Source organism: Leptonotus elevatus, chromosome 14, assembly GCF_054856555.1.
Source record: "Leptonotus elevatus isolate MCC_2025b chromosome 14, RoL_Lele_1.0, whole genome shotgun sequence".
NCBI classification, from domain to species: domain Eukaryota; kingdom Metazoa; phylum Chordata; class Actinopteri; order Syngnathiformes; family Syngnathidae; genus Leptonotus; species Leptonotus elevatus.
The window spans coordinates 21,074,602-21,201,452 of NC_141252.1; the positions used below are offsets into that span (position 1 = coordinate 21,074,602).

At 40.9% G+C, this 126,851-nt stretch overlaps 2 protein-coding genes, 1 long non-coding RNA gene and 1 pseudogene across 7 annotated transcripts in view; 1 reads left to right on the forward strand and 3 right to left on the reverse strand.

Annotated features, from left to right (window-relative positions):
* Nucleotides 1-2,844, reverse strand: part of LOC147163297 (uncharacterized) — a 4,323-nt gene extending 1,479 nt beyond the window's left edge. Inside the window, exons 1-2 of the long non-coding RNA XR_015097107.1 lie at nt 344-2,844; nt 90-252 (exon numbers count right to left, since the gene is read on the reverse strand). This is a non-coding gene — a long non-coding RNA (uncharacterized LOC147163297). The remainder of the gene's footprint in view (nt 1-89; nt 253-343) is intronic.
* Nucleotides 1-4,660, reverse strand: part of gja10a (gap junction protein alpha 10 a) — a 56,148-nt gene extending 51,488 nt beyond the window's left edge. The window contains exon 1 of the mRNA XM_086094249.1: nt 4,469-4,660. The gene's annotated coding sequence lies outside the window, so the exon portion shown is untranslated. The remainder of the gene's footprint in view (nt 1-4,468) is intronic.
* A 19,106-nt stretch (nt 4,661-23,766) lies between these two features.
* Nucleotides 23,767-91,438, reverse strand: ankrd6a (ankyrin repeat domain 6a). Of its 5 annotated transcripts, none has more exons than XM_086095687.1 (13): nt 91,383-91,438; nt 73,081-73,185; nt 72,893-72,991; nt 62,905-63,003; nt 61,560-61,658; nt 61,168-61,245; nt 56,923-57,081; nt 32,980-33,090; nt 32,235-32,387; nt 29,777-29,890; nt 28,002-28,281; nt 24,429-24,754; nt 23,767-24,002 (listed from the first exon to the last, which is right to left on the reverse strand). In XM_086095687.1, the coding sequence occupies exons 3-13, from the start codon at nt 72,932-72,934 to the stop codon at nt 23,817-23,819; spliced, it is 1,647 nt and encodes a 548-aa protein (XP_085951813.1). In that variant the 5' UTR covers nt 72,935-72,991; nt 73,081-73,185; nt 91,383-91,438; the 3' UTR covers nt 23,767-23,816. The 5 variants fall into 5 exon arrangements, with proteins under 5 accessions (XP_085951813.1, XP_085951810.1, XP_085951812.1 ...); XM_086095684.1 differs by lacking the exon at nt 91,383-91,438 and adding an exon at nt 83,496-83,643; XM_086095686.1 differs by lacking the exons at nt 72,893-72,991; nt 91,383-91,438 and adding an exon at nt 83,496-83,643.
* On the forward strand, nt 74,999-76,502 carry LOC147163299 (uncharacterized; annotated as a pseudogene).
* Nucleotides 91,439-126,851: the final 35,413 nt, after the last annotated feature.

The window sequence follows — 126,851 nt, forward strand, 5'->3', positions numbered from 1 at the left end:
TTAATTAATCTTTTATGTTTTGTCAAACCTTGCACGATATCCCCCCAAAAAAACAAAATTAAGTGTGACAACACACCATATAAACATACCATAGTGTTTTTCCATTGTAGCGAAATTCAAACATGAAAACCTTCCGGGCATCATGATACACTCTCAGCCTGTTTTCACGTTCCTGTTTGCTTAGAACTTCTCCTCGATATTCAGTAGGAAAGTCTCTCTTCTGAAAGGAGCAGGAACTGAACACTCCTCGACCTTACAAAGAAAAAAGGATACAACAGAAATATTTCATTATAACAATAATGAAAACTAGACCCATACTAAAGAATATTTTACCAATACTCACCTTTGAATTAATTAATATATTTTATGGTGAAGCCATTCTTGTCTTTACCTAAGGATGAAAAGTATGCTACCTCTTCTTTGGGTTTAACTTTTGCCCTCTGTGGCCTCATGACTGACATGTCTCACTGAAGATAATGATCTAAAGCTATAGAAAAAAATGAGTTTCAATCAGTTTGATAGGTAACTTGGTGCAGATGTCTTGAAGTTTATGGTATGGTAATTATGGTACACTGAAAGTCACAGTGTACCATAATAGCCTGTGCAGTGTGCAGTAAATGTGCCAACGAAAATAAAATACAGTGGATAGCACAGCTCTGCTAAATATTTGCATAAATTAAATGTAATGAACACTAACAGACTTTACTGAAATATTTCTATTGAAAGAACAAATTTAAGTAAACACAAATGCAGCAATTTACCAATACTTCATTTATACTGTACTGGTAATACTAAGCCATTGTATATTTTCACATCAAAAACCAGCCTGTTATTGCTTTCCTCTTAAAAATTGCAATTAGCATTCATCTTACTCAACAGACGGTTAGCTCTGCTATGCTAACCGTCGCTAACAGAAGCGTAGCAATTCTAAATAATTAGCTGCATCCATCATAATCAACAGATGGTTAGGTATGCTAACGTAAGCTTAGCTGCACTTACACTGGACTTGCATTATAAATCATTTTCGCGAAAGAGGGAGCAATGTACACAAGCGACCAACAACAACAGGAATTCGAGCTTCAAACCTACCTCATTAGCACAGCTACACGCCATCACATCTCGTGAAGTAAATAGAGCCGGGGGCGGTTCTCTATCGGGGCTGCTAGATGACGTCACTTCCGTACTCAGGGCAATATAATAAATCCCGTTCAAATCAACAAATTGGTTCAGTCGTTGGATTATGAACTTTGTTGATAAGAGTGGCTATTGTTCTATGATTTACAGTGTCAATAAAAAAAAATAGATCACATTTAAAATGAACCCCAAAGGCTCATATATTAAATGAATTACCACAGACGAAAACAAAGGATATTATTGCTAGAATTATAGATCATTTTGTAATCATAAAATGTGATTTCAGTTTCAGTTTTTTAAAAAGGTTTTTTTTTTCATTAACGAAAATGTTTTTTTGCTTTAGTAAATAAAATAACCTTGCTGCTGTCATACAGTTGCTGTCCGAGGATGTTTTAGTACTATACTTTAGTAATGGATGCATGTGTTTTTTGGCAAAATTGTGAGCGAGCCCAATTCCTTGGCTGAGAAGCAACCCTGCAAATGAATGGTCACATGATGCTTTCCTTTTCTTCTCCAGACAAGCATTTTTCCGGATGCCCCAAACATTTGGAAAGGGGGTTAATCAGAGAAAATAACTTCAACTCTTTTTTTCTTATTTTGGTCTGTATTTATGGAATCCCCTTTTCACTGGTCACACCAGGCCATCCTCCAAAAGTCTTACTCCCTCACCATGGGTGTAGATGCACTCATACCTGCTTACTGCCATTCCTGAGCAAGCTCTACACTGGTGGTGATGTCCTTATCCCGCAGCTGAATCAACTTTGGGAGATAGTCCTGGCATTTGCTGGATTTTCTTGGGTGCCCTGAAGCCTTCTTCACTTAAAGTTTGTAAGGTCACTAAAGGAAATTACTTTAATTTTCATGGCAAATAGGGACTTTGCAATTCATCTAATCACTATAACATTCTGGAGTACATGCAAATTGCCATCATAAAAAAGCAATAATAATAAGTCAGCACTGGAGATTTTTAGAAAATCAATGTCATTCTCAAAACATTTGGCCACTGGTGTACAGAAAGATGTTACATTGTAAAGGCAGGGTGGGATGTTAAATGATGAATCAATATACGGCACTGACAGTTTCTCTGTCTCTGCCTCCAGCTGTTCAAAGTGATGTGATAAACAGCTGTTAACCATTGTATATTTTCAAATAAACAACCACTGCAAGAATTAAATGCTGAAATATATAATTAAATGTCATAGTGTATTTCATTATTTAATTTATCTACTTAGGAATTGGTGGCTGCAAAAAAAAAAAAAGGCTCTGCGTCTACAGACAAACATTCACAATACACAGCATTTTGAGAAAAAACGGAATTATGGGGACATGTGCGTAATTGTGGGGACAGGTGACGGTCAGCCAATCAAATGCTGTGAAATATACACTGGTGTGAATAATTCATGAAGTGGTGCATTACGAGGACCTTCCTACAGGGGGCGTCATCAAATACACAAAAATACACAAATTCATGTAATTATGGTTTACAAGGACATTGGCTAAAACTTTGGATTTAAGCCTTCTACAGCCCTAGAAGCACTTCTGCATTGAATGAATTATGAGGACATGGGCTGTGTCCTCATAATTCAAAATGTCCTCGCAGTGTTGCGTGTATTCAGGTGACATGTCCTCATAATACACAAAGGCAAACACACACACACACACACACACACACACACACACACACACACACACACACACACACACACACACACACACACTCCCCCCCCCCCCCCCCCCCACACACACTATCTTTGTGGGGCCATCTCATTGACATAATGCATTTCCTAGTTCCTTCCCCTAACCCCAACCATAAAAAAACATATATGCATTTCTGGCAGGCAGTGAAGGACAAAGTATTAAATAACGTATTTATACGTTTATGGGTTTGAATAAGTTAAGGTTGCATTTTGTTTCCTGACTTGTATAATAGAGGATCAGATAAAGGCTTGTTTTCCTTTTTTCAATTTCCAATTTTAAATGAGAAACGTGAGACAGCTCATTCCATTCAATGGAGACAGCAACACTGCCTCCCCGTGGACGGCAAAAGGAACGGGCGTTAGACGCATGAAACACGTGAACATCCTGAATATATTTTTGGATCTGAAAATTTTGAAAATACGAATTTTTTTGTGTGAATTATTTTGAGACAAATCTTTTTGCAACATTGCCCTAGTTGATCTGCTGGCCGTTTTTGTAATAATTACGATTGGTTCAAGCATTCTCTTCAGTTCTGAGGCTGAAGCCTTCAGTATGCTACAGCATAAAAAACATAAAGACCGTATTTAGTTTTGGGGAGCAGATGATGTAAATGTGAACTCTATTTTCTATTTTCCATCTACAACAAAAAAATAATAATGAATTGGCCTCACTATTCCAATACATTTGCAAGGAAGTCAAGATCTCCCAATTTTATACACTGAGCACATTTACAGCAACTTCAGTACATCAGAATAGATCATAAAGATCCAGTTCTTACATTCTATAATGTAATCAAAAATTATTTAAACAAACAACATTTGTAGTCTTGCTTGTATTTTGTCGCTTATGTGGTGGAGCCTGTCATAGCTGATTTTGGGTTGGAGAGGCCTGGAATGGTCACCAGCCAATCGCAGGGCACATATTGACAAACAAGCATTCACCCTTATTGACAATTTTGAGTCTGCACTGCATCGAACACACCTTTCTGGAATGTGGGAGAAAACGCACAAACAAGCACAGGAGAACATCCTAACCACACAAGGCAATGTCGGAACTATGTCTTGTAGTTTTATATTGAAGACCCCATAATATTAAAATGCTATTTAATGTGTTAACAGGATTTCCCACGGCACTAACCACAAAATTAAGTGCACCTACACCAGTGATGGACTCACGTCAGGCTTGACAAAAATAATTACTGTATTTGATTATTATTATTATTATTATTATTATTATTATTATTATCCCTGACATGCATAAGAGTGGAGTGTTTTGCCTTCAATATAAATAATCAAATAAACACTGTTTGATAATATTTTAGCTTTTTTTTTTATCGTTATACAGTAGTTGTCTTTTTTAAGGTAGATGCAAGAGGCGGAATATTTGAGAAAACTGTACACAATCTGGATGTGAAAATACACATTCCACAGATTTGAGTATTCCAATATCAAGCTCTTGAATAAGTTTGATGCTGACAGAGAGATTGTTTTCATGGGTCCTCAAATGTAACAGCCAAGCTACAATAAACATTTGTAGATGTAATAATAATCTATCAAACAAATAGTTGTAAAATCTTGATTATCTGTGTGACTTAACATAAGTGACTGTAATGAATAAATTTTAAAACAATACTTACAAATTTATGGGATCCCGTTTTGCCTCTTACTGTACTTCATGGTGCTGATTGAAATATCCAAGGAATCCGCCGCATTTGTGTGGCTACCCCATGAAGGTCAACTTGATCTGATTCCAAGTTATAATCCACAATATTTTGCTCCCTGCTCACTGTGTTTGTGTTTGTAATGGCAGGCTGCAGGCTGAGAGTGCTCTCTCGAGTTACATGCTGGCCTCACAGGATGTGTGCATTGATTGCATGTGGATGGGACAACGTGCCCATCCTCCTCCCATCTCCCACGCCAGCAGTGCCAACTCCAACCAGTGCCATCAATACCACCGTCTCTGACAGAGAGCTGCGATTGTTTATGGTTAATTTTTCACATGCAGTGAGATCTAATGGACGCAACACTGACATACCTGTAGTTAAATAATAAATTAAACGGACAAAATAAATAAAGCTGTCCAAGAAGAGACAATTTCTTGAATAATGATGATGTTCTTGTTATTAGTCATACTACCAGTTATTGCTTTTATTTACTCGTTTTATGTATATGTTGATAGAAATTGTGGCTAAGTAGCCACAATGACGCTTGTGAATAAGGGATTAAGACATAAAACAAATAGCAAAGAGGGAATTAAAGGGCTAATTGTCAGCAGTTAGAAGTTAATATTTTGTCCAGAATTAATTTGATAACTTCATTATGTTTCATCTACAATTTATTAATATCTTTATAAACTATTTTTTCCACTTGCTGTCGACTGAAGATGTCATCACCTGTGCTGAGTAAGTAGGTAACGACCAATCATGGCTCAGTTTGCTGACCAAACCCAGAAAAGAGGTGAGCCATAATCATTAGTGGACTAAACATTGCCCATATATGCACAAACACTTCTAGGTGCCGCTCTCAAAATGTGTGCGTTACATGACACTGTGCACTCCCCACATACGTATTAGATCACACAGTTGCCGCTCAAACACTCCAGTGACACTCATACACACAACAATATGCTATGATTCATTCTCACTCCAATCCCAAAATTCTGATTCAGCATTCATTTTTAACGACCAATTCACATCTCAATTTGAGTCACCACCGATTTGTGGACAGCCCTAGTAGAAACGCAGGTTTTATTCACATCTCATCACTGAGATCCAGCTTTTCGAGTCAAGTCTGAGAACTTGTTTTTCACATTTTATTAATTTTTAAACAGACCAAACTGCTTCCTTCAAACAAATCTACTTTTATTAGTCGGCATGAACAATTAATTTGAATCATGTGCTGCTTGGGGTAGGTCTACAGACTCCCTGAAAGTAATAGTAGTAGCTATTGCTGGCTTGATTTGAGACCCATGGTGGCTCCATAAATTGACCAGCTGTGCCTAGAGGGCCTTTAATTGGGTTTCCATTGTGTGCTGACAGAGTCAAATGGAGCATCGATTTGATTTTCCCTTCAGATGCTGCTGCTGTTGTTGCTGAGGCCAAATGCTAGATGTCACACCAGGATCATTGGGTTACACAACCAATGGTTGTCTCGTAATAAGCTCCGCCCAGCTGTTGAGCAACAAAGGCGGGGAAATCTGTTGATTCATGCTGCTCCGAAACAAGGGCTGTCTAACATTTACACGTAGGAAAATTCAAAAGAAGTGACTGAAAATTTTTTGTTTTTCAAAATCACCCCCTATTGCTTAAAGCTGCTCTCTGTAACAATTTAACCAACAAATTCTTTACAATAGCATCTTCTAATTAGTAGATTAACACCTTAGCTGTTCACAATGGGTACTTCTGCAAGTCTCTGGCCAATAGTTTTCAGAAAGGATTCGGGTTTGAATTTCCCGCCCTCTCTCTGCGGATGTCACGTCATATGCGCATTGTGTATGTGAAGAAGGGTGTGTGCAGTTAATTATTTTTTTTTTTTACATGTGGCAGTAGCAATTTGAAATCCAGTAGCTTTAATGCATATTACAGGGTTACAGGGTCTTGTAAAAGCAAGTAAGTCTTGCCTAACTCATCAAACCTTTGTAAAAAGGGTATTTTTGTAACCAGCACAAGCCATCGTAGTAGTAAGCCACAATGTGGCAACTACATACTCAGCCATCAACGTGTCTCAAGATATCTTAAGATGTCTTAATAAACAAAATCAAGACATCTCAAGACATTTTGGAACATCAAAACGTCTTAAGACAAACATTTGAAGACACCATTCCTTGACAGAGCAGCACATGGGATGCCCCCCAAACTGATTTTTGTGTCTTGAAGAAAATGAAGTCATATTTCCATGCAGATCTTAAGATGTCTTGAGACATGGTATCATGACAGAAGCAGCACATGGGATGACTAACAAAAACATATTTTTGTGTCTTGAAGACGTTTAATGTCTGTCGTGTAACTTTGAGTTCCCCTTAAACAAATGTATGTTTCAGGTGTTGTTTTATCTCACGTTGTGCTTGTGCGCGTGTGTAAGGGAGCAGAGCAGGTTCAGTAAGATGATGTGTAGTACTGTTGAGTACTCAGGGCAATTGTCCAACTTTTTGGTGCTCACAAAATAGCAGTGCTGCTTACATTGCATAAATCTGGTCAACTTGGATAACTGAGGAGGCTGAACTGATTATTTTTTGGTGTTGTGTTATACATGTTATTTTAAAGTTACATTGAAGTATGAAGATGCAGTACTCGTATTGTAACACAGTTATGACAAAAGCCAGTATTCTGAATTGTTGTTGACAAAGTGATGAATTCTTTTTTTCTTGTGTTCTGCTGCACATATATATATTTTATAGGCTGAAGTTAGAGTGAAGATTAAAGAATCAGTATAAGAGTAAGTATTTGTTCATTTATTTTTTATAAAAGCCAATACACAAAACTGTTGTTGAGTGATTGTTTCTTATGTGACAGTGAAGTGTGGAAAGTGTGAGTAACATCGAGAGAAGCCAGTTGTCTGAACTGATGTTGACAGTATGTGATTGCTGTTTCTTTGATGTAATATATGTATAATTTAATTTGTACTGTATTTTGTTATTTTGTGTAATATTGTATATTTTTGCAGTTGATAATATTGTATATTATTTTCTCTGAGAAACTCCAATGACCTGTGCTAAACTGATGTGATTAATTCTTTGTATGTGTATGCTGTGATATACAGGTTATTTTAAAGTTACGGTGAAGTGTGAAGATGCAGTACTAGTTGTAAATACTTCTCAAAACAAAAGCCAGTATTCTGAACTGTTGTTGACAAAGTGATTCATTATTTCTTGTGTTCTGCTGCTCACATACTGATATTTTATAGGTTGAAGTTAGAGTGAAGATTAAAGAATCAGTATAAGAGTAAGTGTTATACATGTTATTTTAAAGTTACATTGAAGTATGAAGATGCAGTACTCGTATTGTAACACAGTTATGACAAAAGCCAGTATTCTGAATTGTTGTTGACAAAGTGATGAATTCTTTTTTTCTTGTGTTCTGCTGCACATATATATATTTTATAGGCTGAAGTTAGAGTGAAGATTAAAGAATCAGTATAAGAGTAAGTATTTGTTCATATATTTTTTTTATAAAAGCCAATGCACGTAACTGTTGTTGAGTGATTGTTTCTTATGTTACAGTGAAGTGTAGAGAGTGTGAGCAATATTCAGAGAAAAAACAATGGTCTGAACTGATGTTGACAGCACGTGATTGTTGTTTCTTATATGCAATATATTATTATATTGCACTGTGTATTTTAAGCTATTTTGTGTAATATTTTATATTTTTGCAGTTGATAATATTGTATATTATTTTCTCTGAGAAACTCCAATGACTCGTAACTTGTGCCTGTAGGCTAAACTGATGTGATTAATTCTTTGTATGTGTGTGCTGTAATATACAGGTTATTTTAAAGTTACGGTGAAGTGTGAAGATGCAGTTGTAAGTACTTCTCAAAACAAAAGCCAGCATTCTGAACTGTTGTTGACAAAGTGATTCATTATTTCTTGTGTTCTGCTGCTCACATACTGATATTTTATAGGTTGCCGTGCCCCGTTCTACTGCGTTGGCCTGGGGGGCCCTGGAGGGTTGTGTTTGCTCTGTCCTGGCCGGGTCAACGGCTCCCCTCTTTGGTAGAGGTTTTCATGCATGCCAAATCCATCACACCAGGATCTACCGAAATTCAAACACAATCTGCTTCTTCCTCTGCTCGTTGAATCGGTGGAGGCTGATGTCTGTGGATCTCACTCTGCTTCATCTATCCTTCCGTCCTTTCCTCAGTCTTTCCTTTGGTCTCTTGAGGTCCCCCTAATTTGTTGGAAGAGAGCAATGATGATGACTTGTCAAATCGGTAAGATTACCGAATGAACAATACTGAGCTCTCTCTCTCTCTCAAAAAAAAAAGTTATTTAATCCGCTAAGCTTACTTATTAGCTAAATTTAGATGGCTGCAGAAGTTACACACATCATTCATTTGAGATAGACATACAGGTGTACAAAGATAAACAACAGAAGTCACTTGATGTCAGTCAAGTACATAGACTCGCACGCACATACACGTACACACGCACATACACATACATATACACACACGCACATACACGTACTCACCCACATACAAAAAAAATAAAATTATGTAAATAAAAAAAGTACATAGAGTCTGTTTATGTCCCGAATTATGTAGACTTTAGATTAATTAGGATTCTTGAGGATAATACCGATAGTGACCGCTGGAGGGCACTGTTGTACCGTATAACTTCCAAGGGTCGTTGTTTCCAAAAACACATGGCTGATTCCTGTGGATAGACCAGACCATAAAAGATGGTATGGGGGCTGATAAGCAGTCTTATCGCTTGTTTGCTTGCTAAACAGGCTTTTATGTCTCGGTAGGCGCTGAGGTATGTGTTTCTTGTGGGTAGTAAAAACGAAATCCAGTCCCTGCTGGAGAGAAATTCAAAGCGTTCTTTTCTGAACTGTTTCTGGTTGGTTTGAGAAAACACAGGGTTGAGGCTTGCACACACATTCCCCAGGGGGAAGTGTTTAAAAAGGCAAATACAATACAAATTGAGGGTGACGGGCAATATTCGTTCCATATTATTATTATTATTATTGTTGTTATTATCGTTGTTATTGTTATTATTGTGAATGTGGAGCAAAGTTTTTAGGCATAGATGCAGTTGCACCTTGCTTTCCATGTGTCCAGTTACAAGGTAGGGAAAAAAAATATTGTTGGATTCTCTGTGTTCATACCTTGTCAAACGGTTGAAAATGTTTCAATTAAATACATGTAAAATTTGAATGTTCCGTTCCGTTCCGTCTTCAATTCCGCTTATCCGGGGTCGGGTCGCGGGGGCAGCAGCTTTAGCAGGGAAGCCCAGACTTCCCTCTCCCCAGCCACTTCAGCCAGCTCCTCCGATGGGATCCCAAGGCGTTCCCAAGCCAGCCGTGAGACGTAGTCTCGCCAGCGTGTCCTGGGTCGTCCCCGGGGCCTCCTGCTGGTAGGACATGCCCGGAACACCTCCTCAGGGCCCAGGAGGCATCCGAACCAGATGCCCCAGCCACCTCAACTGGTTCCTCTCAACGTGGAGGAGTAGCGGCTCGACGCTGAGTCCCTCCCGAATGACCGAGCTTCTCACCCTATCTCTAAGGGAGAGCCCGGCTACCCTGCGGAGGAAACTCATTTCGGCCGCTTGTATCCGGGATCTCGTTCTTTCGGTCATGACCCACAGCTCGTGACCATAGGTGAGGACAGGAACGTAGATCGATCGGTAAATCGAGAGCCTTGCCTTTCGGCTCAGCTCCTTCTTCACCACAACGGACCGATACAGCGTCCGCATCACTGCAGACGCTGCACCGATCCGTCTGTCGATCTCCCGCTCTAACCTACCCTCACTCGTGAACAAGACCCCAAGATACTTGAACTCCTCCACTTGGGGCAGGACCTCATCCCCGACCCGCAGAGAGCACTCCACCCTTTTCCGACTGAGGACCATGGTCTCGGATTTGGAGGTGCTGATCCTCATCCCAACCGCTTCACACTCGGCTGCAAACCGCTCCAGTGAGAGCTGGAGATCACGGCTTGAAGAAGCCAGCAGCACCACATCATCTGCAAAAAGCAGAGATGCAATGTTGAGGCCACCAAACCGGACCCCCTCGACACTCCGGCTGCGCCTAGAAATTCTGTCCATAAAAATTACGAACAGAATCGGTGACAAAGGGCAACCTTGACGGAGTCCGACCCTCACAGGAAACGAATTCGACTTACTGCCGGCAATGCGGACCAAACTCTGACATCGGTCGTACAGGGACCGAATAGCCCGTATCAGGGGGCCCGGTACCCCATACTCCCGAAGCACCCCCCACAGGACTCCCCGAGGGACACGGTCAAACGCCTTCTCCAAGTCCACAAAACACATGTGGACTGGTTGGGCGAACTCCCACGCACCCTCAAGGATCCTGCCGAGGGTGTAGAGCTGGTCCACTGTTCCACGGCCGGGACGAAAACCACACTGCTCCTCCTGAATCCGAGATTCAACCTCCCGACGGATCCTCCTCTGCAGCACCCCCGAATAGACCTTACCTGGGAGGCTGAGGAGTGTGATCCCTCTAAAGTTGGAACACACCCTCCGGTCCCCCTTCTTAAAAAGAGGAACCACCACCCCGGTCTGCCAATCCAGAGGCACTGTCCCTGATGTCCACGCGATGTTGTAGAGATGTGTCAACCACGACAGCCCCACTACATCCAGAGCCTTTAGGAACTCCGGGCGAACCTCATCCACCCCCGAGGCCCTGCCACCGAGAAGCTTTCCAACCACTTCAGTGACTTCGACCCCAGAGATAGGGGGGCCCACCTCAGAGTCCCCAGACCCTGCTTCCTCAAAGGAAGGCGTGTTGGTGGAATTGAGGAGGTCTTCGAAGTATTCTCCCCACCGATTCACGATGTCCCAAGTCGAGGTCAACAGCACCCCATCTCCACTATACACAGTGTTAATGGCGCACTGCTTTCCCCTCCTGAGACGCCGGATGGTGGAGCAGAATTTCCTCGAAGCCGTCCGGAAGTCGTTCTCCATGGCCTCACCGAACTCCTCCCATGTCCGAGTTTTTGCCTCAGCGACCACCGAAGCCGCATTCCGCTTGGCCAGCCGGTACCTGTCAGCAGCCTCCGGAGTCCCACAGGCCAAAAAGGCCCAATAGGACTCCTTCTTCAACTTGACGGCATCCCTTACCGCTGGTGTCCACCAGCGGGTTCGAGGATTGCCGCCCCGACAGGCACCAACCACCTTACGGCCACAGCTCCAATCGGCCGCTTCAACAATGGAAGCACGGAACATGGTCCATTCGGACTCAACGTCTCCCGCCTCCCCCGGGACAACGGAGAAGCTCTGCCGGAGGTGGGCGTTGAAACTCTTTCTGACAGGGGATTCTGCCAGACGTTCCCAGCAGACCCTCACAATACGTTTGGGCCTGCCTGGTCGGACCAGCATCTTACCCCGCCATCGGAGCCAACACACCACCAGGTGGTGATCAGTTGACAGCTCCGCCCCTCTCTTAACCCGAGTGTCCAACACATACGGCCGCAAATCCGATGACACGACCACAAAGTCGATCATCGAACTGCGGCCTAGGGTGTCCTGGTGCCAAGTGCACATGTGGACACCCTTGTGCTTGAACATGGTGTTCGTTATGGTCAGTCCGTGACGAGCACAGAAGTCCAACAACAAAACACCGCTCGGGTTTCGATCGGGGGGGCCGTTCCTCCCAATCACGCCCCTCCAGGTCTCACTGTCATTACCCACGTGAGCGTTGAAGTCCCCCAGCAGAACGAGGGAGTCCCCGGGGGGAGCGCTCTCCAGCACACCCTCCAAGGACTCCAGAAAGGGTGGGTACTCTGAGCTGTTGTTCGGTGCATAAGCACAAACAACAGTCAGGACCCGTCCCCCCACCCGTAGGCGGAGGGAGGCTACCCTCTCGTTCACCGGGGTAAACCCCAACGCACAGGCGCCCAGCCGGGGGGCAATGAGTATGCCCACACCTGCTCTGCGCCTCTCACCGTGGGCAACTCCAGAGTGGAAGAGGGTCCAGCCCCTCTCGAGAGGATTGGTACCAGAACCCAAGCCGTGTGTGGAGGTGAGTCCGACTATATCTAGTCGGAACTTCTCAGCCTCGCACATCAGCTCGGGCTCCTTCCCTGTCAGAGAGGTGACATTCCATGTCCCCAGAACTAGCTTCAGTAGCCGAGGGTCGGACCGCCAAGGCCCCCGCCTTTGGCTGCCACCCAGCTCACTGCGCACCCGACCCCTTTGGCCCCTTCCACCGGTGGTGAGCCCATGGGAGGGGGGACCCACGTTGCCTTTTCGGGCTGTGCAAATTTGAATGTGTTGATCGCAAATTTCTTTCTAGATTCTGCCTCAATCAAAATACTGTAATTACAAGAAAACTGTCAACTACAAGTAGCAGGATGCAAATTAATGTACCCTCACCAAATATGTTCAGCGGTAACAAACATTAGCATTCTGTATATACTGTGTAACATGGCTCTTCATTCTTTTTTGACCATAGTCATTGTGAGGATTAAATGTCTTCTGACTATTCACTGTTCCTCTTAATCAGTAAAATTTAAAATTGTATTACTTTTGTCAGTTAAGCCCATATCTCACTCAGCAACAGAGGCTTGCGAGGGTGCGCGCATGTAGCGAGAGTTTGTTTTCGTCAGGTTTCATTCAAGACTGTAAAACGTAGCAAAGACTTTCAGCAGACCTTCTGAAACCATTTTTATGCTCAGTTTTTCTTGTCGCTATCAAATTTTGAAAATGTAAAAAAAAAAATCTGTCTTAAAACATTACTTAAGATGTCTTGAGACACATCGATGGCTGAGTATGTACACACTGACTGGAACATTGAAAACACTGGCTTTTGATTTCTCTGTGCACAAGGTCAATTCAAGGTCATACTTTTGTCATAGTTCTCTAAGCAGGGATCCAAATTTCAAGTATTTCTATTGAAGGTGTTTACTGCATTTAGTGATAGTGGGATCCAGACAGTTGAATAGAGAATAGAAATAACAATGACCGTAATCAGAATAGATCATTTGGAAATTGAGTGTAAAGCAGTGAGTTGTGTTTACACTTCTGCAAAAAATAAAATAAAAAATAGAGTGCTGTGCAGTGGCTTGTACTTGCACTTTTGCAAAGTGTTTTTATTTTATGTATTATTTATTTATTTATTTATGTATTTATTTATTTTTTACCAAACTACAAACTCAGTACAAAAGCAGTGTTTGTGCTTTTAGTTTTGCAAACTGCGTGGTTTTGCGATAGATATTAATAGTTGCAGGAATCTCTGTTGGGGTTTAAGCATTCAGGAAAAAAAATGCAACTTAGAAGTTACAGTGAGCATTGTTATAACTACAAAATACAGATGTTAAACACAATTATTGGCAGTGATTAAAATGATACTGTATATTTACACAAAAAAAAAGCTAATATTAATTTTGTTCACCAGCTGCCAACTCATATTAGCCATTCCTTCTCAGGACTCTCAAATATATATATATATATAAGTGGGAAATAGGCCTGGCCCAACTGGAGGACCGGGAATTTTCCTGATGGGCCGCCATAATAATTCATCCTCATATTCACATATACAATTTTCATTACACTCATACTGATACATCGAAAGAAATTACACAATTTCTACTGTTTTGCCAGCTCAAGTCTGATTTAAATCATTTTCTTGAACTTTGCTTTTAAACATTTTTTTAAACTCAGCAAGTGACTTGCATCTTTTCAGGTCAGTACCAAAATATATTCCACAAATGAACACCTCTTACAGAAGCACACCTTTTCTTAATATTTGTTTTTGTTTAGATTTTTTTGTAGACACTTGTACCCCTTTAGGTCCTAAGGACTCTCTCTAATTTCAAATTAGAGTGCTGTATCTGAGCACTGTGGCAGAGTAGATTGTTGTATACTTTACACTTTATTTGTGCTATTTTAAACTCAACTTAGTCATAAAATGTCATTGTATTTAATTTAATAAATAGTGAATGTCTTGGTTCTGCATATCTTGATCAATTAATACCAGGTCGGTATTTGTTTTATATGCGTTTCCCCAGATTTCTACACAGTAAGTCAGATATGGTAATAATAATGAACAATATAATGTGTATATCGATTTCTTATTCAGGACATCCTTTGTTTTAGAGAGTATCCCTATCATTTTTGACATTTTCCTTTTGACATTTTCTATGTGTGATTTCCAACATAATTTACCATCAATTTACCAAGAAATTCATTTTCATACACTCTTTCTATTTCAACTGACCATAATTTTGCCAAAAACTATGAACTTGGTTTTGTTTTGTTTAACGATAATTTATTCAAAGTCAAGTTGAACCAGTTTTTCAATGTGTTCAATTCATTCTCCACAGTAGGCAGAAGCTGCTTCAGGTTCTCTCCTGAACAGTAGAGAGTTGTGTCTCAGCAAATAAGACACTTAAATATTTTTGAGACACAACAGATATCATTTATATACAATATAAATAGTTTCGGGCCTAGCACAGACCCTTGGGGAACTCCATGATTGATCTTCAAGTGTTTTGACTGTATATTGTTTAACTGTAAGTACTTATATCTATCGTCCAAATAACTTTTCATGCATTTATATGCACATCTCTCTAATTAATTCATTAATATAGAATGATCTATGGTATCAAATGTTTTTTTTAGATCTATAAAAATCCCAACAGAATTTTTTTTATTATCGATGTTAGTAGATATTGCTTCTACGAGTTCCATGACTGCCATTAATGTGGTCCGTTTTTCTCTAAACCCATATTGATTGAAGCTTATGTTTCTCAATAAAATTGTCAATGCCATATGAAAATATTTTTTCTAGAATTTTTTTGAACTGTGGCAGCAGTGATATTGGTCTATAATTAGTGAATATGTGTCTCTATTTTCATGAATAGGAATAACTGTTGCTATTTCAATTTTTGGCTTTGTCTACATATATTGCGACACCCTCTCCCCTTCTATTTTCCCTATTTGTTGCAAACAATTTATTTCCTTCGAGTCCCATGTAACTAATTTTTTCATTATCAAACCATGTTTCTGATATGGCAATTATTTTGAATTTATTTAATTTATTCAGGTATTCTTTGATTTTTGTAAAATTTCTGTAGATACTTCTACTATTGAAATGTATAATTGAAAGTGCATTTTCTATTTTTATATTTTTGTTGAACTGATCGTCCATGTAATAGTCGCAAGTGAAACTGCAGTGATCATTTTTGTAAAAGTGATTGCATAGGTCCAAATTATTCTCAGGGTCGAATGTCTTGTAGTCAGCGTATTCAAATGTTTTCAAGTCCAAATTATTTGTGTTCATCATGCTCATCATTCCTTTGTGTTACTGTGCTGCTGTTGATATGTACTTGTGGTATATCTTTGTCATAATTTACAGTGAGTTTATTGTATTGAATGCCTTGGTAACGATTTTGTATATTTCTCATACTTTTGTGGATTATTTGCCTTTACTGAGTTTTGGTGTGCTCGTACGGGCATGATTAATCAACATGTCATGAGTGACTAGTACTAGTACTAGTATGCATTCACAAGGCAAGCATCTCTCTCTCTCTCTCTCTCTCTCTTCCTGTGCTTGCTTGCGCTCTCCCGCTCACTCTGTCTCCCCTCCCCCAACCTCACTATCGTTTGCTTGCACAGTCTCAGATGGCACAGTCAAAAGTAAAGATTAAAGAAAAAGAGTGCAGCTGACTAAATGTACCCAAACTCAAATGTATAAATCAGGGGTGTCAAACTCATATAAGCACACTGGTCACAAGGAGGAAACTATTACCAAGTGGGCTGGATCGGTAAAATTTAGATATGTAACTTAAAAACAATTGGTGTCAGTTATACATAGATTTTTGCTATCTGCAGGTCAGCCCTAAATAGCCTAGTAGCATTCGTCTTCACTGCCAAGTTGTCTTTGTCACCGCCAAATCACCATCATCGCCACAGCTAACCCAATCGTTGACATCACAGTTAAGTCATCTTCATCTCAGTCCAGTCGACCACATCACAGTTAAGTCGCTCTCGTCCTGTCCAGTCATGGAGACCAGTCTACTCTCGTCCAGTCCAGTCATGGCGACCAGACTACTCTCGCCCAGTCCAGTCATGGCGACCAGCCTTCTCTCGTCCAGTCCAGTCATAGCAACCAGCCTTCTCTCGTCCAATCCAGTCATGGCGACCAGCCTACTTTCGTCCAGTCCGGTCATGGCGACCAGCCTTCTCTCGTCCAATCCAGTCATGGCGACCAGCCTACTCTCGTCCAGTCCAGTCATGGCAACCAGCCTATTCACGTCCAGTCCAATCATGGCGACCAGCCTACTCTCGTCCAGTCTAGTCCAGTCCAGTCATGGCAATTAGCCTACTCTCGTCCAATTCAGTCCAGTCCAGTTATGGCGACCAGCCTACTCTCATTCAGTCCAGTCCAGTCCAACCCAATCGTTGACATCACAGTTAAGTCATCTTCATCTCAGTCCAGTCGACCACATCACAGTTAAGTCGCTCTCGTCCTGTCCAGTCATGGAGACCAGTCTACTCTCGTCCAGTCCAGTCATGGCGACCAGACTACTCTCGCCCAGTCCAGTCATGGCGACCAGCCTTCTCTCGTCCAGTCCAGTCATAGCAACCAGCCTTCTCTCGTCCAATCCAGTCATGGCGACCAGCCTACTTTCGTCCAGTCCGGTCATGGCGACCAGCCTTCTCTCGTCCAATCCAGTCATGGCGACCAGCCTACTCTCGTCCAGTCCAGTCATGGCAACCAGCCTATTCACGTCCAGTCCAATCATGGCGACCAGCCTACTCTCGTCCAGTCTAGTCCAGTCCAGTCATGGCAATTAGCCTACTCTCGTCCAATTCAGTCCAGTCCAGTTATGGCGACCAGCCTACTCTCATTCAGTCCAGTCCAGTCCAATCATGGCGACCAGCCTACTCTCGTCCAGTCCAGTCCAGTCATGGAGGCCAGCCTACTCTCGTCCAGTCCAGTCCAGTCATGGCGGCCAGCCTGCTCTTGTCCAGATTGGTCCAGTCCAGTCATGGCGACCAGCCTATTTTCGTCCAGTCCAGTCATGGCGACCAGCCTACTTTCATCCAGTCCATTCATGGCGACCAGTCCAGTCCAGTCATGGCGACCAGCCTACTCTCCTCCAATCATAGCGACCAGCCTACTTTTGTCCAGTCCAGTCCAGTCCAGTTAGGTTGTCCAGCCTACTCTCATTCAGTTGTGTCCAGTCCAGTCATGGCGACCAGCCTAATCTCATCCAGTCTAGTCCAGTTATGGCGACCAGCCTAGTCTCATACAGTCCAGTCCAGACATGGTGACCAGCCTACTCTCATTTGGTCAAATTCAGTCCAGTCATGGTGATCAGCCTACTCTGCTCCAATCATAGCGACCAGCCTACTTTTGTCCAGTCCAGTCCAGTCCAGTTAGGTTGACCAGCCTACTCTCATTCAGTCATGACGACCAGCCTTCTCTCGTCCAGTCCAGTCCAGTCCCATCACGGCGACCAGCCTACTTTTGTCCAGTCCAGTTAGGTTGACCAGCCTACTCTCATTTAGTCTTGTCCAGTCCAGTAATGGTGACCAGCCTACTCTTGTTTAGTCCAGACATGGTGACCAGCCTACTCTCGTTTGGTCCAATTCAGTCCAGTCATGGCAAGCAGCCTACTCTCGTCCAGTCCAGTCATGGCGACCAGCCTACTCTTGTCCAGTCCAGTTTAGTTATGGTGACCAGCCTACTCTCATTCAGTCCAGTCCAGTCAAGGCGACCAGCCTACTCTCGTCCTGTCTTGTCCAGTCCAGTCATGGCAACCAGCCTAATCTCGTCCAGTCCAGTCCAGTTATGGTGACCATCCTACTCGCATACAGTCCAGTCCAGTCATGGCGACCAGCCTACTCCTGTTAGTCCAATCCAGTCCAGACATGGCGACCAGCCTACTCTCGTTCAGTCCAGCCCAATCATGGCGACCAGCCTACTCTCGTCCATTCTAGTCCAATAATGGGGACCAGCCTACTCCCGTCCAGTCCAGTCACTAGTCTCGTCCAGTCCAGTCCAGTCATGGCGACCAGCCTACTCTCGTCCAGTCCAGTCCAGACATGGCGACCAGCCTACTTTCGTCCAGTCCAGCCCAGACATGTCAACAAGCCTATTCACGTCCAGTCTAGTCCAGTCCAGTCATGGCGACCAGCCTACTCTCGTCTAATCCAATCCAGTCCAGTCATGGCGACCAGCCTACTCTCGTCCAGTCCAGTCCAGACATGGCGGCCAGCCTGCTCTTGTCCAGTATGGTCCAACACAGTCATGGCGACCAGCCTAATTTCATCCAGTCCAGTCATGGCGACGAGCCTACTTTCATCCAGTCCATTCATGGCGACCAGTCCAGTCCAGTCATGGCGACCAGCCTACTCTCGTCTAATCATAGCGACCAGCCTACTTTTGTCCAGTCCAGTCCAGTCCAGTTAGGTTGACCAGCCTACTCTCATTCAGTCTTGTCCAGTCCAGTCATGGCGACCAGCCTAATCTCATCCAGTCCAGTCCAGTAATGGTGACCAGACTACTCTCGTTCAGTCCAATCCAGTCCAGACATGGTGACCAGCCTACTCTCGTTTGGTCCAATTCAGTCCAATCATGGCAAGCAGCCTACTCTCGTCATGTCCAGTCATGGCGACCAGCCTACTCTTGTCCAGTCCAGTTTAGTTATGGTGACCAGCCTACTCTCATTCAGTCTAGTCCAGTCAAGGCGACCAGCCTACTCTCGTCCAGTCTTGTCCAGTCCAGTCATGGCAACCAGCCTAATCTCGTCCAGTCCAGTTATGGCGACCAGCCTACTCTCATACTGTCCAGTCCAGTCATGGCGACCAACCTACTCTCGTTTAGTCCAATCCAGTCATGGCAACCAGCCTACTCTCGTTAAGTCCAGCCCAATCATGGCTACCAGCCTACTCCCGTCCAGTCCAGTAATGGCGACCAGCCTACTCTCGTCCAGTCTAGTCCAATAATGGCGACCAGCCTACTCTCGTCCAGTCCAGCCCAATCATGGCGACCAGCCTACTCCCGTCCAGTCCAGTCAAGTCCAGCCCAGTCATGGCGACCGGCCTACTCTTGTCTCGTCCAGTCCAGTCAAGTAATGGCGACCAGCCTATACACAGAATATTGTGTTATATTGCTATAAAAACATGAACCCTCGGAAAAGAAAGATTAGAGTCTCTCCTTTTATCAGGTAAAAAAGTATATTTGTATAAAAAAAATTATTTAGTAAACACACACATATATCAGTCACAGCTTAACCTATTAATGAAACGGAATTTAAAAAATGTGAATCAAAGATAAAAAGAAAACCTCCAGCGGTCACTATCGGTTACCCTCAAGAATCCTGCCGCTCCTAATTAATCTGAAGTCTACATAATTCGGGACATACACGGACTCTATGTACTGGACTGACATCAAGTGAATCCTATTGTTTATCTTTGTACACAACCTGTATGTCTATCTCAAATGAATGATGTGTGTAATTTCTGTAGCCACCTAAGTTAAGTTTAGCGGATTCAATAACTTTATGATCGCGGGAATGTTTGAAATGTGTTCAGAATGACAAATTAAGCATCTGGCTTGTCAATTCTGATAAAAAATGATCAAATACTATCATAAAAGCTTGGTCTAAGTCGACCAAGTCTGCTTCAAGCGCACGGAAGAGGTGGGACCAAACTCCAAACTGCCAGCCCCCTTGGGACACAGTTTAGAAGCCAGCGTGCAAAGGAATCTCGCTCTCTTCCGCACTCTCTCCACCTCACGTCTGGCCCCATGAACTCTCTTCCCTCCGCCTGCTCTTCACCTCACGTCTGGCCCCATGAACTTTTCCTGATCATCACTAGAAACGTGGTCGCTGAAAGGTGACCACGCGGCTTCTTCCTTTGAGCCCCGGACTTGAGCCACCACGCGCGCCCAAAGCACGCATTAAGCAAGGACTCGCCGTGAGCCCGAGGCGCCCCGCAGTTCCCACACCAACTGCCACGACCTCCACGCCGCGCGTGCATCACCGACCAGCAGCCAGAGACTCCCGGGCAGCATTCCAGCTGGACGTGCGCCAGCCAAGGACCTGCCGTGGCCTCCGCGCCACGCGTGCACCTCGCCACCAACCGGAGACCTGGTGCAGCATTCCAGCATTCAACCAAGGATCGACGCTCGAGTCTCTCTCTCTCTTCCGTGCGACTGAACCTCTCCCGTGCGACTGAACCAGTCCGTAAATTGCGCCTTCCTTGCAATCTGACTGGTGCAACGCTTTTATTCAAACATAAAAGGATTGATAGCTCAAAACGCATCCATCTTTATCCCCCAGCTACCTTTTTCATTCCCTTTTTATCTTAGTTAGGTTGCATGTTTTCTTTTTCTTTTTGATTCACATTTTTATTCTGTTTCATTAATATATGTGTGCTTACTAAATAAATGTGTTGTCTAGAAATTCAATTTCTGCCGAATCATTTGTGTTTAGTGGGTGGATTAGTAATTCTCTTATGAAAGCAAATAACTCCATGATTAACTAAAGTAGCAACTTCAGATTATGAATACTTGATAATAGGATTTGTATAGTTTATTTTGCTCCTACAAACAAGCAAATTAAATTAAAAAATTACGACTCCCCTCAGTACCGTCTAAATTTCTCATAAACCATTACGGCAATCCAAATAATCGCTACATATATAACATAAAGACATGAAATACAATAAACACTAAAACAACGGCAAGTCTCATGCTGAGTTGAAAGCCAAAGAATAAAAATGCCTTTTAAGATGAGTTTTAAAAATGAATAGCGAGGTCCTTCCAAAGAAAGGAACTGAACAGACCACAGAAAAAGCTCGATCCCCTCCGAGCCTCCGCTTGGACCTTGGAACCTCCAGTGACGTCTGTTCCACTGACCTGAGGCACTGGGCAGGTGTGTAGAGGAGCTCAGAAAATTAAGGTGGGGCAAGACCATTAAAAAATTTAAAACAAATAAAATCATTTAAAAATGTACTTTTAAGTGAAGAGGGAGCCAGTGAATGGAGGCCAGAGTTATTAAGAATGAATTTGAGTTGTGTGCTCCCTTCTACGAGCACCAGATAGGAGGCAAGCAGTAGCATTTTAGACCAACTGGAGATGCTTCCAGGGAAGAATGATGGTTCCTAGGTACTTGCTCCTCAAAACATTGAAAACGACCCGGAAGTTGTTCTCACTCCGCCATATTAAGGAACGTATCAATTGTGTTAAACGCACAATCAGGTGCAAGGACCGAGCATCAAGGAGCTTACCGGCTAACTTAAAGGGACACTTGATTGATATGAAAGGTCCCAATGTAAAACTTATATCAGCACTAAAGTTCATCCCTTCCCCCTATAAAAAAAACTCAGTAATGGTTTAATGCGTTTTATATGACTACATTTTCACATTTTGGCTTTAGATAAGGCGCCAGGGAGCCCAAGTCAACAGAGCAGGATGTACAAAGGTGTTGTAAAAATTGTATAATACACATGAATGAGCACTTTACTATTTGCTGCAATTGAAATTCTACACCCACACACACACCAGATGCATGTTTTTTTTGTGTGGTTTTTTTAATCATTGTGAATTTAGTACAGTACAGCTTTTGTTCCGCCTTCTAAACTTGTGAATAAATGTGCAGAGCAAGGAGGTGGAGCCAGGAAGTCCTTTGGTGCTGAGAGCATCCTCTTCCTCCTTTCTGCAGAAAGACAAACTTGGGTGTGGTCCTTGATTCCTGTCTCAAAGAGTTGCATCATTTGAGGAAGATTTAAATGTAACCTTGACAAAAGGCCACTGCACTGGGACCAAACACCTAACCTCTGTTTTTTTTTAAAATTGAAATTCAAGAAATGTTGTGCCATTCAGGCTTTGATTTCCTTAAGACAGGACAAACGTTTTACACTATGTACAAACTTAATTGGAATTGTCGTTTGTTAAATAACTTCTTGAAACTTTCGTGTGCAATTCCCCTTGCCTTGTAAATGTATACATAAAATACAAGTTGTGGCAGTGTATGAAAAAAAAACATGCTCCTTTAAAATGAACTGTTGAGCTGACAATTTGCAATATTCAATGTCTGAAAATATTTCTGCAGGAAGGATTCATTTTGACAGAATTGCATAATTATTCACAGTGCGATGGTGACAACATTTATATGAAGTAGGGTTACTTAACTATGAGTTATGTCCCAAACGGCACCTCATTCTTAACTCTTGAAATTTTGCATCTTTAGCCTTCACAAGTTCATCAATATCAGATGTCAAATCCTGAGTAACATTTTTCAGGATGTTATTTATGTGCTCATCAGTGTGATATCCATTTGACAAAATTAGCAAGTTATTATTATTGAAAAATTGCAGTACTTTTTTTTTTTTATCTCTACAGACCAGATAACCCGCGGGGAGTAGCTAAGTGTGACACCTCCGGCGTTACAAAACAAGTATAGCACAAAATGAAAACACGCTATAGAAGCATTAGTAAGCCAAAATTCACATCTAACACAAACACCAAGACAATCCGGCCATGTTCCTGACACCACTCACTAGGCCTTTGAAAGGCACTGACTACACAACACCACACTACAACTGTTGTTGGGACTTGGCATGTACAGAATAAAATCAGTTGAATTATTTACATTATATTTTAATGTGTTTTGAGAGGGCTGGACTGTATTTCAGTTCATTACAATAGGAAATCGGGATGTTCGATACCATGTACCAATACCACTACTACTTTTGATACATACATTTTCCCCAAAAAATAATAACAGATCATTTTAAAGAAAGACCTATATATGCCAATACAGTATAAAATGTTCCCCTAAAATTTGCATGAAATTATTGGCAGTGTTCTATTCTACTAATTTCTAGTTCCTGGTCGGAAAATGGCCACAAGAGGGCAAGCTGATACTGGTATTGGCTGCCATCGCGAGTACCAATGCCTTGCAATAATACGCTACCTGGTATCGGTACTCGCCCATTCCTAGTACAGAATATTGATTTGATATACAAATACATTGAGTTATGAGCTTGGTCACAAAACAAATGAAACTCTCAAGTCTATGTACCACTGGTACCGGGTTTGGCTTTGTCCTTTGTGTTGAGTTTTCATGTTCTCCTTGTGTTTCTCTCTGTGATTCTCCCAGGGTATGTTTGCTTACTCCAACTATCCAAAAATTGTTGAATGAATACTACCAAGGTGTATCCCTCTTACCATAAGTTAATTGGGATAGGCACCAGAGAACCCTTAACAAGCTAAATACAATTAAAATGAACGAATGGTGTTAGCACAAGGTTTTTTGTTATTTTATTTTTTTAAACTTTTTTTTCTTTCAGGTTTCTGCATTCTTGTCAGTTTTCAGCCCCTGGAGTTCCTTCTCTAAGACGTTGATGTGTTGCAGTAGCTCCCGTCTCTCCTGCCCCATTCTGAGCTTTGTCTGTTCCTCCACTTCGCGGACCTTCCTTTCATACCATCGCTCCAAATGAACGGACACTGTCTCAAAGAATTGGTGAGTGACCTGGCAGGCAAGTAATAGCACAGTTGAAAGTTAGCATCTGATTGTGTGATGTCATCTCCTTTTAGAGCAACAAGAAAGCGGTAATGTTGTACACTGAAACTGTTGCTTACTGTTACATATGTGGGGGAAAAAATCAATAATGACGATGATGACAATAATGATAATTTGACCATGTATTTGTTGATTTTCAATTGGTCTATAGATTGACAACACATACTTCAACAGGTTTGATAAACCGTGTCATTTCTGGGCGGAAACCTATGATCAACTCACTTTAGAAATTAGAATTTTTTTTCGTAAATACAGAAAGTACTGTAGAAATATTGTTGTTTATTTGTAAGCTACATATTTATGTTTGCTTTTTTGCTGACTAAACCATTTGGGTATATTCTTATAATGATGCTACCGTAGCTTGTAATCACTCACCTCCATAGCATGCAGGTGATTTTTTTCTGGAATTAATGTGGGCTCCGACTGAGGGTCAACAAAGAACTCCAGTGTCCTGGTGCAATCCGATTGCATCTGTGCACACTTGCAGTCACTCCTTAATTCTCCAATGTGTCTGTCTGTTCCTTGATCTTGAACGGTGAAAGGGCCCTGGAGGCTTATGCTGGACTGGCGACTGCTGTTTGAGAAGCTCAGGCCACACTCCTGCACTCCTGGAGTCTGGCAGCAGAGGTCATTAGAATCCACAAGGAATCCAAAAGCATGTTGGTTATGCATGTTGGAGAGGGCTTTTTGCTCATAGTAATCTGACAGGAGATTTAAGAGACAGGGGGAAAAAAACAAATAAACAAAAACAATATTTACCCAAAAAAATGACAGATGCAGGTTTAAAAAGACTTCTGGTATTTGATGCCTGGTTAATATAATTAACAAATAACGTGGCTAACTTCACTTTGACTTCACATTTTATTTATTCAACAATTTAACACTTCTTTAGTAGCATAAAAGAGTGAAACCTGTGGGGGCTTGCATGCAATTTAAAAAGCTGTGGATAAATTTAAAAATACAAATCTGAATTGAGAGTTACTTTGCCTCTTCCGGGAGTGCAAAGCGCTGGACTGGCCATCTGGCATCCAGGGCAGATGCCCAGTAGGCCATCTGGCATCCAGGGCAGATGCCCAGTAGGCCAATGTCTATTTAATTATTAATCTCCTCCATTTTTTCCTAAGAGACTGCACCACAATTTAGAGGGAGCAGCCCATTAAAGGGATACTTGACTCATTGAGCCATTTTCAGCAGTAAAAAGTTAATATTTTGTCCAGAATGAATTTGATAACTTCATTATTTTTCTTGTACAATCAATACTTAAAAAATTTTTTTTTTTTTTTTGCTGTCGACTGAAGATGACATAACCTGTGCTGAGGAAGTAGGTATCAACCAATCATGGCTCAGTTTGCTGACCAAACCCAGAAAACAGGTGAGCCATGATTGGTCATTACCTACTTCCTCTGCACAGGTGATGTCATGTTCAGTCGACAGCAAGTGGAAAAAATAGTTGTTGTTTTTTAAGTATTAATTGTACAAGAAATATAATGACATTATCAAATTCCATCCATCTTCTACCGCTAATCCGAGGTCGGGTCGCGCGGGCAGCGGCTTTAGGGAGGATGCCCAGACGTCCCTCTCCCCAGCCACTTCAAACAGCTCCTCTGGCGGGATCCAAAGGCGTTCCCGGGCCAGCGTGTCCTGGGCCCGAAACACCTCTCCAGGGAGGCGCCCAGGAGGCATCCAAACCAGATGCCCGAGCCACCTCACCTGGCTCCTCACAACGCGGAGGAGTAGCGGCTTGAAAGTGAGTCCCTCCAGGATGACCGAGCTTCTCATCCTATCTCTAAGGGAGAGCCCGGACACCCGGAGACTCATTTCGCCCACTTGTATCCGGGATCTTGTTCTTTCGGCCATGACCCACAGCTCGTGACCATAGGTGAGGGTCGGAATGTAGATTAATTGGTAAATCGAGAGCTTCACCTTTTGGCTTAGCTCCTTTTTCACCACAACGGACCGATACAGAGTCCGCATCACTGCAGACACAGCACCGATAAGCCTGTCGATCTCCCGCGCCATCCTGCCCTCACTCGTGAATAAGATCCCAAGATACTTGAACTCCTCCACTTGGGGAAGGATCTCATCCCCGACCTGGAGATAGCACGCCAGCCTTTTCCGACTGAGGATCATTGTCTCGGATTTGGAGGTGCTAATCTTCATCCCAACCGCTTCACACTCGGCTGTGAACCGCTCCAGTGAGAATTCAAGATCACGGCTTGATGAAGCCAACAGCACCACATCATCTGCAAAAAGCAGAGATGCAATGCTGAGGCCAACAAACCGGACCCCCTCAACGCCTTGGCTGCGCCTAGAAATTCTGTCCATAAATGTTATGAACAGAATCGGTGACAAAGGGCAGCCTTGGTGGAGTCCAACCCTCACTGGAAACAAATCCGACTTACTCGCAATGCGGACCAAGCTCTGGCACCGAGCTTGGTCCGCACTTCTTTTTTCCTGATGAAAGAAGAGACTCTAATCTTTCTTTTGGTAGGTTCCATGTTTTTATAGCAATAGAACACAATATTCTGTGGGCCTTGCAAAATCAGTTAAAATCCAGTAAAACAGCCGGGAGCGAAGGGGGTTGCTTCAGTGAAAATGGCTGGGAGGGAATGAGTTAATATTGTTTTGCATCACATTCTGTATAAATTATTGCCCATTCGGCATCCATTGCAGCCTGGTCATCCTGGAAGGAGGATTTCCACATTTGCGGTCCCTTCTCAAGGATTTTTTTTTTATTAAGTTTTTCCTTGCCCTCTTGTGGTCCGATCAGGAGATGTCGTTAACATTTGTCAACTGTGGGCATGTGAAGCCCTTTGAGACTCTTTGTGATTAAGGGCTATATAAGTAAACTTGACATGACGTGACTTAAATCCTGTCTACCCCCAAAATTAGTCTCATCCCACATGTCAAGCAAGCCTCAGCTATAAGAGCTCAAGGCAATCATCAAGAGCTCAAACCATATCATCCAGGTATGGACAAGGAGAAAACAGGAGAGGATTAGTTGGAACCGGTCTCTAAATGACTGGACCATTATCCCTTTTTCTCTTGTTGAGGTAAGAGAGCAATCAGAAGAGCAGGCAGCTTTTGACAAGGGAGCTGTTTCCATCAACAATAACTTGCAAGTGGGAGAAGAGGATGGAGAGAATGGACATTAATAATGAGGATGAAGAGTTAGAAATTAAATAAATATTCTTAGAAGATATATTTGGTGATCAGAAGTTTAGGTCAACAAGTTACTATTGCTATATGGGGGTGGCAAACAACCATTTTGGGCCAATTTAAGTTAAGATGTTGTAAAATGTAATAAACAACTATTTTATTGAATTTCTAGTATCAGATTTATGTGTCAAATTTTGTTCATGTGTCCCTGCAAGTCATTTACATCAAAGGTTATGTCACTTTCAATATCATGTTTTGATTTTTGGGGTTCAGGTTGGTTACAGTAAAGGGTTAAAAATGAAGCCTTTCAAACATTATTTCATCTTGTTACCTGGCAGATTATGAAAATAGACACTTCAAGGATAATTTTTTTTTTATCAGATGGCATAAAAAAAAGCCGCGGGGTGCACGTGGACCCCAGTTTCCATCTAGACTATGAATGTTCTGCCTTTCCTGAGCAGATCACACTGGAGAACTCCTTTAAATGATTCACATTATGAATCTGGCCAGGTTATAAACGACGACGTCACTGCACATTTACAACAAGATATGGATGGATGGATAGAGCTTGTGCAGATTATACGCAGCCTTGCTATTCCAATTGAAATGTTTACATGACACTTGTTCTGATTGGCAAAAGGAATATACCACACCAGTGAATCCGAATGGAATTCCATTCAGATTCGGTGTTTTGATTACGATTGAGGAGATTATATGGAGTATTTGCAGGGTCAGGAAATTGTCCTTCTGATCGAATTAATCCCCAAACTTCAAGTTACTCCAACTTACCAGGTGCCCACTTTGCCTTTAGTTCAAAGTATTTCCCACTCCCAATCCGCTCCTGTTTGTCTCCTCCCAGACTGTGGGTAGCCTTATGTGGAAGAATGTTGACGTAAGTAGCCAGTGATGTGCTGCTATCTGCAGATATTACAGACAGCAAGGGAGTGTATTCCAGTTCCGTGTCGAACTGCTCCGCTGGCGAGGAGGGAAGCAGTTTATAGTGCTGGGATTCAACTGATATCGGAGTCTGGGCCATACACCTCTTCTTCAGTTCACAATTCATTGCTTTCTGTTCGACACAAGTTAAATGTTATTTTACACAATCCATACAGAACAAAGGCATAACAATATACTACATAAGATAAATGGTGTTTGCCATTTGTCCTTAGAGTTGTATTTATTAGGCTTAACTTATTTTGCATCATTAAATGCAATATGTTTAATTTGTACATTCTAGCTTTTTCAATGCACTAAAAATCAAACGGGACAGGTTTTCTCAGTAAATTCATGTTTTGACTTGCAAATTATACCTGACTATATGCAGAAAATCAATCATGCTTGTTTGGCAAGAGATCATTAAATTAGATTTAGGTAAACTGACGTCATCCCCTTTCCTGCTTATAGTTCTCAAGGGGATGAATGCATGGTATGCAAGCATTTCCTTTGGTGTGTGTGTGTGTGTGTGTGTGTGTGTGCGTGCGTGCGTGCATGCATGTATTTCTGTGATACATAGGGCTGTATAAATTTAACCTGGGGAACAATGCCAGTGTTTCCCCCAGCACTTTATTGGCCTTGTGGCCCACCAGCCTTTTATTTAATTTAAAGGGTCAATAACGTGAAAAATCAACTTCTAGCCACATGCTAATTCCTCACCAAAAACACAGCCGAACTGGTGCGGCTGAAGCTTGTGTAAACTATAAGTAAAAACTTTGTGGCCATTAAACCTATATGAAAGAATGGTGTAGTGGTTAGCGCGTTCAACCTGTAAGCAGAAGCTCCAGGGTTCGCGCCCCGCACAAGGTTCCCCCATTCTCTTTCAAATGTTTATTGAAGAATTGAACATCCATCCAATTTCCATATTTAAAGAAGACGCGGTTGTACTGCAAGGGGTTGCCGGTCTAGCCGCAGCCACTAGGAAGATTGCGTGAACACGGCGCTCTAGAGTATTGTGGGCAGCAGTCGGCTAGGGCGAGAGGTGCGTGGCAGCCACATGGGGAGACGCGAGGTTTTACTGAACCGGGCGTTTTACTTCCGTGTTCGAAAAATAGCCACCAAAATAACATATGTCATAAGAAATTACATCGCAGACACCAAGGTGTCAATGATAAGATTTAATCATTACATGTCTATAGTTAACTGTTGAAGGGCTTAAAATTCAATGATACAATCCTTTAAGAAATAAATATCGATTATGAAATATAAATGTTGATTTTATAAAAAAGAAGCAAACAATTGTTCATTCTCTATGTTGTCTTTTTATTATTATTATTATTATTGATGAACAAAACCCTTGCTTTATGTCCTTGGAATTAACCTGGGAAAATATATATAGAGAGAAATTTGTGCCTCAAATGAAGTAATTGATTTGCAAAACTGCTCCGCAAAGAAAAAAAAGAAATTCCTAGCCTTGTACGCACTGACTTCCCCCGTCAACAAACGACGAATAGTAATTGCTGGACTGGATGTTGGTTGGTCAGAATTATGTCCGGACCACTGGGCTCAGCAAGTTTTCTGGAGGAAACCCTAAATACAAAATCTGCTGTTTGTTATATGTTGTTGTGTACCTGAGCAATCAGGGTTTCCTCTTTGCCTTGTGCAATCATTTCCTCAATTCTGTGTATCATGTTGTTCCTCTCTGATGCAGCCCTTTCTTGATTCAGCATATCCAACACTTTCATCTAGAACCAAACCATTGAAAAAATATATATTTTTGAAACGTATAAACGATTGCTTGAATGGGTATCAACGGAAAAAGAACCACAGTCTTGCGAAATCTGGGCAATGTTCACAATGACCACAAAAATCTGTTTAATCATGTTATGTCACTTTTGAATAAGTAACAAAAAGATGGACATTCACCATAATATAAATCTATAACAATAAGTTGTCACATGCAATAACTCCTTTAATGTATACATACTGTACATACAGTTGTGCATTTAACTTCAAATACCCTTGGGTTATTGTAAATGTATGAGCACAGCTTTATGTTGAGAAAACGCTGAATGACCATAAAATGTAAAGTGCTTTAACCAAGGGGTGTTAAACGTACGGCCCGCAAAGGGGTTTAATCCAGCCCGCAAATGGGGTTTAATCTGGGCCACGAGACGATTTTGTAAAGTACAACAACAAAAAAAGAGTAATGTCGGACCAATTAATCAGCTGGCCACAATCAAAGCATATAAATTCATAACTTCACAAGCAATCCTCAGATGAGCAATACAACGTGTACACGGAATTGCTCTGGATGTCACTATTTTACATGTAACTCAACGTTACAGTTAATTTAAAAAATAAAAATAAAAACATAGACCACCATAAATCAAACATAAACGTGCTGAATACAGCCCACATTCAACTCCACATATGACAAGGATGAATGTCCTTATAACTTCATTAACCACAATGCATTCTGTGAACAATATACAGGTTTATGCAAAGTAGGTAGATATAATATGCCCGGAACTCATCCATTTGCATTTAGCTTATTTTTTTGGGACAATATATTTACAGTTGCACCCTGCAATTTAGAACTGGCCCGCAAATATCGAGAATTCTGCGTATAATTGATGGCAATTGTTTTTAAATTATACACCATGATTTTACCGATCCAGCCCACTTGGTAATATATTTTCCTTCACGTGGCCCCTGAGCTAATATGAGTTTGACACCTCTGCTTTAACCCATTAAGGCCGGGAGCGCATGACCGCGCTTCTACCGTAATGCTACGGTCAGACCGAACCGAAAATATTGCGACGCTACGCCGGTCTCATGCGTGTTTGTTCACGTGGTTCAATGGAATTTGTTTCGCTCAGCGCTGCAACAAAGAAAAAGGAGGGATTTCCGCTTAGGTAGGTGGTGCTAACTTTAGTGTAGCATTGCTAGCTTGTTTCACACTTCGACAATTAAAAAAACAAACTCCCCAGATAAACCGACCTCAACGCTTCTTTTTGGCTCTGTCCCGATACGCGTAGACCGCTGTGTCGTACAGCTCTAGGTGCATGCAAACCGCGCTGATCAAGCTATCCTTCACTGCTATGCTACATTTTCTGCACACAACCGCTTCCTGTGTTTTGTCTGCTGTCTGACATATTTGGTGACGTGGACTATCTCGACACCGATTGGTTGTCGCTGACGCGATGGCGCCAAAAGTTCCATTCGGCCAACGCCGACAAAATGGGTGATGTAGCAAAATGCTCGCCGGAAACGTCCCAAACACTGCCGCCCAGCACACCATTGTAGTTCTGAAATGTTTTTGGAATTATGTTTTTATCTGCTTCAGGAGCTGAGATATCAATTATTTAGTAGGTATTGACAATATTGTTGAATTTCCAGGAAAACTTTAGGTTTTTGGGGGTGACTCAAAAGTCACCCATAGGTTTTAGAGGGATGTTTTGCCAGGCACTTTAGGCCTTGTAAGGTGGAAAAGCAGCAGCATTTACTATAAAATCCAAAATACTGTGGTGTGGCAATTGTTTTGATATTTTCAGAGGTTGGAGTTTATTTCTAATTTTCATAGTAAATGCCCGATGCTGGACTAGAGGCCGAAATGGCACAGCATATTGTGGGTGTATGTTGCAGACTCTTTCTGCTCACTCATATTTCAAAGTAAAGGTACATAAGTTGTTTACTTGCCTAAGTAGACGGTTGCCTTTACTTATTTTAAATGAGGAGACTCAACAGAATAAGCTGCAATGAGTTAAGGTCAGATTTAGTTTTAAGTAAAATATACAATTACATTTTACAGTGATTGTGACCTGGTCCAAAATGGCCTACAGACCTAGGTGCTCCGAACTATGGACCAGTAGCTGGGGTCCACTGCAGTACAGTACCTGAATTTAAATATTTCTGTAAGGTAGCATTCAGCTTTTGCAAAAAGAAAACAAAGCACTAGCCTTTTTATGCAAAATCCAGTTCCAAGTATTCATCCCTTCAAAATTAGACCAAAACATATGTGTTGAATGGTACAACACTGATTTAGTAATACAACAACATATACAGTATAAAAACATGTAAGCAGACCTTGTGTTTGCTCTTGCGGTCCATTTTGTGCAGCCTGCTGTCAACCTGCTCATGCATGTTCAAGATGTGCAGTCTCAGCTCCTCTTGCGTGGCCTTAAGTTTCTCTTCTAGCTTTTTCATCTTGGGCCTGCAATGACAGCCACTTGCTGGTATCTGGAGAACATAACTAGTAGTTAACAAAGCCCCAAACTGTCAATTCATCAGTGATGTTGTCCTTATAGACCATGGGCTCTATTTTCACGTTTCACGCTCAGTGTAAAAAAGGGCGCATTTCATTTTTTGTGGTGACGCAAAAGTAGCCTGTCCTGTTTTGGGCAGTGTTGCGCCTTTCTTGCTCTTCCAGTGGACAGAGTTGCCACACGTATCTGGCAATTTGGTAACAGAAAGGACTGCGCTCAGTGTACTGTAGACAGGCGCATCTTAATTTTTGTGTCGGGGGCACACATGCACGATCAGGGGTTGCACTGCAGTCTCCAATTGTGCACACGTCACACATGACTACATGATCATGAGCGTACCAATCTCATCTCTCCGAGCCCAGCGAGTCAATTTGCTGACGTAATGTCAACCACAGCATGTGCTCCGGACTGTCTTGATTTTAATGCAATTTAGGGAGGTCACTATATGGCTGGGACTTGGGATTCGGACACATTACTTCCCATAATGGCGCATAAAAATACCAAAACAAAGAAAACTGACTTAGGGGATATTTGATAGTAACCTTATGCTGTTAAAAAAAACTAACCTGTCGAATGTTTCCATCTGTGTCACGGTACAAAGTATAAAGCTGAAAAGCATTTTCATAGTGTGACCATAAATTGTCTCTAGGGATTGAATCCTTTTCCATGTGGAATTCCTGTAAAAAAAAGAAGAAAAAGCAAAAGTATTAAATAAATTAATAAAAGAACAAAAATGTCCAGACTATATTCCCTTTTGAATTTTCTCCTTATTTATATGTTGAGATTAGAACGATCAAACAATGAACTCAACTTTATTTATTAACTCTTTTACTGCCAAAAAACGTTAAATAACGTTTAGTAAAAACCTACGGAGGGGCGCCAAAGACGTTAAAAGACGTTCACTATGTTTTTTTGTTTGTTTTTGGAAACGGGTGGAGGAAAGCCTTGGCCAGCTGTGCTGAAAGTATCAAGCAGATCTAGTTAGTATAATGACTCGTTTTGGCCCCTAGATGGCAGCGATGACTCTCTTTGGACAAGATTGGGTGGGCGTCAGTAGAAGACATGAGGCGGAGCTAGAGTGTTGAGGGGACAATGGCTGATGAAGCAACAATGACGACCGGTTGCAAGCAGCTCACGCTTGAGCATGTTTTTCAAAGACGGAAAGCATCGATCAATACTAAAAAGCGCATTGATGTCGACGATGATGATGATGGTGACTCCGAACTTGACGCCGAACTTGGAAGCGTTGACACACGGCTATGATCAAGTCATAAAGCCTCACCGGCTAGCGATGCTAACGCCGGAAAACGGGGAGCACAACCGAGCACTTCTGCACAGGCGGACATTCAATCGGACGATGAAGAGTAGTCGAAAAGCATCGACCAATGCACATTGATGATGATGATGATGGTGAATCGAGGTTGACGCCGAAGTTGGAAACGTTGACGCGCGACTATGATCACGTCATAAAGCCTCACCGGCTAGCGATGCTAACGCCGGAAAACGAGCACTTCTGCACAAGCGGACGTTCAATCGGACGATGAAGAGTACCCCGAGTCCAATGCATATTCATCGGAGGAGCGGGTACAGTCTGATCACGGAGAAGACACTGGTTCTGGACTACGATGCCACCATGAATAGAGTGGATAAGATGGATCAGAACATCTACCACCCGGTATAGGAACTGAAGGACGTGAGGAAGCCAGACGTAACACCACCGTAACGTAACCGTAGCATGATCCTGATAGTAGACTTGATGGCAACACACACTGCAGTATATACTTGCTATTCCCCGGAAAAAAACGGCCGGCAAGAAAGTGTAGCGTGTGCTCGCGAAGAGGCAATTGCAGTGAAACTAATCTGTTGTGCAAATCCTGTTGCGTCTCCTTGCACGCAGGGGAGTGTTACACAAAAAGAAAAACTGTAGTTGAAACATCCACATAATTGGAAATAGTACCACAGTTGCACACATTTGTAAATAGTTTGCCAAATTGTTGTCAAATTGTTACACTGTTGAATGTAAATAAACGTATTTTGCTATCAAAATACACTTTTTCATTCTTGGTGGTTGTGTTTTATAGAAGTAAAGCACTATTTAGGTGTTTGTGGCATCAATTATGGACAAAAAGAAGTGTAAAATTCACTAGAGTGCATGAAATTACATCGTTTCACTAAAAGCTTGATTTCTCCGTATTTTGGTCCAAAACAAGCGAATTTGAAGGAAACTAACCATTTTCTATGGTTGATTACTGAAGAACGGAATAAGGTAGAAACAAACTTTTTTTTTCTGATGAAAGATGAGAGCTCAATCTTTCATTTGGTAAAATTTTCTGTGGATCTTGAAAGATCAGTCAAAATGCTTGAATCGGCTGGCACCCACAGCATCCCTTTTCTGAAAACGTCTGGCAGTCAAAGAGTTAAGCACTTTAAAATTCTGACAGAGGGAAGACAACAGTGTTGAGAAAAGTTTACTTTCAGGGAAAAGTGTGAGTGAAAAAGATTGCGCGAAGGTACTGACGCAATAGTGTAAAATCGTGTGAATACTAGTCAATGGCAAGTAAAAGGGAATGGAGCCCAGTAATGTCCGCGTAAAGAGATAATGCTGGAGTCGTGTACGTACTTAAATTCCGTGAGACGCTGACAAAAATGCCTTGTGTGAGTGTGTGAAGTGAATGGAAGTGTAGTATCGCTTGATACTTACTTCATATTAAACAAACAGGATTGTAAGTGACAACTCATTGTGGAAGCAAAGGCAAGAATTGCCCTGTTGGATAGAATCTCGAGAATTACCACAGTGAGAAATGTATTGTCACGCTGTTTTTCAAACATATTATTTCCTAGAACACCCTAGGCGTTGACAAACTAGACAACATTTTCTTAAGTAGGGGATTTTAAATACCTGCCCGTGAACCGAAAACCAAACGAGATAGAGAAATGAGACTGGCGCTAAGATTAAGACAAGGCAATGATGATGACATTACCGAATGAACAATACTGAGCTCTTAAGAAAAAAGAAAAAGAAAAAAAAGATTAAGACAAGGACAACATTTGGAGCCTTAACAGCATACTGATATCGAGGCATAAGTGTATTGTGTGTAAAGTGTATGTGAGTACGGCTTCTCACTGTGTTTGTCTGTCTGTAAGCTCCTGTATGTGTCTTTATGTCATATTGTCTAAAGATGATGTCTAAAAGGGCTTAAATTGTGTATACGGGGTTGTTAGATAGTGTCTAACATACCTGCATAACAAAAAGGTAAAAATGAGTAATTTTGGAATCTATCAAACTTGAGGTGCGTGGACCAAGAGTGGTCCCAGAAGGGGTCACCACCCGGCCCTCAGGTGAAAATTGTGCGATTAATTGTGTTTTTGGATGGTTAAGTGAATTGTGTGAGAGTTTGAGTGAAGTAGGTGACTGGTGACAAATTGTTGAGATTGTGGCAGGCAAATTATCCTGTTTGCTGGATTGTTGTTTTAAGCATGGTAAATAATAAAAAGTAAGAGACAAACATGTGATGGTACAGTTGATTCTGGTATAATTAGAGCAACTGTACAAAGAGAAGATGAATTAGTAGATTAATTCAGAGTGATTCGAGAGAAAGTGTTTAGAGCAAGTAGTGGTGTAGTTGATGATAGACAGGTAAGAGGTGTATTTCAGCAACAGTTAAAAAATGCATTGTTAAGTGGAATAAAACCTAAAGGAAAGGAAGCAGAAACATTCTGGGTTGGAGAAGAAGAAGAGGTAGTAAGTTATTCCAGAAACAGAGGAAGAGGTCAAAGTAAAGAAGAAGAAACAAAGAAAACAATAGGAAGACCATGTCCACAAGACATGAAGATGTTTGATGGAAGTGTAATATTAGAGGACATTGGGCTAGAAACTACCCTCAAAAGTACTATACAGATAGTTCAAAATGATTATAGGAGTTGAAAAACAAACAGATAACCGGTAAAGGTTGGCTGTGTTAGTGATGTAGCCTATAGGTAAAATATGATTCTTATGGAAAATTGATAATGTTAAAAACTAATGAATTGATTAAGAAATTAAAAGATAAAAAAATGAAGGTAATGAAGTTTAGCTTGGACAGACAAAAAGGGAGGGCATTGAGGCCTCTGCTTTTCCCTTATCAGCCAGCCTGATCTTGAGAGACTGTGACTCTCGTCCTCCACTTTCTTGGGACAAGAATTTAGCAATAGTCCGCCTCCTATGAAAAGCTTATGATAGGAATGGAAAATACATAATGACAGCACTGTATACATAGATAACGCAAATCTGGTTTGTTAAATACAAGTTTAGAGAACTCTGAAACTTTGCTTTAAGTAAGTAATGATGATTTTCGGCTATGACTAATGTAAAGTATTTATAGAGGCGCCGTTGGGCAAATTGCCAAATGGGGAAGGCCTTGATATCACTCAAATGATAGACGCTTTTATGTGAAATTGCAATGACTTCCTAACGGAGTAAGACGTACTCGAAAAGACTATAGACTATTACTATTACTTTGACAGGTCGTGATTTAGGCCCTGTCCAGACGGAAGCAAAGCCGGCTTCGTTCCTCAAACAAATCTCGTACACACAGAAGCATTTCAAGACTTGCGTGTGTCCAAAAGAAGACGCTGAGAACGTTTAACGGCTGTAATCTATATGCCAAGTCTGGGGTGGCGCTCTAGCGCAGCCACAGTGAGTTAATGGAAAGCATAGAAGAAGAATGAGCAAAAAAGACGAACACTTTTTTTTCCTAACTTTATTGCAATCTACAGAACAAATATTGCTTTGCATGTATCAAAACAACATGAAAAAGTCTAACACAGGAGAAGTGACAATGGCGGGTGATTCAAGTACAACACAGCTTGTTGAACGTGGGACGAAAGAAGCAAAATATTTTGCTGCAAAAGCATAAGCAAGCTATGGCGGCTGCGCAAAACCACTACGACATGGCTATTCGTCAATTTGCACGCAGAATTGGTGCATACGTCATCAATATGTGACAATACGTCGTCATCGAGCTGCGACCAATACGTCATCACTGGAGGAGTATCCTGCATATGGTGTCCAGACGGAGGCGTACAGGGCGCATTTTGAAATCTTTTCACTCTGGAGCCCGGTTTCAAAAGTGATCAGTTTCAAGCTCCAAAACCGTGCCATTGTGTGAATGAACGGCCTAAACGGTAAGAAACTTGTGAGGATACATTGAAACTGGCTTTCGTAAGGACAGGGCCTTAAACGCTCATTGACTAAATTTGAAAACACTTACTAGGAATTAAATGTTTTAAAAGTTTTATTATTGTGATGTTTGCATGTATTAACAGACTTGACAGTGACTCATGCAGATTATATTTGGAACAACACAAAATTAAAGTCAGAGACCTGAAGTGAAGGAGTGGAATTTGACTACTCAAATTTAGATGAGCCTATAAATTATGATAGAGTGGAATTTGACTACTCAAATTTAGATGAGCCTATAAATTATGATAGACATGCTGAGACTGTAGTGTGAAATAGAAAAGAAAATAATGTGGGAAAGAAAGCTGAGACATGTTGGTGTGATAAAGAAGGTATGGGAATGTTTGACATACTAGTGAAATTGTAGGTAGAGCAGAAAAGATAGGTCAAAGAGGGTAAGACAAACTAGAAAGTTGTTTGAATTAATGATGTAATGTATAACAGTTATTTGGTAGAAGGAAACAGTAAGTGTTGAGATGGTAAGAGTCTGTGTCAGATTAGATGAGATTAGGAAAAGAGAAGAGATGACAGTATTTTTTGTTTTTATTCTAAACTGTACAGGATAACTGTTTAACCTGCTTCCTATTTAATTCTGGATAAAAAGTAATTCTGATGTTGGTTTAATGACAGCATGTAAGTGGAAATCAGAGCGAAGTGATTACCTATGCTTGATGAAAAATTAAGTACTGAATAACAGTACTATAACAGTACACCTAAATTGTATATTCTTATTTAAATTTACAATGGAAGGAACATACACACACTCACACACGCACACACATGATATATACAGTATATAGTTACCACAAGGATATTGTGAATGTCTTACAATACCCCCTCAAGCAATCATAAAATGCTTGGGTTACATTTGAAAGTCAGATTTTGACTTGCATGGACGACATTTTTTTTATGGCATCAAAGAAAATGAATTGAACTGTGAGAAAAAGGAAAAAACAAAACAAAACTTTAATTTACAAAAAAAAAGAAGAGAATATTGAAATTAAGGTTATGTTACACTTTTGAGCAACAAGGGTGTGATATATAGGTTATGTTTTAACTGTAAAGTGGTTATCATGGAGACCCAACAAGAAAATAAGCAATCTTGTCGGCCCTAAGATTTGAAACAAAACACTAAATGATATCTTAAACCCATAGGTGGTATTGTGACCCGTTGTGAGCTTTTGTTGTTTTTGATTATGCTGTTTTAAAATAAAATAACACCCACGGGTTGATTTTGGGGCTGGGCAATTACTGCGTGAGTTGGGTGGATAATTATGCTTAGATTATAATGCCACTCCTGAAATTGAATTGAGACACCGAGGACTAAGACAATGTCTGACAAATTTTGATGGATAGATAAATGTGAAAAAATGCAGTTTGTAAATTAAATTGAACAATGGCAGTATTGGCTTTCCCAAAATAGTAGAAAGCCATTTGATTAGACAGTTGATTGCTGATATGGTTACGACTTTAGTTTTGTTTAGAAAATATGAATTAGAACTTAAGCCAGTATCATATATTGATTGTTTACAAGATGATTGATATGCATGGTGGCTTTATTATCTTTATTATAACTACATATAACATTGGAAAAATTTATTACTTTAAGCTTAGCTATATGGTTGCAAACAACACAAGATGTAGTTTGATATAATTAGCTTTAAAAATGCCTGACTGTGAGTCTACTATGGGCAGACCTCAAAATTCTGCCCCTCCAAGACATGTAAACTACAGTCTTCTTTCGCAAATTAGGGCCCGAGCAGAAACGGCTACGAGGTTCCTATTGTTTTTGTAATTATGCAGTTGCTTTTTAAAAAATCTTGCTGATGTTGATTTTTTGTAAAACCGTGTAATTTCTAAGAAAAATAGATGATGTTATCCCAGTGATACACGAGGCAACCCTGTAGTGCACCAATTAGAAAAATGAAAACCTGTAAAATTTAAGGTGTTATTATTAATGAATTATATGTAGTGAAAGTTTAAGTAGATAGTAACTTTGAGTTATGAGCCATGAATGACTCAACAGGGGGGATATGGTAAACATGGTAACAACATACATATAATTTTGATGTTTTTATTTTTTTATGTTTGTAGAAGTTTAATTATATATGGATTTGATGTTTCTATATTCTACAATTTCTGTTAGTGTGTATGGATTTTATTGAATTGAACAAAAGTAGGAAAATGTGATTACCAAGTACTGATGATTTTAAAATGAGTTGAAATTGTTCCAGCAAAACACCTTATGGACATTATTATTATGGCAATTATTGTGTAAATTGATCATGTCTATATGGCATACTAGTTATTTGAAATAACGAATGAAAGTAACTTTGTAAGTCACATTGTTAAGGAAAAAAAAGAGGAACAAGAACTGCGGGCAACTATAAAGGGCCCTCGCAGCCCGGGCCACTTTGGGGTACTTGCACGTTGGGGTACGGGTACATTGGGGTACTGGCAAATTCGAGGCCAAATATCTTAGAAAATGGCATAATAGAGACATCCCGAGATGCTGTGACTATCGCGAGACCTGCAGCGAGACCGGGAATACCCAACATGGTGGAGCCCAGCTGCTAAGATTATTATTTATTTATTTATTTATTATTACTCTATTTTGCTAAACCAAATCCAAATTTAACCACCATATAACTTGGCTTCTCTCTTTTCTTTTTCATACGGCAGATTTGGAATACCACCCAGCGTGGAGGACCTCGAACGTTTCATTGACGGATACTTTTACAGCTGCGCGATGGAGTATCCTTCCCACGAGAAACTTTCCAAGAAGAGGAAAAAAGACTCATCGACGGACACGGATGATCTAGCTACTACGTCTCGGTCAGTATGCTGGACTCCATAAACAAAAAACTAGATGTCCTCTGCCTCAGCCGCGAGGACGTCAAGGAATTAAAGGTGAGTTTGGAATTCGTCTGCCAACAGGTAAGTGACCTCCAACGAGATAATGCCGGGTTACGTTCTTCACTCGCGGCCGTTTCAGCAGAGTTGGAGACGCTTAAAAAGGAGAATAAAACGCTAAAAGAAATGGTTTTGGATGTCCAATCCCGTAGCATGCAGGATAATTTAATATTCTCAGGTATATCCAAGAATACCTCTGACAATCCAGAGGCCGAGATAAAAAAAATTATGACGACATCGTTAAAAATTCCTCAGGAGATTCCTCAGTAAATATAATATAATATAATATCTCTTCTCACCGTGTACATCGGCTTGGAACTCGTAGAGGCAACAAGCCCCGTCCTATTATCGCTAAGTTTGAGCATTTTAAACAGAAATAATTTGTTTAAAAAAAAAGGACGGGAGCTTAAAGGGACCTCTTTCGGGATGAATGACCAATTCCCGAGAGAGATTAATGAGCGGCGAAAGGTACTGTTTCCCATAATGAAACAGAATAGGCAGGAGGGTAAACTGACTACGATGGTCGTTGATAAGATATACATTGATGGCCAACTATTCCGGAACCCCAACTCCACTCCCTGGCTGTTCTAATTGCCATTGGTGGAACTGAACTTTGTTTGATTATTAGATGTATACACATGTATTTGGTTATAAAAACTAAAATATTAATATTTATTATGTGTAGGGTATATTATAAATATAATATTAATACTTAACTATATCTAAAACATATTTAAACAAAAATCTCGCTTAGGTCACCATTTACTAGTGTATTGTTATATGTTTAACCCCCACCAATTTCCTTTACATCAACCTCCCTTTCACTGTCATATTTACTTACACGTCACCTCTCAATTCACACAAATCACATACACCACCTAATTACTCTGATTCCATCCTATAACATGCCAATATTAACAAGCAGCTTACACAGATATAAACACAGGACTGAGTTTATATTGTCTGTATGCATGAATTAGCTCTGGTTTCCTGGTTTCCTAATGTGTGGTGCTCGCTCACAGACAAAAATATATATATTTTTAGACCATCTCTCAAAATTAAAAGCAGGTATTTGTCTTCTACAAGAAACCCACCTACAAAAATCAGAAGAAAAAATATTTATTGACAGGAATTTCAGTCAAGTATACTCTGCCTCTTATAACAGTAGACAAAGAGGAGTCTGTATACTCATACATAAGAATTTATTCTTTACTCTAAATAATACAATAATAGACCCAGAGGGCCGATACATTATTATTCAGGTAATTAGATTTAATAAAGTATATACATTTGGTAATTTATATGCCCCTAATAATGATGATCCGGCCGTTTTCCATGATTTTTTCTCTCAGCTGTTTGATTTAGCAGTGAACTCTACTACTATTATTGGAGGACACTTTAACATAGTATTAAATCCATTAATTGATCGTTCTAATAATACGACATGTATAAGGCGATTACAATCCGCTTAAGTAATAAGAGAATATATGGATGATTTTGGCCTCTTCGACATCTGGTGACTTAAAAACCAGACTAAGAAGGAATTTACTTTATTTTCCGCGGTGCACCAGTCTTTTTCAAGAATAGATTTTTTCCTTACAAATAATTAGACAAAATTATAAGAAAAGAGTGGGCAGACTTTCTGGAAATGCATGCATGCCAGATCCACCACACCAGCATCTACCGAAATTTAAACACAATCTGCTTCTTCCTCTAGTCGCTGAATCGGTGGAGGCTGATGTCTGTGGATCTCACTCTGCTTCATCTATTCTTTCTTCCTTTCTTTAGTCTTTCCTTTGGTCTCTTGAGGTCTCTCTAATTTGTTGGAATTTATATGCTTCTGGGGTTGGTGAAAGATTCTGGTTTGTAACCCTGTGTGTAGTAGGTGGTGTCTGGTTGGTGCTGGATTTCAGTTTTCTCTCTTTTCTTTGATCACTCCTCGAGTCTCCTGACAACTTCACGACTATCGGGATTTTGAAGTATTTGGTTTAGGTGAAGGGTATGGGATTTTTAATAGGTTTCATGTGAATTAATGAGCACAAACTCACATGCACTCACACACATATGCACACACGCATTTGGAGCATGTACCAAGTGTCATGTTTTGGGTTCTGTTTTCCTTGTGTGTCTCCCTTGGTCTTGTTTAAGTGTGATCCTGCCCTTCCTCGTGTGATCCAATCAGTGCCCTCAGCCACTTGTGTCTTGCCCCAGGTGTGTCTTGTTGTGTCGTTAGTGTCTGTGTATTTAGTCTGCTGTCTCCCCTCTGTCTGTGTCGGTTCATTGTTTTTCCCCATGTTATGCTGCCCGGTTTTGCCTTGGTTTTCCCCTGGTTTTCCCCATGTTATGCTGCCCGTTTTTGCCTTGTCTTTTCCCCCATGTCATGCTGCCCGTTTTTGCCTTGTTGTTTTCCCCATGTTTTGGTTTACCTGGTAATTTGGAAGCTCGCTTTTGTTTTATAGAAATTAAAATCCCTTTTGCTTCATCAACTGCATCCTTGCCTGGCTATTTTTCCTCCCTGCATTTGGGTCCTCCACCAAACCGCACCCGTCGTGACAGAATCCCTTTTTGCACTTCACCTTCGCCTCCTTGCCCTGCTTTCCTGCGACTGGGTCCTCCATCAAACCAAGCCCTCCTGACACCAAGAAGTTACTACGCATTTCTTCTTTCATGGCGAAGGAAATATAAAATACAAAAAATGATGCCCCGTCTCCGTCAAATAGTATTTCTAAATGTCAAAAAAAATTCCCCTGTTGATGGGCGAGGTCTTGACATGGTCCAGGCCAAGTTTGAAGTAAATCGGCTGAAACGTGTAGGAAAAATGGGCAAAAGAATTCCCCCTGTAAATAAGCAAAAATCTGCAAAAAATAGGACATTCAAAAATTCATAGCTCACTTCTTGTTTATTTTAGCACATGGGTCCAAGAGACGTTCCCTCATATACCTAAAAATTGTCGTAGATCTTGCTTAAACGTACAACCGGGGCTGCTTTGTTAAAAATTAGTAGGGGGCGCTAGTGAGTCATTTTTGTAAAAATCGTACAATAGATGATGAAATATTGCACATTTTGCCAGGCCAGATGTGTGTGCCAAGTTTCACGAGTTTCTTCGCATTTAGGCCCTCAAAATCGGTGTTGTTTTCTTGGCGAACAGTGTGTAGAAAACTTCGCGTTGTAACATCATGAAAGCCTAAACGGTCTTCTGAGCAAATATGAGGTAGATTCAGTTAATGTGGTTGGAGAAAAAAGTTGAAGAAAAATAATACAATTAAATACAAAATTGCTAGTAGGTGGCGCTATCAGTACAAAAAAATATAAGTTTGTAGATGTATTCAGACCTGGACTCTCATCAAATGTGTGAAATTTTGAGAAGATAGGATCATCTGGGTCAAGTTAACATAGCTTTTATTATCACAGTTGTAGCAATAATTTGGGTTGCCGTAATGGCTTATGAGAAATTTAGACAATACTGATGGGAGTCGTAATTTCCTCAGCAACCTCTGGGGCACCACGTTGACTTTGCTTGTTTGTAGGAGCAAAATAAACGATAAAAATCATATTATCAAGTATTCATAATCTGAAGTTGCTACTTTAGTTAATCATGGACAACACATTTATACAACACATTTATTTAGTAAACACACATATATCAGTCACAGCCAATTAATGAAACGGAATAAAAATGCGAATCAAAGATAAAAAGAAACTTGCAGTCTAACTAACGAAGATAAAAGAAGGTAGATGAAAAAGGTAGATGGGGGATAAAGATGGAAGCGTTTGACCTGTCAATTATTTTATGTTTGAATAAAAGCGTTGCACCAGTAGTATATGATCATCAGATTGCAATGCTTACGGACCGGTTCAGTCGCACGAGAGAGAGAGAGACCCGAGCCTCGAGCCTCGATCCTCGGTTGACTGCTGGAATGCTGCCCGTGAGTCTCTGGCTGCTGGTCAGGTGCGCGCGCGGCGTGGAGGCACGGCAGGTCCTTGTGTGACGCACGTCCAGCTGGAATGCTGCAGCAGGTCTCCGGCTGCTGGTCAGGTACACGCGCGGTGTGGAGGTCGGCAGGTCCTTGTGTGGCGCTGCGGGGGCGCTGCGGGGGCGCCTTGGACTCACGGCTGGAACAGACACGCGCGTTTTGGGGATGCGCAGTGTGTTTGTGAGTCCTTGCTTGATGTGCGGTTTGGGGACGCGCCTTGTGACTCAAGTCCGGGGCTCAAAGGAAGAAGCCGTGTGGTCACCCTCAGCGACCACATTTCTCGTGATGATCAGGAAAAGTTCATGGGGGCCAGACGTGAGGTGGAGTGAGGGTGGAGGAGTTGCAGAGCAGTTCAGGGGGCAGAGAGTTGCAGGAAAGAGCGTTAGAAAAAAAAAATAAGTTCCTTCGCGTTTGGTTTTAAAGCTGTGTCAGCAGGGGGGTCGGGCCGTAGCCCTCAGGGGCGGAGTCACACCCCCTCCGTGCGCATGAAGCAGACCAAGCTTTTAGGATAGTATTTGATAATTGTGGAACAGAATTGACAAACCAGATGCTTCATTTATCATTCTGAATACATTTCAAACATTACCACTATCATAAAGTTATTGAATCCGCTAAGCTTACTAATTAGCTAAACTTAGGTGGCTACAGAAATTACACACATCCTTCATTTGAGATAGACATACAAGTTGTGCACAAAGATAAACAACAGGAGTTACTTGATGTCAGTCAAGTACATAGAGTCCGTGTATGTCCAAAATTATGTAGACTTCAGATTAATTAGGAGCGGCAGGATTCTTGAGGATAATCGATAGTGACCGTTGGAGGGCACTGTTGTACCATACACCTTCCACGGGGCATTGTTTCCCAAGAAAAAACACATGGCTAATTCCTGTGGATAGGCCAGACCATAAAAGATGGTCTGGGGACTGCTTATCAGACAGGATTTCAGTTCTGTCGGAGCTGTGGTATGCGTTTCCTGGGGGTTATAAAACGAAGTCCAGTCCCTGCTGGAGGGAAACTCAAAGAGGCCTTTTGAACAGAACAACAATAACACAGAGTTAAGACACGCACACATGTTCCCCAGGGAGAAATCTTTAAAAAGGCACATAAAATGAAAAATTGAGGGTGACTGGCAATATTCCTTACACGGTGAATCATCAGACTTTGCGGCACCGTAACGGCCACGCCCTTTGGCGAAAAGTTACAATATTCGGTGTGAGGCATTAACAACATTTTAAAGCTTTTCTGACAAAATTTCAACTGGATCCCTCAAAGGAGGAAAGTATGACATTTCTTGTCACCACTAGGTGGTGCTACATATATAACTAAATATTATCATATAGATGTTTTCAGGCCGTGGCTATTAAGATGCATGAGAAATTTGAGATTTTTTCGAGCTTGTACAGCGGGGTAATTAAGCATTTCCTCTTTTTTGATGAAGGAAATATTAAAGGCAAAATTTGAGGCCCCGCCCCTGTCAATAAGTATATCAAAAAGTCAAGATTTTTTCCCTAGTTGTTGTCCCAGGTCTTGAGATGATACATACCAAGTTGGAAGTAAATCGGATGAAAACTGTTGGCAAATGGGCAGCGGTAGCTGCTCGGGCCCTAATAAATACATGACTAAGGCATGAAGATTATGGTCGGATAGTTTGGAGAATTGTAAAAGAATTTGCCTATTGTTAATAATCTGTTAAGTAAAGCAGATGAAAAAAATTGATTTAAGTAACTGAGGAGATTGTTAAATGACGAGGAAGTGAAAATGTTTAATCAAATGCCAGACGACTGCTTCTGCAGGAACGCCAAACTCCCATCAAGAGTTGTGACTGGGTTTTGATCAAAGGTCCATCCCAAGGCGGTAAGGTCCTTGTAAGTGTTGTTGATGACCCCAAAGGCTTTGAAGATCGCTGAACGACCCTCCTGATTCACCCATCGCACGGCACAACAGGTACCATTGACTAACAGCTTGTCAAGTTGCGGAACGAAGCCTGACCGAATCAAGGTCAGAGAAGGGGAAAACAAGCAGCTTGTCTATCTGTGGAGAAATGTCTGACCAAGTAAGTCAGTGAAGAGGATGGGAGCACATTGAGTCTTCTCCCCAACAAGGTTCCGCAAACGCTGTGAAGTCTAGGGCCTGTCTATTGTGCTGGAAGTATCAGAAGGGATAAGTCAAGGAGACATTGAGTCCCTTTCCTGAATCGAATCGGAGGGTACGATGCGATTGGACTCATTCTGGGCTTTTATTTTTATTTTTTGTTTTTGGGGCCATCTTGAGGGGGAGGAGAAACAGCTGGCTGAACTACTAACGCTGAATATTACATACAGAAGCACCATTGGACAATATACACACATTAGAGCAACAATACGTTGATTGCACTTGAAGGAAAACACTTTGGATTATAATGTTGTGCTGATGATTATTTCACTAATATGTTTTTTATGATGGAAAGAAAAAATATTATGTTATGCTCTATGATTGTAATATTTTGCCTATTTAACAAATACATGGTATCGGTATGTTTTATCAGTGACTGATAGGTAATATGAGAATTTGAGAAAATATGTGATAAACATGGGGGAAATGTTAGATAAATGTATCTTAATGATCCCATATTTAGTATGTTATTAATTGCAAAGCATTTATCCAACAATGTGAATTTATTCAACAATGTGACCTCTGAACTCTGCAAGTTTGAGTAGACTGCAGTCACGAAACTTCATCACAAGACAGGAATTGTGCCCTCATCACTAAACAAGTGTCCAAAACATTTTGGTTGAGGAACTTTTTGTGTAGGAATGTTTGAAATGTTTGCATTGTTGCCTGTGTAGTGACTAATTTCTGTAAATGATTGTCACATTGCTGCTACGTATTTCCCCAAACCCCTCAGACCAGTAATGTCCATGTGATAGGTCAACCCAATAAAAAGAGGAAGACAGAATGTGTCAGAATGGGCAGGAGATTGTGATCTGCACATTTGTGTTCATTCTCCTGGCCAGTAATAAGAATATATATTTCTTGTCTTCCTTCCGTGTCTGTTTATTAAATGATCTAGGTTGAAAGAACTTGACAGTTATCTTGTTGACGAGAGCGGCAGAGAACTTTTAGACCCGCTGATGGGTGACAGATAAAGATGCATGAAAAATCGAGGACGTAATTGACAAGTTTAATGATCACTGCATGCCCAGCATGAACGAGACTGAGCGATATTGTTTCTTTACAAGAAACCAGGACGCCAGTGAGAATATTAAGTCACAGAGCTGAGAGTACTGGCTACAACGTGCAACTTTGGGACTCGTTTATCAGGGACAGGATTATGTGTGGAAGTAACAACGCAACAATGAGAGAAAGATTGCTTTGAGAGAAAAGCTTGACACTTGACATATGCTTGCAGCTAGGCAGAGCCACGGAGCTCTCTAAGCAAAACGTTAAAACCATCACAGGACCGATGGTAGAAGAGGTGCATGCCGTGCAAAGAGCACAGTACCAAGGAAAAGGCGGCAACCTAGTGGAGTGTAAATTCTGCGGAAGAACACATGAGAAAAGTAAACTGAAATGTCCAGCCTTTGGAAAGAAGTGTGCAATATGTGGCAAAAAGAACCATTTTGCAGCCAAATGCAAAGCAAAAGTGGCGCAAAGGAGACAGAAAAATGTGAGTAAAATAACTGATTGTGAGAGTGATGAATATGAAGATATAGCATGTCCCATTGCAACAGAGACTGAGACAGTGTATGCAGCGGAGACTGACTCATGCAAAGATGAAGGCAGAGGGGACACGGAAGAGACTGAAAAAATTAAAGGGGGCACTCAACTTCTGTATGCAGGCATGCTGTTAGACAAAAACATTGTTAAATTCCAGATTGACTGTGGGGCCAGTTGCAACGTTATGCCAATCAACCTCCTGAGCCCAAATATCAAGCTAGAACACACTAAAAGTGTACTGATGATGTACAATAAAAGCAAGCTGAAGCCAATGGGGAAATGCAAAGTGAAAATAAGTAATCCAATAATTCAAAAGCTATATTGGCTGGAGTTTCAAGTGGTGAATGCAGATGGTGAAATGCCACTCTTGGGTAGGAGAGTCAGTGAGGCTAATAAACTAATAAAAGTGCACAATGAAAACATAATGGCTATAGACAGTATAGTCACATCAGAAAACCAAGCAACAGAACAGTGGACAATTGAACAAATAAAAACAAGTTATGCTGACGTGTTCACTGGAGATGGCTGTCTTGTAGGCAAATACAAAATGGAGATGGACACGACAGTGAAGCCGATGCAACTGCCAAAGAGACTGGTCCCGGTGGCCCTGATGAAACCGCTGAAGGAAGAACTACAAGACCTGCAATGCAGTGGAATCTACATGCCTGTAGATTGCAGCACAGACTGGATCAGTGCCATGAATTGGAGAATGTCAACATGGTGCAGCATTTACCAATTGCAGCAGACAGGCTTCAGGACATAAGGTACGCCACAGAAAACGACAAAACGCTACAGCTTCTTATTAAAACAATGAGCCAGAGATGGCCTAAAGATAAGTCACATGTACCAAGTGAAACCAGGCCCTACTTTTCCTTACAAGAGGACTTGAGCCATCAAGATGGAATACTCTTTCAGGGTGAACGTGCTGTTGTTCATGATGTACTGAGGGCGGATATCCCTACCCGATTGCATTCGTCACATCTCGGAGTGGAAGGATGCCTACGGAGGGCTCAAGAATGTGTCTACTGGTTGGTTAGGCATGAATGACCAAATTAAAAAGTACATCAGTAAATGTGACATCTGCAGAACGGTAGATGACAAACAACAGAAAGAAACCCTGATGCCACATGAAGTACCAAGCAGGCCGTGGGCAAAGGTGGGCACAGATCTCTTTGTTTAGAAATATCTCATGACTGTAGATTATTTCTCAAATTTTGGGGAAATAGACTTATAATTTAAAAATAATTTGGCTGATACAAAATCCACAACCGTCATCAAGAAATGGAAATCGCATTTTGCCCGTCAAGATATTCCAGATTTGGTAATGTCCTACAATGGCCCACAATATGCATCTCAGGAATTCACAAAGCTCAGCAAACTGTGGGAATTGTAACATGTGACCTAATCACCAGAATACCCACAAAGCAATGGAAAAGCCGAATCAGCAGTGAAGACAGCAAAGAGACTCTTGTTCAAAGCTAAAGCGGGACAAGATCCTTATCTTTCACTTCTTGACCACCGCAACACATCAACACAGGGCATGGACACCAGCCCATCACAGTGATTACTTAGTAGCCGAACAAAAACATTGCTAGAGGAAGGCTGTGTGGGAGAACGTTGCTGCTCGGGTGTCTGGTCAATGTGTAACTTTAAATGTGGTCTTTTGCAATCACAATAATATTACAAAGGAAATCTGTTGATTGGTAACTCATTAATTTATTTCATTTAGGTGCAATCTTGCGGGGGAGAAGCGCACTTGACTTAAGATCAAATATAAAAACATTATTCAAACGGTTATAAGAAAAAAACGGAGCGCAACACACAATATGTGATGTAATGTGAGCGCATGACTATAGCTGGTAATTTTGCAAATGTAAAGACGGATTAAGTTGCGTATGTAGGTGATGGACTATGATAGGAAACGGTACTGTTTTAAAAAGATAACTGTCTGCAAATGCCAGCCTATCTATGCGCGATATTTTTTATTCTATATTCTGATAACAATCTCACAACAAATATTTAATTCCCTGCGCAATAATGCGCCACCTTCATCAATATGGTCATTGTCAAAAGGACATGCCATGTTTGTGACAAAAGGACATTACGCTATCGACTATAGGCGTATTTACGCAAAAACTAACCGCAGCGGACTTTATGAATGACGAAATGTGGCTGAAAGGAGGCGGGGACAGAGAAAACCTCTAGGTTTATTGTGGAAAACCTGCAACCAACCAGGTTTGGTTCATGGAACAAGTTACTACGATAACTCACGGAGAGCTTAAATTACCTCTTTTTATTAAACCTTTTTCTCTGGTTTCAATTCCCTTTCTGAAACGCAAAACGCAGTTTCCTACATTTCAGGGGTTCTTGACCTAGAGTTCTCACTAAACCTGCTTTGTAAAATAGATCCCAGGAGAGTAGCTATGATATAGTTGTAATACTATCCTACAGCAATCTGGTTCATTTTGCTATATTAATATAAATGTGGCTTCTACAATGTACAAAGGAGGCTGTACACAGCTGAATATAAAGTTACGTTTCTGACCCTGCTTTATGATAATAAATTACATAAAACACGGCTAAATGTGCATATTGTGTGTTCCAATATGGGGCCCACAAAACAATTATTTGTACATAGTATTAGATAGACCAACAAGATTATGCCAACGCGTGCTATTGTTTTTATATAATGAGATATCATGTTATGTTTCCTGGAGGCACTGCAGAAGTTATGCTCTTCCTGAAGGGGACAAAAGGAGGATCCACTATCAGCCCAGACACCAGGCCAAGTGGACGCTATAAAGCTACATAAATTTACCGCAGCGGTGGAAACAGGCATCATAATTCACAGGTGGACACGGTTGCAAATATTGTATATTATATTGTTTAAATATTAGGGCTCTTTGCTCTTTCCTAATGTTCATGGTTTTTTTTAAACTTTTTTTTTGTAAATAAATGCCGTTAACAAACACAGACTCCTTTTCATTTCAATTGTCACTAGACTAGAATTTGCAATGTTTAGGTTAGTTTTAGGTTGAGGTTCTGTCCCACCTCAAGTTTATCACTGCCCCCCTTTTGGAACCCCTGCAGTTTGCCTACAGAGCCAACAGATCTGCAGAAGACGCAGTTGACCTGGCTCTTCATTTCATCCTGCAGCATCTGGACTCCCGGGAACCTACGCCAGGATCTTGATTTGTAGACTTCAGCTCTGCCTTAAATACGACCAGCTCTCCTCCAAGACAAGCTCTCCCTGATGAACGTGCCTGACCCCATCTGTCAGTGGATCACTGACTTCCTGACAGACAGGGGACAGCATGTGAGGTTGGGGAAGATTGTCTCGGACACCCGGATCATCACCATCGGTTCCCCTCAAGGCTGTGTACTTTCCCCACTGCTCTTCTGCCTCTCCACCAACTGCTGCACCTCTGGCCACCAGTTTGTCAAGCTGATTAAGTTTGCAGAGGACACCACCGTCATTGGACTCATCTCAGACGATGATGAGCCTGCCTACAGGAGGGAAGTGAACCGTCTAGTATCCTGGTGTGCCAGCAACAACTTAGTGTTAAATGCCCAAAAGATGCAGGATAATTTAATATTCTCAGGTATATCTGAGAATACCTCTGATAACCCAGAGGTTGAGATAAAAAAAATTATGACGACGTCATTAAAAATTCCTCAGGAGACGGTAAATAACATCTCTTTTGACCGGGTACATCGGCTTGGAGCCCGTAGAGGCAACAAACCCCGTCCTATTATTGCCAAGTTTGAGCATTTTAAACAGAAATTATTTGTTAAAAGTAAAGGACGGGAGCTTAAAGGGACCTCATTTGGAATGAATGATCAATTCCCGAGAGAGATCAATGAGCGGCGAAAGGTACTGTTTCCTATAATGAAACAAAATAGGCAGGAGGGTAAACGGACTACGATAGCCGTTGATAAGTTATATATCGATGGCCAACTATTCCGGAACCCCAATTCCACTCCCTGGCTGTTCTAATTAGCATTGGTGGAACTAAACTTAGTTTGATTACTAGGTGTATACATATACTGTATATGTGGTTATAAAACCAAAAATATGAATACTTATTATGTTTAGGCTATATTATAAATATAATATTAATACACAACTATATCTAAAGTATATTTAAATTAAAAAAAAATCTCGCTTGGGTTACTGGTGTATTGTTATGTTTAATCCCCTGTTAATTTCCTTCACTTTCACCTCCCTACTCGTTTTTGCACTGTTTTATTTACTTACACGTTACCTTACACGTTACCTTACACGTTACCTTACACGTTACCTTACACATTACCTTACACGTTACCTTATACGTTACCTTACACGTTACCTTACACGTTACCTTACACATTACCTTACACGTTACCTTATACGTTACCTCATATTTTATACAAACTATATAAATCACCTAACCACTTTGATTCTATCCTATAACATGCCAGTGGTGGCAAATGGCCTATACAGATATATACATAGGACTGAGTTTATATTATTTGTATGCATAAATTAGTTCTGGTTTCCTGGAATGTTTGTGGCGCTCGCTCACAGACAAAAAGAATAATAACTTTAGACCATCTCTTAAAATTAAAAGCAGATATGTGCCTCCTACAAGAAACCCACCTACAAAAATCTGAAGAAAAATTACTTATTGATAAAAATTTTAGCCAAGCGTACTCTGCCCCTTATAACAGTAGACAAAGGGGAGTCTGTATACTCATACATAAGAATTTACTCTTTACTCTAAATAATACAATAACAGACCCAGAGGGCCGATACATTATTATTCAGGTGACTATATTTAATAAAATATATACATTCGGTAATTTATATGCCCCTAATAATGATGATCCGGCTTTTTTCCATGAATTTTTCTCTAAGCTGTTTGAATTAGCAGCGAACTCTACTATTATTATTGGAGGAGACTTTAACACAACCTTAAATCCATTAATAGATCGTTCTAATAAAACAACATGTATAAGGCGATCACAATCTACAAAAGTAATAGGGGAATATATGGATGACTTTGGCCTCGTCGACAGCTGGAGACTTGAAAACCCAAATAAGAAGGAATTTACCTTCTTTTCCGCTGTGCACCGGTCCTTTTCAAGAATTTATTTTTTTCTTACAAATAATTCTATTGCTGATAAAACCGTTACAAAAATACATCCTATTATTATTAGCGACCATGCACCAGTCTCCCTTTCCCTACAAGTTGATTATACCTTTAAACCACCACCTACATGGCGTTTTAACATCTCACTACTAAACGACGCAGAATTTGACAAAATTATAAGAAAAGAATGGGCAGACTTTTTGGAAATAAATGACTCTCCAGACCTATCTCCAGCTCTTCTCTGGGAAGCTGGGAAAGCAGTAATTAGAGGTAAAATTATATCATATTCATCTTATAAAAAGAAACAGGATCAAAAATTAGAAAAAGACTTGGAAGATAAAATTAAACAACTGACGGATGAGTACGCAATAAACCCAAATAACCAAATATGGACTGACTTACAAAATACAAAAATACAGTTAGACGATATGTTAACTAAAAAGACAGAGTTTATAATACAACAATTGAGATACAACAACTTTGAATATAATAACAAATCAGGTAAATTTCTTGCAAACCAACTTCAACGTAATCGGGAAAAATCGCTTATAACGGCTATTAAAGGGACAACTGGTGAATGTACACAATCACCAGAAGAAATTAATCAAATTTTTTATAATTATTATCACAACCTATACTCAGAAACTAATAAACCTAACCCAGAGCATATTGAGGCATTCCTCAGTAGCTTAAATATACCTCAGGTAACTACTGAATATAAAGATATGTTAGATGCACCACTTACTATAAACGAGTTGTACAGTGCTCTAGATAGTATGCCAAATGGCAAAGCACCCGGCCCGGATGGTTATCCGGCTATATTTTTAAAGCACTTCTGGTCAATGCTTGCTCCACTATTCTTAAGAGTAGTAACAGAAATTAAAACTAATGGTCACATACGCCCACACATGAATACAGCAGCAATTAAACTTTTATTAAAGCCAGAAAAAGACCCCACCCTTCCCTCAAGTTACCGTCCGATTTCACTAATTAACACTGATATTAAAATTATCACTAAGGCTTTTACATCTAGATTAGAAACAGTAATCCCGACAATCATTCATAGCGACCAAACAGGCTTTATTAAAGAGCGTCACTCTACTAATATAATTAGAAGGCTCTTTAACCTTATTAGCATGTCACAGCGGCATGATAAAAAGGCAGTTATTATATCATTGGATGCAGAAAAAGCTTTTGATAAAGTTAACTGGTCCTTCCTCTTTGCTGTTTTAAATAAATTTGGCTTTGGGAAGTCATTTATTCACTGGGTGTCAGTATTATATGATTCTCTTAAAGCTACTGTTACTACTAATGGGATTATATCTAAGAGTTTTACTCTACAGAGAGGCACAAGACAGGGATGCCCACTGTCGCCTTTATTATTTGCAATATTTATTGAACCGCTTGCATTAGCCATACGCCAGGAAAGAATGATTCAAGGAATTCACTCTGGGGTAACAGAACATAAAATTAATCTATATGCCGATGATATTTTACTTTATTTAGAAAAGCCTGCTATTTCGTTAGGGGAAGTATTTAACTTAATAACTAAATTCTCACAGTTATCAGACTATTCTATTAACTGGACAAAATCAACACTTCTACCTATTACAGAAAATTCATGGAACCCTGCAAGCCAGGACCCATACTACTCATTTCCTATAGGTAATTTAAAATACTTAGGCATAAAAATCTCACCTAAATTAACTGATTTAGTTAATTTAAATTTCACTCCACTTCTGGATAGCATTTATAGTGACTTGGAGCGCTGGAATAATCTTCCTATTTCTCTAATAGGACGAATAGCCACTATTAAAATGAAAGTTTTACCCAAAATAAACTATTTTTTCTCAATGATTCCGTTTAAACCTACGGCTAACTGGTTCCAGTTGTTGGACTCAGCCGTTACAAAATTTTTCTGGAAAAAAAAAAGAAGCAAAGATTAGTCTATCTACTCTTCAGAAAAATAAATCTAAAGGAGGTCTAGAGGCACCAAATTTTATGCACTATTATATAGCCAACCAGCTACAATATATTATTTTATGGGCACAACCCAATAGGGATACTAACTGTTGGCTGGAACTAGAACAGAAGGATTGTAATAACCTCAGACTCCTAGATTTACTCTTTATTACAACATCGATTAAGCGACATAACTGCTTTAAAAATCCAATGATTTCCGCCACCCTGACTGCCTGGTGGAAGGCACTAGAAATGACAAAAGCCCAAGTGGAGCCCTGCGGGCTTTCTCCCCTATAGCATAACCCCGACTTTCAAATTAACAACCAATCGTTTTATTTGAATGTGTGGGAGCAGAAAGGAATTACACATCTTCACCATCTCTTCTCAGATAATATGTTTATATCATATACATCCTTGCTCCAAAAATACAAAATAAAAACCGGAAACTTTTTACATTATTTGCAAGTTAAAAGTATGATAAAGAAACAAATTCCAACACTTCAGGGTACGCTCCAACCGCCTGTTTTAGCTAAAGATATTACCAAGCTTTCTCCGACAACAACAAAAAAACTCTCAAAAATATATAAGTTACTTTCATATACTGATAAAACGTCTTTACCCATCTCGAAATGGGAAACAGACTTGTCTATAGCTCCGGAATCTGACTTTTGGATTCAAGTTTGTGAAAACGTTTTTAAAATGACAAAACACACAAATTTACAACTTATCCAATATAAAATTATTCACAGAACATACATTACTCAATATATGATGAAGAAAATGGGACTCTCAGACTCCGACATTTGTCTCCAGTGTTTACAAAACACTACAGACACTTATTTTCATGCTTTATGGTTATGTACTCCGGTTATGTGTTTCTGGACTAAAGTCTTAGAAAAACTTTCCGCTGTCTTGGACTGTAGGATACCGTTCTCTCCAAACTTGTGTTTGCTTGGTGACTTAACAACAACTGACTTACCACATAAACAATTTCAATCTATACTTGTAGCCCTTACTATCGCAAAAAAAACAATTCTTGTTAACTGGAAAAATAAACAAACTCTGAATATCGACCAATGGTCTAACCTCCTCATAAATCCAAATAGGAGATGGGCAGCAGCACTTTGGACCAACTGAAGACATATTGCTTAACCAATGTCAATTGTGCATTGCCACCAGCAAATGAAGCAGTGCCTTTACAGCAGGAGTTATGTTATGGTTATAAAGTAAAAAAAAATCCCCAATATGGATTTTCTACTTATCATTTATCTTATCAAGACATTTTAGACAAAGTTCTATGCTTTCAAATTTGTATGACCAATTGTAAGACCAAGTCTCGACTTCAACCCTATCAAACAATGAACTTTGGGAGGAACTAGAACAGAGACTGCTGTCCAGAGACGTTGACGCTCTGAACCCTGAATCTACAGAAGCTGGCTCTAATTGCTGCAAAATGGAAACAGATACAAATATACTTTTTTTTTTCCTGATGAAAGAAGAGACTCTAATCTTTATTTTGAGAGGTTCCATGTTTTTATAGCAATAAAACTGAATATTCTGAAGAAAAAAAAAAGCTTAACAATGAGTGTGAAAATTGGAAAGTTTACCAACCTGTCCTTTGCCCCTTTTCTCTCTGTGGTGTCTAATGGGCCTGCTGATGGCAGTGGGTGTCAAGTGGTTTTGCAGCTGCCCCTCCTGACCCATCTTGAGCATCTCGTTGTCTATTGGCTCACTAATGTGTGTTTCCCCTACCGATGAAAAGCTTTTTTGCTAGAATAGGGACAAGAAGGAAATAGTTTAACTACCCAAAACATTTTTTAAACGCCACTTCATCTTTTTTTTTGTCTTAGTCAATCCTCAACAGTTAACACACTGATTTCTTACAATTACTGATTGACGACATTTATTGCTATTATTTGTTTCATTTTCTTTATTGTTATTCCTTGGACATTTTCCAATTACTGTTTATTAAGTGATTATTGTTGTGTATTTGGTATTGTTTAATGATGAAAAATTTGGCAATATCAAAGGAGAGGCAGTGATGTCACAGTCGAACTGGACAATGTTATTTTTTGTTTGTTTATTCAACTAAGAGGATTATGATTCAGTCACTGATTCTGTCCATAATGTGCTAGAAAGGGGGGAAATGTGTTTATCATTACTTTCCAAAGTAGACTAAGATACTTTCAAATGCTTATTTTGATGAAACACAAATCAGTCTGGTTTTATGAAGGTCTACTACACAAATCACAGGATATTTAATGTTGAAAGGCTGATTTGGACAATTTCAACTTTTGCGATAATTTTCACTTGACAGATGCATGATCCACAACAACCTCTGAAAATATAAAAAATTACCGCACCAATAATTTGTTTTTTTAAGGACATTAAATGAATGAATTAATGACGTCGTCGTTGTCCTCTTCACAGCTTAATGGTGCTAAAAAGAGGAAAACGCTTTTGCGCCTCCTCGGTCGAATTTCATTTTTCTTACAAATGTTACTAAATTGGCGTGTTCTTGGCACAAATCCATTGCAATGTGTGGTAAATAAGGCACAAATTTGCTCCCAACTGTCAAACTTTGTGGGCATGTTTGCGTTGGTATTGTTATGAGAGCAATATCCTTAGTGAATAGGACATTAACAGGGAGCAAGCTGCGGGCGCTAATCTGGAGCAAATGTTGGCGCTGTTAGGCGCATTCTTAGTGGATTTGGCCCTGAGTGTTATTTCTGCTTAAGTCCATATCTCACTGAGTGGAGCAGGCTTGCGAGGTTGTGCACACGTAGTGAGTGTTGCTTTTTGAGCAGGCTTTATTCAATGTTGCAAAACGTTGCAAAGACACTCTTAAACCCTCTTTAACACCCTTTCACGGATAATGGTTACTACAGTGGACAGCCATAAAACGTTTTCTTCTATATAAATAAATCTGTTTTGCCACTGTTGGCCATTAGCTACTCCAGTGGACACTAGTGTAGTCTTGACATTCACTGCCATCCAGTGGTCAACCTTTGTAAATGCAAAATAAAAATAAAAAAGATGGCCGACAGAAGTTCAGCTGTGACGTGCAAGGAAGGAATAAGTGTATTTTCCTTCTTTTCGAAGAGGCCCTTGCAAGTAAAAACATATTGGGACATCAAGCAACAACTAAGGAGTAATATAATTGTTAAAATATCCAAGTATTGATTTTGTAATTTGAGGAAATGGCAATTGATCTCGAGTCCACTAAATTTGACTTTGGACATCATTAGCTGTATTGTGACTACAATTTAGTGTTGCTGTAACATTGTTGCTTTTGAAAATACTTCATCTGCATTATTTATTTTTTTATTTTTTGCTTTAAATCATCATTTAATTATTATTATAGCAATATTTTATGAATTGTCCTCGTATGAGAGTAAGGATCCTGGTCCTTATGTTATGTAGTGGTCAGGTGCAGAACATGCTAGCAAAACCAGAAAAAATGCCAGAAAAAAAAATACTACTAGTACTTCGTAAAAAGTTCATTTTTCTTTGGGTAAATGTTTTTACAATACATGTAGTAGTTTTGAAATATGTTAAAAATATGTGAATACAATGTTAAAAATCAAACAGATATTTTCTATAGTGTTAAAAATGTTTTGTTATTCTTTTCTTACAAACATATTTCATCAGTTGCTCAAATGCACGTTATCCACCCTAGTGGAAATGTCACCAACAAACAATATATTTAAAAGAAAATGTAAGTGATAATTTTTTTCCCATGTCTAAAAAGTAAGATAAACAGTTGAGAGAGAAAAATCCTAATGTCGGTTATCATAATTTGCTCTCAAACTATTTTTCTTGTCACCATCAAGTTATGAACATGTTAAAAATTGTACATGTTAAAAATTTCTTTGCAACAAGAAAAATGTTTGAGAGCAAAAAGAGGGTTTGACAGTGTGGTGAGTGTATTGATTGCAATACTCGCTACGTGCGCACACGCTTGCAAGCCTGCGTTTCTCAGTGAGATACTGGTTTTAAACGTAGGATATTTGAGTGCTATTAGACTGTAGATAAATTAACAGTAAAAATAACAAAAAGAACAGTAGTAACTAATTATGTAAAAGAGTGGACAAAAGCAATGATGCGTACTGTATTTGACGTGTAACTGACCAAAGATATAAATGCTAAATAAAGTCAAATGTTGTATGCTTAACAGTATACTTGACAGTAATTTGTGAAGTGCAATTTTAATGGAGCATCTTTAAATATGCTATTCATCCGGCTCTGTGGTTGTTATGAAGCTGGACTTGACTCTCTAGTGACGATGGCAGAGAAGAGAACAATGGACAAACATCATGGTCATGGTCATCATGCACGATGCCAGTCACCCTCTGCAAACCATCATCAACAACCAGAGGAGCCTGTTCAGCCAAAGACTGCTTCAAATGCAGGACTAGCAAACTGAGAACTCCTTTGTCCCTTAGGCAATCACACTGTATAACTCCTCACTGAGGGTGAGGATTAACCAAAGGGGTAACAGAAAGCCAGAGGACAAGCAGTAGCGAATAGCCAGTATAACAAGGACTATATATGGTATCGTCACCATCTTAGAATAATTGCCTAAGTAATTTTTTTGCACACACAAAAATATATATGCGTAAATCATCTCGCCATGATGCAAATGGTTACATTTTTTGTTTGCTGAAAAAATATTTAAAAAATGACAAACTTTCTTTGCACATTTTATAGTTAGGCCTATATTTCACAATTTTTTGAATACCTTGCGTGCTGTTGCGCTTTTTTATTTTATGCTGCTGGAACCTTAATTTCCCCGAGGGAGTCTTCCCAAGGGATCAATAAAGTTTTATCTATCTATTTGCAAAAATATAGGGATGTTCAATACCACATTTTTTTAGACCGATACCAATACGATACTCAAATCTTCAGTACTCACCGATACCAAGTGCCGATACCATTAGTACTTATGATACATAAAAAAATTCCCCCAAAATAATAACGATACATAAAAAAAAAAAAGAAGACCTATACAGAGGTACCTCGGAATTTGAACATAATTAGTTCCTGTGAAGTATTCAAAGTCCGATTTGTTCAACCTCCGAAACATTTTTTCCCATAGGAAATAATCTAAATGCAATTAATCCATTCCCAAGCTCCCAACATCTTTACCAGATAAAAATGCACGAAACACCTTTTGCTGTTCAAATTCAACAAGGAAACGGTGAGTAATTCTACAAGAACATAATTAATTGCAGCATCCATTCGTCTGTTAGGTTTGTTTGTTTCCCCCCGCCATCGGCGCTTATTTGTTTTGTCCTGCCTAAACAACGCCAGATTGGTCCGATTGAAAAAAGTTTGGCTGCAAATGTATCAGCGGGAGCTGTACGGAGCGGTTTAATTATATCTTGTTTTAAAATCCATTATTTTAATTTGGAACATAGCAGTGCAGTAGTCAATGATATCAAATATACAAAGATTTGTCTGCACTTCAGAGCTAATTAAATTGTTGAGTACAACTGAAAACGTATGTGCTCTCTTACCAGAGCCCCCTGTGGCGGTCAATAAATAACCATTTCAGCCTTTAGTTCCTGACGGGCACAAGAGCGGGGACAGATACCAGTATCGATATATCCGTCGCGAGTACGATACTGTGAAATGTGTCCTGGTATCGGCCCAATGCTGATACCTGGTATCGGTACTCGCCCATCCCTACAAAAATATAATACGTATTTATCTTTTGTCAGAGGGCAAGTCCAACCTTTTTTTAGTGATCCTGACTACTCGAGATAGCAGAATGGTAAAATTATGCTCAAATCTCCATCATTTTATACTCTGAAAACATTCATTACAGCAGTTGAGGGAAATGTGTTGACCAACCTGAGGATCCTTGGCCAGCAGAAGTATAACATGCCGGTGGTTATTTTTTCTGGCCATGTCCAATGCCATTTGACCTGCCTGGAAGTGAATGGAATAGATTAAGCTCATAAGACATAATGTTTTAACCTTGCCAAATAATGTCTCATTTATTTCATTTAATTGTGTGTGCGTGGTTTTATCTTTGCTACATTGTGGGGCCCATACACGCGTGTTTTTCCAGGTTTAACTACCTCTTTTTGAGGGTCAAGACTTGGTTTTAGAGTTTAGGTTTGAATATATATATATATATATATATATATTCCAAATGCTCGAACAAAAGTCATTTTATGCTTGAGTGACTTGTTGCCACATGAATTCAAATCTTTTAAAATGTAAATATGGATACACTTGACATTGTTTCTGATTTTTCCATCTGCTCCAGAATCCAATAAAAGTTGAACTGTCCTCTTATGGCTCAAAGCAGCTGCCAGATGTAGAGCTGTGTCCCCTTTCTGCAGGAAAAACAACACCTTAGTGGCATCACATTCACATTTGCAGTATTATATATTTATATACAGTCATACTGTTTTCCAGTACAGCATATAGTATGTGGGTATAGCTGCTTCTCGCTTAGGTGTATTTGTCCATGTTGTGGCTATGACATAATTGTCAGGTTGAAACAAAAAATTTAAATAAACAAATAACATATCAGTATGTAAGGTTGGGTATCGTTTACTCATTTTTATTCCGGTTGCAAACAATATTGAGCCCATTTCTGTAAAGGGGCAGGGTGAAAATAAGTTTTCATGATTTATAAATCAGGATGTCGCAACTGCAGACGTCCATGTTTTAACAGTCCACAGCGTGGACTAAAATGAACATTTGACACGGCCTGTGTCGTTTGCTAGCATTGCACTACAGTACTTATTTTCTATACTGGGTGGCAAGGGAGGAGAGAAGCAGAAGTTTGTTCTCATCTCTTGCACCTACACTAATGGATTAGTCAAAGTAAGTGGCCCTTGGAAGAAAAGGTTTGGACACCCCTGGAATAAATGAAGAAGCTAACCAGTTATTTTTGAATGAAATCAAACATGTAATTGTCAGGGTTTGCCATTTGTTAATGGTAGGAACTCAAGTGCCTGCACAGGAAGCAGGTGTTTTTTTGTTTTTGTTTGTTTTTTAACAGGGACGCAGGTGTAGTCATGAAAGGATGCAAGAGGTGACGCAGGTCTCAACTTAAAAAACACTTTAATTTCAAAATGACAAAAAGGCAAATGAGGTACTGCAAATACTGATTTTTATTTATTTAAGATATTTGTCTTAAAATTATTCACATATTCATGTTCTTGAGATCCACAAATACATCCACGATTTTCGCGTGTTTTTCAGATCCACAAACATTTTCGCGATTTTCACAGAATAGTCTTTTTTTGGAAGAAAGAGAGGTCAAGGTGTTGCTCATTTTGGTTTATCCAGTTAGGTGTTGCAACAGTAAATCAACCACATGATTTGTTTGTCAGTAACAATACAGTCATGAAATTAACAAAATGTTCCATTTCATTTTTAAAATCATGTGACATTATTTTCTAAATTAAAATCACTGTTAAAAACTTGATTTAAGTTACGTTCATGTAAATTGTCGATGATTGTTGATATAAAATCTCGCCTAGGGCGCCACATTGGCTATAGCCTACCCTGTTCATTTGCATATGAATCTTAAATTGACAGAGACTGTGGGACAGAATAATAAAAACTCACGTTGTTCTTGGTGTCTGGTGTGGCTCCTCCAAGAAGAAGAAGGCGAGCAGTCTGCGAATGACCATTCTGGCTGGCCAGGTGAAGAGCTGTGTTTCCTGCCTGCATTAACACAACAAAAGAGTAGGATCTAGTTTATTGCACCAAAACCACCAACCTCTTTGCTTACTTTGTCCTGTCTGAGAACTATAAAATTCCTTGGGCCAGTCAGTGTCCTATGGACACTCAATGACACCACGAGAGTATCAAGGAATCGTTTAATTTTTGATCATACATTTTTAATAATAAATATTTTCAATGCTTGTGTAAAAGATCCACTATCCTAACCCAAAGAAAATAATCACATATATATTTTTTTCCCCAGTGCAAAGGGCTCTTGAATAAAGATTACTATTCAAGGATGGCACAAAATGAAACCCAACTTCAAGTGAGAACTAATTTTGTAAAAAACAAAAAAATCACAAAGGACAACTCACTCTACATACAATTTTAATATTACTAAGGTGCTATGTTTGTCTTGAATATCATTAAAGATCTACAAAAAATATATAATAATAATAATGCATCGGATTTATATAGCGCTTTTCTATTTTCTAGACAAAAATGCTTTACAATGGAACAGATACATTATTCAAGCACTCACATTCACACTCTGGTGGCGGTAAACTACTTGAGTATTCACAGCTGCCCTGGAGCTGGGTTAGATTTTTGAAAATGTGTTTGGGTTTGTAAAAGAAAAAAATAGGGGTAGGGGTAATCAAGGGCTCACTCATAGTGTGGTTGCGGCCCGCCATTTGCCGATCCCTGTCCTGTTTTACTTTTAAACCAAACATATATCACATACTAATCTGGCAATAGCCAGCTTGATAATTGTGATTCACTCAAGGGAGTTCTTCACAATATCGATCTGGGACTGCTCCACAGTGATTTGCGCGGGAAAGGCGGGACATTCAGCACAATACTTCGAGCTGATTGGATGTAGTGGCACCTTGTGCACGTTTGTTTTGACCAATCACGGCAACAGATGAAAATGTAGTCTTTGGTCTCATCTTAGGGAAAAAAGAAAAAGCACGAACATCTTTACCAGATAAAAATTAACAATGCGCCTCTCGCTGTTCATTTAACAAGGAAACGGTAATTTTGCGAGAACAGAATTAATTCCGGCATCCATTCGTCTATGTTAGGTTTGTTTGTTTGCCCCAGGGTCGCCGCTTCCTGGTTTCGTCACAGCTCCATGTCCCGCCCTAAACAACGCCTGATTGGTCCTACTTAAAAAAGGTTGTTTGCGAACGGATCAGCGGGAGCAGTACAAGGTGGATTCTCGTAGTGTTTGGCAAGGTTAATCAGATACTATGATCCCCCAAAACATTTAAATTTAAAACCTCTTACAACTCAGTTTTCACTTTTTTTTTTTTTTTAAGTTCTCCTGAAAGGCATCCTGTTTTAGAAACCGTGACATGTAAGAAAAATCCATAATTTCAATTTGCTCACAATTATAAAATTATCATGACCTGATTAAGAGCAGTTTGCAGTTATTACTAGTAAACACAAGTAGCGTGAATTAATGTATTTATTGTTAGACAAACATACAGTATAAATAATGTGTTGTGCTAAAATTGTGGGCCACCACTGCAGCTCAGGACAGGATTTGAAGGATTGTTTTTGTCAGCATGACCCACGTACAAATGGCTCATCAGTCCTCATGCCAAAAGTCTAATCAGTGAAGGCCAGGGGGTACCAGCGTATTAAAGGCAGAGGATAGTGGGAAATGGCTTCATCATCCTTGAGTAAAAAATGCCAATCTGGCTCACTGATATTACTGAACGGTGCATGTCAGGGGCAATTTAGAAGTGGGTATACATAATGCTGATTGAAATAGAAATGGCTATTCGCCAACTGGTTGTCCATGTTGCCTTGTGTGTGAATGTTTGTCTGCTAATCAAATTTTAAATGTTTTTCCCTGGGTGATGTGATACCTATAAATAGCTTTAGGCTGGATTAACTGTAAATGTATTTTGTTTGTTTTAGAAAATATATTTTCATTGATTTGTATCCACATTTCAGCGTTAGGGGGAGAGTGAGGTTGTTTTTCCATTTGATTATTAGTGTTATGGCGGTATATGTGCTGGAAATATTGTGTAACCAGAGTCATTTTTGTATATTAAAATTATGTATGATACTTTATTGTGGTACTGTATTAGCCTGGCAAGCCACACCCACTTTCTTCAAAAAGAAAGTAGGTCTGGACAGGCGTCCAAAGACAGCGATTTGGCAATCAAATTTGCTCATTTGCGTGACGTCGTCTTTGTGAGCAACATCACTCTTCACTCTTCAAGTTTTTTCCCGCAACAATGACATAAGTCATTCACTACTGTCTCTCTTCGGCTGGATGTTGGATTTTTACTCCGCCACCCCCCCCCCCCAAAAAAAAAATTAAACGAGTTGCTTTTCTGACCTCACTCCGCTCTTCGCTCATTGGTTCATTCCACTGTTAGCTCAGGTTTGTCCCGCCTCAGAAATGCGACTGATAGGACGGTTGACCAGGCTCACACTGCAGCAAAGCCACGAGTGAGTTGGCAAGTACTGTATATGATTGATGCTTCATTACTTTATATCTTCCTGCCTTTTTATTGTTATGCAGACGATTCTGTTGACATAATTTTAATTTAGTTACATACTAAGTTGCGTAACGTCTGATATAATTTCCTTTAAATCACGCCATGAGCCACACACCGGTGAATGCTCGTGTGGTCAATGTCCCCTTGAAAGGCTTGTTGCAGGTAGGAGATCTTTGAGCTGCTTTAAATGTGCCGTTTTTGCCCAATTTACGGGGTGACTCATATGCTTGTCAACTCATAGGCGCCTCTACCCCAGACGGGTGCTGCTTGTGTGTACGTTACTGAGAAGAGGGATTTGATGAGTCGATTGAATTGCTTGTATAATATTGGTGCGCTAGCTGTTAGCGTGCTAACCGCTATTCTGTAGCATGCTAACCACATATATGGAGAATAGGACTCGGACAGAAATTGTTTCGTACTGGCGCTAACAATGGCTGTCTTGAGATGATTTTATTTATGTTTAATGTTCATGTTATTTTATTATTGATATTGATCTGCATGTCATTGCTTAATGTGCTGTTGCTGATTCGGTTGGTTGAATTTAACTACTAAGATTATCAGATGATATTTGCTAATTAGCATTGAACATTGTGCTGATAGTATTTTGCATTATGATTTACATTACTTGTAGAATGAGTATACTCAAAATTATTTGAACTTTGAATGTATGTACACTTTAAATATGAAATGGAAGAGATTTAACTACACATATTTCAAAGTATTATTTATAAATTAGCCCTATTTCACACAGGCCATGTTCCTATGCCTTGAAGGCACTTGATGGTAAACTAGCCCAGAGAACCAGCCTACACCTTACAGTGCAGCAGGAGTTGATGTAGCCCTCTCTTCCTCACAGAGCCACTCCAAAAAACGTAGCCTGAAGAACTGTGAGCTGCTGCTACAACCTACAGCGCGGTAGGACGCGCTGTACCCACACTTACATTTTTTTCGTTTGGACGCCCTTCACATTCAACACTGATTCACATGGACTGTTGTGCTACTGGACTTTTTCATTCCGTTGGATCCCGGGTTTGATTGTAAATATTGTAAATATCAATACACTTCACATTTTGCATCATATAAGTCTCCGGTCTTTGTTTTAAACATTTCCTCTCTTCCTCCCTGAGTCGGACTTCAGTCTTCTGATCTTGGCCCATAAATATATACAGTATATACCCAGTACATTGTATTTTCTTCCTTAATTATTATTGCACTTCTGTACTAAAACAATTGTAGCGACTCCAAGCTTCCTTGTCACTTCCGAGAGAGAGACGGTGGGTCCTGTACTTGCTAACGCAATGTCGGCTTGTCAAAAGAGGCATGAGTCTTGAATGCTCTTTGTTTAGTTTAATCAGCCTTTCACGATCACACACAACTTGAATGATGGAGCAATGCCATGCAGATCAACATTTCATGTGCCATGCGTTTGTGTCATCATGCGGTCAACAAAAAATACGGCTACGCCTCTCCCCGCCCGTCCTCCGCCTCCCTGTCCCTTCTCCCTCGTCACCCTTCCTCCTCCTCTCCCCCTCTCTCTGCGGCCCTGCCGCTGCCCCCTGCCCTTCTTGTCGTCTCCTTCCCCCCTCCCTTCCCCCTCCCCGGTACGCCTTCCTTCCCCTCCCCTGGGCCGAGGGCTCCATCCATGGGGGTTGCGGGGTGGGGGGGTGCTGGGGGTGGGGGGTGTCTGGGGGATTGGGGACCTGGGGGCGGCTGGGGCTGGGTTGGGGTGGGTGGCGGGGGTGGATGGGGGGCGGGGGGGTCGTGGGGGGTGCGGGGGTTGGGGGCCGGTGGGGTGCCTGGCGGGCCTGCAGTGCCCCGTCCTGCTGCGTTGGGTCGGGGGCGCGGGCCGTGTTGGGGTGGGGGGCGCTCCTGCTCCTGGGTTTGCTCTACGGCCGGTGGCCCTGGCGGGGCCCGGGGGTCGTCCTTTGGCGCTGCCGCGGCCTGGGGGGCCCTGAGGTGTTGCGCTTGCTCTGTTCCGGCGGGGGTCGACGGCTCCCCTCTTTGGTGGAGATTTTCATGCATGCCAGATCCACCACACCAGCATCTACTGAAACTCAGACACAATCTGTTTCCTCCTCAGGTCATTGAATCGGTGGAGGCTGGTGTCTGTAGAGCTCACTCGGCTTCGTCTGTCCTTCCTTCCTTTTCTCGGTCTCTCCTTCGGTCTCTTGAGGCCTCCCTGATTTTATGTTTTTTGGATTTGTTGGGGTCTGGATGTTTCTTGGGTTGGGGAGGAGTTCTGGTGGGTGGCCCGGTGGGTGGTGTCTGGTCGGTGCGGGATTTCACCTTCCTTGGTTTTCTTTGGTCCCCTCGGGTCTCCTGACGGCGGTGTTCGGTTTAGGTGAACGGTATGAGATTTTTTCTAATAGGTTTTTGGTGAGCTAACAAATACACGCACGCACACACGCACGCACGCACATACACGTACTCACCCACACACAAAAAAAATAAAAAAATAAAATAAAAAAATAAAGAGCAATGATGATGACATTTCCGAATGAACAATACACAATCTTTATAGAAAAAAATAATAATAAAAAAAAAAAAATAATAATACGGCTACCCAGCTCGACTCAATCACATGTACTACCGGGAAGCGTGTCTATTTGTTTTTTTTTCTTTTTCTTTTTTTTGTATGTGCGCGAGTATGTGCGTGAGTATGTGCGCGTGCGTGTAAGTGTGTACATATTAATTCACCTAAAACCTATTAAGAATCCCATACCGTTCACCTAAACCGAATACTTCAGAATCCAGCTAGAGTCGTGAGGTTGTCAGGAGACCCAAGGAAAGATCAAAGAAAAGAAAGGAAAGTGAAATCCAGCAATGACCAGACATCACCTACTACCCACTGGGTTACCAACCAGAATCTTTCACCAACCCCAGAAACATCTAAATTCCAACAAATTAGGGAGACCTCAAGAGACCAAAGGAAAGAAAGGAAGGATAGATGAAGCAGAGTGAGATCCACAGACATCAGCCTCCACCAATTCAATGACCAGAGGAAGAAGCAGACTGGTTTGAATTTCGGTAGATGCTGGTGTGGTGGATCTGGCATGCATGAAAACCTCGACCTCGGCCATGACAGAGCAAGCACAACCCCCCAGGGGCCCCCAGTCCACGGCAGCGCCAAGGCACAACCCCCGGGCCCCGCAGGGGCCACCGGCCGGAGAGCAAACCCAGGAGCCAGGAGCGCCCCTCAACCCAACACGGCCCATGCCCCAAGCCCAACGCAGCAGAACAGGGCATGGCAGGACGGGCAAGCACCCCACCGGCCCACAGCCCCCGCCCCCCCAACCACCCCCGCCACTACTCAGCCCCAGCTGCTCCCAGGCCCCCAAACCCCCAGACAGTGTTCACGGCTAATGATAGTCTATTGGATCTTTTTTTACATTCAAGATGTCCCTGAGTAAAGTATCAAATAAATACATTCAATTCATTTATTTCAGTTGTTTCCTGTTGTTCAATTTCTTGTATCCAGCGTCTTGTTTCATTTTGAAATATTTGAGTATATTTCATTACACTTGACAACCATTTGACTTGTTTGTCCATCTCATGTGGCAGTAGTGGCAACAATTCATCATGAACACTATAAACACATTCACAAAGTTTATTCAATGTCCCCAATAATTATTTTATGTGGAATTAATTTTCCTTTTGTCTCATGAGTTTTTTCATGTCTGGTATCAATCTTTTTATTTTATTTACAAATCATTTGCGTTTATTTTGTAATGTTTCCAACTTTTACACCAATGCCTTTTCAGTGAGTTTGCTTTCTCTCCTTTTCCCCCGTTTCAATTTCAGAACATGAGGTTCCACCACCTCCACTATTTGTTTGATTCATTTTGTCCTCCTTTTTATTCAGCTTTCCAAAAATGCGTCAAATGAATGCACAGTGTGTGATGTTAGGGCACTTCATTCCAACAACACGGCAGTCATTATCATCATCATCATCATCGACACAATCAACTCTTTTCAAACTCCAATTGCATCGCATTATTTAATCCACAAAAGCAGACTTCATTCAAGCGCACGTATGGCAATCGCCAGAACAACTTTATCCGATGAGCATTTATTCATTTGGCTGCTCTCTAGCAGGAAGTATTGGAAAACAATCGTTGTCTTCCGCGTGTTCGTTTTGTTCCGGGTAGTGAGAATGTTGATTTTCTGAATACAGACTGGAGATCGGTGAACAGTTCCTTCGAAGGATTTATTTTACAGAATATTCCGGACACAAGCGGGTTTACAGAAGCACAGCTGTTCCTCGCAAGTGTGTCGTTACAGCAGACTCCCAATATTCTTATACTATCTTGAAGGGCGGTACCACAATTTCCAGCAAACAGTTCAACCAAAGTTGACGGACGTACAGAGATAAATTCAAGGACACTATTCAGACACAAAACAAAAGCCCATTTGAGGTACTATCTTGAAAAGTATTACAACTCCTCCTTTTTCCCTGAGCCTCCAGCCCCCCTTTCTCCCCCCAACCAAGACAGACACCCCCAGCATTCAATCATAAGATAAATGGCCCTCCGATGTGAAAATAGAGGAGGTTTCAGACCGGACATTCCTTAGTATAAGATAAGACTTCAGCTACAGACAAATGGCCCATTGATGGGAAAATAGAGGAGGTTATGCAGTTTTTGACTGCACCTGGCAGAAATTGAGATAACACTCATGACTCATCCGCAAAACAAAGCTCTACTGAGGAAATTAAAACAGTTATGACTAAATCTAAACAGTTATAACTAAATTAAAACAGTTATAACTAAATCTGGGCAGAATACACTCAACAGAAGACACTCAAACACTGCATGCTCACAACTCGGATTCCTTATCCACAGGCAAACAAGAAGCAGGTGTCTTTACCTGTTCTTCTCAAAGTAGCGTTTGGGTGTGGCGCGGTGTTCTGCGTGAGAGGCGTGACATGCGGTCACACTTACTTTGCGATGTGCGGGCTCATTCGTGGCTTGATTGCGAGCAATGGCTTTCCTTAAATGCCATTTTTTGTTGACAAAAAAAGTAGCGACTCCAAGCTTCCTTGTCGCTTCCAAGAGAGAGACGGTGGGTCCTGTACTTGCTGACACGCTGTGTCGCAATGTCGGCATGTCAAAAGAGGCACGAGTCTTGAATGCTCTTTGTATAATTTAATCAGCCTTTCACTATCACACACAACTTGAATGGTGGAGCAATGCCATGCGGATCAACATTTCATGTGCCATGGGTTTGTGTCATCTTGCGGTCAACAAAAAAATACGGCTACCCAGCTTGCCTCAAGGGAAGCGCGTCTATTTGAAGCTCCCGGCATACATCACCCGTCATGTGACCCCAACACCCACGCATCACAGCAACCACACACACACACCACGTGACATATGCTATGGCGCCTACAACAATACAGATAAGTGTTACATTTATAATGTCTGTTCATTGTTGTGTGTGTATTTGAAGGTTGTCTGGTTGGGTAACTTAGGAGGGAGGAGCCAGGTGGCGGAAGTGGGCTGGAGCAGTTTGGGGCAAATTCTCCTGAGTGCTTAAATCAGAAATGGCGTGCTGCTGCACACTTAATTGGCTGTTCAGATGTTCCTATCGATTTAATTGTGTCAATTATGCATCTTCATGAAATGTACACATTCTGGGTGGGGCGATATTCAAATGAGGACGTCCCCTGTCAAATACAGTACGGATTTAAATGAACAGGAGCTTGTGTTTGAATGTGTTTTGTTTGTTTGTTTTCCGTTGAAAAAGTAATTACACTGAATCTGACTGTGTAGATCCTTAACCACATGTAAGGGCATTACAATATGTTTGGACAATTAGGATTTAAAGAAAAGAAAAAAAAGGTTTAAATTCCATAATTTCTTTATTTAGATTAGCTGGCTATACTGCATTGTTGGCTAGATTCATTTTGGATTTGATCTAAGATTTTAATTGATAGTATTGTAGTGTCTGATCTCTCTCACTCCGTATTTCTCAGAAACTAAGTATTGAATGTAATAAAATGCTTGTTGGGGAAAAGGTGGTGAAGATGGTTGGATTCAAATTTAAAAGTACTGTCGTGCTTTACCTCCGGTGTGATGGCGGCATGTGGGTGGACATAATCACACGACAATACAAAGGATCTTCTTTCTCACCTTACTTTTCTCCACCACAGTCCTTCCAGGTGTGGTGCACTGGAGTCTCTCGGCAGGTGTTTTCCATCATAATCAGCAGTGCTACTTAAGCCAGCCTGAGAATTGTCACTGCTTTCCTTCGAGTTTGTACATCCAGCTACTCTCTATAGTGTTTTTGCTCAAGACATTATTTGAATGTCAATCTTGACTTAAGTTTTACTCCTTGTTTCCAGCCTACCATCTTGCCTGTTCCACCTGTGGCTTGTTCACTTCTTACTACCCAGACTCAACTCTCCATCGCACCACGGCCCACGCTCTCCTCAAATAGAAATTCTCCAACCCATGTTGTCAATAAATACCATATCTAACCACTCGTCCCTCTCGTTTCTGCATTTGGGTTCTCCCTCAACCCTGACAAATTTGGGTTGCTGCCGAGTTTTATGCCAGTTATGAGTATTTATAGTAGTGAAGTTTTTGGATTTTTTGTGGTAGGAAAGATCTGTGCCTGCAGCTGATGATGTTGCTTTACATAGACTTGGGCATCCTTGCCTCATTCCCTGTTGAAGTGTTACATTTGATGAGGTTATCTCATTTGTGATTATTGTGGCATTTAGTCAACTGAAAATAATCTTAATCCAGTGGATGAATGACTCTCCAAAACCTCAGTCTGGTTGACTACCCCAGTATTTTCTCTGAGATCCAACCACTGGATTTTCAGCACTCATCCAGAACAGTACAGTAAGCACTCATCCTTAGCAGGCACTTACCTCTGCCTACCTCTTGCCAATTTTCATTTTCCTTTTTTCAATCCGTCTTCTCCAGCAAACATTTCAATAAATTATTATTTGGGGAACCTACCGCGAACACTCCAAATTGTCCATAGGTGTGATTGTGAGTGTGAATGGTTGTTCGTCTCTGTGTGCCCGGCGATTGGCTGGCAACCAGTTCAGGGTGTACCCCGTTTACTGCCCGAAGCCAGCTGGGATAGGCTCCAGCGCCCCCCGCGACCCTTGTGATGGCATGCAGTTAAGAGAATGGATGGATGGATGGATGGAACCTACCGTGTTGCACATTTGAGTCCAGTACTTCACGGCTTACCATATTAGGTTAATTGAAGTCACTGACTAATTGGTGTGAGAATAAAACTTTTGTTTGCCTAAATTACCTGTGACTAAACGGGGTAAATAGAATCAAATGAATGGATGGAATTATTTGCCACAGCAATTTAGAAGTATTGATATAACTATATGTCAGTAATCCTACCTTGTTCTTGATGTGTACATCAGCTCCAGCCTTGACCAGCATTTTCACACACTGAAGGAAACCATGCCAGGACACCTCATGCAAAGCAGTGTTGCCATCCTCAAATGGATCCAGATACAGATTTATTCAGACAAAGTATGCAGTCTTTTGAATGTAAGTGTTTTTTTGTGTGAATGTCCCCAACTTACTCTATTCTGGATGTCGAATGCACAGCCACCTTGAATGAGAGCAGAGATGGCATCGCTATTTCCTAAGACAGCAGCTCGATGCAATGCTGTCTGGTGGCCTGGCAACTGTCAAAATACTGGAGTTAATATAATTTTTTCCTCAAAGTCATCACATGTACAAATAAATAAGCTCCATCAGGGGATATCTGTCATCTGTCAGTCTGCAAAGGGCCAAAGCCTCGATCACAAAGCAAAGTTTAATTTTGCTATTATAGAAAATATATTTATTTTTCTAAAATTTGGGGAACAAAGGGTTGGATTTCAGGAAAGAGTAAACCCAGAAAACCATTCAGTACTGAAGTGTGTCTTCTGCCCAGATTTTGTCATGACTGTATAACATCCTCATTTCCTCAGTTGAGCTCTGTTCTGTGGCCGGATGTGTCCTTGAGTGTTATCGCGTATCTCTGCATGTCCGGTTAACTTTGTTGAACTGTTTACTGGAAACTTTGTGGTACTGCCCTTCAAGATAATAGTATAAGAATGTTGTAAGTCCTCTGTAACTTCGCACATGTGATATGCTACAGCCATTGTCTGTAACTCATTTGTGCCCGGAATATTCTGTAGAAATAAAAGCTTTGAAGGAACTGTTCATCGTCTCCAGCCTGTATTCAGATAACCAACATTCTCACTACCCGAAATTAAACGAACATGCGGAGGAAAAAGCTTATCCTCCCAACAATTGGTGACCCCCGACGTGATTTCGGACTGAGGTGTTGGTTCGACAGACAGAACATCAGGCGCCCAACAAATTGACAAGGTAAGAGGACATTTATCCTCCAAATTGATCTTCTGTCTGTTGGCTGAAATCGAGGTAGGAATTACGCCTTGAATTGGTTTTCTAAAAAGATAAATTGTGGCTGGATGAACAGTGAAATGCGCAATTGTAATTGTATTTTAGGAGAGGTTGTTTCGTTCTGTCAAGAATCTTAGAAACTAGAATTCCTCAAATAAAATACGATTATTTTAAGAATATTTTTGATACAAGGATCGAGCACTTTTGAAGAAAAAAGATTTGAGTACCCTGGTAAGATATCAGGTACTTCTGTATAAGAGTATCGAGTGCTTTTGCTAAATTAAGGTTCGAGTACTTTTGTTTGAGTAGGATCGAGTGTTTTTGAGATAACAAAGAGGTTCGAACATTTAAAAAAATTAAAAAAATTAAAAAATAAAAAAAGGAGAGAGAGAGAGAGGGGAGTCGATTTAAAACAAAATGGAGGGAGAGTTTGATATGGAAAGTGAATGGTTTCGATTTGCGGCAAATACCAAACCATTCTGAACAAGTCTTGCTGGGTGAGCAAGTGGCTAATGCATATGATGTGTGCGTGGGATGTTTGCCTGAGGGGGAACGGGAGGGTGAGAGAGAGAACAATTAAAAAAATGGATGAGGAAGTGTTGCGAGAATGGATGGTTTCCTCCAATGTCTTCAACTGCGTGTTTGGTGACATTAATGAGAGAAACGGAAAAAGCTTGTGTTAAAAGAGTGGCGGCTCTAAAATTGGAAGTGAAAAAAAAAACCTAACAGGTTGTCTCCAAAAGGTAGAAAGGTGAGTGAGAATGCTCAGAAAGTTGTGCAAATGAAAGCGAGAGCAAGAATGATGGCGATGGGATGTGCGTTAAAGTTGTCCCGTTTGGCTGCCAAGGAAGAGAGTGTTGGTCTGGTACCGTTAACACCCAAAGTGCCCTCCGCGCCGCCTCCTTACTCGGAGGAGAAATGGCTTTCGGCGTTGTCTCCAACTAACCCATGTGTACCGTCACCTTACTATGAAGTCAGGAAAGTTTTAAGTGAATTTCAGGCTCCAGTATTGAATGTAACTGCGGGCCAACTTGAAGTAGATGTAGACGATCAACGTCTCTCACTCGCTTACAACGGACATCGAATATGAATACAGTTGCGGAAACTTTGGCTGCTGAAGTGACTGCCACCATTAGAGAATTAGAAGGAAGATTGGAAAAAGTTGCAGACTTGAGAGCTGATCCATTCACACGTTTGACTTAGCTAGCTGGGACTGTACAAGACAGAATTAAACAGACACCAAGAGGTTCCACAAAATATCAGAGATCAGCTTAAGAGAATCGCCACTGAACATGAAGACAGAGCAAACGCTGAAGCGGAAGAGCAGAACCGCGCCCTCTGCGCTGCAGACTACGCAGCTAGAGGCCCTTCGAATGGGGAAGTGGAAAACAGGTCGTACATTGCTCAGTTACAGAATCAAGTAGCAGAATTAAAGTGTCATGTCCAGAATCTTTCAGGTGCCCACCCTGACTCCGTTCTGGACCGAACCAGAGGTCCTGAAGACCCCGAAGAATCTTCCGAAGGTCCAGCTTTTCCTCCTCACCGGCCTGTGACTCGTTCCCAAATCTTACAGGCACCCATGTTAGCCAATGTTGACCCGTCCACTGGTAACTCTGCTATGTTTTACAAACCTTTCTCTCCCACTGATGTGAGTGTGTTGATGCAGAAACTTCCGCCTATTCAATCTGGTGGTGCCAATTGGCTTCAAGCAGTGCAGAGAGCGGTTACGGGACAAATGTTAACAGCAGGTGATATCCGTGTTCTTCTTATACAATCATGTCCGCTTTCACAGTTGAATACTCTAATGCAAAATTCAGGTTTCTCTTCTCTCCCCGATAATCAGGCTCTTACGCGAGAAAATTACTTAACCTTGTCTACAGCCTTAGACGCTTTGTTTCCCCTCCCTGAGTGTGTCATTTCAGATCTGGTGTTTGCTCCCAAAGCAGATGAGGAGGCCGCGGCTTTTGTTGATCGGGCCCTCACTGATTACACTCTGAAAACAGGACACGCCCCTACGGCCTCCGCCTTGCATTCGCAAGTGTTCCGAGCAGCCATTTTGAAGGGCGTTCCCAAGTCTGTGGCACAGGCCATGGAGGCCAATCTGGATCTTCCCGGTGCTGAGGTTGACCGGTGGTTGTCACATCTTAAACATCATTTGAGGAGACATGCTAAAGAAAAAGAGTCTAAGGTAGACAAACACAAAAGTACAGAAACATTGCTATGTTGCAGTTGCAAAATCTGAAAAGAAGAAGCCGCTCTTGCTGTGATCTCATCTCCCTTTGTCGGTTCCGAGTGCATGATGTATCAAGCAGGTTCATTCATGGGTGCGCTCCATGGTGGTCGTAACATGTGCTTCAATTGTGGACGGCCTGGTCATTGGACCCACGATTGCAGACAGCGACCTCAAGCGTCTGGGTGGAGAGGCAGAGGCCAACAACCTGCACGTGGCTACAATCGGGGAGGCTACAACCAACCCCGAAGGAGAGGATATCCTGCACAGCACCAGCAGCAACCGCAGCAGCAACAAGGATATTCCCCGGTGCCAAACCAATAGTATCTGCCTCCCTCTGGTGGACAGTTTCCACAATGATGAGATATCCTCATCGCCACATGCCCTCTCATCAAATGCAGCCCTGATGGACTTATCCTGGAATTTCCGGATGGTAACACCTACTGCTGCTCTGCCACCTCTGCCTCCAGTGCCACCTCCCAGTTCCCGCTTGTTGAACAACGCCCTGTGGCATGCGCCACTGCCGACATCTACTGGGCAAGCGTGGATATTGACTCCAGTGGTTGGCTCGAAGCTGAGCACTTTTGGACTCTCTGGTCACCTTGGGTTCGTAACCTCAGATCTTATGATATGGTAACTGATTGTATGCATTGCACTCTGTACTATGACAGATCAGGGGATGAGATCTATAGCGAGGCATTTTAGGAAATTGAAAACAACATATGGGAATTGAACATGGGTGATTTGTTTGCAAGCAAACCAGGTGTCGCCTTTTCGGTGTCCCTGACTCCTGAACAACTCAAATGGTACATGATGGCGGATCCTCCGGATCCTTCTATGCCTCCTTGCCACCCACATGTCTCCTTGATGGTCTCGCCTCAGCACACAGCGAAGGATCTCGGTCCGTTTGTCCTGGCATGCACACAGGCCACTGATTGGCAAAATTCATTTCACTCTCAATTGCTCTATTCCCCGTCACATGATGCTTATTGGATTCAGTCTAACAAATTTTTGCCCACTTCCGTTTTGGAGCACCAGCTTTTGGATAGGCACGATGGACGTGAAACAACCGACAGCGATTTTGCTGGTCACCTTCTTGATCCCCTTCCCACATCGCTGTGGTCTATGGATCCCACTGATGTTGATCTCTGCAACGTCTCACCTGTTGTGTTTCAGATGAAACCAGGACAAATATATGTTCCCCAATACTCTGTAAAAGAGGCTGGGATGATTGGCATTTCAGAAACAATTGACGGCTTGCTCAAAGCAGGAGTGTTGTGTGAAATTCCCGGCTCTGATTATAACACGCCTATTTTACCCGTTGAGAAGAAAGACACTGGAAAGTTTCGCATGGTCCATGACCTGCGAGCGATTAATGCGGCAGTCTTAACTCCCACTTTGCCCGTCCCGAACCCTCACTCGGCATTGTCCCCAATTACATCAACCCACATTCATTTCACTTGCATTGACCTGGCTAATGCTTTCTTTTGCATTCCACTCCATCCTTCAATGAAGCAATTTTTTGCTTTCAATTGGAATGGTGTTTGCTATTCCTACAATCGCCTGCCTCAAGGCTTTGTCCTTTCACCTGGACTCTTCAACGACTGTCTTTGCCAGTTGCTGTCTCCATTTGAACTGCCCCCTGGTGTTCTCCTGGTGCAGTATGTGGATGACCTTTTGCTGGCAGCTCCATCTGAAACTTCTTGTCTTGAAGCCACCAGGTTTCCTTTCTTGGACGTCTGATCTCACGCCACGGAACAGGAATGTCTCCCTCTCACAAAGATGATATCTTCCATCACCCAAAACCAACAAATGTCAAAACCATGCTGGCTTTTCTTGGTCTTTGCAACTACTCCAGACATCATGTTCCAAACTTTGTTGAACTCACTCACCCACTCCGACAGATGGTCAATGAACAGGGTATGCAAAATCTTTCTAACACTCTTTGTTGGACCACGGAAGCAGACACTTCCTTCATCTCCTTGAAACAGCATCTTTCGACTGCTGCAGCTCTTGCGATTCCTGATTACAGTCGCATGTTCTATCTTGACGTGTCTGAAAAGGTCAGCAGTGTTTCTGCTGCCCTTTATCAGAAGGGGGAAGGAGGAAGTCGACAAGTTTGTCTGTACGCATCAACTCCATTGGAAAAATACAAGCAACGACACTCAATTTGCGCTTCTTTCGCATCTGCTCTAGCCAGAGTGATTTAGAAAACATCTCACATTGTTCTCCATCACCTGCTGATTGTGCGAACATCACACAGTACAGTCCAGTAGGTCACAAGTCAAACGTTCACCATGACCGGAGGAAGACAGAGAAAAATTCAAGCAATTTTAACACAACCACATATTCTCTTTACTCATGAAGGAGTACACATGGCTGAAGGTCTGGTCGAAGGAGAACCGCATTGTTGCATACAAAGAACTACGGAAGAAAACTCCGCACTGAACTCTATGAGACACCTATTGACAACCCGGACTTGATCCTTTTCACAGATGGATGTTGCTTCAAAGGCAATGATGGCCTACAATCTAGATTTGCAGTAACCCAACCCACAGAAACAGGTTTTGAAGAAGTCCAAGCAGAAAGAATTTCAGGTTCTCAGTCAGCACAAAGAGCTGAAATGTTGGCATTGACAGCAGCTCTCGGGATTGGCAGAAAACCAGTCAGTAAACATTTACACAGATTCGGCATATGCACACGACAGTTCCTGTTGCATTAAAAGAATGGCAGCGAAACGATTTCCAAACTGCAACCGGTACACCCATTAAACATCAAGATGACATTCTCAAATTGCGAGATGCTTTAATGCTCCCAACAGCGGTGGCAGTAATAAAATGTAAAGGTCATTCTCGAACTAATGATTTTGTATCGGCAGGAAATGAATCAGCAAATCAAGCAGCAAAAAAGGTTGTGGGGTACCGACCAACACTCCAACTAACTGTAAGTGAGTCTGAATGTGACAATCCACAGGAGGTGACAGTAGAAACAGTTAAGTTGTGGCAGGAAAAAGCAAGTCCAGAAGAAAAGAGTGTGTGGAAGTCGAAAGGGGGTGTCAGAGATGAGGATGGCATATGGTGAAAAGAGGGTAAATGCATTCCATCTCAGAAACAATTGAAAAATCTAATTTCTGAAGCCCATGGAACATGCCATGTAGGTGTGGAAGAAACACTGAGACGACTCCACTCCTGGTGGCATCCTTTCATGAGACAAATTGTTAAAGGTGAACTGCAGGACTGCAGCGTTTGCAGTAGGTATAACAGTATACCTACAACAAAACCACCGCAGGGGGTACACGATCCGGACGTGGCCGCCCCTGGACAGGTGATTTCAATGGATTTCACTGACATGATTAGAACAGTGTCAGGTTACCGGTATTTGCTAGTCATAGTAGATTCCTTTTCAGGATGACCAGAGGCATATCCCTGCAAATCTGAAACAGCAAGCATCGTGATAAAACATTTGGTTAATCACTACATTCCAACGCATGGGTTTCCTAGAAAAATTAGATCAGACAATGGAACTCATTTCAAAACAAACATCTCCAGGCTGTAGAATTTTTTTTAGGTTTGAAACATAATTTTGGGTCTGTGTATCATCCACAATCGCAAGGACAGGTTGAGCGCATGAATAGGAACATCAAGGAAAAAATAGCTAAGGCTTTAGCTTCATCCACGTTCAATTGGTTGAATCAGCCTGGGACCAGGTAGTCTAACCCTAAGGTCCTGAAGAAGCCGACTGCGTCTTAGTTCAACTCATCACTGTAGAACGGGCGCAAGACCCTCCTCCCGTCTCACCATTGCATTTCCGCTCAGACTTGCAACAGCCTCTCTCCTGGTTTTGGTGTGTCTCTCCTGGTCGTCCAGCTCACCAACACGACACTTTCGTCGATTCCTTCATGATCCTGCCCCGGCGGTCATCTGTCACCCCATGGACAGGTGACATCCCTTAACTATCAACATGTGGTACACATATGCTTACTCCACTGCAAAATATTTTAATGAATCAAATTGTTATGTATGCTCTTTAATGCCACATACTGCCAAACAACCTTCTCTCACTGCTAAAGGGATGTCTATAGAGGAAACCAAATGTTTTGCATCCATGTCCCTCTTAGGCTTCCAACACCATGGGATAGTTCTTAATGGAACTGTTGCAACATGCTGGTTGAAATTTTTGATCCCTGTTGCTATGGTGTTACTTTTTATCTTGTGTTGCCTCGGATGCGTTATTCCTCTTTTGCGAGCTTCATTGTTGCGTGCTTTTGCTTCTTGTTCTACTGATAAGATGATGATGTCCAATCTTTCCACACAACCCTTGTTTAATGTTGCGCCAGCCGTCTGCGACGATGACACCGCTGGTACCTTTCTTTAATTTTGTTCATTTCATGTGTGAAGTGTGTCTTCTGCCCAGATTTAGTCATGACTGTATAACTTCCTCATTTCCTCAGTTGAGCTCTGTTCTGTGGCCGGATGTGTCCTTCAGTGTAATAATAATAATAATAATTAAAAAAAAAACTTTATCTCTGCTGCATCACAGCCCCAAAATTTGGACCCCCCCCCCCAAAAAAAAGTTATTTTCCTTTTTTCTTTTTTTTACATGACTTTCATTTATCCAATCAAAGTTGCCATTATTTGGAGCCCCCTGCAGCAACCAACGGTCGCAAGGCACATATGTCATCAAAATGTGACACATGCAAGAAGAAAAACACACATTTTATATTTACAGTCCTGCTCACCATTATTGGCACCCATGAAGGTAAAGTACATCATGTGGAATATCTTCTGAAAAAATGAATCAAGTAAATCCTTTGAATTTTTTTTACAGCTAACTTGTGTTTTGTCCTAAAGACCAATTGATTAAAAAACAATTTATAACAATAAACAATGGGTGGAAAATATATAAATCTTAAAATGTGCTCTGTCACCCTTTCCTGTAAATCAGTATGAAAACACATTGTGACTCACCTTTGGTAAATCACAAATGAGAATTCCCTGTTCTAAATTGTCTGTGCCCAATTTATATGAATTAACCAATGAATGATGACTTTGATGTTTTTAAAAGCCAACTCTTATCCCTTTTTCTTTTGTCAAAATCGTGAAAACAAAGGAGCTGTCAGAGGACATCAGAAGTGCAATTTTTCACAAACACAAGACCTCCAAAGGGTATAGAGCCATCTCCAAAGATTTTGGTAGCCCTGTTTCAGCAGTGTGTAATGTTATTAAGAAGTTTGACGAGCATGGAACTGTCAAGAACCTCCATGGATGTGTGGGGAAGAGAGAAATTGATGACAGAAGTCTTCAACGGTTGGTGCGAATGGTGTTAAAAACACCACATTAAACATCCAAAGACCTGAAAGCCAACCTGGAACAGTTTGGGACCATGGTTTCAAGAAGCACTATACGCCACACACTGAACCCAAAACAGGGCTTCATGGGAAAAGATTATTCCTGAGACAGACATAAAAAAGAATGGCTAACCTTTGCCAAGGAGTACCTGGACAAACCACAATTCTTTTGGGAAACTGTTCTGTGGACAGATTAAACAAAAATAGAGCTTTTAACGCAATGCACTCCAACAGTTTGTTTACAGACAACGCAATGAAGCTTCCGAGGAAAAGAACACCCTCCATACAGTTAAGCATGATGGAGGATCCATAATTCTGTGGGCTGCTTTACTGCATCTCGTACTGGACACCTTGATCCTATCACAGGAATCATGAAACCATAGAATTATCAAGACATTCTAGGGGGACATGTCCTACCAAGTGTTAGACAACTTGGTTTGAGTTGAAGGTCATGGGTCTTCCAGCAAGACAAAGACCCAAAGCATGCATCCAAAAGCACACAGGAATGACTAAAAAGCAAAAAATACTGTTTTTAAATGGCCAGCAATGACCCCTGATCTCAATCCGACTGAAAATCTTTGATATGAGCTCAAATGTGCCATTGGGAAAAGAAACCTGCAAACATTCATGAGCTTGAACAATTTGCAAAGGACGAGTTGGGGGCAAATACCAGTAGAGAAGTTCAAGAAGCTTAGAGATGGCTACAAGACTTGTTTGGAAGCAGTCATCACTGCCAAAGAGTGTGCAACAAGAGCTGGGTAGAGAAGCCAAAAATGTTACTCAAGTAAGAGTAGCGTTACTTCAAAATACTATTACTCAAGTAAAAGTAAAAAGTGGTCATAAAAAAATCACTTAAGTACAAGTAAAAAAGTATTCGCTGAAAAAAATACTCAAGTACTGAGTAACGTATTTTCACGACTATAAGGCGCACTTAACTGTAAATGTTGTTGTGCGACTTCGGTAAGCGGTCTGCTTGACTGTCTGTGTTGGAGCACAACGATATATGTATATATGACTGGATAGCCGATAGGCCAAGACTTTTGAAACCGAAAGGCCACCATATTACTCCCTCCAAGAAACGTTTCTCGGCATACGATCCTATACATTTACAATATCAAAATTGGAAAACATTTGAGACAGTAGAAACAGCATGATTTATAATGTTTTAAACACTTTACAACTTGCCTTAAATACATGTAAAAAATGATATGCTTAACTAGGTTTACAGGAGGAAACTTGTATATATATTTTTTTTATTAAAGAATTATAACTGTAATTCAGCAAAAGATGCCTCTGCCAAATCTAATATTGGGGTCTAAAGAACTGTGCGATAGAAGAAAAAGGGGGGCAGCACATACCGTCCACTTGTTATTATTATTTTTTTTTTTTACTTTACTTTTTCTTTTTTTTTACACACCGCCGCAACCCCTGGCCCTATACTAAGAGCCTATGAGCTGTATATGTCATTGTGTGAACGTACGTTCGCATAGGAATAATACAGCGACGTAAAAAGGCTGCGTAGAGATCTGCCCGTTTGCGTAAAGGACTTTTTTACTGGGAAACTGACTACGCATGAGCGAACACACATCGTTACGCAAACAGGGTTGGGAAAAGCACAGTAGTGGTGTGTCTTCAGGAGGATAATTTTTGCTGCATTTTTGCTTGCAGGCCAGACAAAGTAATGAGTCACTTTTAAACCTATAGGTAGTGTAGGCTTTCTGAAATGAAATAAATAATTAAAATAAATAGAAAAAGGCAAACGGTTTCAACTTTCATTTCAGCCTGGGGTAGGCAGTGCCCACCTTGCCTATCCTGACCGCACACCACTGCTGTACATATAGTTTATAGCATGTAGTCTGCTCACGAGATGGGAGGAGTAAGCCGCCCTGTCGCTTCAACGGCTTGCACGGGCATGTATGTTCTATCAGCCATATGTAGGTAATATATTCATATCACTGCTGCCGACAGACAACTGATGTTTTGTTTTAATATTTAAATTTTTTTACCTTAGCCTCCATATGTTGCAGTCTTCTCTTTAGGATGTTGAAAAAATGAGCATAACCCAAAAAATCTCCCCCAAAACCTTTCAAAGGGCGAGCGGCTGTGCTGTGTAAGAGGATGATTATGCTGTGCCTACATTTGAATGGCTGCTCCTACTGTGAAAGTATACTGAAAGGATGACAGCTGTTGTAGTACAGTTTGTATTACAGTTTAGAGAGAGAGAGAGCGTGTATGGGATACTGAATGTACACCTACCCAATCCTTAATCCATGGTGGATACTGCCATGTTTAAAACATTCGATCAACTTCAGTTCAGCTGTGCTGTCAAATTACAACATAAGCATGTCATCTGATTGCTCATCTTTGCTATAGATGTACACGAAATTACAACATAAGCATGTCATCTGATTGCTCATCTTTGCTACAGATGTACACGAATGCTTGCACACATAGTCACACATGCGCACACAGATTATTAACACTGAATGCCTTTGATGATTCTTTCTAAAGCTTTTTATCCCTTCAGATTATGATCAGAGATGGCCAATGGTAATCTTGGACTCCATCTGCTTTTTCCACTTCTGTATGTAAACTGTTAACTAAAAAGCGTGACAAGCTCACACTGATCTAGTTTGACCCTAGCTTTGGATTTGTTTTTTTGAGGAAAGTGTGTGGAAATTGTAACAGAAAATTGTGTTATTGTGGTTTACAATGTTCTCAACGGATGAGCATATCTATTGATGATGTGGGCTTTGCACCCATGTATATTTTCATTTTCTGTACTGCTCGCCACCTGTCAATGATACAGTATAGAGTAGACCTTTTGCATCAACGTCACATGATCACGTGACTGCCCTATGATGGACGACAGAAGGGAATGACTGTTGAACTGAAGTGACGGGACACAAAGTGATTTATGGACTTAGCGACTGTTATTTTACTAATTGAAAGTTTTTATTGCCCATCGAGCCATGGAATCTTCAACTTCAACTGAAGTTCGCCTGTCAGTGGCACATTCAGTCAGGGCAAATTTAGTCGGGGCTCATAGAGCGCGATAGGAAGTTGGAGATCGCTAGTTTGGAAACATAACCTGACCTTTTGTCACCTGCTGTGAGTTAATACACCGGAGCTGATTTAAAAGCTTGTCGCTGGCTGGGTCTCTGGGACGAGATGCTAAGCTAACACCCGGGGTACAATATACCTTTTTTATATAGACTTTTTTGGTGTTATTTTTACACATTCCATTCTATATTGAAACACTGTGACGATGATGTTATGTTAAGCAACATGCAGTAATTTCATTATTATGACTCAGAAAGATTGAGATTCAGAGTTAAAAACTCCAAGCACAAATAACCAGTCAAATGCCCTTAATAGTTTTGAAGAAGGTACACTTAAATAAGCGCAAACTATCTGGCTCATTAATGTGATTTGAAGCATGTAATTCGACACCTCTGTTACAATCTTTGTCAGAGTGTATGTTTGCTTAGGTTGAATGCTGCTACCCATTGACATATTTTATTTTCATCAGAAGGTATGCGATAAAAAGCTACGTTTGGTTTACACCCTTGTGCATTTGTACAAACGACCGCACAGCAAGATATGACAATTTTAGAACATGATCAATTAGATACAGGACTATACGCTGTACGAGTTTCAACTGTGTCAATATAGGCAAGTGGTTCTCTTGCCGTCCAGCATCCTGGAGGGGGTGTTCCTATCAAGGTTGTGACATCACATGCAAATGGTCTAAAGACTAATCGAGCAAACTGGCCGGAAGTAGCCCAGCCGACATTACTTGAGTGATGCGCCTGCTCTCATCAGCCTGAGTCTTGTCCACGAAATTTGCTCACTTACATTGTATTTTCTACTTTTTTCACAATGTCAAGTGGGAATAAATGTTTTGTAATCAGCTGCACCAACATCGGCATTAAAATCCAAATGTGAAAGAAGAAAGGTTGCGAATTACACAAGCCTTTGCTGCACAAGAGTGTCCATGCCTACCTTAAAGCAGGCCCTCGAGGACCGCAGTGGCAAGGTGTGGCAGATTTAGGACTCAGGCGCAGAGATAGGAGTTTGCCGCCAAGGCAGATATTTATTAAACATAAAACTCCTCGTTTAGAGGGGAAAACAAAGGCTATAAAATGTTAAACTAAAGGCGCTCCAAAAGGGAGGATTTCTAATCTACAAACAAAACAAAATCACTCCTAAACTAAAACTATACTGTGGCTATACAAAGTTACAAACAAAAGCTCACACAGAAGACAGGACAACAAGGCTGAGGACTACGACTGTGACTGGCTAGAGTGACTGTGACTGGCTAGAGTGACTCTGACGAAAACACTTTGGCACAAGACAGGGGAGACGCAGACCATTTAACACATGAGGGTAATGGGAAACAGGTCGACACAATCAGGAATCAGGGTTGACACTGACACCACATGAGGAAGGGCAAGTGACCTGAAACGAAAGGAGTCAGAATTTTCAAGATAAAACAGGAAATGACAAGACAGTAAAATCCCAGACGAGACAACCTCACCGCGGTGTGACACGCAGTTCTGCAAGTTTTGGATGTTTCTCTTCTCCAACATACCTGAAGCTCATCAGTACGGAAGCATATTGCTGCCACACCAAGAAAAAAAAACAAGAGCCATATCACATTTTAACATGATAATTTTTACGTTTATACATAAGTTTCATGTTTTAAGATGATCATTTCACGTTTTAACATGATAAATATTATGTTAAAACATGAAACGTATCATATAATAACGTGAAACTTATGTAAAAACATGAAACTTATCATGTAAAAACGTGAAAATTATCATGTAAAAATGTGAAACTTATGTAAAAACGTGAAAATTATCATGTAAAAACATGAAAATGATCACGTAAAATGTGAAATGTATGTAAAAACATGAAACTTATGTAAAAAAGTGAAAATTATCATGTAAAAACATAAACATTTTCCGTAAAAACATGAAAATCATGTAAAAATTTGAAAATTATCCTGTAAAAACATGAAAATTATGTAAAAATATGAAACTTATGTAAAAACGTACATTTTAGTAATGTGAAAAGTTAGGCTGCGTGGAGGATTTCTGTTGCGACCTTGCTGTCCCATCCTGCAGGAGAAACACACAGGGGCAGGTGGTTCTGACAATGGCGCTAAACACGGATTTGCTGAGCTTTTTACGAAATCGCGGTGTACCAGAAGATTCCCTCCAACGCATGGAGCAAGAACATGTAAGTGGATTTATTTTTACATTACCCAAGTTTTTCACTCTCTTGCATGCTAGCGACTAGCTAACACAATTAAGTTAGCTGGAACTCCTGTATAAAAGTGTAGCGCGTGATAGAGTATACAATATTATTGTCCTCTTCGCGTGTTCAATAAATTGAAGTTGAGATTCTGGTGAAGAAGTCCCTTTGCAAAGGTATAATTATATCAGAAGCTTCTGATCACACAAATGAAGTCACCCAAGCAGTGATCTGTTCAAAAGTGTGTCTCCTCCTCCAGCACACAGCACATTTATTGAAAATCAGTGAATACAAGAAAATCCCTCTCCCCTCCCATCAGCAAGTTCCCATAGGTACAAATCAGATTAGACTTGAACAGCAGTATATCAGCCTGTCCTTGGACTCTCTTTGACCGGACAGAGACTCGTACAAACTATACTCCCTTTAGATAATATAGAAAAGAAACCTGTTACCTTCCTCTGTCCCAGGCAAGAGAACAAAGGACTATAGATTGACTTAACATGTGAATTAACTGTTGTCTTATTATTACACAGCTCTAACTAATATCCAAAATGGTTAAAATATAAATCAAAACAGAAAAACAATGTTAATAATCTAACACGCGTTTAGCATGATCTTCGGGGTAGATTGTCTGTTGTAGCCTAATTGTAGGTCTCTTCGCCTAGGGAACTAAGGCCAGTGACTCTGACTGGTGAGTCAGTAACCAAAAGTGGGTCAGCTGGCAAACCAAAAGGGAGTCCTCAATTTACTTAAGTGCTGAACGGCGCTACGCCAATTTATTGAAACGTGGCACATCGTTTTTCCTCTACACATTTACTGTAATCATGACTTTATTACTGAATGTTACAGGTAGTCATTGACTATAGCGCTTCCCGACTAGTTACAATTTCAGGTTATGTTGCCGCGACGTTGGTATAGCTGTCGTAAACCGAGTACCCTCAGTACAGTGAGATATCGAACGCAATTCTCTGGTTACATATGTTTTTTACTCTGAAAAACATATTTAGTTATATTATACCGCATATATATTTTATATAATCATTATTTTTTTATGACTTTTAGTCCAAATAAATATGAGATCACGTACCACGTAAGTCAAGAAGTGTCACCATCCAGTCACCACCTTTACTATTTCAAGACCACATTCTAAAAACGGCTTAACTTGACACTGGGATAGACGTGTTTTTTTGTTTGTTTGTTGTTATTTTTTGGGTTTTAAGTCATGCATCGTTATTATTGTTGATGCAAAAACGTAATACTTATCTATCTATTTTAAACTTACTGTTTCTGTATCTTATGAATTAAGTCTATCTATCTATTCCCCGAGCCGACAGTTTTATGCATGTCACATGAATATCATAAGGACTGTTGGCCACAATCATTGTAGCCTAATCCTAGGCAATAAAGATTGTCAGTAATTACAATTTAAACATTTCTATCAGACATTACAGCAGGGGTCTCCAACCATACTTTTAGAAAAGCAAAACAGCAGCGAGCTACTCATGTTTTAAAAATATTTACTTTATAGCCAAATTTTTGTTATTGCCTTTACGTCAAACACAACAGCAAATCAACAGTGGTCATAAAATGCAGATGTTGGCATATAGATAGTATTCACTGGTGTCACGGGATCGTGAGTTCGCCCCTCATGGTGGGTCAAAATTCCAGCAGACTCAGCTGTGTTTGTATTGTGTTTACTGCAGATGTTCTTTTGTTATTGATGAATGTCACCCCCAACGTTACTTGTGTAAGCAAGACGTATGTGGAAGATGTGGAATTTTCAGCAGTTCGGCGAGATGAATGAAACAGTCTGGAAAACAAATTGTCTTTTGGGTTTCTTTATATTTGAAGCTTCAAATATACATTAGTCTCACAGAGCAGTTTACATGGTCATGGTCTGTGAGAGAGTGCGCAGAAAGAATCACAGGAAGATTCTTTATGATGCTGCCTATTTAGGAATTTGGGTGGAGAAGGGAGTGTCATCTTAGGCAGGAAGGGAAACAGTCTGTTTATGAGCAAGCTTATCAGTTCAAGGTTACTTTGGTATTGCTTTCTGTCTAAGGAATACAAAGCCCTTTGTTAACGAAAATACAGGTGTCCACAATACAGTAGAGTATTGAAAATAATTAATTTAATTATAACTGTTTGATTTATAATATTACTATTTAGAAGTGGACAAAATTGCTTTAATTTACTCAGTATGTCTCTGTGGGAGAATTTAAGGTGATGTGGGGGTGTGAAGCGAATGTGTTAAATAGATTCCTTTGTCTTTACAAAACCAGTTGAGCAAGAGGGGGGTTTTCTCTTCACATTACTGAGAGCAGAGCGAATGTGTTAATTAGATCTCTTTGTTTAGACTGGGGCCAGCAGGTCTGCACAACTCAATTCTTATCTGATTCTGTACAACATCATTGTGAAAGGGGGAAGTTTGGTGACGTGTATTGATGTATCATGTGACTGTCTGGGAAGGAGAGGATTGGACGAAGAAGACGGGGAGGGGTTTGAAGAATCATGAAAGGATACTGGTGACTTGCTCGGAGGAGGAGCGTCACACATGCGGGAGAACAATGGCGGTGTTTGGCCGACTTCATGTGTCCATAAGCTTATGTGAAAATAAATCCTGATTTCACCGATCTCATTGTCTGAGTTTGATAATCAACATTATGAACACGGGAAAACAAAGATTAGTTTTCTAACAGTATAAACTTATGTTAATATGTACTGAATAATTATTTTCCATAACAAAGATTTAGCTCAACATTCCTTGCAGCAGAACACGTTGAAACATTTGATTAGTGGAATCGATTGGAATACAAACATTTGCAGATACTACTGTAGCGATTATTTGGGTTGCCGTAATGGCGAACGAGAAATTTAGACGGTACTGAGGGGAGTTGTAATTTCCCCAGCAACCTCTGGGGGCACCACGTTGACTTTGCTTTTTTTGTAGGAGCAAAATATCAAGTATTCATAATCTGAAGTTGCTACTTAAATTAACTATGGAGTTCTTAGCTCTAATAAGAGAATTACTAATCCACTCAGAAAACACAAATGATTCGGCAGAAATTGAATCTCTAGACAACAAATGTATTTTAGTAAACACACACATATATATCAAACACAGTCCAACCTATTAATAAAACGGAATAAAAATGTAAATCAAAGAGTTTAAAAAAATTTGAGCGCGTGATTCAGAGAGCGGAAGGTAGGTGGGTCGGCTCTCGGCAGGAACAGACACGCGCGTTTTGGGGCGCGCGGTGTGGTTGAGTCCTTGAGCACGCGTGATGCGTGCTTTGGGGCGCCCGCATGTCCGGGGCTCAAAGAAGGAAGCCATGTGGTCGCCGAACACGCGTGATGGTCAGGAGACGTTCATGGGGTAAGACGCGTTGGTAAGGAGAAGAGAAGAAGAGAGGGAAGTTCCTTCGCGCGCTGGCTTTTAAGCTTGCATCGCAGTGGGTCGAGCAGTCCCGCCTCTTCCGTGCGCTTGAAGCGGACTTGGTCGAATGAAGCCAAGCTTTTGGGATAGCATTTGATAATTTTTTTATCTGAATTGACAAGCCAGATACTTAATTTATCATTCTGAACACATTTCAAACATTGCCGCGATCATAAAGTTATCAAATCCACTAAGCTTCCTAGTTAGCTAAACTTAGATGGCTGCAGAAGTTACACACATCATTCATTTGAGATAGACATACAGGTTGTGTACAAAGATAAACAACAGAAGTCACTTGATGTCAGTCAGGTACATAGAGTCCGTTTATGTCCCGAATTATGTAGACTTATGATTAATTACAAGCGGCAGGATTCTTGAGGATACACCGATAGTGACCGCTGGAGGGCACTGTTGTACTGTATAACTTCCAAGGGGTGTTGTTTCCAAAAACACATGGCTAATTCCTGTAGATAGACCAGACCTTAAAAGTGGTCTGGGACTGATAAGCAGTCCTATCGCTAGTCTGCTTGCTAAACAGGCTTTTAGATCTCGGTAGGCGCTGAGGTATGTGTTTCCTGTGGGTTGTAAAAACGAAATTCAGTCCCGAGCTGGAGGGAAGCTCAAAGAGTTTTTTCTTTTTGAATGGTCTCTGGTTGGTTTGAGGAACCACAGGGTTCCACAGGGGGAAATGTTTAAAAAGTCCACTTCAGCACAGCCCAATGATGTAAAAACTCCACCAATAGGCCATCTGTTTTATCAAATATGGTAACAACAGAAATTGTTGTCAGGGGACCATATCTGGTCAAAAGCACTTTCAGGTTTACTAAACAAAAAGACGGGAGAAGGTGTCCGCACAATTATTTCAACAGAATCTTAGTCATTTGAGAAAAAAATCAAAAGAAGCTGGCTAATGTACTCATTAAAAAATGATAGTTTGCATTAGGGATGAGTGAGTACAGCAATATCTGTATATTTTCGACCATCTAAATTATCTGTACAGTGGTACCTCAGAGTTTGAACATAATTCGTTCCTGCGAAGTGTTAAAGGTCTGGATTGTTCAACCTCCGAAACATTTATTCATAATGTAAATGTAATTAATCCGTTCCCAAGCTCCAAAAACACAAAATTCCTATTGTAATAGTTATTTTTACATTTACACCCTGTACAGTATTTAAACAATAAAAAAAACCTTACCTTTTTTGTTGTGGTGTGATGGCATCAGTGGATGATAAATGCTATGTTAATGCTTGCTTTAGTTCAGTGGTGAGTTTGTGTATTTTACATTGGGCATATTGTTAGACTACTAAGCAATCCTTGCGTGCATTGTTTAACGTCAGGCTCGTTGTTGAACAGCTAAGGGGGTCCTTGTGCCAGTATTTATAGAAGTAGTCACGGTAGTTACAACGGCGAGATAATCTCCTTCCTAATTCCACTGTGGTTCGTAGCACTGTACATTTTTCTATGCTGTCACTGGCACTGTTGTCTTCCTTTGGGCCATGGCAAAGAAAATTGTCGTGGAAAAATTAAAATGCACTCGCGAGTATGGAGCACCTCCGGAAGTATTCACGATCTGACTGGAAATAAGCAGTGTATCGTCTGATTGACTTTTCAAAACGTCCCATCAACAAAAAACATTGCTATGACTGGCTCAAGCTACGACGGGAGGTTTGGAAGGAGGATGATTTGGTTGCGTGGATCTTGTGACCGATAAAACATCTTTCTATTGGACCAAACAAGGTCGGAAGATAGCGGGGGCTATACAGGGTAAGTTGCATCTTTTCTTGCATTTACAATTGTCTGACTTAAGTGCTCACTGAGCCTGCAGATATGATTTTATCATTAAATGTTGGGCATTATTCAAATCTGAAGGAACCCATCTTTCAAACCGTGTACAGCATGACTAGCAAACATGCTGGATAGTGAGAGAGAGCCACCTGCACGTGCTGGAAAATAGCGTTGCGCCCATGGCCAGGCGGTCGGACTTATAACATCATGTGCCCTTGAGCATCAATTACAGCTTGACAACGTCTCATGCTGTTCACAAGTCAAGTCATTGTCTGCTGAGGCATGGCATCCCACTCTTCTTAAAGGGCTGCCCTCAGGTCACTGAAGTTCTGGGGTGCAGAGTTTCAAGCCTCTACCCTGCGACTCAGCCGAACCCACAGGTTTTCAATAAGATTCAAGTCTGGAGAAAGTGCAGGCCATTCCATTTGAGGTACACCAGTCTCCAACAGCCGTTCCCTGATGATACCACCTCAATGAGCTGGAGCATTGTCAACCATGAAGATTAAATTAGGCCCATGCCCCATGTTGTTCAGGTACGGTCACAATCACTGGATTAATGATGTTATTCATTTGTATAGGCTTGTCACAGTACCATTCACAAAGTGTAGGGCAGTTCTGTACCGACTGGACACACCTGCCCACACTGTAACACCGTCACCACCAAAAGCTCACCTAGTGACAACAGTGGCTGATGAATAGCGCTCTCCAACATTTTTGGCGGCCATCGTTTCTGCTCAACATGAATCGACTTTCATCAGAGAACAGCACTGAGGCCCACTGGTTCCTCATCCAGCGTAAATGCTCCCTCGCCCAAGCATGACAAGGACGCCTGTGCCTGGTGGTGTGGTCAGGTACCCTTGCGGGTCGTCTAGCACGCAGACCACGCTGATTTAAATTGTTTCGAATGGTCTGACATGACACTTGGGTGCCTCTCTTAAACATGGTTGAAGTTGAGTGGCATTCATTATCGGGTTTCTCATGGCATTGTTCACAATGTAGTGGTCATCAGCATGGAATGTGGCCAAAGGACGTCCACTTCTACTTCTTTCTGTGACTCTTCCAGTCTCTCAGTAACTTTGTTGCAACCTGCTGATGACACTAAGCTGAGCGACCACTTCTGTCTGAGAATGTCCTCTTTGAAGCATTAAAATGGCAAGATACTGTTGATCCATTGTTAGGTGTTGTTTTGTTCTCTTAATATCAAAATGTAAACAACATGATGAGGACGACTGTTTAAACACCAGCTCTAACTGAACCAGGACATTTATTGGTCGATTCAAGGATCAAACACCTGTTGTGAATTTTGCTGTTAATCTCCTCGTTCGAGAACAGCAACTTGTCCAAAAAGTACTGACACATTTAACAGTTGGACATGTGCATTCAAAAGCTTAGAGAAGGTCACATTAAGTTCACCTGCAAAGCTATGAATGCATTTCAGGCTTGTCCTGAAATTTCACCCAAAAGTCAAATATCCCTAACTTTTTGGGAGTAGTGTAGTTAAATTCTAGCTAGATTAGTGGCAATAATTCAGTCCTTAGCTGAGAGGAACATGGCTCTAAAGTGGAAAACAAACACATTATATAAACCAAATAATGGCAACTTTCTCAAGCAAGTGGAGCTTATGGCCAAATTCGATCCTGTGATGATGTAACATATTCGTAGGGTGGAAAATGATGCAGACAATCACACACATTACTTGGCTAGTAAAATCAAGAGCGCAAGGATTCTTGAACAAATAGTGGAAGAGATCAGAACATGCAAATATTTCGCCATTATTTTAGACCACTGACGTGAGTCACAAAGAGCATCTGCCATTGTTAGGATTGTGACACAGGAAGGCGCACCACAAATTAAAGAACACTTTTTGGGCTTTGATGTGGCAGAGGAGTCAACAGCTTGTCAGGTCTCATCCTCAAAATGCTGAAGGAGCTAAACATCCCCTTTGAGGACTGCAGAGGTCAGTCCTATGACTATGGTGAAAATATGAAAAGGAAGAATAAAGGTGTTCAGGCTAGGCTGCTTCAGTTGAATCCAAGGGCCTTTTTTGTCCCATGTAGTGCCCACACTTTAAATTTGGTAGTAGGTGATGCTGCTAAGAGCTCAACAGAAGCCGTAGGCTACTTTGAATATTTGTCCAAATTATTCATACTATTCTCAGCCTCCACCCTTAGATGGGATATCATTCTAAAACATGTCAAAACCACCCTGAAATCATGGTCAGATATCATGAGGGAAAGCAGAGTAAAAAGTGTACAGTAGAGCCAGTAAGTTACCAAGCTGGGCAGGTGAGAGAGGCTCTTGTGGAGGTGAGGGAAATGACTGCAGACCCTGGGGTGAAAGTTGTTGCCCAGTTTTTGGCTGATGAGGTTGGCTTCTACCGGTTTTGTATTGTATATGGCATGACATCTTCAACAGGATCCAGTATGTGAGCAAACTGCTGCAGTCACCTTCCATGCAGCAAGATGTGGCTGTCAACTTGCTGGAGAAAACCTTAGATTCCCTCTCTCACTATAGAAACACTGGATTTTCCAAAAGACAGCTGCAAAGGAAATGTGTGAGGAAACCAGAAATCCGGCCTTGGGTGCCAAGTTGTTTAGGAACGTCTTTGTGGTCAATAGGCCTCCTTGAGAATTTTGACATGGTTGAAAACCTTATTTAAATTCTGTCACATGTGATTATATAATTTCCAGTAGAAAACGCAAAGACTTAACAGGTTTCTCTTCATCAAACTCCCTGAGGTACCTTTTAAGGTGATTTTTGCTTGGGAGTCATCATCTCAGCAAAGTTGAGGAGACCTTGCACTTGCGTGGAGTTGGTTTGAAGTTGCCAATGATGTTCACAAGCTCATCATGGTCAAGGGAGATGTTTTGCTGTATCACCACCCGCCAGCAGTCTATCACACACATTGGCTTTTGTACAAGCGCCTTGTGTGAAATCTCCAATAGGATGTCTTTCAGTGTGTCTGCACCAACTGGTCTTCTAAATTCATAGGTTTCTAGAATATCTAGTAACTCATCAAAAACCAACAGAGGAGAAATCTTTCAGGGCCCGCTGGAGGATGACACAATACTGTCCACCCAAAAAATGCATGAAAGATTCAAGTAAATCACTGCTCACTTTTACGCACAAGACTTCCTCCAAAAGAGGATGTTCCAGATTTATTGGTAGGTACAACAAATAAAAACTCTTCCAGTGGCCTTCCACGTTTCGCTCTTGTTAATCATGTCGGATAAAAGGAATCTTTACATCGGCTCCTACTGTGGAGTTGTAAAACTCCTGCCAGAAAAGCAAAAAACATTCCGAACGACTCCTGAACCTATACCATTTCCTGTGTTATCACTTAGGAAGCAATCTCTTGATAGTCAAGGGTTGTTTAATGTCAGGTTTACCTGTTAGACATGTGTTAAAGACTACACAAAAAGCAGAGAAGACAATTAATTTTTGTTAGACAGCTCGTGAGTCCTTAATCACTAGTATAATTCTTCTCTATTTCAGCATCTTACTTCAATAAATAGTAGTGCTGTCATGTGAATACAAATTTTCTAATTAATTACAGGATTTGTAATTAATTAATCTAATTAATCAATTTTAATCTCATATCTGGTAAAGGTCCACAAATAAAGAATTTGAATTCCAAGACATTACAAAATTGTGATGCATGACTTATCAATTCATACACCAAGAAGAGAAGAGTGCTTCATAAGTGCTTCATAAATGAAATTCAAAAGAAAATGTTTAAGCACATAAACAAACCAATTAGGCCATACATTATTTTAAAAGATAATCTAAACTTGAATTTTGTTCAACAACAAAAAATTAACTTTAATCTAAACTTCCACAAAGTGCGGTCGGTGTATGGATGGCATGAGATGAACTGACAATAAATAGCTATGGTGGTTAAGCTAAACTAACAAACTGGTAATCAGGAAAAGTTAGAGGTTAGAAGGAGAGGTTAACATAAATCTAAAGCTACAATATCTGGGTCATAACAACTCAAACCCAAAAGAGGAACTGGGGCTACAGTATCAACTCCTCAAATCAAAAACCCACCCCAAGCTAGGTTACAGGATCTGACAACAGACAACTAATGCTATGTGTCCTTGAGCCAGTTGCTCCATCAAGCTTGTTTACATTGAGAGTCTTAAATGATAAATCAGGCTAGCTGCTTTTTTATTTTTTATTTTAAGACAACTAGATCTCCCAGAGCCGTCATTTTGAGCCTAACATAATTATTACTCGCTGTTTTAAGTAGCTAATAAAATCCCTCTCTTCCTTTCTGAGGCGGACGGGTGGTGGACCTTTATTGATCATATATCAGCTGTGTTGGAGAAGGGCAAAACCTGCAAGACTCCGGCCCTCGATGCCCACCTCTGATCTAGATTAACGCGTTAAAGTGACAGCCTTGATAAATAGTCTTTAGCATAAGCGTTTAAATCACTACCTGTTAAAATAATAGTAAATAGTCCATAGTATTTTCGAGTACGTGATCGTCTTTTTCTGTTAGGAAGTCATTGCAATTCCACATAGAAGCTTCTATCATTCGAGTGTTATCAAGGCCTTCCCTATTTGGCAATTTGCCCAATGGTGCAATAGTCATAGCCGAAAATCATCATTACTTGCTCAAAGCAAAGTTTCAGATTTCTCTAAACTTGTATTTAACAAACCAGATTTGTGTTATCTATGTATCTAATAATATATATGTCCTTTTAACTTTTCTCTCATTTCTCCTTTAAACCATTATCATCCAAAATTCAGCATCTTCATGACCATCTTTGTTCATTTTCTTTTGATAATTTTTTTGTGTAGTTTTTATTTTGTCCTGCAGGTTGGTTATTTTGTGTGTGTTGAGCTGGCCAGCAAAGTCGTATTTTTATTTAGATGTTTTATTTTAGAAGGACATTGGCATTCTACAAACTACCAGTCCTTAGACGTTCATTTTTGTTTTAGATCCTTTGTATCAACCTTGTTGCTGTTTGTTTTTCCCAAGTTGGGAAAAGGGGCTTTGCCTAGACGTCGACTCAGCCCCTGGGGAGAAGAGAGGAACTGCCTCATAGAATTCATCGCTGCACTCTCTAAAGAACCTCTCCTCATCCTCTCTTTTTTTTAATAGATTTTATAGTTTTTCACGCCCCTAGTTACATGGGTGTTCCAACTCTCAGGGGTGGGGGCACAAGCATAGTTGGAACACAGTGTATTTGTTTGTCTATTTGTGTGTGCATGTGAGTGCTGAGTACATGTGTGGTCAAATTTGCAATCATTTCTTAACAGACAACAGGCGCGTCATAGCGAACTGGCTCAATCCATTCTATTGGGTTAGATGTTTTTGTGGTCATTATGAGTCATCTTCTGTTAATCAGCTGTTAGATATGACTGCCCTAATCTAGCTAAGTGAATGTGAGTGTGGGAGCAGAGCAAAGCATTGCAGCAAATAGTAAAGTGCTTATTTATGTGATAACTTATTGTACAATTTTCCCAACATTTAAGCACAGCTGGATCCATCAATTCTTTGATCATTTCATTAAGGCAGTTGCCATGGTGGATGGCCTAAAAATGCGAGCTCTGTGGCTGGCTGGCTGCCTACCTACATGTTGATCAAACCCCTCTAGTGATACAATTTGACACGACATACACTTGAACTCAGGTATAGCTATGCAATAAACACTGCCGATATGTTCCGATGTTGTACATGAACAAATATCATTGTCTTCATGATGCATTTTATAGCTATGTAGGACCAAGACACTTGTGCAAAGAGATTTTTTTTTGTGCAACCTGCCTGTAAAGGTATATTGTGTGAAAGCATTCATCCATCCATCCATCCATCCATTTTCTTAACCGCTTGTCCTCACAAGGGTCGCGGGGGTTGCTGGAGCCTATCCCAGCTGGCTTCGGGCAGTAGGCGGGGTACACCCTGAACTGGTTGCCAGCCAATCGCAGGGCACACAGAGACGAACAACCATACTCACAATCACACCTATGGACAATTTGGAGTGTCCAATTCACCTGCCATGCATGTTTTTGGAATGTGGGAGGAAACCGGAGTACCCGGAGAAAACCCACGCAAGCACGGGGAGAACATGCAAACTCCACCCAGGAAGGCCGAAGCCCGGACTTGATCTCACAACCTTTGCACTGGGAGGCGGACGTGCTAACCAGTCAGCCACCGTGCCGCCCTGAAAGCATTCACACATATGTTATTCTACCTTTATTATTATTATTATTATCATTATTATTATTGTTATTATTATTGTTATTATTATTGTTATTATTATTGTTATTATTATCTTTCCGCCATATTTTGTCCTTCAACTACTTCTACATTTCTCGACCGATTCAAAGTTCAAACCATACCAACATCTACATTTCATTAAGAAAAATGTAAACCCCCCCCCCCCCAAAAAAAACCAACAACAACAACAAAAATACAATTAAAAAAAATACATAAACGTAAATTCATAGCCATTCTTTTTCTCATTCCTAACTGTTACAGTTTCTCCCCAAAATATCCCCATTCATTTCAAATGAGACATTCAAAAATGACAGTTTGGGGGCATCTCGTGGTGAACCCAAAAAAATGCCCACACATTCTCCATTCATTTTCATTTAACACTTCTTTCCCATTCAACATTCAAAATGTTCAGCTCATTCAGTTCACCTTGGGAGTGATTTTCAACATTCCCACAATTCCCACATACCAAAAATTCTTCACTTTTCACTCACATATTGCACATTTTCATCAATATAATTTTACCTAATTCCACATATTATTATAATTTAAAGATTTAAACACAAACAAAATAAAACTACAACAACAAAAAAAGTCAGACATATTGAAATCTTCCAACTTTCTTGAAGTATTATGCGATATGTTGACTTGTCATGTAACGGTAAATGGCGTGCATGATGACCACATATTTTGAGCAATATGTTAAGATACTGTATATGCTATAAAATGCTACTCGGTTTAGGTATATATATATATATACACAGTATACATTGAATTCAAAGTTTATGAGATAAAAAAAAAATAATTTACTTATGTATTTATGTCCAATTTTCAACACATTGGACAAACAGCTGCTCCATAAGTCATACACCACAACCAGTTACCAGAGCATGACTGCTCTTCATATTTCCAACATCAGTTTATTGGATCTTTTGGACGTTTCCTCTAATTCTCCAAATCTGTGGTAAGATGACGGGCTCACTGGACACAAAGCTGTACTAATGGTTAGAGACTTGCCACGGCTAAAAATGGCAAACTAATACTATAAACTGCTGAATGCAAAACTAATACAAGTATCTGTGGAAAATCAGCATATGCTGTGTTCAGTAGTGTAGCTGATGACTAAACTAACCTTTTAATAACCTTATATCCAGTGTAAAATGACTTGCTCTTAGAAGACATGATTCAAATTACACAACAGGGTACTTTGTGTTCTATCCACATCTAACACAACATGCTGGTCGGTCATTTCTTCATATTCCTGGTTGTATTCACTGCTGCTGCTCATTCTGTTTAATCTCATTGCCCGGTGTTAATATGTATGGTTTATATTAATCCTCCTATCTTTCTAGCCATCTTCCCATCTATTTTCGAGAACTCTTATACTATTCAGGGTTGCAGGGAGCTGGAGTCTATGTTAGCTATCACCCTACACCCTTGACTGGTTGCTAGTCAAACACAGGTCACATACAGAGACAGACAACATTTACAGTGTCAGTGGGAACTGAATCTATGTTGTCTGCACGGAAGTTAGATTATAGTTACTGCTTGTAAGGCGGCTCAGGCTGATAATAAAGCAAGATTTTGTCACATTTAGTAGCTTAAAGGTTTAAAAAACACAATTACTTGTAAATCATTTTTAAACTTATATTCAGTTGAATACGGATTCATTAAAAAGACAAGACTGACTGAACATTATTGTTTTTGTTGTTTTAATTATTTGCAAATATTTTCTCATTTTGAATATGATGTCTGTAACATGTTCCAAAAACGCTGGGATATTGACTACATTAATCGTGTTATTAATTATTGATTTAATGTAAAGCACTTCGAAATGACCTACATATTCATTCTTCACTGTTACATCTCAACAGTAGCCAAAAGCGATCTTGGCAACAAGTCGGCAAGTAGCCTATAACAATATATATAAAATATAAGACTAAATAGGTGTTGAGCTGTAAATATATGTTGCCCATTATTGAAGCCACCAGAAAAAAAGACTGACCACTGCCAAATGTGGGGGAGGGGACCACAGCCTGCTACATTCACATCAGCAGAAGATCTGCAAAATAATTGTCCATAATCCGGCTTGATGGAATACCCCCCAGGTGTCATCTCCTGTCTCTTGGCTGCTTGCTGATGGAGTGGGTCATCCTTTTCACTGATGCTTCAGCAGTGTCTTCAGCAGTTGTCTCCACCTTTTGAGCAAGATTTTGAAACTTATGAGATTCTCATTTAATTAAAAATAAATAAACTAACATTTGACCTAGTTAAAAACGTTTTGTTTTCATTTTATTCTGATAGTAAGAGTACAGATGCTTAAATATAATGTTAGTCAAATACAAGTAGCTGAGTACTGTCCACTTTTGGTTATAGGTTTCGGTTATCTTGTAAAACATTCAATAGGGTTCTATAGCTCTATAGTAATTTTCACATCTAAGCACTAAGCAGCAGTTTATGAGGTATTTTTTTAGATTGACACTGGATCAGTAGACGTGGCTTTCCGGTCAGGTCGTCAGGTGGTGGGATTGGTGAGACTGGGTTTTCCTGGTCGTGGTATTGCTGAGCCCGAGACGGATCCGGCGGGCCGTGTAGACGAGATTTGGAAGATCTGTCCCTTCCTCTGCGCAGGCAAACTGCACAAGATGTCCTGACCTGGGTGCAGACCATTTTCGTTTAGTCACTTTTAAACATACATAGTCACAATCATTTATTTTTGAAGGAACATCTGGTTGTTTTTTTGTTAGTTGGGAGTTAGTAAATGTTGGTTGTTTAAGTTCTGTAGGTCCTGGAACGTGCGTCTCTGTTGGATCAGGAAAAGGTCTGTTTGTGTGACATTGAAACAGAACCCAGCCTTTGGCTGAGTTTAATGACATTCGCACATTCATTAATACAACAGGAAGAGCTTGTAGCCAATTCAAATTTGATGAGGCCAATGCTTGTAGCCAATTTTCTTTAATATTTATATTTTTCTTTAATCTGTCCTTGGGATTGGGGATAATACACTGAACCAAATGTGCTTTAATCCCAATGCCTTTTCTACATCTTGTAAATATTTATTTTTGAAATGGGTTTCATTACCAGATGAAAAAAAACATTTCTAGGAAACCCATGTGATGGTATGTAATGATTAATCAAATGTTTTACCACGATATTTACTGTTTTAAATTTGCATGAATATGCCTCTAGCCATCCTGAAAAGGAATCCACTATTACCAGCAAATATCTGTATCCTGACACTGTTTTATCATGTCAGTGAAATCCATAAAAAATCTTACCCCAGAGCTATCACGTCCGGCCGGACCGTGAGCACCCTGGGGAGATGTATATATATGCATACTATTATACCTTTTGCAAACACTGCAGTCCTGCAGTTCATTTTTAACAATTTGTCTCATGAAAGGATGCCACCAGGTGTGTAAATGTCTCAATGTTTCTTCCACACCTAAATGGCATATTCCATGGGCTTCCGAAATTAGATTTTTCAATTGTTTCTGAGATGGAATATATAATATATTTCCCTTCATTCCGCCATATGCTTGTTTCTTTTCTGGAATACATTTACCTTCTTTCCTGTCACAGCTTCACAGCTTGATGACCTCCTGTGGACTTATCACATTCAGACTGTGGATTATCACATTCAGACTCACTTACAGTCAGTTGGAGTGTAGGTCGATACCCTGCAACCTTTTTGCTGTTTGATCTGCTAATTCGTTTCCATTCTTTTAATTCAACATGAACTGTCATGTGTACATATTTTTCCAGTGGAGTTGATGCATACAGACAAACCTGTTGACTTCCTTCTTTCTGACAAAGATCAGCTCTGATCTTTTCAAACACGTCAAGATAGAATCACCAAAGCTGTAGCGGTGGACAGATGTTGTTTCAAAGAGAGGAAAAACAGAGACCTCGTGGCTTGTAGATAAGAAGCTATCAGCAAGCACTAGGAACCACAGGGGAGGGGGGGGGGCTCCAATAGAGCCAGCAACTGACGAAGACAAAAATAGGCGTGTTATAATCAGAGCCGAAAATTTCACAACACTCCTGCTTTGAGCAAACCATCAATTGTTCCTGAAATGCTAATCATCCCCACCTCTTCTACAGAGTAGTGGGGAACATATAGGTGAGACGTTACAAAGATCAACATCAGTGGGATTCATGGATCACAGTGATGTGGGGAAAAATCAAAAAGTAACCAGTCAAAATCGCTGTTGGTTGTTTCACTTCCATGGTGCCAATGCAGAAGCTGGTGCTCTAAAACGAAAGTGGGTAAAAATTTAGTAGACTGAATCCAATAAGCATCTAATGACGGGAAATAGAGCAATTAAGATTGAAATAAATTATGCCAATCATCCTATTTTAAATTCACATATGTTGTTTTCAATTTCCTGAAATGCCTTTTCTACAGATCGCAACCCCTGATCTGTCATAGAACAGAGTGCAATGCATACAATCAGTTAACATATCATAAGATCTGAGGTTACGAACCCAAGGTGACCAGAGAGCTCAGAAGTGCTCATCTTTGAGCCAACAACTGGAGTTAATATCCACTCTTTCCCAGATGTTGGCAGTGGCGGATGCCACAGGGCATTGTTCAACAAGCGGGCACTGGGAGGTGGCACTGGATGCAGAGCAGCAGTTAGGTGTTATCATCCGGAAATTCCAAGATAAATTCATCAGGGCTGCATTTGATGAGAGGAGATCTCTGCCCAAAAGATTGACTGGACAGTTATGTGCAACCACAAAATAATGCAAACGAGTCTGTGAAAAAACATTGAACAGTCACTGAGCATGTGGATTCAGGGCCCCATCATTGTGGAAACTGTGCACCAGTTAGAGGCAGATACTGTTGGTTTGGCACAGGGGAATGTCATTGCTGCGGCGTGAAGTTCGTTGGCCTCTGCCTCACCACCCAGATGCTGGAGGTCGCTGTCTGTAATCGTGGGCCCGATGACACATGTTGGGCCACCCAGGGGTGCACCTTGACCAATGAATGTACCTGCTTGATACATTATGCACTCGGAATCGACAGAGGGAGATGAGATCACAGCAAGAGAGTTTATGTAAACAGACTTTGGTGACAAAATAAACGAGGCCTTGAGGCAGAGATTTTGCCTCGAGGATTTTTTTGCCTCGAATTATTCAAGTACCTCGAGTACTCGTTTCAGCCCTAGTTGGAAGCTGTGTTGAGAGGCCTCGCCAATCTGTAACTTATTCTTATCTGTTAATAAACTTGCGTTGCTTCTGCTTCACGTAAAGCATGGCTTGCCAACCAACCATATACTTCCTTTCAAGTTTGACTTTGATTGACAGCTAAAACTAACCAATGACAATCGGGATGGGGTGTGGGGGGCAGTGAAATGCGCGTCCTTTGACACACAAATCTACTTCCGGGTTAGCCAGCGAACGCTCGCCCGCTGGCAGAATGACCGCCCACGTCATATTGACGTAGCAAGCTGCGTCTGCTGCTGCCTTTTTGTGGATTAAAAAAAAGTGATGCCAAGCGACGTATTGTAATGGGAGCCACCGATCATCGAAACATCGATCCAGGCTGACACAGTTGACATCCCTGGAATTCCTGTCCTCACGTTACAACGTTCACAACTGAGTGGGAAACTTTTGTTTTAGTCGGGTGGCGGCCGTGGCTCAGGGTGTAGAGACGGTCGTTCAGTAACCAGAAGGGCGGCTGTTTGATCCCCGCTCTCCCCAAGTCATGTGTCGTTGTGTCCTTGCGCAAGGCACTTCCCACCAGTGACGTGCGGTCAGGATAGGCAAGCCTTCCCCAGACTGAAATGAAAGTTGAAACCGTTTGACTTTTTCTATTTATTTTAATTATATATTTTATTTCAGAAAGCCTACATTACCTATAGGTTTAAAAGTGACAACATTTGGTGATTTTCATACCTCAATTAAAAATGACTCATTACTTTATCTGGCCTGCAGGCAAAATCGCTACGCAGCCTTTTTACTTTGCTGTATTAATCCTATGCGAACGTACAAATGCGCTATGCACAGCGCATTTGTGAATTCAAAACACACTTAGTGCATGATGACGCCACTCTGTAGAATTGACCTGTTCTCTATGTTCTATTCTGAATAAAATATTAAAATTTGGCACTTCCACATAATTGCATTCAGTTTTGATTCACAATTTGTATAGTGTCCCAACTTTTTGGGAATTGGGTTTGTATTTTCACGCCTTTCTTTTGATAGAAAACACCATCTTTTTGGGAGACCAACGCCTTAGCTATCGGATCTTCAGCAAAGTAAGAGACAAAGAATTATTCATACTTTTCACAAAGAATGGCGCAAAAGGAAAGATTGGCTTTGTAGATGTGCTTCGATTAACTGGCTGTTTCACTTTGCATGGTGTTTGGCATTGCTATTGCTAGCTTGATTTTGTGAGCAATTGGGCTGTTTTACAAGGAGATATTCACTTTATTACATTATTTCCAGGCGTCCAGGCGGGTTTGAAATTGTCCGTTTTTCGTTGTGCGGCAAATGGGAGGCAGATTGCACTGCAACGTTTACTGTGGCTGGCAGATTGCGCACTGGCTGACGGTGGGGCCAGAACTTTAGCTGAGTGGCAAGTGTTGAACTGCTGCACCGGAGGAGATGGGTGCGAACCCCGCTCGTAGTAAAATCAATTTAAAAAAAGATTGCGGAGCAAAAAATGTAAGACTTTAAAAGAGAGTAATGTTTTTTTGTTTTATTTCCTACCCATACAGTGGAGGCATATGTTAAAATAGTTTGAATGTATGGCATCTTGTATCTGAGTATCAAGAATCTGGAGGGTAGGCTGAGTGTACTCTTTTTTTGGGGGGGAAATGAAAATATGGTCATCCTAGGATATGTTGTACACTCGCCTGCCGATACACAAATTTGTAATTGGTGTGTGTGTCTCAATTTGCGACTGACTGCCTACCCAAACTTAGAGCTCACTGCACGTCACTGCTTCACACACATTGTCTCCAGTGCTACTCACACTGGTGGTTGGAGGGGCGGTAGGCCTTCACTGGCAGCCACGCTTCCGTCAGCCTACCCCAGGGCAGCTGTGGCTACTTAAGGAGCTTACCGCCACCACAGCGTGGATGTGTACATGAGTACATTAATAATGTAAGTAAATAAGTATCAATAAAATAACACAAAATGCAGCATGCAGACGCCATAAAACACTGAAACGATGCTACGTCTCATGCTGAGTTAAAGACCAAAGAATAGAGATGTCCGACAAAAACCATGAGATATGAAATTTTGTCTTAAATCCAACCAGCAAATGAAGGCAACGGCTCACCACTCGCAGATAAAAGGGGCTGGGTCACAGAGTCATTCCTTCGGACATAGTTGCCTATAGAAATGGCGTTCAGCTTTGTTGCTTACTATCATTTGAGTTGAATATAATGCACACAGAACTACACCATTGTTTTTTGTTTGTCTTTTAGATTTCATGATGAACTGCCGCTTTTAATTGACAGAAAACACCACTGTTCAGCCTGAGAACATTAGATTTTGGTTGAAGAAGTGCCCCCCCCCCCCAAAAAAAGTAATGCCCCCCTGTAATTTCTTTTTTTCTTTCTTAGAGAGAGCTCAGTATTCATTTGGTAATCTTACCGATTCAACATGACATTATCATTGCTCTCTTGTGTGTGTGCGTGTGCGTGTGAGTTTGTGCTCATTAATTCACCTGAAACCTATTAAAAATCCCATACCCTTCACCTAAACCGAAGACTTCAGAATCCCGCTAGTCGTGAAGTTGTCAGGAGACCCAAGGAAGGATCAAAGAAAAGAAAGAAAAGTGAAATCCAGCACCGACCAGACATCACCTACTACCCACAGGGTTACAAATAGTGTTGTTCCGATACCGTTTTTTGGCCCCCGATACCGATTCCGATACCCAGCTTTGCAGTATCGGCCGATGCCGATATCATACTGATACCTAAGTTTGTTTGTTTTTGTCAACATGGAAAAGCTGTCCTGCCATTGGTTTAGAGCATTCAAAGGCCAATAGGATATCTTAGCTCGGCATGCAGTGAAGATGTCACATCAGTGAATATTATGAATGATCAAGACACAAGATGCTGCATCCAAAGTCCTATATTAATGTCAGAATTAATGGTATCGGCATGTTACTTGTTAGTACTCACCGATACCACTGTTTTAATGCAGTATTGGGGCCTCTCCCAATACCAGTATCGGTATCGGAAATAACACTAGTTGCAAACCAGAATCTTTCACCAACCCCAGAAACATCTAATTTCCAACAAATTAGGGAGACCTCAATAGACCAAAGGAAAGACTGAAGAAAGGAAGGAAGGATAGATGAAGTAGAGCAATATCCACAGACATCACCCTCCACCGATTCAGCGACGAGAGGAAGAAGCTGATTGTGTTTGAATTTCGGTAGATTCTGGTGTGGTTAATCTGGCATGCATGAAAACCTCCACCAAAGAAGGGAGCCATCGACCAGGCTAGGACAAGGCAAGCACAACCCCCTCAGGCCCCCACCCCCACCCCCAGGCCGCGGCAGAGTAAACCCAGGAGCCCGTTTTCCGAGCACTTCAAACAAGTTTGTCAGTGACAGTCACCCGCTCTCTCAGGGCTACAGCTGATCAAGTTGTACTACTTCTTTATCCTTCCTCTCTATCGCTCTCTCTTTCTGCCCATTCTAATTCCATCTGACGAATATCGGCATCAGTATATTTGGGTTCATAAATATATCCCCTTGGCTCAGTGCTAAAGACATTGTCGTTGTAGTCAGACATGTTATAGTGAGTTTTCAAAGTTATAATTACGGTGGAACGCCCATCTGTCAGCTGGATATGCAGCGCGCCGCGCAGTGATAAGAACAGAAAAATAGTGCCCGGCGGTAATGGAGTCAGTTTTTTTTTATGTGCAGTTTTGTGATGCAAATGTATCACTCTTTTGAACACAAATAGTTTTTAGAAGAAAAACGCTTTATTTCCGTGACCCCAGCCAACTTGCCGGACTACTTTCGTTTCGACCAAAACCGGACTGGGTCTCGGGTCACAGGACGCTGTCAGCGGTAAGTCAGTGCTGATTGCACACCACTTAAGGTGAGGATGCCATACAGATTCATGTCCAAAAACCCGAACTATCCCTTTAAAGTAAAAAGGTACTGCTCAGTAGAGAGCATTAAATTACCTCCAGCCTACACCAAATAAAGCATCCCGCTGGGGCAAAACAATATTCCCACATGTGAGACTCAGCTTCTCAGCATAGTAAAGGATCTCCCTGGTCTACTGGACTGTCTAGGAAGACTTCTTATAGGCTATGACTGCTCTAGCGCTCTGAAGGCAACACGTGATATCAGGAAAAAACACTCAGCCATTTGCAGTCAAGACTGAGTTAGGTTGGAGCATAGTTGAATCGAAAGAATCTCACACTAGCTCAAATTACATAAAAGGATTCTGTCATTGTGTTTCTGTGAGAGAACCTCCGCCTATCACACCTGCCTCTGTGATTAAAGCATTGGAAATAGACTCTCAAGACACAAGTCTCAGAGAAAAAAACATCACAAGAAGATATCCAGTCTCTGCAGCAGTTGAATGGAAAAATCTGCTAAAATAAGAAAGGACACCTGGAGATGCCGCTTCCTTTCAGAGAGCGTCCCCAGCTCCCGCACAACAACACCTTGCCGCAGTCAGAGCTAGTCATCTAAACTGCAAGCTTAACACATGCGACACAAACGGAAATGGCTTAGTCAGAGAACAGGCAAACTACAAAAATAAGTAAACAATTCCATTTTTAACCTATTTTTAAAGATGGTCTGCTCAGGGTTTGAAGGCAGCTGAAAAGACCTTATGCATCCCTCAAGCTAAAGCAACCAGTGATCCTACCTAGGGAAGGTATTGGCACAAGAAATCGGAAGACTGGATCCTCACTGAGGACTACCTTCTACGAGACCATGTCGATTGTGAACAATCGACCCCTCACAACTGATAACATCAATGGCCCTAAGACCATGGAACCGCTAACACCAAATAATTTCCTCACTATGAAAGCTTTGTACCCGTCTCACCTTCTGGAAATGTAGTTGAAAAAGACCTGTATGGAAGAAAAGGATAATAGAGGGTGAAATACCTAACAGAGTGATTTTGGAGTAAATGGCGCAAAGAGTACCTGGCCAACATAAGCCGCAGATAGTGATGGCTTGCACCCAGAAGAAATGTACAAGTAGGAGATGTGGTGATTGTCAAGGAGGATAGTGTACCCTGAAATGAGTGGAAGCTGGCCAGAATGGTTGAGACAAGTTCAGATGAAGATGTGTTAGTGAGAAAGTTCAAAGATCAGATGGTTCAGAGTAGTCTTGGCAAGAAAGGTCAGCGATTAACACAACCATCTATTCTTGAGTGTCCAGTACAGGAACTCGTTTTATGTTGTTGAGATAAATATCATTGTGTTGTACACTGTGTATTATAGTGTATTTTTGTCAAAAATGTTCACAGAAAAATTGTGTTTCTCAGTGGACTCTGGACATTTGGACAATAAATGGTGTTGAACATTGGTCGACTCATCAAGGCTTTCTGAACTTGGAAGAACACCTTTAGGGGCAGTTACAACGCTCCATCTCTACTAAACACAGTGTCAATTGTGCACTACTTCCTCCTCCTGAGACACCAGATAATGGACCAGAATTTACTCATAGCCGTCCTGAAGTTGTTTTCCATGGCCTCGCCGAACATCTCCCATGCCCGAGTTTTTGCCTCAGCGACCGCCAAAGCTGCATTCCGCTTGGCCAGCCACTACCTGTCAGCTGCCTCTGGAGTCTCACAGGAAAAAAAGACCCAATAGGATTCTTTCTTCAGCTTGACGGCATCCCAGTTCGGGGACTGCCGCCACGACAGGCACCGACCAACTTGCAGCCACAGCTCCGATTGGCTGCCTCAACAATAGAGGCGCAGAACAAGGTACACTCTGACTCAATGCCCCTCACGTCCCCCTGGACAAAGGAGAGGCTCTGTCTGAGGTGGATGTTTTGACAGGGGATTCTGCTAGTCGGTCCCAGCAAACTCAGATTATGTTTAGGGCTGCCAGGTCGGACCGACATCTTCCCCCACCATCGGAGCCAACACACCACCAGGTGGTGATCAGTTGACAGCTCCGCCTCTTCCTTTACCCGAGTGTCCAAACCATGCGGCCATAAATTCCATGACACAACCATAAAGTTGATCACCAAACAGCGGCCTAGGGTGTCCTGGTGCCAAGTCCACATATGGACACCCTTAAAAACAGGTATCACTGTCATTGCCCACGTGAGCGTTGAAGTCCCCCAGCAGAACAAACTGCTGTTTGGTGCGTAGGCACAAACAACAATCAGGACCCGTCCCTCCTCCTGAAGGCGGAGTGAGGCTGTCCTCTCGTCTACCGGGGTGAACCCCAACATACAGGTGCCAAGCCGGGGGGGGGGGGCAATAAGTACAGCCATACCTGCTCTGCGCCTCGCACCGTGGGCAACTGGAAGAAAGTCCAACCCCTCTCAAGAAGACTGGAACTAGAACCTGCTGTGTGTGGAGGCGAGGCCGACTATGTCTAGTTGGAACTTCTCTGCCTCACACACCAGCTCGGGCTCTGTCCCTGCCAGAAAGATGACAGTCCATGTCCCAAGGGCTAGCTTCTGTAACCGGGGATCGGACCGCCAAGGTCCCTGCCTTTGGCTGCTACCGAGCTCACAATGCAACAGACACCAGACGTATATATAGCATATAATATATATACTATGTTATACTTTTTACATTTCTCGACCGGTTCAAACTATTCCCATTTCAACATGTTCCAAAAATTGTTTTGCACCCGTTATTTTTCTCATTCATAACTTTGACAGTCTTCCCACAACATTTTCACCCCAAAATCCCCATTTTTTTTTGATCACTCCTCGATGTTCTTATTTCACAGGACATTTACTACTGATGACACCACGTACATCACTGACAAAATGCACCTACGTATGTGAGTTATTATTAGGGATGTAAAGATATCCAAACATCGCGATACGATATCAAGATATGAAGCTCACAATATGATAATTATCACGATATTGTGGGGAGGTTGGCGATATTAAGAAAAGGTCACAATATTGTAAAAAAAAAAGAGCTCATACAAAAAAAGCACAATATTGTGCTTTTGTACATAACAGCAATGCATATAAACCTACAATCTCTAATAACACTTAATACAGAGGCACTTACTTGCTAATGCACGCACACATTCAGTTCCTCCACATATTGACTCGGTTCAGAAGTGTTTTACATTCCCCTTCATCTGACGATCAGCATAGATTTTAAACATAAAAGGGCCGAACTATTTAAATTAAACTGCACTAAAAAAAACTAGCCACCAGAGGGTGCAAGAACTGCACAAATGTAAATGAACCTGCCTTTGTAACAGATGTGTTGCTTTAACGTGACATGACGACGACAAAATTATGGCGGTTTAAATATCGCAAAATCATGAAATTGCCGTTATCGTTACATCTCCAGTTATAACTAACACCACAAATTTCCACTTCATGTTGTTTTAAGTGAGATGAAAATAAAATAAAACATGAACACTCTTAACTGTTCAGATCAAAAGATGATCGGGATTGTACTTCCAAGGCCAGTCTCCCTATAATGCACTGAGCACATATATGGTGTGACTTGTACTCTCTCCAGTATGTATATGTTACTTATGTATTTACATTGAATGCAAAAAAAAATGTTGAACCATCAAATCATTTTCATTTTGTTATGTGGCCAAATGTATTTGAGATATAATATCCATGATAAAATATGAATAAGCTGTCTTGTCACACGACACACCAAATGGCAAATTATCTTTTAGTTGAAAGGGCCAATTGAATTCCAGTATCTGTGATCAGATAGTCAGGGTGTCTTTCCAGCTTTAACTTTATAAATTTAACAAGTGTCCTAGGATTGGCTGTCGTCCAGTGCAGGGTGTACCCTGCCTCTTTGCCCACAGTAAGATGGGATCAGCACAAAGCACACGGAGCATAAGCGGTTTGAAAAAAAAGAACATTTGAAATTTGACAAAGTTATAGGATTTTATTTATCTACTTGGAAAAATGTATTTGGAAAAATAATGACTTAGATAGTATGTTAACCAAATTTGAATATATCCTGGCGGTAATCCTGACCCCCACCCCACCTAAATAAATCCTGAAAATAGAAAAAATATATATTTCATTTAGCTTAGAATGGGGTAACACATTGAAAATGTAGTCAATGAGCCACTGAACATGGAATTGCTTTGACAGCTGTAAATTGAAAGAAGTGCAAAGCTTGATACAAGGACAGGCTGGAAATCCCAGATGGTAAATGGTCAAGCAACACAGGTTGGATTATAACTGAACATAAAGTTGTCTTACGTAACACATGGTAGTGCAGACGACAACCACCAGCAGCTGTTATGCAACCGCCCGCGTGACTCAGAATCCGCATGTGTGATCTAACCCCCCCCCCCCCCACACACACACACACACACATCTGGGTTTACATGTCTAGTGGGGACATCTCATTGACATAATGCATTTCCTAGACCCTTCCCTTAACCCCAACCATAAAAAATGATTGCCTACCCTCATTTCTTACCCTAAACTCAACCATAACCCAATTCAAACCTAAACTCTAGAACCAAGTCTTGACCCTCAAAAAGAGGTTTGGACTCATGGGTACCACCAAAATGTCCCCACAAGGACACGTGGTCCCCACAATGATAGTAAAAACCCAGAAAATGGTCCCTATGATGTCATATAAACCCGCACACACACACGCATGCACTCGCGCATGCGCGCACACATACACACACAAAATAGATGAAAAAAAGACACAGAAACATACAAACATATTAAAGGATGCCCACTGCCCAATAAGGATACACAACAATCAGAAAACCGCTGGTTGGCAATCAAAAGTGTTGAAATTCGGTTTGCGGCTAGGGTATGGTTTGAATAAACAAATACCTTTAAAAACACATTTTGCCACTTGCTGTCGACTGAAGATGACATTGTGCATGCTCAGGAAACAGGTAATGACCAATCATGGGCCAGTTTGCTAAAGTCACATGACCAAACCCAGAAAACAAGTGAGCCGTAATTGGCCGTTACCTGTTTCCTGAGCACACACAATATCATCTTCAGTCGACAGCAACCTCTGGTTTGTATATGTGTATTTTATATTTTTATAGTTTATCTTTTATTATAGATATTGTAATTTTATTAAATTTACGGGATACATTTTTTTTATTAAATAATTGCTCAGCATAACAGCTGCTAGTATCCAAACAGACAAAAAAAAATATTTGCCAAAAAAAAACCAATACTCCTAATACCGGTACTTTAAAGGGATTACACCACGGTATTCTAAGACCTTCCACAATTAACTATAGGCATACAATGATTAAATCTTACCTTTGACACCATGGTGATGTAATTTTTAATGAAATATTAGGTGTTTTGCTGGTTAGTTTTCTAATGCAGAAGTAAAACGCCCGGTTCAGTAAAACCTTGCCTCTCTCCGTGTGCTTGCCGCGACCCCAGCTAAATGGCTGCAGTCTGCTGTTGGGTCTCTGCGTTTGAAAACTCCTTTGAATGGTCAAACAACGCAAGCCATCAATTATTCAATAAACATTTGAAACTAACCGGGTCCTTGCCGCAAGAAATCGTGGAGGAGGAGGGAAGGAGAGGGAAGAAGAAAAACAAAACACCAGAGCAGGTTGTGAACCAACGACCTGCTGCCAACAGGGTGAGCGCACTAAACACTACACCATTCATTCAGTTAGGTTCAGCAGTGCAAACGTTTTACTTGTAGTTTACACAAGTATCCGCCAGAACTGGGATTGTAAGATGGCCAATTGTCATTTCATTGCACTTTCGCATTGCAAATGTGAAGGATAATTGATTGCTTTGAATTCATTAGGACAGAATGTTTCCTGATAAAGGCTACTTTTGTCACTATACCATGGAGGTCTCAGAAAAAGTGGGTGTGTGTTTAGTCCGCAGAGGGTTGCGGGGGTGGATCCGCTCCTAATGACGTCAAAAAGTGCCCACAGCTCGACCTAGAATTTCTCAGAGATCGGCGAATGGGGGAAAACACCACTTTGGTGAGGAATTAGCATTTTAACATGGCTAACAGATCCAAAAAGTAGATTTTTCACTTTGCTGTCTCTTTAAATAATTTTCCTGAAGAACAAGTTTAAAATGACACTAACATGTAATGTTACCATGCTAATATTTCACAACCTGTGTCTTGAACATAAAAAGGCTGACAGACCTAGGAAGAAACACTCACCAACACTTTTTTTTTTAATGTGAAAGAGAAGGTTGAATCTCTGTCTCATCTGTTATCCTGATAAAACTATCTAAAATAGGTGGTGGTGCTCCGAGGTTCTGACTCAAAATTTGTTTAAATATTAAATTTGAGTCTCCTTCAAATAATGAGTCATTTGATTATTAATTTAATCATTAACAATTATTGATTTAATAATTAATTAGACCGATTTCCCTTACATCATCAAATGTTTAACATTATACGGTTTTCGAGCATCAAAATAGATTTTTTGGGTGGGTCTGCCAAACGTCTTGCAAGCAGGGCATAGGCGAACTTGGCGGTCATCTCGGGTGCCATCTAGTGGAGGGGCGCCAAATTGCAGGGCAAAAAAAAAAAGATACAAAACATTTTCCCCCCTTAGGTTTTCTAAAATAAAATATGTAAATGACCCTGCAATTATTTTTGTTTTTGCATTTTTGTATTGCAGAATTGCGTTTTATTGTGCTATTATAATATAGTTGATACTTTTATTTTGATACAGGAAAAGGTCTCATAAACCGGTAGGAACTGGCGTAACCGACGTACTGCCATGCCATTAGTAACGCCGTCTTCCAAGTGCAGAGAAGACGTGTGTGCGCCACAGGAAATCAGAGAAAACTGAAGTTTACAACTAATTCAGTGAACGATTCTTTAGCACCTGGTAGTAAAACGTTACAGCTTTCGTCCACTGGAGTGTTCTAACGCTCCTTTGTAAATATTTAGCAAGGCTATTGCTCAAGATTCTGTTTTATTGACTAAGAATCTGTATTTCTGTATGGTTTATTTTTGTTTTAAGGTATTTATAAAGGCACCAGACAAGGTTAAAATGTTTATTTACAATATAAATTGTACTCAAGAGATTGTCAAGGCTCTAAAAGGTAATAATTTAAGGCAATTCATTTATAGTATATGGTAAGGTGACCAAATGTTTTAAAAATTCATAAAAATGTCCGGTTGGCACTGCGTGACTAATAGGAAGTGCAGTACAGTGTGTAACTGCGACTGGTACCACAATTTCAAGGCCGGGGCAAGTGTCCTCTTTTTTTGGAAATGGGAATATGGTCACCCTAGTATATGGCTTAAATACGGTAAAAGGATACACAAAACATACCGTTGGAGTTATTAATGGCAATTTTTGTTTATTGGTATTGTAGCTCTTACAGTGTGTTCACACAAAGGAAGGTTTAATAAAAGTTGTGAACCATCAGCTGGGGAGACCACCTTTATTTCAACCGGGAATGCTACAAAATGTTATAGAGCAGATATATTGTATTTATTTTACATTATTACATTACATTATTTATATATGTTATATTATACCGCATATATATTTTATATAATTATTTTTATGTGACTTCTAGTCCAAATAAATATGAGATCATGACCTGGCACCCAGAATCGGACCTGCTGCTGCTGTTTACAGTTAAAGGTAGGGGAAGGGGTCGCGCATCGTCTCAGAGTGTTAGCGCCATTTATGGATGGATGACTCGCATATGTTGTTTTCTATACATCAAAAACCTTTACAATGAAAAGGTCCAAGCCCTCAGGTACTGCATTAAGAAAGCGGTGAAAGGAGGACAGAGTGTTAGCGCTATTGATAAATGGATGGCTCGCTTATGTTGTTGTCTATACATAAAAAACCTTTACAATGAAAAGATCCAAGCCCTCAGGTACTGCATTAAGAAAGCGGTGAAAGGAGGACAGAGTGTTAGCGCTATTGATAAATGGATAGCTCGCTTATGTTATTGTCTATACATAAAAAACCTTTACAATGAAAAGATCCAAGCCCTCAGGTACTGCATTAAGAAAGTGGTGAAAGGAGGAGGAGGAAAAACGGGCCCAGGGTAGAGGCGTGTATGTCAGTCAATCAGAATTGTCTCTAAAAATAAACATCAAAATAGCGTTAATTTTCATAAATTTTTCAGTTTCCCGTCAATTGTTAACAAATTGGGCGTCTGTCATTGTCCTCATTATTTGTATTGCTTTTTATATGGAACTTACACAAATATATTGTACATAGTTTGAAAACATTTTGTAGTTAATAATGGCAGCACAAATTGTACTAAACAGTTGTATTGCACCGTACTTATGCTATTTATTTGTATTACTTGTAGTTGTCTGAGGGGGGGGGGTCCTGCTTGAACGAACATCTTTGCAACGTTTTACAGTCAGAAACCTGACAAAATACCAATACTCACTACATACAAGTCTGTGCTGCTCGGTGAGGTACGGGCTTCAGATGGATGGATGAATGTGTGTGTGTGTGTGTGTGTGTTTGTGTGTGTGTGTGTGGGGGGGGGGGGGGGGTGCGTGTGTGCGTGGGTGTGTGTGGGTGTGTGTGTGTGTGGGGGGGTGTGTGTGCGTGTGTGTGTGCGTGCGTGAGTGCGTGCGTGCGTGACGTTTCAAAATCTCTTGTGCCTCACCCCACAACACCATTTATTTAAACTTAATTGATGTTGTCTTTTTAGACGAATTAGTTATTTGATCGTCGCTTGAGGAGGTTGTAATTCCCTCAATCGCCTATAGGGCACCAGGTTCTGTTTACTTTCACTTTTGGAGAACAAGAAATAAAATCCAAATCCTCATTTATTTATTCATAATCTGAAGTCGCCACATGCAATGTTCGTGTTTTTTTTGCATTAATAAAATAATTACTAATCCACTCTGACACAAGCACGATTGAGACTGAATAAAATTTAGAAAAACATGCATTTATTCACTACTGTTACACATACAGAATCAAAACACTGCCTACCTAACTATCATACGGTGAAAATAAAAGGAATAAAAATGAAGCTAATAAAAATAAGAAAGGAACAATTTAACGAGGTAGAAAGGAAAGGTTTGATTTGCCAAATCTGTGAGATATTTGAAATGGAAGTTGCACCAGCGATATGTCAAATTGACTATGAGGTGTGCAATTTACTGGATTGAGTTGAATCGAGCTAGCGGAGGAAAGTGCGATTGAAGAAAAAAAGCTGCTCCCAAAAGGCAAGGGAAAAAAAATCCACAGTTAGATGAGGTGCGATGCAACTCGGGACTCCCGGCAGATGAGGGGCGGTGCAGCTCCAGGTGGATAGCGCTTTCATGCGAGGTCAAGAGGTCCAAGGCTCAGCTGCCCAATCCAGCTGCTGAGAGGGAGACCAGCCGTTGAACCAGCTCGCGCCGTGACAGGACGCTCGGAGGATGGCGCAGGTACGGGTTGACGCACGGGGCGTTGGAGTGTGCGCTGCCAGAGTCCAATCTGTGGTCGCTGGATGACACATGGGGTCACAGAAAAATTCGTCGCCGACTTTGTGCCACCGAGATGGTACAAAACACAGAAAAGAAAAAAAGGAAGAACAGAAAGTCTGTCTGGCAGGTGGTGCACGCCGGGGTTTGGAACACGGCGGTGCGTTCGGTGCTATATTGCCAAGTCCGAGACACTTGGTCGTTCAGGGAACAGAGATGCCACGTGGTTGAAAAACGTGGCACGGCACCGGAGAAACCTTTTGTAAGTTCTGGGCCAGACGAGGTGCAAAAGTGGGGAAAAGGTGAAGCAGTACCAAGAGGGCCGCAACAAGAGCGCTGGCCGAGGTTCGCGCCAACTGTTTTAAAGTTGCGGGGCGTGTCCGTCAAAAGGGGTGCGGGCGCCGTCAATCTTTTGGCTCAACCCAACCCAAGTCAGAGACTTTTAAACTCCAAATTATCAAAGAATTAATAATTACATTTGGTCAGGCTGGAAAGTCAAGTTTTTCCAAGCAAAACATATTATCGTTACACATATCAACTAATAACGCATCATGAGATCATTTTGTTCTTTCCTGACAAACTAAATAATCTCTGGGTTTACAATCATCATTCCTGTTAAAATACATATGACATTCTCCTTCATAGACATAACAACATGACGTGAAACATTTTGTTGTGCGTGTACTTGTATGTGCCGAATTTCTTATGTGAAATGTGTAAGATTACTTTGTGGTGAGAATGGTGTATAGGTGTTCCATGTGAGGGCAGTTCCGATCGTGACCACTTAGAGGCACTCTGGTCACGTGTAACCTCCAAGAAGGCTGGAATGTACTGCCAAGATTCCAATTGACCTTTGGCTCATGTTGTTTTATAACAGAGTTGCAGACCGCCAGTCTGGGCCCATGCTCAGATGTCAGCAAGGGTGAAGATATACACACACACACACGCACATATTCATGCACATACAAAAAAAAGAAGAAACAAAAAAGAGAGAGAGCAATGATGATGACATGTTGAATTGGTAAGATAAATTTTTGTCGGCCCATAAAGCCAAGCTCTCGTTTTTGTCTCTTTTAGCTAAAAGTTGTATCTCAACCAAGGCACTTTAAAGCACTGATGCACTTTGGCTAGTCAAGTTTGTGGTACTTAGTTTTTGCTGGTATTTTTCTCTGTATGAGTTAAATTACTAATATTTTGGTTTGATTTGATTTTTGACTAATCCTGAGTTTGCTGTGTTTTTTGTTGAGTCCACATCTACCTCAGCTTAAGTTTTTTTTTTTAAACATACGAATCTATAATAAAGTGTACATTTTGTAATTTGTAACTAACTTTTAACTTTAGCACGTTACATGGTGTAAATTAATAAAGTATTGTTGCCACCACTTCTGCTTATTTATTGTTGCCAGATCGATCCCCACTTTAGTGGGCTCGGTTACAAAGTGGCGTTGTCGGCAGGATTTGGCTAACAAAAGTGAATTAGAATTCAGGCTATCGCGAGATGCTGTGACTATCGCGAGACCTACAGCGAGACCGGGAATACCCAACATGGCGGCACCCTGATGCTAAGATAGAACAAGCTCTATTTTGCTAAACCAAATCTGAATTTAACCACCATATAACTTGACTTTTCTCTTCTCTCTTTCATATGGCAGATTTGGAATACCACCCAGCGTGGAGGACCTCGAACGTTTCATCGACGGATACTTTTACAACTGCGCGATGGAGGATCCTTCCTACGAGAAACCTTCCAGGAAGAAAAAAAATGACTCAGCGACGGACACGGATGATCTAGCTAGCTAGTATGCTGGACTCCATAAACAAAAAACTAGATGTCCTCTGCCTCATCCGCAAGGACGTCAAGGAATTAAAGGTGAGTTTGGAATTCGTCGGCCAACAGGTAAGTGACCTCTAACGAGATAATGCCAAATTACGCTCTTCACTCGCGGCTGTTTCAGCCGAGTTGGAGAGGATTAAAAAGGGGAATAAAACGCTAAAAGAAACGGTTTTGGATGACCAATCCCGTAGCATGCGGGAGAATTTTATATTCTCAGGCATATCCGAGAATACCAGAGGACGAGATAAAAAAAAATTTGACGACATCGTTAAAAATTCTTCAGGAGACGGTAAATAATATCTCTTTTCACCGTGTACATCGGCTTGAAGCCCGTAGGGGGTAACAAACCCCGTCCTATTATAGCTAAGTTTGAGCATTTTAAACAGAAATAATTTGTTAAAAGTAAAGGACGGGAGCTTAAAGGGACCTCTTTCGGGATGAATGACCAATTCCCGAGAGAGATTAATGAGCGGCGAAAGGTACTGTTTCCTATAATGAAACAAAATAGGCAGGAGGGTAAACGGACTACGATGGTCGTTGATAAGCTATACAACGATGGCCAACTATTCCGGAACCCCAACTCCACTCCCTGGCTGTTCTAATTGGCATTGGTTGAACTAAACTTTGTTTGATTATTAGATGTATACATATACTGTAAATGTGGTTATAAAACCTAAAATATGAAAACTTAGTATGTATAAGTTATATTAGAAATATAATACTAATACATAACTATATCTTAAATATATTTAAACAAAAAATCTCACTTAGGTTACTATTTAATGGTGTATTGTTACATGTTTAATCCCCCGCCAATTTCCTTCACAGCCACCTTCCTCCCCGTTTTTTCACTGTTATATTCACTTACACCTCACCTCTTATTTCACACAAATTACATAAGCCACCTAACCACTTTGATTCTATCCTATACAATACCAATATTAAAGCCTATACAGATATATACACAGGACTGAGTTTATATTGTTTGTATGCATAAATTAGTTCTGGTTTCCTGGAATGTTTGTGGCGCTCGCTCACAGGCAAAAAATAAAAAAAATTAAATTTGACCATAAAATTAAAAGCAGATAGTTGTCTTCTACAAGAAACCCACCTACAAAAATCAGAAGAAAAATCACTTATTGACAATAATTTTAGTCAAGTGTACTCTGCCCCTTATAACAGTAGACAAAGAGGAGTCTGTATACTCATATATAAGAATGTATTCTTTACTCTAAATAATACAGACCCGGAGGGCCGATATATTATCATTCAGGTGACTTTATTTAATAAGATATATATATTTGGTAATTTATATGCCCCTAATAATGATGATCCGGCCTTTTTCCATGATTTTTTCTCACAGCTGTTTGATTTAGCAGTAAACTCTACTATTATTATTGGAGACTTTAACACAGTCTTAAATACATTAATAGATTGTTCTAATAATACAACATGTATAAGGCGATTACAATCTACTAAAGTAATAGGGGAATATATGGATGATTTTGGCCTCGTCGACAGCTGGAGACTTAAATACCCAACTAAAAAGGAATTTACCTTCTTTTCCGCTGTGCACCGGTCTTTTTCAAGAACTGATTAATTTTCTTACAAATAATTATATTGCTGAAACAATTGGTACAAAAATACATCCTATTATTATTAGCGACCATGCACCAGTCTCCCTTACCCTACAAGTTGATTATACCTTTAAACCACCCCCGACATGGCGTTTTAACATCTCACTGCTAAATGATGCAGAGTTTGACAAATTTATAAGAAGAGAGTGGGCAGACTTTTTGGAAATAAATGACTCTCCAGACTTAACTCCATCTCTTCTGTGGGAAGCTAGGAAAGCGGTAATTAGAGGTAAAATTATATCATATCCATCTTATAAAAGAAACAGGACAAAAAATAAAACAACAATTGAGATACAACAACTGAATATAATAACAAATCAGTTAAATTTCTTGCAAACCCACTTCAACGCAATCGGGAAACAACTCTTATATCTATATCTATTAAAGGGACAACTGGTGAATGCACACAATCACCAGAAGAATTTTTTTTTATTATTATTATTATCGCAACCTATACTCAGAAACTGAGCATATTGAGGCATTCCTCAGTAGCTTAAATATACCTCAGTTATCTACTGAATATAAAGATATGTTAGATGTGCCACTTACTATGAACGAGCTGTACAGTGCTCTAGATAGTATGCCTAATGGCAGAGCACCTGGCCCGGATGGTTATCCAGCTATATTTTTTAAGCACTTTTAGTTAATGCTTGCTCCATTATTCTTAAGAGTAGTAACAGAAATTAAAACTAATGGTTACATACGTCCACACATGAATACAGCAGCAATTAAACTTTTATTAAAGCCAGAAAAAGACCCCACCCTTCCATCAAGTTACCCTCCGATTTCACTAATTAACGCTGATATTAAAATGATCGCTAATTCCTTCGCATCTAGACTAGAAACAGTAATTTCGACAATCATTCATAGTGACCAAACAGGCTTTATTAAAGGTTGTCACTCTACTAATAATATTAGGAGGCTCTTTAACCTTATTAGCATGTCACAGCGGCATGATACAAAGGCAGTTATTATATCATTGGATGCAGAAAAAGCTTTCGACAAAGTTAACTGGTCCTTACTCTTTTCTGTTTTAAATAAATTTGTCTTTGGGAAGTCATTTATTCACTGGGTGTCGGTATTATATGACTCGCCTAAAGCTACAGTTACTACTAATGGGATTATATCTCAGAGTTTTACTCTACAGAGAGGCACAAGACAGGGATGCCCACTGTCCCCTTTATTATTTGCAATATTTATTGAGCTGCTTGCATTAGCTATACGCCAGGAAAGAAGGATTCAAGGAATTCACTCTGGGGTAACAGAACACAAAATTAATCTATATGCCGATGATATTTTACTTTATTTAGAAAAGCCTGCTATTTCGTTAAAGGAAGTATTTAACTTAATAACTAAATTCTCACATTTATCAGATTATTCTATTAACTGGACAAAATCAACACTACTACCTATTACAGAAAATTCATGGAACCCTGCAAGCCAGGACCCACACTAATCAATTCCTATAGGTAATTTAAAAATACTTTCGCATAAAAATCTCACTTAAATTAACTGATTTAATTCATTTCAACTTTACTCCACTTCTGGATAGCATCTACAGTGACTTGGAGCGCTGGAATAATCTTCCCATTTCTCCAACAGGACGAATAGCCACCATTAAAATGAAAGTTTTACCCAAAATAAATTATTTTTTCTCAATGATTCCATTCAAACCTACATCTAACTGGTTCCAGTCGTTGTACTCGGCCATTACAAAATTCTATTGGAATAAAAAAAAAGCTAAGATTAGTCAATCTACTCTTCAGAAAAGTAAATCCAAAGGAGGTCTAGAGGCACCATTTTTTTGCACTAATATATAGCTAACCAGCTACAATGTATCATTCTATGGGCACAACCCAACAGAGACACTAACTGTTGGCTGGAACAGAGGGATTGTAAAAATCTCAGACTTTTAGATTTACTCTTTATTACAACATCGATTAAGCGACACAATTGTTTTAAAAACCCAATGATTTCCGCCACCCTGACCGCCTGGTGGAAGGCACTAGAAATTACAAAAGCCCAATTGGAGCCCTGCCATATGGCATAACCCTGACTTTCAACTTAAAAAACAATCGTTTTATTTAGGTGTGTGGGAGCAGAAAGGAATTACACATCTCCACCATCTTTTCTCAGATAATATGTTTATATCATATACATCCTTGCACCAAAAATACAAAATATATATATTTTTTACATGATCTGCAAGTTAAAAATATGATAAAGAAACAAATTCCAACACTTCAGGGTACACTCCAACCTCCAGTTTTAGCTAAAAATATTACAAAGCTTTCTCAGACAACAACAAAAAACCTCTCAAACATATATGTTACTTTCAGATACAGATAAAATGTATTTACCCATCTCGAAATGGAAGACAGACTTGTCTATAGCTCCGGAATTTGACTTTTAAAATGACAAAACACACAAATTTACGACTTATCCAATATAAAATTATTCATAGAACATACATTACTCAATATATGATGAAGAAAATAGGACTCTCAGACTCCGACATTTGTCCCCAGTGTTTACAAAACACTGCAGACACTTATTTTCTTGCTTTATGGTTATGCACTCCGGTTATGTATTTCTGGACTAAAGTCTTAGCAAAAACTTTCCGCTATCTTGGACTGTAGGATACCTTTATCTCCAAACTTGTGTTTGCTAGGTGACCTAACAACAACTGACTTACCACGTAAACAATTTCAATCTACACTTGTAGCCCCCCTTACTATCGCAAAAAAAACAATTCTGTTAACTGGAAAATAAACAAATTCTGAATATCGACCAATGGTCTAACCTCCTAATAAATCACATTTTAATGGAAAAATATCTGCTTCAAATAAAAACCAAATATCAAAATTTATACAAACATGGTCTACGTATATAGAATCTTTTAATCTAAATCTTGGTTACTTAATTCTGCCTGTTAGCAAGAGCCACCACATCACAACTTGTATTGCTGTTTCTCTATTTGGCAATTTGTAACTAATGGTTGTGTTTGTATAGTCAGGAACCCAGTTGCTGCCAGCAGGATCGAGCAGACCACATCAAATGACACCTTACAGTCACCACTCCTCAAGATCGTGATGCTGTCCAAGCTGGTCCTAGTCGAGGAGGACAAGCGGAGAACACTGAGATTGTGGACCGCGTCATCTACCTGCCTCGAGAAAGAAGGAACTCATGGTATTCGGTTCGACGAGTGGGTTGAGGAGATTCATGCAAGCATGCGCGTTAGGCATGTTGGACCTGCAGACCAGGCTGGGAAGCGCGCGACAAAGTTAAGTACAGAACTGTTGCTGAACGTGACGAAAATGTCAACAATCCAAATTTAAGAAGAGAGCTGAAACGGTTAGTTCGGGAGAATCCAAATTACACTTTATTTGATGTTTGTTCTGCGGCGATTAAATGGGAACGTGAGGGAGGAGTTGTCAAGAGCTGGATACATTTTCATTCTGTACCTACTTTATGTGCTACGCAATGTGCTAACCTACAATTACTAGTCCCAACTCCTGATACAGCCTCCTAGTTTGCAGCTCTTTCTGCTTTTGTTCAAAAAAAACAAGAGCAGTCAGCCCAGATTACTCAGGCCCTCTTAGCGATGCAGTTATCACCACCTCAAGCCTCAGGTCTTAATAGTGTTGTCTGCTACCGCTGTTTGTGACCAGGCCATATTGCACGCTACTGCAATACCCGTCCTCGGTCCAGGGCCTACTCTGCTCAGTCCTCTAGGGATGTGGCCGCTACTAGTCCTCAGCAGTCGGGAAACTAGTACCCCCTACTGTCAAGAGCCAGTCATTAGGAGGGGAGAGGGTAGGCTCATTAGGTCCTGTAGATGAAGAAATGGAGTGTCTAGTTGCCCCTTGTCCTCAGGTTACCGTTAATTGGCCGGAGTCCCCGTTCAGTGCATTCTAGATACTGGGTCCATGGTTTCAACCATCACTGAGTCCTTTTTCAGGCAACATTTTCATTATAAACTTAAGTCGTGTCATTGGCTGGAGTTGAAGGCAGCTAATGGTTTAGCTATCCCGTATCTCAGGTATCTTGAGCCTGATGTAGAAGTGAGTGGGAGAGTGATCCCAAGGAGAGGAATATTGGTTGTAAAAGAGCCCCTTGGACAGGTTAGCTCATCTCCAACATCAGGTATCATTGGCATGAATGTCATAAAAGCATTTTATGAGCAACTTTCTCTCCAATATGGCCCTGATTTGTTTGACCTCCCTTCCGATTTGGGGTCCCTATTCCCTGACTAGCTGATTTTCAGCTGTGCCAACACGCTAAGGCACCGAGTTTAATTCAAAATGGGATAGCAAAGGTTTGCGGTAGAAAACAGATTGTTATTCCTGCCGGAACTACCAAATTCGTTGCAGCCACTTGTTCCACTGTAGTGGGCTCTTCTGGGACTACTTTTGTTGAGCACTTGGAACATTGGTTTAGTCTGCCTCCTGGCCTGCTCGTGTAGTCCTCTCTTGTCAATGTTGTCAGAGGGACGGTATACGAACCTGTTATGAATGTTAGTGCATTCCCTGTAACTTTTAAATCTTGTTGCCCCTTGCTTTGGTGTCCCCTGTTGAAGTGGTTAGTGTACCCTTGGGATTACAAGAAATACCTGGTGACTATGGTTCCGTCATTGGTACAGTTCGGTCGCACACAGCTGAGAAGGGTTCAGTACAGGAGAAGATCCTGAGGTTAGATCTGTCAGTGTTGCCTGAAGCAGAGCAGTTAAAGGTTAGGGCACTGCTGGTGAAGTATGAATCTGTATTTTCCGCATTTGAAGGCGACCTAGGCTGTACCGGGCTTATTACTCACGACATCCCCCTTTTGGATGTATTGTACGTAATGTATGTTGTGTACCCGTGCGTCAGCGCTATAGGTGTATTCCACCATCAGAGTACGAGTCAGTTAAGGCCCACATTAATCAGCTGCTAGATGCCCAGGTAATCCGAAAGAACAGCACCCCCTATGCCTCCCCCATTGTCCTTGTACGCAAGAAGGATGGTACCTTGCGTTTGTGTGTGGACTATCGCCATCTTAACAAGAAAACCAGGAAGGACGCTTTTCCACTGGACTCACTATGTGGAGCTAAATGGTTCACAACTATGGACTTAGCTTGTGGATATAATCAAGTGCCAATGACTGAGTGTGACAAATAAAATACTTCATTTTGCACTCCCTTTGGATTATTTGAATTGAATCAAATGCCCTTTGGGCTATGTAATGCGCCCGGAACTTTCCAGAGGCTCGTGGAGCGAATGTTTGGCACACAGCATGAACACTCTTTGTTGCTCTATTTAGATTACATAATTGTCTTTTCCTCCACTGTTGATGAACAGTTAAAGCAACTAGAAGTTGTGCTGAGCTGTCTGCAGTAAGAAAGACTAAAAGTGAAGTTCGAGAAATGTGAGTTTTTCAAAAAGGTGAAGTATTTGGGGCATCGCATTTCAGAGGAAGGGGTGTCGACTGATCCTGAGAAGATCTCTGCGGTTTCCAACTGGCCCCATCCTTGCACTATTCCTGAGCTGAGGTCCTTTATTGACTTTGCCAGCCATTAAAGAAGATTTGTGGAGGGTTTTCCAAGATGGCAGCCCCACTTCATCGATTGGTGGCTGAAATGACCGGCCCCAATAAGCGGGGGAGACATGAGTCGATCTGGGGGAAGCCTGGTCCAAGGAATGTGAGGAGAGCTTCCGTGTTTTGAAGTCCCGTCTTTAAGTACGCCTACTTTGGCTTTTGCTGACTTTTCTCTGCCATTTATCCTTGAAGTGGATGCCAGCCACTGTGGATTTGGAGCTGTCCTGTCGCAGGAGCAGAGAGGATGAGTAAGACCTGTGGCTTACGCCAGTCGCAGACTACATCCTACGGAGAAAAACTACAGCTCCATGAAATTGGAGATGGCAGCCATGAAGTGGGCTATGGCGGAGAAGTTTAAAGACTACCTCTGGGGCCAGCACTGTGTTGTATGGACTGACAACAATCCATTGAGTCACCTGGAGACGGCCAAACTCGAAGCGACGGAGCAGCGTTGGGTGGCTGAGCTGTCTACATTTGACTACAGCGTGAGGTACCAGCCGGGGCGCATTAACAAGAATGCCGACGCTCTCTTCCAACAAAGGCATTCTTCTGATGGTGGGAGAGTTCAGTTGGAGCGCTACCTACCTGGCACCCAACTCCCTGATTCCCTGGCAGAGAGCATCAGGCAGCGTTCGGAGGAGGCCACCCAGTTTGCCATTACTGCCCTCCCTTCTCGAAGCTTAGAGGACTTGAGGATTCTCCAGCGCTCTGATCTTTCCATGGCGGCCTTCCTGTCATGTTGGAGTCAGCAGAGAGTGTCAAGCCGGGCCGAATAGGAGAAGCTAAGTCCTCGAGCCAGCAGTGGGACCGTATAGTGCAGAGAGAGGGGCTGCTGTATCGTCGCCTGCTGAGGTCAGATGGAGGTGAAGAGGTCTTCCAGCTGTTGTTGCCAGAGTGTCAGCAGGGAGAGGTGTCGAGGGAGCTGCATAATAACCATGGCCACCAAATGATCCAGCAGACTACAGAGGTGGTGCGGCAGCGCTGCTATTGGCCTGGAATGAATCAGGCAATTAAGGATTGGTGCCAGGCTTGTGAGCGTTGTCGTGGCAAAAA

Excerpts from the sequence above, each read along its gene's own strand:
- ankrd6a (XM_086095684.1), bottom strand. Across the intron at positions 61,246-61,559 it reads ATGGAAAAATCAGAAACAAT|GCAGGTCAAATGGCATTGGA; the intron begins GTCAAGTGTATC and ends ATTCACTTCCAG. Across the intron at positions 24,003-24,428 it reads ATCACCTGCATGCTATGGAG|GTCACTCACCAATTCTTTGA; the intron begins GTGAGTGATTAC and ends CTTGCCTGCCAG.